Source organism: Marmota flaviventris, chromosome 2 (assembly GCF_047511675.1).
Source record: "Marmota flaviventris isolate mMarFla1 chromosome 2, mMarFla1.hap1, whole genome shotgun sequence".
In the NCBI taxonomy this organism is placed as follows: Eukaryota; Metazoa; Chordata; class Mammalia; order Rodentia; family Sciuridae; genus Marmota; species Marmota flaviventris.
This window is the reverse complement of record NC_092499.1, coordinates 123,166,186-123,309,851: the sequence shown is the minus strand read 5'-3', so window position 1 is coordinate 123,309,851 and position 143,666 is coordinate 123,166,186. Positions and strand designations below refer to the sequence as shown.

The 143,666-nt window shown below is 48.3% G+C and overlaps 1 protein-coding gene across 5 annotated transcripts; it reads left to right on the top strand.

Annotated features, from left to right (window-relative positions):
* Positions 1–37,809: 37,809 nt before the first annotated feature.
* Rasgrf1 (Ras protein specific guanine nucleotide releasing factor 1) lies at positions 37,810–143,397 on the top strand. 5 transcript variants are annotated; one of them, XM_027922972.2, is made up of 28 exons: positions 37,810–38,085; positions 39,070–39,072; positions 57,710–57,816; positions 65,153–65,300; positions 73,095–73,187; positions 75,746–75,999; positions 90,520–90,599; positions 92,628–92,821; positions 93,333–93,442; positions 96,902–97,020; positions 99,060–99,220; positions 102,815–102,878; positions 104,327–104,463; positions 106,651–106,733; positions 110,264–110,512; positions 111,945–112,315; positions 114,393–114,518; positions 116,064–116,234; positions 117,193–117,299; positions 117,771–117,883; positions 120,050–120,110; positions 122,422–122,525; positions 123,949–124,033; positions 128,459–128,656; positions 133,097–133,176; positions 139,207–139,324; positions 140,681–140,749; positions 143,305–143,397. In XM_027922972.2, the coding sequence occupies exons 1-28, from the start codon at positions 37,810–37,812 to the stop codon at positions 143,395–143,397; spliced, it is 3,774 nt and encodes a 1,257-aa protein (XP_027778773.1). The 5 variants fall into 5 exon arrangements, with proteins under 5 accessions (XP_027778773.1, XP_027778784.1, XP_027778781.1 ...); XM_027922983.2 differs by having other exon boundaries at positions 65,153–65,306; XM_027922980.2 differs by lacking the exon at positions 39,070–39,072 and having other exon boundaries at positions 104,333–104,463.
* The last annotated feature ends 269 nt before the right edge of the window (positions 143,398–143,666 follow it).

Sequence of the window (143,666 nt, the reverse complement as noted above, 5' to 3'; positions counted from 1 at the left end):
TGTTTCCAGTAAGACACATTATCATTGAGAAAACAAGCCCTCACCGGAGACAATGGATAAGTGGGAAACTTGGGAAGCCTGAAACAGGAGACTCTGTTAGATGAGGGTTTTTTTTTTCCCCAAAGATTTAAGATACTCCTGTTTAGTCTTTGTCAAAGGTAGAATGGACTGAAAGCTCAAAGTGGAAAGCCTCCATCTGAAATATCTGAGGGGCATGGAGGGCAGGCAGGAAGCTGGGCTTTGCAAAGTTAGAAACACAAAAGTCTCTTGCAAAGTTCTGAGAAGACAGTGCTAAATGTCAGCCAAAGAAAGAAGCAAACAAGTGCCCCGACCTCCCTTGCAGAGGGCCTACTATGTGCCAAGCACTGCTTCATGCTGAGAGCTCAGGAATCACCCAGCAACTGCTCTTATGATTTTTGCCTTCTAATTAGGGAGATTGTGAAAGGAGGGAGAGAAGGAAGGCAAGGAAGGAAGGAAAGAAAGAACAGGAGAAAAGGTGGGGAGAAAGAAAAAGAAAAATACTAACTGCTGATAAACTAGGCAAAGCATTAAAATAAGATGATTGAACAGCTAGTCAGTACAGGCTAATTCATCTTGCATGTTCAGGGAAATTTCTCTGAGGAAATGAAATTTGAGTGACAAAAAGGAAGCAGCATCGTACGAAGTCTATCTCTTCCAGATACACATCAGAGATCTCCAACAAGCAATGTCCGCGGATCCTTCAACGTGTGTGCTGTCAGCAGTTTGCAGATTTAGAGATGAAAGCACAGAAAGTTTAAAAGAACAAGGTCACCCAGTGCTTTAAGAGGTGAGGGCTGAAGGGAGGTCTTAGGTCATTGAGAGCATGCCCCTGAAGTGGATAGTGGGAATTTAGCCCCTTTCCCCCACCATCTCATGCTGATAGGGAGGTGAGCAGCTTTACTCTATCACATACTCTATCACATAGATGAGCTGCCACAAGCCCAAAAGCAACAGGGCCAATCAATTGTGTCCGGGAACCCCCCAAACTGTAAGACAAAAGTAAACCTTTCCTTTTTATAAGTTGATTATCTCCGATATTTTGTTATAGCAAAAGAAAACCAGCATATCCTGCTGGTTAATAAAGATCAACCAGTTTTCCTTCCATCTTCCATGAAGAAGCAGAAACAATTCTCAGGCTACTAGAGAGTTTTCTGACGGAACTAGATTCCGTATATTTCTCAGGCAGGAGCAGTAGATGGTTACAGGTAAATTGAACAAGGTTTTCTGAAATAAGCTCTTTAAGGGACACAGACCCAGAGCCATGGTGTGCACAGGCACATGCTGGCACTGTAGAGAGGCTACAGTATAAATGGTGCCCCCGCCCCAGATTGGGACAGACCACGTACGTGCCCCTAACCTGTGTGATGTGCTGTAGCATTAGATCTAGGCTAAGGGTGAAAACATCAAGGGATTTTTTTTTTTTCTGAAAAAGACCCTAAAACATTATCTGGTTAAAAAAAAAAAAAAAAAAAGCCCAGCACCTCCCAAGACTGATGGAGGGAAGATCACTTCCTGGGCTGATTCTAAAAGGAAGCCCTACCTTCTTTGGTGCATAGTAAAGGGAGGGATGGGGGCTGTTGGATATGGCTCCTTCTCGCTCAGGAATTCCCCAGTGCACCTCCCTCCAGCAGTTGCCACAAAACCTCCTTCTGTAGGGCTCTTTTGGTTTTCGTGGGTGTTGGGGAAATATAATTAAAACAAAATCTCCTTCCAGCCCAGAAAACCTCTCCACAAAGGTAGAGGAAAAGAAAGAAAACAATTTTATTATTGAATAAGCATCAAACAGAACATGATGCGCATCTCGGGCAATTCTCTTAAGAGATTAAAATGGTAGGAAGAAATGTCACCTTGTCACCGAGGCGAGCAAGTGCGCTCCTTACATACATGTTCTCAACAGTAAGTCCCCACGGGGCACAGTGGCACCTGCCTGTAATCCCAGCAGCTTGGGAGGCTGAGGTAGGAAGATGGCAAGTTCAAAGTCAGCCTCAGCAACTTCGTGGGACCCTAAGCAACTTAGCAAGAGCCAGTCTCAAATAAAAATAAATAAATAAATAAAAAGGGCTGGGCATGTGGCCCAGTGGTTAAGTGTCTCACGGGGTACAAAAAATAAATAAATAAAAATTTAAAAAATACAGGGCACAAAAATAAAAATAAAAATAAATAAAAAGTCCCCAAGGAAGAGGTCATCTTGAATTCACCGGATAGTTGGAGTGATCACCTGTTTTAGCTAATGACTCTATCCAAAGAGAAAATCAACTTTTCATGTCTTTATGACAGAATAGCTTTCCTATTTATTCTGGAGGCTCCTAACTCCATGGAAACTGGGAGACAGGGCCACCATCTTCTTCAATGCTTACATTCTAAAATGATGGTTCTCAGGTCCTTAAGAAAGACCCTCCTGGTCCTTGGGTAACAAAGCTGACAAGAGGCTATTTTCTTTTTTTTTTTTTTTTTAAAGACTTACATACATTTCAAAGAGACAGGAAAGAACCTAAAGTTACATGTTTTCTAAAGTAAATGATCTAAGAAAAGGGAGCCTGTTCTTTTCAATAGGGAGAATTAACCCTTATTTTTAATTTATATTTGCTCTTCCACAGGCAAAAGGAAGTTGTGGGCAAAACTTTATTTTTAAATGGTGCTTTAAAAAAAAATCATAAAATGTTTCTAAAGCAGGGGGTGGAGGTGGAGGGGGACGGTAAATTTTCTAGAGGTCAAATCTTGAGGGTAAATGGAAGTCCGCTTTACCATGTAAAGCTACTTTATGCAAAATGATTTGCACATTTTTAAGTAGCTTCAAAAGTCAGCAATTGCGCAACCAACAGCAGTTGCCATGGCAGCAAAAGTTAGTGTTATTCTAATCTACTTGGTGATGAATTGACTGGAGCTGCTGCAGGGGGCAGGAAGCCATGTTCTCTGTGTGGGGTTTTGGGGGTTTGCACCACATTTACAGGCAGGAACAGGCTGAGCCCACTGTGTGGAATCAGGGTGCAGAAGTGGGACACAGACCCAATGTGAGGTCTGAGTAGCCGAGAGTCAGAAATTGGAAAAATGGAAGCCCTCGGGCTCTTCCTGGGGTACGGCTGGGAGTGAGCAGACAACCTGAGAGGTCATTGTGCCGCACAAAAACCTAGTGATTTTACACTCATCACCTCTAATCCCTCCAACATCTCGAATGGTCTCCGTGGTGCAGACGGATCATGGAAGCCACCTCGTGTCTGAGGTGATGGAGTTGGTGGTGGAGTCAACACAAGCATCCAGGGTCTCAGTCTCCAAGTCTGAAGATGAGGCAGTGTTCATCTCAGGGAAAAATCAGGAGGAATCGATTTCTCCGAGGAGGGGATGGGAGAGTAGGAGTCATCAGAGAACCTAGATTCAGGTTATCCAGAGAGACACAAACACAGAACACTGATGGCACAAGTGAGGTCTTCACCAGGACCTAACTAGGATGTTTGTTTCCTTGACACAAGAATAGTGCCGGGAACATGAAAAGTCCTCAATATAAAAAAATTGTTGCATCATCGTTTGAATTGGTGAGCAGCTGTTCTGAAGACCAAACTCAAAGGCAGAGCCCAGCCCAATGGTGGAAGCCCTCACTGTGGTTCACACTTGGCATCTCCTCCTGGGGCAGCTGCTGCCCCCCTGCCAGGGCTCCCCCCAGACCTTGAGACATACACAGCTCCCACTTAGGGCAGGACAGGCTACCATGGAGTTGAAGCCCCTGGGAACAGCCAAAGTTCTTATAAAAATACCCCAACTTCCCTGCCCTTCCTAGTAGGTTCACATGCCCTCCAGAGGTCCCCAGCAAGAGTGCGCACCAGTTTCCCACAGCAGCAACATGCTCATTAATACCCAGTGTTGGTCTCCTTCTTCAGTGTCTCTTTTCTGGAATTATCTTCCAAATAAGCCACTTGCACTCAAATCCTGGTTCCAAGACCTAAGAATGCACTCTAAGACACCAGGATAATGACTTTCTTTGCCTTCTGGACCACAGATGGGCATGAGGAGCCAAAGTGAGCAGGCACATATAACTTCAAGTTCAAAGAAACTCTTCCTGCATCCCCTGATCAAAGCCTTCCTCTCTTGGGAAATGGAACCCCCTGATTCTAAAGAATCTGTCTATGACAAGGAAGCACAGCTTTCTTAAGTGTATCACAGAGAGCCACAGCGAGAGGGACCAAACCCATCTCCCCTTTCCTCTGCTTTGCTACTGGTGACACTTGTCACCCATCAGTGCAGTAGGCGTGTTGCTGTCTGGAGCTCAGCACCCCAACCCTGCAGAGTGTTGTTCCAGCGCAGGCACTTCAGCCAAGCCTTCAGCAGGTCCTGTCACCTTTGTATTAGGCTGGCTCCTTCCAGCAGACGAGGGATATGGGAAGATCAATGAAACCCACTGTGGTGCGCCATTGTTAGCCTCTGTTTTCCATAAAATAGGTCCTTCCTGCTGTGGCCGTGTTATTCAGAACACCATGCCAGTTCTGTGTGTCCACAGATGGGAGTATTGGCAGAGATGCCAAAACTAGAGAAAGCAAAACCCTTATCCAGAGTAGTTAGATATCTGAAAAAAAAAAAATCTGCTGTCCCTTTAGAAGAGCAAGGGGTCTGACATGGTTGACTTGCATCGAGTAGCTGGCAGCAATGGAGCCTTGCCTAGCTCTCATGAGCAGCCTCCCCTTCATCTTATCCATCTGTGACAAGTCGTAATACACTAGTGATGTTAATAACTTGACATCTAGGCTACAAATTTTTCCCCAGTTCTATTTTACCTCTAAGTTATTTTATGATGGGTTTATAGATACAGAAAAGTCTGATTTTTACATTCATTTATTTTTTTTTTTATTTTTTTTTAGTTGTCAATGGACTTTATTTTGTTTATTTATATGTGGTAATGAGAATTGAACCCAGTGCCTCACATATGCTGGGAAAGTGCTGTACCACTGAGCCACAACCCCAGCCTCTACATTAATTTATTTTTAATTTTAACAGTAATTTTGTATATTTGTGGAATACCATATAATGTTTTTATCAATATACTATAGAAAGATCCAACAACTCAATTAACATATCCATCACCTTACAACTTATCATTTTTTGTGGTGAAGATGTTAAAAAATACATTCTTTTAGCAATTTTGAAATTGCTCATTTTTTCCTAAAATTGCTAATTGTTTCCTTGACACAAGAATAGAGCTGGGAACATGAAAAGTCCTCAATATAAAAAAAATTGTTTTTATATTGCTCACTGTGGAGGAATAAGTTTCCTTGAACTGATTCCTCTAGTCTAACTGAAATTTTGAACCCTTTGATCACTAACCCTCCTTTTCCCATCCCTCCTCCCCCATAGTTTCTGGAACTTTCTGCTTTCTCTTTCCATGAGATCAACATTTTTAGATTCCATATGTAAGCAAGACCATACAATATTTGTCTTTCTGTGCCTGGCTTATGTCACTTAGTATAAAGTCCTCCAGTTTCACCCATGTTGTCACGAATGACAGAATTTCCCTCTTTACAAGACGGTGTAATCCTCCATGGTGTATATACACCACATTTTCTTTATCCATTCATCCACTGTTGGATGCCTGAGTTAATTCCTTTTCCTGACTATTGCGGATAATGCTGAGAGGAACACAAGAGTGCAGATATCTCTCTTCAACATGCTAACTTTAATTCCTTTAGAGAAGCCACAGAAGTAGGATTGCTGGATCCCATGGTAATTCTGTCTTTATTTTAATTTTTTTTTTTTTTAGGAAAACCCATACTGGTTTACAAAAGGGCTATTCTAATTTATTTTCCCACCAACATTATGCAAAGGTTCTTCTTTCTCGACATCCTTGACAACACTTGGTACCATCTGTCTTTTTGGTAATGGCTATTCTAACTGGTGGGACACATTATCTCATTCTGGTTTTAATTTGCCTTCCCTGATGATTGGAGATGTTGAATACATTTTCATATACCTGCTCGTCATTTGTATATCTTCTCTCTGAGAAATTCAGATCTTCTGCTCATTTTTTACTTCAGCTATTAGTTTTGTTACTATTGAGTTGTTTCAGTTCCTTAAATATTTTGAATACTTGCCCCTTATTACTTTCTCCCAATCTGTAGACTGTCTCCTCACTCTGTCATTTCCTTTGCTGGAAGTGAGATGCCTTCAGTTGTGTTCTTTTTGCTCAGAATTGCTTTGACTATTCAGGGCCTTTGCTGGCTCCTGGTGACATTTTTTATGGTTTTTCTATTTCTATGAAAAAAAGACATTGGAATTTTGAGAGGAAATTCATGGACACAGTAGATGGCTTTGGATAGTGTGGATAACATCAACAACATTAATTCTTCTAATCCATGAATACTGGTCGTCTTCGCATTTTTCCCATCTTCTTCAATGTCTTTCATCAGTATTTTATAGATTTCAGGGTACAGGTCTTTCACCTGTCATTAAATTTACTCCTCAGTATTCTATTGGATGATGCTATAAATGGGATTGGTTTCCTCAATTTCTTTTTCAAATAGTTCATTGTTTATGTTTAAAAATGCTACTGGTTTTTTTTTGTTGTTGTTGGTGGTGGTGGTGGTGGTTTTGTAACCTGCAATTTTACTGAGCTTATCTATTTGTTCTAACATTTTTGGGTGGAGTCTGTTTAAAGTTTTCCATGTGTAAAATCAGGTCATCAGCAAAGAGAGACAATGGTCCTCTTCCTTTCCAACATGGATAGCTTTTATTTCCTTTTTCTTCCCTAATTGATCTGGCTAGGACTTCTAGTACCATGTTGACACAAGTTGTGAAACTGGGCGTCCTTGTCGAGGTACATCTTAATATGATGTGAGTTAGAATTTGCCCTTTGTTCCCTTCTCTATCGATCTTGTTCAGAGTTTGTGAACAGATGTTGAATTTTGCCAAAGCTCTTTTTTAATCTATTGAGATGACCAAATAATTTCATCCTTCATTTTGTTGACATGGTGTATTACAGTGATTAATTTATGTATATCCTCACAACCCTGGGATAAATCTCATTTGATCATGATAAAAGATATTTTTAAAATGCTGTCAAATTTGGTTTGCTAGTTTTGATGTGTATTTTTGCATCTATGCCCACCAGCAATATTGGACGATAGTTTTCTCTTCTGGTGGAATCCTTGTCTGGCTTTGATGTTAAGGTAATGCTGGCCTCAAAAAATGAGTTTGGAAGGATGCCCTCCTCTTCCTTTGTTGTTTGTTTGTTTGGGTGGGTGGGTGGGTGTTTGGGGGTGGGGGTTTGGTACCAGGCATTGAACTTGGGAGCACTCAACACATCCCTAGCCCTATTTTGTATTTTATTTAGAGACAGGGTCTCACTGAGTTGCTAAGCGCCTCACTTTTGCTGAGACTGGCTTTGAACTCTCAATCCTCCTGACTCAGCCTCCCAAGCCGCTGGGATTACAGGTGAATGCCACTGAGACTGGCTCCTTTTGTTTGTTTGTTTGTTTTAGGGGGTGGATAGTTCTTGAAAGAGTTTGAGAGGGATCACTGCTAGTTCTTTAAATGTTTGATACAAATCAGCAATGAAGCCATCAGATCCTGAGCTTTGTTTCTGATGGAAGACGTTTTATTACAGATTCAACCTCCTTGCCTGTTATTGGTTTGTTCAGATTTTCTATTTCTCCTGTCTCAGTCTTGGTAGGTCACGTGCTTCTAGGAATTCATCTATTTCTTCTAGATTATCCAATCTGGGTGTATTGATAGTAGTCTTGTAGCCATTTGTATCTCTGTGGTATCCGTTGTAATGTCTGCTCTTTCTGAGTTTGTTTGAGTCTTCTCTTTCTCTCCTCAAGCTAAAGATTTATCCATTTTGATTATCTTTCAGAAAAAGTCATCTTTAGTTTTGTTGATCTTTTCTATTGTCTTTCTAGTCTCTATTTGGTTTATTTCTGCTTGATTCTGTTACTTCCTTCTGCTGAGTTTGAGCTTATTTTGTTCTTTTCCTAGTTCCTGGAGGGGTGTGTGTGTGTGTGTGTGTGTGTGTGTGTGTGTGTTTGTTTGAGAGCTTTCTTCTTTTTCGATGGAGTTGTTTATTGCTATAAACCTCCTTGTCAGGACTGTTTTCACTGCAGCCCCTAAGGTTTTGTTTTGTTTTTAATTTCCATTTTTGTCTGTCTCAAAATATTTTTTAATTTCACTTTCCGTCTCTCCTTTGACCCCTCAGTTGTTCAGGAGCATGCTGTTTAACTTCCACATATTTGTTATTTTTCCCAAGATTCCTCCTGTTGCCAATTTCTACTTTCATGCCATGTGGTCCGAAAGGATGCTCGATATAATTTTTAATCTTCTTAAATTTGTTAAAACTCATTTTGTGGCCTAACATACCATCTATCCAGGATGGTGTTCTGTGTGCACTTGAGATGGATGTGTGGTCTGTTGCTGTTGGATAGAATGATCTATAAATAGCTGTTAGGTCCATTTCAGTGTCATTCTAGTCCACCGTCTCTTTATTAATCTTCTGTCTGGATGGTCTCTTCAATGTTGAAAGTGCACAAACCTTGGGAAATTTCACTGTATGTGTTTGTTTTGAATGAGTTCAACAGAGTTGATTTTTTTTAGCATGTTTTCCCCCCTCACAGGGTAAGTACTGATTAATTAAACAACAACCTGTTTCTAAAATGATTCTCTGTATTTTCAAAGTCACAAAATTAACAGTTGGAACATTTTGGACATTTTCATTGTGAAAATGAGAAAATATAAGAAATCTAAATTCAGTTTCATAAATCGGTTTGCATTCCCAATTTTTTCCACCCCACAAAGGCATGTGAACATGCACTTGATCTGTGAATAAAACACATGGAGCTTTGTTTTACTGGGTCTGGAAGGGAACAGGAGCAGCTGGTCCAGTGCAGAGTTGTTTGATGTAGCCAGGGTCAGAGGCCATCTGTTGTCCCTGAAGAATCGATGCTCTGCAGTAGTTAGACCAAGAGTCTATGTGTTCATTTGGCAACGTAGAGAGATCTCAGAAACACCCTGCCGAGGAAAGAAAGGTAAGAAACAATGGGCTTCAACAGGATACTAATAATGACAATTCAAATCACGTGCCCCAAAGAACATTAGGGCACACTCGCAAGAAGACATACAAACAAAACAAAACACATTAGCTATATTGGAATGGTCTCCTGGGGGGTGGGAGAGAGTAAAGAGAAGAGAGTGTGGGGATTGAAAAGGAAATTTTATAAGACTGTTTCAAAATACTTTTTCAATTTCTTTCTCTGTTATGTGTACTTCGTATTTAAATTGTAATTTCTTTCCCCTTCTAAATCAGGAAGAAAGCCTGCCACCCACAATATTCTAGGGAGAGAGATGAATATTCACCATCTAACTTTTGAAATTGACATTTATTTTGTGATTCAAGGAGAAAAGGTGGTGGCAATAAATAACATAACTGGGGAATTTAATCCACAAAATTGGGAAAACAAATTAGGTTTTATTAATAAAATCTGAATCGGGTACGTTCACCAGCTTGGGGAAATTTACTTGGTGATCTTCATTTGAATGGGGAGAAATTTCAATTAGTGACTTTGCTTATTTTAATGGGAATTAAATTCTTGTTCTCTGTAGTTTGGGCATGCCTGCACCACTGGATGCAAACCTGTCTCTCAGACATGACATTTTCATTTGGTAATGATTTTTGCACAGGGAGCAATGAAGCTCACTGAGAAATCCTGCAGGACGATTAGTTTCTAATATCATTCTCTGCTTCTGTTGTTATGTGACGCTGGATTTCAGCTGCATCCGGGTCTTTCTGAGCTGATCTTAGACAAGATCGTTGGCAGCTTCCGAGTCCAGCTGAGTACCCTGACAGGGCAGGTCTTCTTCAGCTCAGAGAGTTGGAGGAGGGAATCTATTATTACTCAGGGCTCCTTGTGACCTTCCTGGGTTACAGAGTTGAGCGTCCATTCTTGCTTTCAAGTGAGAAATCAGAAGTTCCACAGCAAGAAGCTCTCCACATTTCTCCATGAGGCTCAGAGGCCTTGGTAGCAGCTCTGCTGGGCAGCACCACCAACCTGTGGGGCCTTCCAACAGTGAGATGACCTTCCAAAAGGGTGTATACCTCTCGACCACCCCCATCCAGTACCAGAGAAGCAGACTCCTCACCCCACTCCTCGCTTCCTCACACAGGCTGATGGACATTCTGAGTAAGCACTCCTCCATTCGAAAGAGGGGTGGTGACAGCAAACTTAGAGGACAGCAGCAGCAAGATGCTTGTGGCACGTGCCATTTCAGGTATCTAGAGCTATAAAACTTAGTGGTTTAAATAAGAACCTTTTGGTTTGCTGGAGATTCTGAGGGTCGGGAATGAAGGTGGGGCCCAGCCGGGCGGTTCTTCTGTTCACTAGTATCCCTCCACTGCACCCCAGCTGAGGACTGGGCCAAAGAAGTCTTCATTCATCCATGAGGCTGATGATCAGTGCTCTCCGTGCAGCCTCCCCACACACACATTTTCTTCACATGTTCTCCCCCTTTAGCTGGATGGCCTGGGCTTCCTTGCAACATGACAGCTGGAGTGCAAGAGGAAAAGGCTCTGGGTGTCAGCATGGCTCAAACCTCTGCCTGGATCCTGCAGGTTCCTGTCCCTGGGACTAAAACAATTCCCATGGCCGAGCTCGATTCAGAGCGGGAGGAGGCTACACCAGAGAGTGAAAACCAGGATGCACGGTCCTCTGGCGACACCAGAGGAACTTTCTACCACAGTTTTAATTACAGCTTTTACAGCCAGAAATACTGCAGGGTTGGGAGAAGGAGGGCCCAAGGAAGCAAGCAGAGAGAACATTTACTCTGGGAGAGACTGAACACTGCTGAGGAGCCTAACTAGGCTAGCAATTTCATGGTAAGCAGGAGGACCTTTCCAGCCCAGAACCATGGCAGTAGGAAGACTCCAGCCCTGGGAGCCAGTGAGTGAAGGTGTCCTAGACAAGTCTGAACAGGAACGTTGGCTCTGGCCAGAGTTCCAGGAGTCTAGGATGGCCCAGAGTCAGAAGTGGGGGATGTACACCAAGCCTCCTAGACCCGCAGGCGTGTCCACACCATTGTGCCAGCAAGATGGAGTTTCTACTACCCACCATGTGGCCTGCTCATCACCTTTCTTTTTGCATCCCTTCCCTTCATACCTCACTCCCCTGTTGCTGCTTCCAGGGATCACCTCCCAAGCAAGCCACTTTTACTCAAACTGGGCCTCACACCTGCTTCAGAGCAGAACCAGAGTAAAATATGGAAGGGTTTGGGCCACCCATCATCTCAAGCGTGTGTCCCAGCTTTGAAAGTCCGTATTCTGATCGGGAATGTAGAGGTTGAACTTGGCATTGGACAGGCATGGCTTTGATCCCCAGCTCTGCAGCTCACCAACTCTGCGGAGCTTGTGTTTCCAGAGGGGGCCACCCACACTCTGCCCAACCCTATGTGTATGTGTCACCCTCTCTTCAAGAGAGGGAGTCTATTCCCCTCTCCTTCATCCTGGCTGGCCTTGGACTTCCTAGTCAGACGTCTGGCACTGACCTGCAGAATACAAGTACCACTCTAGAATTTCTGAGCCTGGGACATTAAGAAGCTCAGAGCTTCCACTCTTGGAAGCAGAGCACCATGTCAGAAGCCTACCCCCTGCTGGAGAAACCATGTACAAAGAGAGAGAGAGGCCCAGCTGGTGGGTCCCTGGCTGTCCCAGCCACCCTGGCCGTCAGAGAGCTCCAGGTTGAGATGTCAAGAGGGCAGTGAGTTACAGACAACTCCCTGTATTTCTCGGAATAAGAGCAGGGGCTTTCCTCTGCTGCTTGGGTGCAGAGCTGCGCTGTACCATCTGAGGAGTACGTTGTAAATGGCAAGGCTGCGTGTGTACGAGGGTGAGTGGCAGCGTGTGGGCTGAGTGTTTGAAACAGGCTGTGCAGTCTCCCGCACCCTTGCAGCCTCCCTCCCACACACCAGACCTCAGCCACACCCGCCCCTCCAGTCCAGCCCCGTCTGCTAAGTCACCAAGCTACAGAGAAGCAGAGCCCGTGGCCAGGCTCTAGTGGGCCATCCCAGTGGGCAGCCTGTCTGCTAGCGCTGGCCTCCCAGCCACCACCTCCCCATTCACCCTCTGCAGCTCCCTCCCCAGCCTTGCCGCCATCAGTGCCCTTGACCCCCAAACTTCTGAGCCCTAGCTCTCCTGAGGATGCTCTGTCTTGCACAACCTGAGGAGGTCGCTGCTCCTCCTCACCCACACCCCATGAAGTGGGATCATGATCTGCTGTAACTCAGTATCCTCCCCTCTGCCATAGGACCCAGCCTGAACCAAAAAGGACCAGGTGATACAATTATAGGCCCGACATTTGTCCTAATGACTGGTGCACACTAGATATCTGATAAATGTTGTTCTCCCCACCAAATACCTCATTTCTTCCCAGCCAGGATTTTCAAAGAGTTCGGCAGACTCTGACATGGTTGAGGAAAGCAATGATAAACTTCTGGTAGCCAGGCCCTGAGAGGAATCCAATCTTCAAGAAAATAGGATGGTTCAGTCTTAGAGACCTTTCCATTCAGGACCAACAAGTACAGTATTTCAGGTTATTTACTGCACAAAGCCCTCCTGCCGGGGATGGGGATGTGGCTCAAGCGGTGGCACGCTCGCCTGGCATGCGTGTGACCCAGGTTCGATCCTCAGCACCACATACAAACAAAGATGTTGTGTCCGCCCAAAACTAAAAATAAATATTAAAATTCTCACTCTCTCTTTAAAAAAAGAAAAGAAAAAAAAGCCCTCCTGCCAAGAGGGAAAGAGTAGACTGAAATTCATTCGACTCTCCATTGGCCAAATCTTTTCCCTTTGCACAGTGCTATATCTATTCATAGGGCCTCTTTTTCTAATTCACACAAAAGTCCCATGCAGGCTAGCCATAGCCCCTGTCCACTTGTGACAGAATGCTCACCTATCACAGAACTCACCCAGCAAGTCCAAGCTAGGGGTACCAGGGCCAAACCAAAGAGTTCTTGACAAAGGCACCATCCTGATGCAGAGAAAACGTTGCACTTGTATACATTGTTCTGTCTCCTGCAAAGTACGCAAAGATAACGTGTCCAGCCTGCACTGAGATCATATTTGTGTTAAGTCACAGGGAAAGTGTGATTCTTACCATAAATTGTAAGTACCAGTGACATGGGCCAATACAAAAAAAAAAAAAAAGGACCCACTGAGAAAGATGAAGTCAGATAAAGTCAGCACATGAAACACCCAACTTAAGGACAGTTATTAAAGCTGCCTTCCAAATTCCATAGTGAACTTCCAGGCAGCCCAAGTTCAAAGTGAGTCTTGATCCATTGCACAATTCTTCATTCAATCAAACATCCTACCAATTGTTTTGTCTGCTGATGGTGACAAGACAGGCATAATCAATCTTCATGGAGCTTACTATACTACATTGTAGAGTAAAAATTTGAAAATATAAGCAAACACTCAAACAATAAAACAACTTCTAATAAGTGTAATGAAAGCCACAAGCAAGGGACTGAGAAAGAGAGTCAGGGAGATCTGTTAACAATAGAGAAGGCCCCTCTAAGAAACAGACAACAGGCTTAGGTCCACAGGACAAGGAGGAGCTAGTCATGAACAGGAGGGGCAAGAAGGCCAGGGGTGGGAATAGCAGTGGTCTTGTGCAAAGATCCTGTGGCAGGCAAGGAATAGGGTAAAGCATGCCCTTTGCTGTAAGGCTACATGTTTCATAATATGTCTCCACTTGGATGTTCTCCTCACTGTTGGTACAGTCTGCTTCCCCTAATACCCATACCTTAAGGCAGCCTGCCTCCATAAGATGTGTACAAGAAGTCTGCTGTCAGTCTCTTCACCCAGTACCCTACTGCAGGTTCAGCCAAGTCATGCATGGCTCAATGGCTGGACCAATCCAGGTTTGAAACAGGAGAGTTTCAATCTGCCCAGATCCCTAGAAGGTGAGGTTAGACACCCAGTCATCATTCACATCTGTCTAAGCCAGTGTCCAATCCTTGGTCCCTGGGATCTCATTGTCACAGGGTCAGAGCCCTGGGATCTCCTAGGACAGTGAAACACTTGTAAATGGCGTGTGGTGCCTGTGGGGGCCCTGTAGCTTTCCTGCACTCTTACCCTCAACCCCTGAATGATTGAACCAATAATACCCCAATCAGCCTTGCACAGAAACAGCCGGACCAGAGAGCTCTGGGAAGCATTTGTTTGACTCCCAATCACTCAGTAGGTTCTTCTTGGCACCTCTTCTGTGTCAGGCCCTGGGCTTTCCATGCTGAGAGTAGTGCAAAGAGTGGAAGCTCATCTGGGCCTTTCTTCCACTGGGACCAGGCCCTCCTTCAGGAGTGGCCACCACCCACCTCCTCTGGGCCAAATTCCATTCTTCCTCCCACTGGGGGCCAGCACTGCTCTAAGCCATGGGGTCAATCAGAAGGAAGTGGTCTTCAGGGTGCTTCCAGTCTGGTGAGGGCAATGCTAAATAAAGACCTTGGTGATTCCACCCATGCCGCAGGCTCCCTGGAGAAGGGGAGAAATCCAGGAGGAGCTGCGACCCTTCTGGGTGGAGCAGGAAAGCTGTGCGGTTCGCACTCGCTCTAACATCCCATATGGAATCAATAAGTGGAAAGTATATCAAACAGGAACGAAGGAAGGAAGGGGACCCCGAGCTGCATGGTTAGCTTGGCTCCCCCGCTGATGCTCAGCAAGGCCAGAGCTCACAGGGTCTGTGCAGAAGCGTCACTGGGACCAGGTCCCTGGCTCCCGTCCTGGCACTGCCCCTCATTCCCCTCCCCACCCAGCCTTATCCCTGAGCCTCTCTGAGCCTCGGTTTCTCTGTCTGTGGAATGGGGGAAGCTTCTCCCTCCCTGGGGGCTGTTAAGGAATCGAGTGAGAGATGCCTGTTCCACAGGGCGGTGTGTGTGGTTAGTTGCTCCCACCAGCTCCTGGCGGCTGTGACAGCCACATGTTCCTCTCTTGTCATCATCAGCACTCTCTTCCTGAAATCCCGGGAGTTTGTAAGCCCGATTATCCCACGGACAGGCTCCTAGGCCTTGGTTTTATTTTATGCGCCCCTCACAAAGGTATGAGATTCCTGCCTGGGCTCGGCTCTCCTGCCCTTTAGTCCAATTATCTGCCAGTGTGTTGCAAGTATCTGTTTGACACTGGCGACAACCAAAATAGAAATCCCGTCTCCAGCTACCCTGGATACGGCTTGTCACTGTCTTTACAAGAGGAACTTGGTGACGGGCTCACTTTGAATTCTTTCTAGTAAAGGAAGGCATGCCTAGGCTAGAAGCACGTCCCTTCTTCCAGATGTGCGGCAGAAGGTGGCATTTTAATCAGCCGAGGGACAGGTGGCACGTCCTCTTCACCATGCCGGAGAGCCATCCCCTCTGCGAGCCAGTATCAGGCTCTGGCTTATTTTGCTCAGAGTCCTAGAAACCACTGCTGGGAAGTCCACAGAGCCGGGCCCAACCTGGGGCTCCACATTCAACACCTTTACACTGCTGCCACTCTGCAAAGCAGAGACTTTTGTGCCCAATTTAGATATGGGAAAACTGATACTTTAGAGAGGGTTAGTCATTTGTCCCAAGTCACCCAGCTACAGAGCAGCACTGGGGCCAGGATGGAGCTCAGGGGTCCTGCTGCTCACTCCAAGCTCCGCCCACTGCACCAAGCTGGCTGGGCCTTGCTCAGAGACATTTTCCATCCCTGCCTCCTGTTCTTGCCCTTTGCCATTCTTGGACTCTGTGTGTAGTTGCCACCTGGGGACTCCAATCAGCCATGCACAGAAACAGCCGGGGGTCCTCATAGACACAACAGGCCCCAACCTCTTTACCCATTGTTGTTCAACAAACAGCACATGTCCCATCCCATGACTATGCTTGATGCCCACGTCTCAGTCTGACCTGGGCCCTGCTGAACAATACTGAAGAACCTGAAATCCACAAGCTGGAGTCTGCCCCCAGGCCCCGTGCTGATCTCTGCACACCTATTGCCGTCCTTGGGCCTTCCAGTTCCTCTACACTTTCAATTGCCCCCCACACAGAATGGTCTCCAAATTGGACCTACTCTACCGTTTGGACCTTGGGGCGCAGGCCACCAGCCTGTCCTGACTAAAATCCCAGACTTCTCTCTGCCCATACCCGGCTCCCAGGTGTAAAGCAGGACTCATCACCTCTCAAGTGCACTGAAGAAGAAAAGGCACCTCGGCTGTTGGCACACAAAGGGCATTTCTACCCACCTTGCCCGCCCCACAACACCAAGAGAAGACTGCAGCCCAGGGAAGGAAAGACGCTCGGGTTCCCTCTGACAGAGCCTGGTCTGGAGCCCACATCGGGTGACTGCTGATGACGACAGGATACCCATTTGTGATTAGTATCTGAAAGGGTTTACAAAAGACGATGCTATAAAAATGTTGGGCTGGGGTCCTATGGCCAGTCAAATCATCTATACAGGTTTTTCGCCCCTTCCTCATGAACACCCAGCTCCATAGCAGGGCAAAGACTCGGGAAGCTGAATGTAGAATAGAGTTGAGACCCCGTGTGCCCTTCGGTCTAGCCCCGTGTGCAGTAAAACTCCTGAACAGCTGTAAATGATGGCCTTACATGTACAACACTGAAATTATGGGCTGAAGGGCCTGCTTCTTCCAGGAGACTTGTGGCTCCTAAGTCATTATTCTTGACATCTGTCCCCCTCCCAGCAAAGAGCCTGGCAAATAAGGGCTCACGGGAACTTGTTGAATAAATGCATAAATGAGCATCTCCCTGCAATTTGACTTCTTCCCTTGTGCATATTCACTTAAGGAACTCTCACCGACACAGTCTTTCATTTTCTTTAGGTTTTCATATTTGCCTGCCCTCGATGGACCATCTGCAACATGAGAACACTAGCCCGCATCTCATCCTCCTCCCAGGGGTGCTGGAAGTGGGTGGGAAGCAACAGTGGTTATCTTTTTCTCCTTGGAACAAGACACAAGCTCTCACTGGGGGTTTGTAGATGAGATTCCCCACTGCTCTCCGTAGTCATGCATCTGAGCTTCTGTCTCCCTGGTTCTGCATTGCTGGCTGGCTGGAGTTATTCTGGGCATTTCTTCAAGTGTCATTGGTAACATAGAACTCACCAGTGACAAGCTGGCAGATTCACTTACAGAATGCGGCTCCTGAAAACTACTAATGATGCCATGAGGAGACAGGAGACAAGAACCAGCAGTATTTGGTCTTCAGTTTAAAGCATAAATATCTGAAAATGAGAAATTCCTTGGAGCCAGTCTCCCTGATGGAACATTTACTGCTTGGTTACATAAAGAGCTACAGAAGCTAAGAGGTCAGGGCAGAATTATAGTGAGGCCCTGCAGTGGGGCCAAGGGCCCCAGACTTGGGGGTAGCTCCCAAAAGGGGCACCCCCAAAGGGAATGCAATGGAGAGATGCTGACAGTACCACCTGGTTCACCATGAATGCCACGCATCCCTCCACCCATCGACCCTCACTCTACTGAGTAAGAGCACAGTGCCCAGCTGCAGGCACCGATGTGAACATGCAGCCTTGGGCCCCACAGGCTCATCTGAAAGAGAAAGTTGCAGGAAGGCAAAATGAGAAGAACCTTGCCTTTCTCCACTGAAGAGAACTAGAAGGACTCTCCATCCCAAAGTCTGTCCCAGAGGAGAGAGGACAGGCTTGTACTTGCTAAAGTCAAGGCTCTGGGCATGAACACGTCCTGCCTGGTCTTGGATGTACAGGGGCTCTGTCAGGGGCAGGAGGAGGCTCGTCCCATTAGGAGACACCAACCTCCCAGAGACAGGGAGATGTGGCCGTGGGATGGGACGGCCGAGCGTTTTTCCTTCCCTAGGCTGCAGTCTCTTGGTGTTGTGGGGTGGGCAAGGTGGGTAGAAATGCCCTTTTTGCGCAAAACTTAATAACCAGTTCTCAGGGTGGTGGAGGCAGGGCCCCATCTATGTGTTTACTGATTTCCGTGGTGTGAGTGTTTCCACCATGGCCATTTTCAAAGTACCAACTGTATGTCCCTGGGCAAGAAGAGGGGCACACGATGGGCCCTCACAAGCCAGAACAAGTCAGCTCCCGAGTGCCTCCATGGAAACGGGCACCCACCTCCGTACAGCAGCTCAGGAGGCGCAGGACCTCAGATGGGGAAGCCCTCCAATGCCAGGGACTGAACTCCCAGCTCTAATGCCTGCCCTGTGAGCTGTTGCAAAAGATCTCGGAGGCTGGCTTGGCATGGAGAGAGAAGAGCGAGGCTTCCTTGGAGTGAACCATTTGGAATTAAACAGGAGATTCCAGCAGCGACCATATGGGATTGAAGAACACAGGCTTTGCTGAAGTTTCTAGACTATGTAAGCCACCCATGCCCACCCTAAGGAGGGGGTGCTCCAGGCAGTGACTCAGCCATGGAGACTGGAAGCTCACAGCCAGATTCAATTTGATTTACAAAAATAAAATACTGGCATGGTTCTTGCACATTACTGTTAGGATGCAGATTCATACCTGCTATGAAGAAATGGCTGGGTTCTTCAGAACCCCCGGGCATCTGCCTTCAGGTTTCTCTCTCTACGAGGGAAAAGGAAACAGGCATTCCAGTAGCTTGTGGCATAAACCAAAAGAAGGAATACTAGTGCAGAAAAGACTGCCATGCATTTGTATAGAATCACATTTACAAAAAGCTTTCATGGACACTCCTTGTCATCCTCCTCGAGACCCTGCCAAGCTGAAATGGTCCCATTTCACAGATACAGACACTGAGGGTCAGAGAGGCTCAAAAGAAGACCATGTGGTCCCTCAGGGCAAGAATCAGCACCCTCCTGTCTGTCTTCTGTCTGCCATGCTCAGTGTCTCATCCCCTAAGAGGTGACCAACACAACCAGTTTTAGAACTGAAAGTCCTGTGTCCTAGGAAATTCCTCATTTCTGGGCAAACTAGGACTGGGTTTAACACAGAATGTCTGTGTCCCGTAAGCCCCTTGGTCTTGGACAGACAGAACAGCTGTTTGTCCTATCCCCTGTCCACTGCAGCTGCACAGAGTGCTGTGGAGCTCCGGGAAGGCAGAGGAGGCACTTGGGCCAGGGCAGGGGAAGTCAAGGAAGGACATCTGGAGGTCCCAGGGCAGGGAGAGGGACTTTTTGGACAAAAGTGAAAACAATATAAACAGAGAGTGGGGTCTTTGAGGCATCATGGAGTCAGCTCTGGTTCTGCCTGGGTCACCAGGGAAATGGAGGTACACTCACCTGGGCTTCTAGAGAGCAACAGGGCTCAGTACCAGATCGTAGTGTAAGAGGCAGGGACATGGTCAGAGGCAGAGCGTCCCCTCCTAGTATCCATTCTCCGCTCCTTCCTCTGCCATGGAAGCCCACTTTGGACAGCTATCTCCAGCTAAGGGATTAGTTCCAGCATCCCTTTCCTAATGGCCAGTGGAGTTAAGCGGGATTCCTGGATAGACGTCCAAGAAGGCTCCTTTAAAAAAAAAAAAAATCAGACAGGCAGGGAATGTCTTTCGCTTCTTTCTGCTTTTCTTCTTGCCTAGAACTTGAATGTGCTAATAGCTATCTTGTGACCTTGAAGAGGAGAGCAACATGATAATAAAGTTGGAGCACAAAGGTGAAGAGAGGCTGGGTCCCTCAGGACTCCCATAACCACCCTGGACCACCTACTTCTAGACTTTCTTTTATGAAAAAAAAAATAACCCTCTTTCCCTATGTATTTAGATGACCAGAGCTGGCAGCCAAATATAAGCCCAACCAAGGAACAGCTTCAGCCAAGGCACTGAGGTAGAAAGCACACAGCTCCGGGATTGCTTGGTCATTCCTCCAGGGCTTAGCCAGGTTCCTTGGGATTTTAGTTTTCTTCAAGCTCCATTCCCCTGCTGTCACTCATGAGCCTCTTCCTGGTCACACAGTGCTGGGAGATGGAATCCTGAGGCCAGAGATCCTTCTTTCTCCCCTGAGTACTTCTGTCTCTCAGCCTGTCACCCAGTCAATGGCATTAATGACTCCAGAAATGAGTGTGCAGAAAACAGGGGAAGAGCCAAATCTTGGCTTTTATGTTACAAAATAGACTTTTGGAACTCAAGGCAAAGACATAACTTTAAGAAAAGTAATTTTTTTAAATTTCCCAAGCCTGAGTACTGTATATCACCATGAAATTCTAAATTAGCCACACACAAAAAAAAAAATTTAAAAAGACCCTACAAGTTTCCAAAGAGCAAAAACAGATAACCAGCAAAAGAGGGAGAAAAGTCCAAATGACTTCTGGGTACTCAACAGCAAGTTGCTAGAAAACAATGCAGCAAAGCCTCCAGAATTTAGTGATAAAATCAACTACAGCCTAAATGCCTATTCTTGGTCAAATTACTAGTCAAGAGGTATAGCAGAGGGATGGGGTTGCGGCTCAGTGGTAAAGCGCTTGCCTAGCATGTGTAAGACACTGGGTTCAATCCTCAGCACCACATAAAATAAATAAAGGTCCAACAAAAACTAACAAAATATTTTTAAAATGGGGGGGGGGGTGTATTTCAGATTAAAGATTCCATCAGACTTCCAAAGATTCAAATATACCAACTCCCACACACCTTTGCTCAGGTCACAGTGTAAAACAAAAAGGAGAAAAACACAGGATCCAGAAAGCAGGAGCTCCAATACTGGAGAGCCACAGAGAATAATCAGGAGATGGCGCATATAAGAAAATCTGTAACTATGGATACGGAGAAAATCAGGCAAATGACAAGCAGGGCCACTATCAACTCCAGGACAAAAGCACAACAGGCACCAGGTGAGGTGGCACATACCTGTAATCCCTGCCGAGGCTGGCTTTGAACTTGTGATCCTCAGGCCTCAGCCTCCCTAGCCGCTGGGATTACAGGCACCCAGCTCTGTATTTGTTATTGATAATAAAAAGTTATACTTAAATTTATAAAATAAAATCATAATTGTTAAAAGCCAAGTCCCTGAAGGCACAAACAATAGACTTAATAAACATTTATGATAGATCAGAGTTGATTTTTTCTAACACATATATTTTTACCTTTTTATTTTGAAACAATTATAGATGCACAAGAAGTTGCAAAAAGAGTATGGAGAGGTCCAAACATCCTTTACCCGCTTGCCCCAGTGTTACATCTTGTGTAACTGTAGCATGATATCAAAATAGGAGACTGACACAGGTGCAGCCTGCATCTGGTTCTGTGTCATTTTATCAAGCATGTAGATTCATGTCATCCCCAGAGTCAGGAAGATACTGAACTATTCCATACTACAAAGGCCTCTCTCTTCTGCTACCATGCAGTTCCTAAACCATTCATCTGTTCTCCTCTCGATTATTTTGACATTTCTACATGTATAAATGGAATTATAAAGTACCTGGCCTTTTGAGACTGGCAGTTTTCACACAGCATTGCACCCTGGGAGTTTCTTCAAGCTCTCCCTTGTCCGTAGTTGATTGCTTTTTATTGCTAAGCACCATTCCATGGTGTGGATGTATCACAGTTGGTTTGGCCATTCACCTACTGAAGAACATTCTGGTTGTTTCCAATTTGTGGCAATTGAAATCAAGTTGCTATTGTTATTTCTGTACAAGTTTTTATGGGGACGTAAGTTTTCATTTCCCTTGGGAGTATAATTCCTGGGTATTATAGTAAACACAGTTTAGTTTTGCAAGAAACTGACAAACTCTGGTTTCCACAGGGGTTGTATACCCTTTTACATTCTCACCAGCCATGTATGAGAGATCCAGCTTCTTTACATCCTTTTTTTTTTTTAATTTGTTCTTTATAATTATACATGACAGTAGAATGCATTTTGACATGTTATGCATACATGTAATATAACTCCCCATTATTGTGGTTTTACATGATGTGGAGTTTCATTGGCCCTGCATTCATATTTGAACATAAGAGAGTTATGTCTGGTTCATTCTACTGTCTTTCCCAATCCCATCGTTCACCCTTCCCTTCATTCCCATTTGTCTAATCCAGTGAACTTCTATTCCCCCACCCCAGTTTCTTTATATTCTAGCCAGACTTTAGCACTGTCATTTTTTCTTTTTTTTAATATTTATTTTTTAGGTGTAGTTGAACACAATATCTTTATTTTATTTATTTTTATGTGGTGCTGAGGATCAAACTTAGGGTCTCACACGTGCTAGGCAAGTGCTCTACCACTGAGCCACAACCCCAGCCCTCCTTTTTTTTTTTTTTTAAGCTCTCCTATTAGGGTAAAGTGACAGTCATCATGGTCTTTATTTGCATTTCCCTAATAGCTAGTAGCTCTGAACATATCTGCCATCCATGGCCCTTTCAGTAAACTGTCCCTTCCCAGGTTTTGCCCATTTTCTTTCTTTCTTTTTTTTTTAAAGAGAGAGAGAGAGAGAGAATTTTAATATTTATTTTTTGGTTTTCGGCGGACACAACATCTTTGTTTGTATGTGGTGCTGAGGATCGAACCCGGGCAGCACGCATGCCAGGCGAGCACGCTACCACTCGAGCCACATCCCCAGCCCTTGCCCATTTTCTAATTGAATTGTTTGTTGTTTTACTGTTCAGTTTTGAGTAAGATATGAAGATATGATCTTCTTTGTCAAATATGTGGTTTGCAAATTTTTTTTTCCTCGTCTAGAGCTTGCCTTTTTATCCTCTTAACAAGGTCATTTTTAATCTTAAGTTCGATTTATTGATATTTTTTCCTTAATACATTATTCTTTTGTTATTATATCTCTATGCTTCTATGCTTTCTTCTTAAAGTTTTTTTTTTTTTAGTGTGTGTGTGTGTGTGTGTGTGTGTTTAAAGTGGTTCTGGGATTGAACCCAGGCATAGTCTCAATAAGTTGCCCAGGCTGGCATCAAACCTGCAATTCTTCCACCTCAGCCTTCTGAGTCCCTGAGATTACAAGTGCACCACCATGCCCAGAACTTTCTGCTAAAAGCTTTATAGTTTACATGTCACATTTATATCTGTGATCCATGGTGAGTTGATTCTTGCATACAGTGTGAGGTTTAAATCAAAGTTGACATATTTGCCTATGGATATCTGATTGTTCCAGCACGTTTTTTGAAAAGTCTACCATTCCATGGAAATGCTTCTGCACCTTTGTCAAAAATTAGTGGGTTGTAGTTGTTTAGATAAATTTCTTGCATCTATCTCCAGTTCCATTGGTCTATGTAACAGCCCCTCTTCTGTCGATACCATGCAAGTACATAATGTCATAAAATCAGGTAGACTGATTCCTCCCACTTTCTTCTTCTTTTTTTTTTCTTTTTTTAAAGTTGTTTTAGCTATACAGTCCTTTGTCTTTCTATGTAAATTTTGAAAATATTATGTCTACATTACAAAAAACATTGCTGGAAATTAGACATGAATTGCATTAAAACTGCATATCAACTTGGGAAGAATTAACATCTTAACCAGTTGAAATTTCCAACCCATGAACACAATTGTGTCTACACTTCTTTATTTTTTATTTCTTTCATCAGCTTCTTTAAGTTTTAGGCGTACAAATGTTGTATATATTTTGTTAGACTTGTACCTAAGAATTTCATTTTTGAGCATTTATAAATAGTATATTGTTTTTAATTTTGGTTTTGTTGTGATTATGTAGAAATACAATTGGTTTTTATGTGTTGATTTTGTGTCCTACAACCTTGCTGAACTCAGTTTTAGGATGCTTTCTGTCATTTCTGGATTCCTTGAGATTGTTCTACAATAAATTATCATGCCACAGAAAAATAAGTACCATTTTAATTCTGCCTTTTTGATCTGTAAGCCATTTTGTTCCTTTTCATGCCTCATGAGCTATTAGGACTTCCAGTACTGGGCTGCGTTTTTTTAAAAAATTAGCACTAGTTTTACACATCTCGCTCAGAAAATAGATTTTAAAAAACACTTTTTTCAACTCATTTTATGGGATCAATATTGCCCTGATAGCCAAATCAGACAAACAGTTCAAAAATAAAACCCTACAGACCACCATATCATTCATGAATAGAAGCCAAAAAATTCTAAATCAAATATTAACAAATCAAATTCAGCAATAAGTAAAAAGGACTAGAACTTTTTTACACGGAGACCCAATGGGTTTCTTCTAATAATGCAAAATCTATTCAATATTTAAATGTTAATCAGCCATACAACAATGAAACAGATTAATAACCCACCATATTAACAGGCTAAGAAAAATAACTTTTTCATATAAATTGATACTGAAAAAGCATCTAACAAAATTCAACATTCTATTATTTCATTACAAAATCTCTCAGAAAACTAAGAATTCAGAGGAACTTCTTTGAACTGATAAAGAACATCTATTTTTAAGTCCTATAGTTAACTTCATCCTTTAAGGTGAAGCCTGAATATTTTCCCCCTTAAGACTGAAAATAAGGCAAGAACAAGTACTCTCACCATTATCATCCAAGATACCATATATTTTTTGCATCTTTTTTCTATTATACAATTCCTGCACTGGAAGATGGGGGAAAGTCAGATGTCAATCAAAAGAGTTAGAAGGTAGAGTAGGTCCCTTAGAAGTTTATCCCTATGGAAATGGAAATGGCAGGAACGTCCTAGCTGTTAGGGGATCCTATAGCAGAAGAAGCCAAGGTCTCATTTCATATGTGGATCTCAGGAAGATGGACATCTCAGGAGATGTCCACCCACCCAGTCTGGTGCTAGGGCAGTAGAGTAGAGCTAACTTCTTAGGATGTCTAGCCAATGGTCTAAGGAAGCTTCAGAATTCTCCATTCCCCAATAAGTGGGATGGTACAGCAGAAAAGGAGCTGAAAGTTCCTTATGCCAATGTGGTGCTGAAGCAGATGAAAGAAAGTCAGGACCTGAAAAGCCAAGTCAAGGATGAGAGGGGCAAAGCAATGGTGATCAAGGTCCAACCAAGCCAAGATCATCTCAGAAGAGGCTCAAGGTGCCAATGTCAATGACTATACAATAAAAGCCCTCACTCTTGGGTGCTTGGTCTTCTACAGTTTACCACCACAACAAAAAAGAAAAGGGAAATGACACCTTGAATAAATTGAAAACCTGAACCAATTGAATTTACCAACTGCCTCCTGTCAGAATTGGGCTCAAAATAGAAATGAAGCTCAATGATAGGAAAATACATTGCTTTCATATATAAGCTTATGGCCTGAGTGTTGGACTGCTGTGCTCATTTGAATGTAAATTTGCCATTGTCACTTGGCAACCTGAGACAGAATGACCAATAAAGAATTCTAGACAGCTCAATTGTGAAACATCAGAGTCCTCACACCCACTTAGATGACCCTAGGGTGAGTGGAAGGAGAAGAGAAGAGCAGACCCAAGCTGAAAAAAAAAAAAAAAGATCACAACGGTGGGAAGACCCTCACATTCCTGATGTACCAAGGCATTTAGGAATCAAGTTCCAGAAGTTGATAAACCTTGGGGGAAAGTGTTGATCCCTGGAGGGAACACAAGGCTCCCATCTGCCCACCTTTCCCTTACCCACACCCAGAAACACTCAGATTCAGACCCCTAAAAGAGAAAAGATAAGCTTTTCTTAAGAGGGCATGTGCCAGAATTCTTTCCAGGAAACCTCAAAAAAGTTTAAAGGATTTGAAGCAAAAGCCTTCTCATCTGCCACACAGACCTGTGACTGATGAAGAAACTCATTACAGATCAGAAATTTCTGAAGCTCAGGCAAATATCAGCTCTCCCAACTTACAAAAATTCCCTGGTACATTCACCCTTTGCTGGCAGACAGCAGATGGCAACCAGTGGCCCAGAAAAAAATAAGGATGTACCCAGAGCTCAGACTTGGACCCAACTCTGAGTTCTGCACTCAGATTCCTAAACACTGTGGCCCTTCAAATGCCTCTTTCATATCTGTCATCAATCAAAGGGCAGGACAAAGCATCCCACTGTAAGACTCTGAAAGTCCCTCCCCAGGGGCCATCCCCAAAGATGCCTCATCATCTTTGGGGATGTGGAGAAAGGAATTAGCTGGGCAGCCATGAGCACCTGGCACAGACGCTTTGGACACTCTCAAGTTGCTATGTCTGTACCAGACCTGCTGCAGAATGACATGTGGCTGCACCCATGAGTCACTTCCTCTTCCTGAGCATTGTTTTCTTTATTTGTCAAGTGGGGTTGGCAGTGAGAGGAGCCTCCAAAGGAGCCTGTAACTCTGATGCTTGGCAGCCCCGGTTTGACAAAAACACAGCAACCCCAAAAGGCAAAGCCACTCAGTTCACTTCCCCTCCAGCTGCAGTAACCAGGGTTCTTTCAGGTACTAGAAACTCGAAGTGGCTTTGGCAGAAAGGGGAATTTACTGGTTAATTTAATTGAAAAGTGGACTTAGGCACAGTTGGATCCAGGTAGTTGAACAACACCATCAAAACCTAGCCTCTCTCCTTTCATTCACTGTCTCTGCTTTTCTCATGTTGGTTTCAGTCTTGCCAACACTGGGCTGATTGGCTATTAGCGTCTCTAGGCTTACACCAGACAGTTTCAGCATCGCCAACAGAAAAGAACGCAAACTCCCTGATTGCTTCAGAGTGCCCCTAAAATTGAGTTTGGGGGCATTCTGATTGCCCTCACTCGGGTCACGTGATCAGTTCTAACCCACTCACTGGAGCGAGCGGAGATGTAGTGCTCTGATTGGTCAGGCCTGGAGCTCGGGGTGGAGTCACTTTGCGTCTGAGCTGTTTGGCCAAGTTGAAAAGAAGAGCCCCAGAGCAAGCAGGAGTATTCTCACTGGAACAGGGAGTGAATTCTGGGTGGCCCTTACTTTTCCGGATGATGTTGCCACCTACTTAGAATTCTGGACTCTTAGCGCATTCACCTGGTGTGAGGTTCCCGTCAGAATAGTTGAGAGGTGAGCCCTGCTGTCCCTACCTGCAAAGAGGGTGAAAGCGCCAGTGATGGGAATTGAGAGCGGACCCCCAGCTGTCTCCCTGCCCCTCGCATCAGCCCAAGAGCAAGGCCAGAAAAAGCGATGACAGCAGACACAAAGCCGCATCAAAAGGAACAGAATCCTCATCATCATTTTGATCCCCTCTGCAAATCAAATGTCTATGCCTGGCAGCTTTACCCCCCAAGGCCTGCCGCCTTCAGCCTGTGCACCTCCAAATGCTTTCCACTGTGCATTTGCCCTCCCCCACACCCCCAAACTAAACCACTCACCGCCTGAGCTCCCTGTGCAGTAGAGTTCTCCCCCAGCAGGACCTGCGACCTATGGGTCTGGCTTACGAATGATGCCAGATTCCACCAGATCCACTATCCATCCTGCTCCATGTCCCAAGAGGTGAATCTTTGTGACCCTCTGCCTTCTGGTTAGGCTTGTCCTGAGGGAGATTCAGAGAGGAGAATTCGGGATATTGAATCCTTCTGTTTTCACCTGCCAGGACAATGGGATTTTTGTGTCCTTGTAGTGAAGTTCATAGCTCCTATCAGATGACCCTCTCCACATGCTCTATCACTGGAATAAGTAACTGCCCTTTCAAGCCTGTGTGGTGAGAGCTCCCACTGTTGCCAGCCCTAGGGTGCTACATTATCCTTCATGGTTTCCCTGGCCCTGACACGCCCTTTAAAATAGTCCTTTTATTAAACTTTTTCCTATTACTCAGAGTGTGCTGATTCCCACCTAATACATGGCCCATTCAGGTGACCCCTTGGCTCCTCAAGGCAGAACCCAGCACTGTTTCTGAACTCCAGAACTGAAAAGAACCCACTCTTTTGTCTTTAAAACTTGATGCAGCAGAGGAGCATCCAGCTTAGATGTAGGCTCTTACAATGAGAATTTGTTATCAGAATGCAAAGGTTGTAATTATACAGATGAGGAAATTGAGTCAAAGAGAAATAAAGCAAATCTCTGTGAAAAAGAGAAGGGTGTTGCAGGCAGAGGGAACAGCATGTGCAAACATGAGAGGCATGAACAGCCCAGGAGAGACAGGGAATCTCATGGGACTCAGCAAGAACATAGCAGAGGGTGCAGAGTATGAAAGGGATGTGCCTTCAGCATCATGCTGGTGAGTTTAAATTTTATTCTAAGAGTAACTCTCAGTTATCAGGGTACTCAAGAAGCAGAGTGATATAGTGAAAACCACATGGATATAGAATCACATCAATTCGACCCTACCACACATAAGTGGTTTGAGCCTGGCAGTTTCTTTCATCTCTCTGAGATTCAGTTTTCATTCAAACTTGTTATCTCTTTCTTCCCAGGAACTTGACTGGTCTATATTTCCCATTGTCCCTTATAGTTATGAATGACCAAATGCCCAATTCTCGCCAATGGAATACGAGCAGAAAGGACTATACCACTTCTGAAATGGGAGATTTGAGAAAAAAAAAAAAAAGGTGTGCTTTTTCTCTTTTCTTCTGCCAAAATTAGAATCTACCTGTATAACGTGCAAACTTAGAGACTAGCAGAATCACAGGATGAATCCTGGATCCCTGAGTCATTGTGTGGAAAGACACCACCCAATTATCATGAACTGTTAATAAACAAAATTCTTTTGGGCTTAAGAGAAATAAACTTCCGCCAAACTTAAGTCATAAAAGTTTGCGTTTACTTGTGCCAGAGTTCAGTCTATGCCAGCTGAGACACTGGAACTGACTTGGGGCCTTGCTTCCTGCGCATCTTGCCTATGGGAAAGGGCTCTCTTCCTTCCCCTGTGCTCAAGGAGTTGTCAAGTGTAAGGTCAAAGGGTGGAACATCCTCAAAAGTTATTTATTAGTTGACTGTCCACATTGGGCCACTCAATTCCAGTAAGAAATTGATTTTCCCTTTTTTACATAAAATACTGAAATCAACCTAACAATAATAGATGAGTTTTTAAAACTCCCTGAATTCCATTTCCTAGAAGTTTCTTTTATTTTGGATTCTGCAACAAACCTCCCTAAAAGAATCCACACAGGACCTGGAACCAGTTATCTGGTTAAAAAGCAAAATTTCTTCTCTAGGACACTTTAGAACTCTCTAGAACTGGACCATTATGGATAGATGAACACTCAAAGAAAGATCTGTCCACTCTTTTAAACACTAGAAGTTTTTCGCAGAAAGCATTTCTCAAATGTCTTTGCATGTCCTTGTCTTGTTTCCTTCCTATAGAAACTTTTTATTACAAAAAGTGGAAACCACAGAAAAGGAAAAAAGCGAAAAATATTGAAACTAAAAGAGAAGCAGAGTGCATATGATGCCTACCCTCCTCCGACTCCCCTAAAGTGATACGAAAGATCAGATTTCCTGGGCCTGATCCCAATGAACAAGGTAGTAACTCTTTGACTTCTTTCTCATATTATCCTATAAGTCAACCTTAGTCCTCTATATGTAACAAAATGTGATCCAAAATGAGAATACTGGAGAAGAAAGAAGGGCAGACTAAGACCCCAAGATCCTGGATTCTAGTCCTAGCCAGCCATGAATTCCCTACGACCTTGAGTATCATTTTCAAAATCAAAAGATGAGAAAGTTGGGCTGAATTATTCCTGAATTTTCTACCAGCTCTACATCGGTTAGGGTTCAACAGGAAACAGATTGGGCACTCAAGTTGGGTAATTTGGGAGGAGAATATAATAAAGGAACTATTTACAGAGTTTTGGACTGGCAGAGGAGAAGACACAGGAGCCAGCCCACTTCCATGGAGTATGTACCACCCCCACTTGCTATTGAGCAGCAAGGCAGTGACTGTCACCTAGGGAGAGGGGCCCTGGAAGGAGGGATATGACACCAACCTCACTCTCCTCTCTCCCTCCAGGAAAAAATGCTGTTCTTGGACCAACCCCAACCAGAAACCCTTAATTCTTTTAAGACAAGGGTCTGATACCATCTTCCCAGGCCCAGTTCAGGGTGGACAGAGGGCAGAACCTCTGCCTGGAGGAGCCAATGGGAGCTGCCCAACACACATTGCCACTGGTGATGTACTGCTGCCCAACACTCCTCAGCCATGCCCACGGAGGGTGCACATTTGTTTTTCTTCACTTGTCATCAGCCATATGCTTGGTTCACTCATCTGTGAATTTTTTGTTCCCAACCCTTGATAGGCTAGAAAACCTAATCACCAAGTTCACCAGAGTCACTGTAGACTGTAAATGTAGATGTGACAATGTAGGGATGTCCTTATCTGCTTTCTGATGCTATGACACAATACCACACACTGGGTAATTTAGAAACAACAGAAGTTTGTTTGACTCATGGTTCTGGAGACTGGAAGTCCAACATCATGAGGCCAGCATCTGGATGGGGCCTTCATGCTGGTCATAATAATGGCAGGAGGACAAGTAAGCATGCAAGAGACAGGCAAAAGAGTGTGTCCAATTCATCCTTTTACCAGTGGATAACTAACCCACTAACCCATGATAACTACATAAGTCCCTTCATGAGGACAGGGCCCTCACCACCCATCACCTCTTAATACCGTTCTGAAGGCAATTAAATTTCGATGTGAATTTTGCAATGAGCAAACATTCAGACCATGGCAGGTAATGAACTAGAGCCCCGGGCAGGGGGGCGTTGAGTTTAGTGACATAAAGCCTGGGAGCCTATGGGCATTCTGATTTCCTTTTGGCTACTTGGAGGCCCTTTATATTGGCTTCTTGGTCTACCTATGAGCTCCAAATTTGAGCAAGTCCCTGAGCCACAGGACACTGGACTATATTAGAAGAGTAATGAGCGTCCCCCAGCCCTGGCACTCACACCAAATATCTGCAACTTCTGCACACAGCTGCCAGCTACCCTGAGCAGAGGTCATTATCAGAGATTTGCTCCTGAATACCAAAATTTATTGAACTGAGCTACTTGATATGTGTCGAACTCTATACTCTTTGAACAGAGCAGGTGTCTTCTTTCTAGGTGGGCCTGGATCATTCACAAAATTAACCAGATATAGAATACAACAAAAACAGCAATACATTTCAAAATGTAGAAAACAATACAGATCCCATTCTCTGAGCACAATGAAATGTAACTAGAAATGAGAAAAACAAGCAAAAGATCTACTTGGAACTCCAAGAAGCATTCAATTAAGCTTTGATAATTACCCACCTAAAAATAAGGTAATTTCACACATTTTCCCATAATGATCATCAGAAATTTATACAGCAATCCTATTGGAGCTAGAAAAAAAAATCTGTACTTAAAAGTCATAGTGTGAAAGTCTCTCATTACTTAAAGAAGAAATAATGGAAATAAATTAATTATGCATCCATTTTATTGTGTTGGGGAAAACAATACAATAAAACTAAAGAAAGCAAGATAAAAAATTTACTAAAGATACAGGTATATATTACTGCTCTAAAGAAAGGTTAGAATTGATAAATTGAGAGTCTTAGTAACAATAATATAATTAAGATACACATAAGACATACAAAATCAATACCTTTTAAAAAGGGGAAGTTAAAATAAATAAATAAGGGAAGTAACAGAGATAAATTGAAAAAACTGTGAAAGAATATTTGGTAGTCTATGTGATAAATTGGGAAACATGAAAAATTCACTTTAGAAAAGACACAAACTAAATAAATCAATAATAATTTTAAATTCCTCCTTGGCTAGGAGGAGTTTGTCTGAGAAATATAGGAATGCCTAAATATTGGAAAATGTATTAATGTATTCCATTTGTCTAACTAGCAAACCTGTATGAATTAAAACTTTAGGAATGAGAAGAATTCAAAACTATAGTAGCTTAAAATAAATATATAAATAGCAGTAGTTTTCTTTTAAGTCAACAATGTCCAGATTTTATTTTTTTTTTAATTTTTTTTATTTTTATTTTTTTCCCATTTTTTTATTGGTTGTTCAAAACATTACAAAGCTCTTGACATATCATATTTCATACATTAGATTCAAGTGGGCTATGAACTCCCATTTTTACCCCAAATACAGATTGCAGAATCACATCGGTTACACATCCACATTCTTACATAATGCCATATTAGTAACTGTTGTATTCTGCTACCTTTCCTATCCCCTACTATCCCCCCTCCCCTCCCCTCCCATCTTCTCTCTCTACCCCATCTACTGTAATTCATTTCTCTCCTTGTTTTTTTTCCCATTCCCCTCACAACCTCTTATATGTAATTTTGTGTAACAATGAGGGTCTCCAAGGGAAAAGATCATATTTCTAGTAGAAATCGTTAAATAAAATAACCAGAAAAAAATAGATAAGAAATGTACAAGACATGTATAAAGGAAAGTATAACCAAGAGATTAAGGATAAAGAATTGGGTTGCGTATAATAGCTTAGTAGTGGGGACATAGCTCAATGGCAGCAGTTACAGCTAAATCAGTAGAGCGTTGCCTCTTTTTTTTTAAAGAGAGAGAGAATTTTTTTTTTAATATTTATCTTTTAGTTTTTTGGCCGACACAACATCTTTGTTTGTATGTGGTGCTGAGGATGGAACCTCTATCGAACCCGGGGCCTGAGGCTTGAAACCGGGCCGCACGCATGCCAGGCGAGCGCGCTACCGCTTGAGCCACATCCCCAGCTGGAGTGCTTACCTCTTGTGCACAAGATCTTGGGTTCAATCCTCAGCACCACAAAAAAAAAAAGAGAGAGAGAGAAAGAACTTTTATCTTGAATAAGAAGACAAAACATTATTAACCCTACCAAAATAGTATTAACTCTTCCAGTAAATATGTTCAATTTAATTTCACTCAAAATCTCAATGAGACTTTTTTGGAACTTGACGAAATGAGTATATTTAGGAACACTGTAAAAAAATAAAAGAAATGGAGGCATTTCTGCAATCCATTGAATCTGCAGATTTCAAATGCGTGATAAAGCCATAGAAACAAAATCACATTTTACTGGTATAAGAACAATTGGACAGGACAATGGAACAAAAAGTAGAATCTGAGGGTAGTCCCAAGCAGAGACAAAAAGTTTGAATCTGATAAAGATGCTACTTCATATCAGTGGTAGAGTTTGAATTATTCAGACACAAGTGGCTTTAGGACAACTTGCTAGTCATTTCAGAACAATTAATAATAAAGCGAGACTCTAACCTCACTTCTTTCTCAAAAATAAATTCTAAACAAATTTTAAGATGGAGAATGGAAAAGTGAAACTATTTTAAAAAGAAAGAAAGAAAGAAAAGAAAAGTGGGCTGGGGATGTGGCTCAAGCGGTAGCGCGCTCGCCTGGAATGTGTGCAGCCCGGGTTCGATCCTCAGCACCACATACAAACAAAGATGTGTCCGCTGAAAACTAAAACTCAGCCTGAGGGGGCATGCATATAAAAGATATTAACTGCAGCATTGTTTTTTTTAAAGAAATTGAAAACAACTTAAGTGCCCAACATCAATTAATTAACCAGTTAATTAAATTGTAGTAATATGAAAAAATATCCTCACATATTATTAAGCAAAGAGAATGAGATTATAAAATAGCATGTATTATAGAAATCCATTTTGGTAAATAGGTTTACATCGAAAAAAGCTAAATAGATCACATAGCAGAAACAAAACAAAAAGAAATTGGAGCCATTCTTTCTGGATTTTCTACATTCTCTTAATTGTTTACAAAGAACCTACATCTACATTTATAATCAATTGGAATAATATGACTATTCTCTTTGACTAGAAAGCAAAGGTGTAAACCCCTACTGTCCACATTTGGATGCCAGGGCAAAGCAGATCAGTTGAGCCCAAAGTTAGAGTAGGAAAACCCCATGGGCAAGGCTTCCATTTCCAAAAATGTTTCTGTCTCCATATACTCAAGACTTCATTTATTAAGTTATGTGGAAACTACATTTCTCTTTTGAAATATATTGCAATAAAAGCAAAGTTTCTCTAAGTGTTACACATACACACACACACACACATACACACACACACACCATACACATCACATACTCACAGAACACCCATCTTAATAAATGCTTAATGAGTTCCAATCCAAAGCGTAATAGAAATCCCCCATGAAGACTTGGCAAGATTCTGAATAGGCAGCATCCTTGTCATTAGCTAGCCATTTCTAAATGCAGAGATCAAACCCACCAAAATATTCCTTAATTCTCTTTCTTGTTTTTTATCTGCAGAGACTTCAGCCCAGAAGATGGAAAACCAGTGAGCCAGTTCCTCTAGAATGAGCTCAAGATGAGTAATAAGAACCCTCCTCTCATTTCAGTTTCTCTCTCTAAGACTCTGGCCACTATGTGGGTCTCACCTTTTCCGTCTGTGAAATGGGGCTATAAACCCTTGTTCTAATCCCTCATTGAAAGGATTAAACAAAACAAGGTAAAACCCATATTCACTTATATTACTCCTGTGAACATCCTCTCTACCCTTCCCCAAAGGGGAAGAGTGGGTCTCAGGTCTTCTGGACAGTGCATGCTTTAGCTAGATATATCCTGCCCACTTCTGCTCTGCCCACTTCAGCCAGCTAGGGCAAGGTATGCCTGCTTACCCCCTCATTGCACCCTGCCCAGCCCAAGCACGGCCAGTCTGGAAACCATTTTCTTCTCTCTCTCTCTCTCTCTCTCTCTCTCTCTCTCTCTCTCTCTCTCTCTTTTTAAATACCAGGGATTGAACCCAGCCACTTAACCACTAAACCACATCCCCAGCCCTTTTTATGTTTAGAGACAGGATCTCACCAAGTTACTTAGGGCCTCTCCAATTTGCTGAGACTGACTTTGATCTCAAGATCCCCCTGCCTCAGCCTCCTGAGTTCCTGGGATGACAGTTGTGTGCCAACCATTATCTTCTTGGCCAGCTCCCATAGGGCCTTCCAAGGGCCCTGAGCTTTGAGTAGAATTGAGGCAAATGACTGCAGAGAGTCCAACCACAAGCTACACTCAGGTTTCCGCTTGTGGATACTGGAGAGGAATCAATATGTACTCAGCCCAGACTGAAGTAATTAAAGTCCCGGGCCACTGCCACCCTTCTCTCTCTAGCACACAGACTTTGAGCCAAGCTCAGCCTTCCAACATGGCCTGGCCCACCAGGAATTCCCACAACTCCAAGACTAGCAAAAGTGGGTCCTTCAGCCTCCTCAATGCTTGTTAGGGAGGGAAGATACTGTAGGGGGGAATTTCTTGGCTCAAAATCTTTAATGGTTCTCAGCACTGGTTGCATGTTGGAATCCCTTGGGTAGCTTTTAAAAATAGGATGCCAGGTCCCCGTTCTGGTTTCATTAACCTGGGTAGAGCCTGAATACAGAGTTTTTTAAATCTCTACAAGTAGTTCTAAAGTGTACAAGGGTTGAGACCCTTTGGAGTGGGCTCCATCCTTCTCCTGATTTACACCTCTCATCAGAATCTCTTTCCCAGATACAGTGGTTTTCCAGAGAAAAAACTCCAGACAGAGAAAAAACTCTTGAGCTGACCTAAGTTCCACAAGGCACTGGCTGTGCTTTGTTTATTATTATGAACCCAGTGGCCCAACCAGTAAAATAAGATGTGTGTGAATAAATGAATGAGTGAGTGAATCCCATCCTCTCCCACCTCCTGAGTGCTGAAATCTTCCCAAGTGTGATCTGCAGACCGGCAGGTTTGCATCACCAGTGGGCTTGTTAAAAATGCAGATTTTCAGATCCTGCCCCTAATCCACTGAATGAGAATCTACATTTTTATATCCCCAGGCATCATTGGTTCTGCCATACACCAGTGCTTCTCCAACTTCACTGCACATTCAGATTGCTCATGGGAGTGTATTACCCACCCATGAATCTGCAGTCCAGATTCAGATCCATGTACTGTAGGTTTGTCTAATACACCTGCCTCTGTGCAGGCCCAATCTTGGATCTGGTTTCCCTGGGAGACCTTTTCCCTGACCATCCTGCCCCTTCTTAAGATAAAAACTTACCTCCCTGCTACCTATGGATCACTTACTCAGCCTTACATAGAACAGCCTGGTTCAATTCCCACCTCTGCAGCTTCTTAACTCAGTGACCCTGAACAGGTCACTGGACCCCTCCATGTTGTAATTTCTCCATCTTAATAAAGGGGCTGATTAGGGAAAGACCATCTAAAGCACTTAGATTGATGTTCCTTCCCTGAAGTTTTTGTTTGTTTGTTTGTTTGTTTTTGTGTTTTTGTTTTTTTGTTGTTGTTTTTGTTTTTGTTTTTGGCCTTTAACAGGCTTTCTAATAACAGTTTAGATGAAAGTGGCCTGGATTAAGACCCTCAATCCTGGAAATTCTGCTTCCACCAAGGGCAAAAAAAAAAAAAAAAAAGGAAGTAAAAGTGATCACGGTGTAGAATCCCTCTTGGGAAAATTAAAACTGTTTGAAGAGGTTTAGTCGTCTGCCTTCTTTCTTTTCATTACTTGTGAAGAAAAATCAGCATCACCCAGGAACACAGGCCTGGGCCATTGTGCCCAGAACGGGACAACTCCATTCCTTCACAGCCAAATATCTCCGTGGACTCTCTTTGAACTACCCAGGACTACCTGATTGACTAGCCCCTTCTCTAGCTCTCCAGAGCAAGATGTGTGCGTGCGTGTGTGTGTGTGTGTGTGTGTGTGTGTGTGTCTGTCTGTCTGTCTGTCTGTCTCATGGGAAAGGCGGTCGCAGGTTCCGTGCGGAAAATGGAGTCCTTCCTTCCTTCCTTCCTTCCAAGAGTTGCGCGGGAGCCCATCCTAACTGCAAACTGGCCCGGTCTGGCGCCACTGTCCAAGCGAGGCCGCTGCCCTCTGCGGCAGTCTGTGATGCGCGCTCCCTGATCTAGCACCCCGCTTGCCCGGCAGCCCGCGCGCTCTCCCGGTGCAGCATGCGGGCGCTGTGACGTTCTCGGATAAATGCCGTGTAACTGTGTAGGCGAATGGGAGCTAAAAATAAGGACGGAAAATCTATCATTAAGGTATCATTGCGCCAGCGCAGCTATTTGAAGGCTCCCATGGTCCCCGGCGCCTGCGTTTGAAGCCCGCCTTCAGGCTTTGGGGGGTATTTGCAGAAAACTCCCAGCAGCTACTCGCCAGCCAGATCTCAGGGCGCAGGGGGTGGCGCCGGTAATTATGGCAACGCTCAAATAAAATACATGCTCACCTTCCCCCTCCTCATCTCACCCCCTGTGTTGCCCTCAGGTCGCTGGAGAAGCCTCCCGGAATGGGGCTGGATGCTGAAATTTATGTGACCCCGCTGATTATGCAAAGACCAGGACCGAAGGCTCTATCAGATCTATTTCGCCACCACCTTCCTCCATCCACCTTGGATTAGAAAAATAAGTACCGGGGGCGGGGGGGTGGGGAGCCTATGGAGGACAAAATGACAACTGAGACTTAACCCTAGGTCTACAGTGCGCCGCGGCGAGACGCAAAGACACAAACTCCCGGGATGGCGAGCCTCCGGGGTTCCACTGGGTTAAACGAAAATTGATCTGATTTTCTTTTTAACACCCAAAGGGGAGAAGGGGAAACCAGGAGAGGGAGGGCAATGTTTGTGTGAGTGCGTGTGCGCGTGTGTGTCCGTGGAGGGGGAGGAGGCTCCAAGGTGCAGCCTGCGCGTTGCTCTGCGCCTCGGCGGGGCTGCGTGCGTGTGTCCCTGTCCGCGCTGCTGAAACGGGCTCTTCGAGGGATCGGCGTCACATGACTCCGCCTGCCCCTCACCAGCGCGCAGATCGCCAGTCTCTCAGTTTGCCCGGAACCGGGGGAGGGTCGGGCGGCATCTCCCGCGCCTCAGCGCTCTGCGAAGCGAAGAGGTTACACGGGGAATGATACATCTACATTGAAGAAGCCTCCGCTCAGCTCTAGATCCCAGAGTGTAGATATTTGGGGGGGGAGGGGAGAGCGAGAGGGAACGAGCGAGCGCCTGAGAGAAGCAGCGCGGCGCGCACAGACTGGGGGTTGCAGGGTGCCGCGCGGAGAAGATGTAAGCGCGTGGGGTCTCGCTGGCCTCTGAGCACCATGCAGAAGGGGATCCGGCTGAACGATGGCCACGTCGCGTCCCTGGGACTGCTGGCGCGCAAGGACGGCACGCGCAAAGGCTACCTGAGCAAGCGGAGTTCGGACAACACAAAATGGCAAACCAAGTGGTTTGCTCTGCTGCAGAACCTGCTCTTCTACTTCGAGAGCGACTCCAGCTCTCGGCCCTCAGGGCTCTACCTGCTGGAGGGCTGCGTCTGCGACCGCGCGCCCTCCCCCAAGCCGGCGCTCTCCGCCAAGGAGCCGCTGGAGAAACAGGTGAGGCGAGCGCGCCGTCCTGACCTCCCAGACCCCTGACCGCGGCCCTCTGGGTTCAGGGCCTTTGACCAGCCTTTGTGATTGAACTTTGGCCCCTCTACTTTCCGCACCCTGGCCGCTCTGGGCGTCTCAGTGGGAGGAGAGGCTGACCCTGCGGCGGGCAGAGGGGGCAGGGACTGCGGGCAGGGAGTAGGTGAGGGCTGCGGCTGCCCTTCGCCGGATGAGCGCTGTGGGAGACGGGGTCAGAGGGACCGAGACTTGGAGATGCAGAGGGAACCGGGGTACGAAGGAACAGACTGAAACATTAAATCTGGACTCAGGTTCTGCCAAAAATGATGCCCCCGCCCCCATTCCCCCAGCCGTGATAGACCAAATTGTCTGCCCTAGACCGGAGGAGGTGTAATTCCCTGTGCTTGGGCATTGGGAGGGCGAGACAGAGGCATCCAAGTGCCACGGGCCCCTGTCTCACTGCAGCTGAGGGCCAAGAGCAACCTGCGCTAGCTCCGCTGAGTTGGGGGTTTGCGGGGCCACAGGGGTAGGTTCGTGCGATCGAGCGGCTAGGGACTCCCACCCTGCCCCTGGCCAGAGCAATAAACCTGGGGGGTTCCAAAGACAGCGCTAATGCGCCGGGGCTAGAGCCAGGGCTGCGGAGGCAGCAGGACAAGTGGGCGCTTCTCTCCTCCCCCGCCCCCTGCGCCGCCGCCGCAGTCGCGGCTCTAGCGCTGCGCTCTCGTTTCCTGAGCTGCAAGGCTAAAGGGCCAGGCCTGGATCTACCCGTGTCTGGGCCGGGAGGGGTGCATCTTTGGCAGGGAGGGAGGAGGGGCACCTGCAGCCGCCTAGTAGGAACACTCCCCGAGAGTGTTTAAGCTTGATGTGCTCTCAAATGCGTCTGGTCCCCCCTGACTCCGGGAAGATAAAGTAAATGGTAGTGGGTCCTAAAATGTCACCACTGGGAGGGACCTGACATCTATGGAGCCCAACCAGCAAGTTATTGGGGGACACTGAAGTCCAAAGGGAGAGATTCACTTAGGCAGTGGCATAGCAGGAGTTGAGGCCACACCAAGATTTTGAGAAATCAGATCGCAAAAGCCATTGCTGCCTGCAGACTGGTGGAAATTGAACTGGCTGAAATAGAAGCGTTGTTTGAAGTCTCCCACCTAATTGTCAGGACAGGGATCTGAGCTCTATTTCTCTGGCACATCTCCCTTCTTTGCCTTCAGAGCATGGGTGTTAGAAGATGGTTTCAGTGTGGACAGGAATTTTTGAGGATGGGTCTCTGGGGATGTCAAGCCAGATGGCAAAGATGGAAAGAACAGCCAGTTTCAAACAGAGCCTAAGAAAGGAGTCGCTGGGAAAGAGACCCAGGCTGGGCCAGAGACTTGGCTCTCAAACCCTTCTTAACTAACCCTTCTCCAGCCAAAGTACACCTGCATCTACCAGTGACCTGCAGCCCCAGCCCCAACCAAGGCCTCCCTCCATGGCTGAACTCCTGGGCTGGCAGGGAGGGAGAGGCAGGGTAGCTGAGTTTGTGTGGGCTCACAGTATCTGTTCTGAATGCCCCTGGACATGAACACAGCCTGACCTGAGACTGAATCTCAGCTTTATGACCTCCTGACTGTGTGACTTCAGTTAACAAACTAAATTTCTCTATTTTGTAATCTGTACAATGGAGATAACACAGATCTTTCTGAGGTTTTGAGAATACTAAATTAAATAATGTATATGAAAATATGCTCACAGTACATTTTAGTGGAATCTAAATAAATTTCACTTCAATCTAAATTATATCCACGCGGGCAGGGTTATTGAAGTCATTAGATGTTAAAGCTGAAAGGAACTCAGAGATTGCACCACCTACCCTTCCCATTTTACAGACTAGGAAAATGAGGACCAAAAAGAGGGAAGGGAGTTACCCAACATCACAGATCAAATCTAGCAGGATCAGACCTAGAATTCACCCACTGTCTAAGAATTCCTGAAAATGAGACACCACATTGATTCCAGATCACCCAACTCTTTCTTGGTTTGGGTACTGAATCATGCTAGCAATGGATCATGTAGGGACTGAAGTGCAAAACAGATCGATGATATGCACATGTGTTCGGAGCCATCTCCCCAGAAATCCTCAGGTGGATTCTCAAGAGGAGCCCTCCCAACACCAGTGAAGAGAGTAGGGTTGGGAGTAGCAGGTGATAATCTAGTGCCAACAAGCTGGGCACAGAGTTTTGTTAAAGACTAATGCTTCATCTCATATGCTTATAACGATGTTTCATTTAACTCTAGAGAAAGTTTGATACATGTGGGAAAGTAGATCCTGCTCCTTTGGCCCATACCTGTGTACAAAAGTTCACAACTTTTCCCAAAAAATCTTTGAGTAAAACTGATGGCTCCAGCATCGGCTCCACGTTTCTCTGTGACTTGGGTGTCCCATGGTACAAGCTACAGAGCCAGTGTGAGAGGCTCCAGGCCACCCTGTGACAGGTTTGAGCTCACAAGAATCCTATCCTTGAGTTAAAACCCACTGGGGTTGTGGTGGAGTGCCTGCGACTAATAGGCCTCAAAGAAACCATCAATTGGACTGACTTAGCTAGTATCTGGTAAGACTTGCTTTTAGTAGGGCATCATTTCTACCCAAGTCCAAACAGACAGCTCCTTTCTTGAAGGACCAAGAATAGTTTCTGAGACAGAGAGAACAAGTCTTAGCTGGGAACCCCCAAATGGCAGTGACAGAGTCAGGGATGAAGCACATAGTAGATGCACAGAAAATGATGATTAAACAGGACTTGTTGGTGTATCCTTTATTAATTCTATATTTCATATCCTGAGGATTGACTGGGTGCTGGGCCCTGTGCTGGAACCTAGGCCTAAGAAGCTGATTGTCATAAGCCCTGGGCCCCTGGGGAAGATAAGAGCGGGCACCTCAACTTAGGAAGATACTCTAATTCTGGAATACACAGGCTGCCTTGGGACCCAGGTGCTGAGTACCTGCTCCATCCTAACCTAATGCAGTCCACCTGGCTGCACCCAGCTTGGTCTGACTGCGTCTTCCTGGGATCTGAGGGTCTCATGAAGTCAGATTGGCACAGCCATTTCCCATGACAGCTACAAGCACTTCGCTGGCCTGGGCCCAGCTTGCTCAGTCGCGACCTCTTTTCCTTTGCAGCCCTGCAGCCCACACACCAAAGGCCTAGGTGGTATGGATTTAGAGTTTGAGTTCATTTTTGGTAGAGATTGGCCCTTGGTGTTCCATACTCTGCTACAGAGTAGAGTCATGCCACACTTGCTTTTCCAAGCTCCTTGAAATAATGTTTCTAGCTCCAATTGCTTTGTAGCAAAACCCAACCAAACCAACCCCAGCACTCCCCTCACTTCCCCACCCAGATGGAGATCAAAATGTAGGGGTCAGGCTCTTCCTGACTCACCTGGGACAGAGGAAACACAGCAGTCAGAGCCTAGAACCCAATGTGAACAGAGGCTCTGGAAACTGGGGACCTCTTAGTACTTCTCGTCCACCCTTTCCTGGAGAAGAGATGAAGCCCTGTACTTGCTGTCCTCATCATTTTAAGACACTGTCCTCTTGGCCTGGAGGATCAGATCCACAACAGCTTGGAGAGTTTGACTATGCCCATTTTACAGATGAGGAAACCGTCTCCTCAGTGGCTACCCAGCACTGCAGTGGCAGAGATTCATTTTCTGGCTTTCTCTCTTGGCAGTTGTGCTGGCGTCAGCACAGAGCAGACCCTCCCAGAGCTGGAGCACACTCGAGCCCTGTGCCAATCAGCAACATGCAAACCCGAACGTAGGAGAGTAAGTTGCTCTAAAAGCAGCATCCCTCAGGACATGGAAGACGGGGACACTGGCACACTGTTGGTGCCAATAGCTCAGACTAGAGGACTTGTACCCATAGGAAGCCAGAAAGACTGCCCCACAGGTGTGGGGTCCAGGATTTACTGTATGGGGTACACATCTCCCTACATCATTCCCCAGCAGAAATGGAGTTGTGCCTTAAATGGGACAAGTAAAAATCTGTTCCCCACCTCCTTCTTGGTGACAGTGGGGTAGAGGTCAGGAAATCAGCCTAAGCTAAATTCTCACAGTCATTAATTCATGCAGTGCCCAGAGTTGCTCTCTGTGCCAGGCCTGGGCTCGGTCCCCCAGGCATAGAGAAGAAAACTTCATCCTCGTCTTCCAAGTGCCCATGGTTGAGTGGGGTGCTCTCCGTCTAGGCTCACCCCACAGTAACCTCCAAGTGCATGGAACACTCCCTCCCAAAGAGCCCAACACTGTCCCAGCGCCCCTTCTTGGTTAGGAGTTTAGGGCCACCTGCTGACCTGCTTCATCCTTATCCCACCTTGCCCAGTTCAGCTCCCGGCAGCAAGCAGCCAGAGTGTGCTTTTGTTATTATTATCATCGTATCCTTTAAAATTTTTTTGATTGACATATAATAACACATAATATTTGTACATATTTGTGAGGTACAATGTGATGTTTTGATTCATATATACATTGGGTGGCGATCAACTCAGGGTAATTAGCATATCCATCACCTTAAACTTTCATCATTTCTTTATGGTGAGTACATTCAGATTCCTCTCTTCTGCCAGCCACTAGCTGGAGGACCCCTTGAGATCCAGCCTGCTGACCCTTCTAGTCCAGCCCAGTTACCCTCTGCTTCTTCCCCTCTCTCCTCTGTCCACAACTCCCCAAGGAGGCCTCCCCTACCCTTCCTAGCAGCTCTGGAAGAAGCTCTTCTCTCTGCCTGGAGTGATCTTCACTCTGCCCCCATGTCCTTTGGATGAATAGCCCCTTCTCCTCCTGCCTCTTCTGCAGGACTCCTCTCCTCCCACAGAAGCCAGCACAGCTCCCGGATTCCCTCGTTGAATTCATAGATAGCCCTCTTGTCTTCATTCACAGCAGTGACGATGATGTCATTACAGTCCATGATGATGTCATGCACTCGGCTGGCCATTTGGGAATGGCCATTTCCCCATTAGAACTAGACTATGCATCAGGAGAGCATAAGACAGCAGGGACAGGAAGCACATCAGGGATTAATGTAACTGAGTCCAGGTGACAGGTATAGAAACCCTGAAAGGAAAAAGGAATGGAGGTCTAGGATAAAGATTGCATCAAGAGATGCTCACATGGAGAATTGGCAGGACCCGTGCTCCCACTGGATGGTATAGGGCAGACGTCGGGAACACTGATGTCCACATTTTGCGTTAGGCCACCAGACAGAGGCACACCGCCAGCAGAGAGGGAAAGGTCAGACAGAGGAGGAGCTGGCTTGGGGCAGTGGTAGATGATGAGTCCCATCATAGAAGGTCAATTTTGAGAAGCCTGAGGGCAGACGTGATGAGGATGTTTACAGAGGCAAATGAAGCCACAGGAGGAAAGTGGCGTTTGTGTTGAGGGGGATGGACCAAATGAAAGGGCATGTTCAGAGGCTTGGCAGGTGGCTGCCCTGCTGCCCAGAGCCCAGGGAACGAGGCCACGTGGCTGGCCCAGGGCAGAGCCAGCTGGGCAGAGAGGTTCACCTGGTCCCTGGGGGTCTGCCTTCATTCTTGGCTATCAGCCCCTGCTGCCTCTTCTCTACGAGCGGCTGTTGTTGGAAGGTGAACTCCTTGGCTCATCCACACTCGATTTTAGCGTCTCAACCCTGGCAGGCAGGTCCTGTGGCTCCCAATTCACAGAGGCTTTGCCAAAGCAGCATCAAGAGTAGGGTTTGAAATTCCCTCCCTCACCGTGGCTGTGGACAGGTTGTCCATCCCCCCCTCCCCCACCTATGGGTTTCCTGCCTCCATCAGAGGAGCCCTGGGGGCCACACCCCCACACCATCAGAGCAGCCCCATTTTTAACTGATTATTTATTAAATTTCCACTTAAGAACCCATCGTTATTAATGATTTTAAAAAGCATTAATATCTTCATCAGAATTATTACTAAATGCTCTTCAGTTCTGACGTGTTATGAATGCAGGTTTAAATGTGTATAATTTTATGGTAGGATGCTTCAAACACAAGGCCAAAAATGCTGAATAATAACAATAAATGCAACTTATTAAGCCTTTCTCAGGTGCCAGGCACCAGAGTGCATGATTTACACAGAGTATCTCCCTTAATTATCCCAACAGCCCTATCAGGTTAACACTGTGGCCCCATTTTCAAAATGACAAAACTGAGGCTCACCGATGTTAGGTAATTTGTTCAAAGTTGTAGAGCAAATACGTGGAGAAGCTGGCACCCAGCCCGACTCTGGAGCCTGTGCTCTTCAAACACAAAAACTGCTGGGGGCTGGGGATGTCGCTCAGTGGCAGAGTTCTTGCCTAGCATGTGTGGGGCCTGGGTGCCATCCCCAGCACTGCTAAAAAAAAAAAAAACACACAAAGACTGCTGGGGGACTAGCTCTTCCCATCCTCTGCCAGGATAGATGGAGAAAAAAAGAATTAACAGCAAGTGAAAATATGTCAGAGCCACTCCTGGGACTTGTGAAGGTGGCTTTTGTTTCTGCTTGGGTGGAAATCTTGCAACTCTGAATCCCATGATCAAGGGGAAACACTCCAAGGCAGCCATCCACACCCCACAGTCCGGTTTCCCTGGAATCCGTGGGAGCCTGGAGCTGGTGCCCGCGTACACGCAGCCAGGAACAGAACTCAGCCCCCTGATGTTTATGCAGGAGCACTGGTGACGCGTGGACTTGACAGGGGCCCAGAACACTGCCAACGCCCAAACGCTTCCGTGAGGGCGACTGTCGTGCAGGGAGCAGCTGGGAGGCTCGGACACCCCCACGCCCCGTCCCCCACTCAGAGAGGAGTGCGCAGCCTCCATTTCCAACTCCAGCCCCTTCACCGAGGAGTTCCTCTGCCTCTGACGATGAAGCAGCATAAGGGATTTCCAGCTGTGGGTTTCCGGCCCTGGCTGTGGATCCTGGCTCTGCCACCTCCTGTCTTAGGAAGGTTTTCAAGTTCTCTGAGCCTCAGTTTCCCCATCTCTATGTTAAACTGGGTTCCATGTGAGAAGCAGCACACTGCGGCAGTTACAGCTTCAGCTTTTGCCTTTATGATAGCAAGGCTTTTCCTCAAAGAGGCAATGGCACAGGTTGCCCAGGTCTCTGGCAGGTTTGAAGCAAGTCACACCAAGCCCTGACCCTGAATATAAAGAGAGGATGCAAGTCTTAGCTCAGAAACCTGTGAGTTCCTGAAAAAGTCAGAGTCAGCCATGCCCCTAAAGCCAGGAAAGAAGATTGCTGCAGGGAACTCCTTTTTCCCTTGCAGCCACACCATCACCCACCCTGCCATTTGACCTCCAAAATAGCACTCTGTTCCATCCACTCCTGTCCCTCCCTTCCTGCACCCTCAATGCTATCATCTCACATCTGCACTTACACAGTAGCCTCCTCTGTGGTGTACTGGTCAGGGCAAGCTGAGTTGTGCTGCAGTAACAACCAGCCCCAGATCTCATGAACACGACTAAGATATGTTTCCTGCTCGTGTTTTATGTCCCATGCAAGTTGGCAGGAGGAGGATGCTCATGGTGACTGCTCAGGGGCCCAGGCTTGTGGAGGCTTCATTCTGACACCAGCCCTCATGATCACCTCAGCTGCAGGGAGGGAATGTGGCAGATCTGTCTTTAGCTTTTAAGCTTCCACCAGGAGGGATTTACTGTAAGCACAGTTCACTGGACAGGCTTATATCTGAGGAGAAGGGGAAGAGCAGACCTACCATGTACCTGAAGAGCAGAGTGCCAGGGTTCCCAAGAGCACATTTAGCCATCTCCCCCATGCATTGTCTTCCCAACTCACTGTCCTCTCTGCAATCAGAACAATCTTCCTAAAGCACAAATCTGATCATTACACACACACACACACACACACACACACACACAGCAGCTGGAGATAAAGGCAAAGAGCCCTCGTGATGGTTAATGAGGAGGCAGAGAGTGTGCGGAGTTAACTCTGCTCATGCTTCAAGGGGCAGGACCGTTGCCAGATCTGCCTTCCTTTCATTAAGCTCAGGGACTCTGTCATCCTTGACCAAGTGCCACGGAAGCATTTTGGCCACTGGGCTCACCAGAATTAACAAGGAAGGGAGTTTTAAAGGCTGAGGTGTCATTGTGAGATTGTTAACGCTCCATTGGTAGTGTTCGCTCAACAAGAATTGACCAGTACCTCCTAGGTGCCCTGCCTGTGACTGCCTGGCACTGGGAGGATGGGGGCAAAGGACCTGCCCTGGAGGAGCTCACTGTCCAGTGATGGGCAGGTGGGAAACAGATAAGGATCAGGCAGTGCAGGCAGGGGAGTTTAGGGGAGTCTAATAAGGGCACTTCCCCAGGCTGGAGAGACCAGGAAGACTCCACAAAGAAAAGGACATGTCAGACAGGACGTGTCAGATAGGAGAGAGGCCAAAACCACCCCCAAAGCCTGTGTGTGGTGCTGCAGAGCCTGGGCCCTGCCCAGGCATAGTGGGGAGTCGCCAGGACTTTGAGCAGGAGGGGGCCTTTCCCATCTCTGTTAGGAAGGTCCCTGAAGGGTGGGAAGGAATGGGAGAAAAACCCATCGGGAGGCAGGAGGCCAGTCAAGCAAAGGCTACAGAACCGAGCAGTGACAGGGGCCTGAATTTGGGGAGCACTAAAGGGCCCCCTTTGCTCTCATCCCAAGTCTTTTGAATGCACCATGGAATCCATTGCTTTGGCACATTGCTGTGCCACTAAAACCATCTAGAACCCCAGGGGTATTAAAACTGTGCCCCAGCCTGGGTTGGGGCAAAGGTGGGGAATGTCAGGGTCTCATCCTGTGTTCCCACAGGATGTTGCCACCACAGCTTCCTAGCCAGCCATGCACTTGGACAAAGCACTGTTTCAGATTGCAAAGTCCACCTGGTTGACCATCCAGTCAGCCAGCAGAGTAACCCTGCGGTCACTGCAGTTTCACTCAAGAAAGACATGATCCTCACTGGGCAGAGGACACTCAGATGAGTGGAGTTCCCTCTCCACACAGGTAGCTGTTGGGGGTCTGTTTTGGGTTCTTGCTGCTAAATGTCAGAGTCAGAACTTGAACCAGACTTCCCTGCTCTGGGTTGATTGGTCCGTAGACTTTCAGGCTGATTGTTAAATTAAGCAACTTTTATTTTAAAGATGAGATCTTTTTAATCCTGCAGGGCTAATGCAGTCTCTTTCCTTTGGAAAATGAGATAATTATTTTCCAAAAGATACCTCCTGGTTGAACTTTGATTTTCTTCAAATTAGAAAACCCAATTCAGATCTTAAAATCAAAGCCTTTCAAAACTGGTTTTAGAAGACTGAAGGGATGAATTTTTAGCAACCTTAGCTGGTATTCCAAAAATCCATCTATAAATGCGGAGAGAGGCCTGGCCTAGCCTGACTTTTCCTCTGTCAGACTTCATAGTGAAATATCACCAACTTTGTTTAAATGCCTCCTGGGCTCTTACGCAGACTTAAGGTAGTGACATTGTTTGGAAGAAGCTGGTCACCTGCAGTTGCTCAGCCTGCCCGGGCCCCGTCATCGTGAACCCACTAGTGCCCTTCCATCCTCTTTCCTCCGTCAATGGGCCTTCCCTGCCCTCAGTTATACTAGTTGCCAGCTGGGCTCCCTTTACCTCTGGTCAGAGCTGCGGGTAGCGGGAACTGACAGAGGGAGGCTGGGTAGAGTTTCAGGAGGAGAGCAAGTACTGCAAGGCTTTAGGTGAGGACAGGTGAGTTATTACATCTGAGAGCTTCCTGGTGGCCAGGGCAAACAGGGAAACAGGCTAGTTAGACTCTCGCTGCCTCGTGGATGAAATGAGCAAGAGTCTTATGTTCTAGGGGTTTGGATGAGAAGGATCCACAGGGAAAAGAGGCTGACCTTGAGGGCAGAACCCTGCAAAAGCAGGGGCCTGCCCCTGTCAGCTTTTCCTGCTGGATCTCAGAGCTTGCTGAGCATACTCAGTGGAGACTAGTAAAATTCGGGAGGCTAGACTGATGGGGTCGAGTGAGGAGGGTCCTGGTGACCACACAGTGCATGGCACAGTTTGAAGCCTGGCGAATGGAAGCTGTGAGAGTGGTCAGAAGATGTTCCACATCCATCACACACTCAAACAGCAGTTCCTTCATTTATTTAAAATTTTAGAATTGGTAGCACATTCCCACGCCTCAGGATTCAGATACAAGAAAGTATACAGTGACAGTGCGCTTTCCTCTCCTGCTTCATCAGGCAGTCATCATTACCAGTTTCTCCCAGAGAGCATATGTATGCAAATATATGCCCAGATATATGCACGTGTACATAATTGTTATACAAATTGTGATATAGTATAAACTCTGTTCTACACCTTGTTTTTCTTACTATTTACTGGGATGATTCTCTGTGAGTATAATGAGATTGTCCTCATTCTTTTTTGTAGTTACATGGTATTCCATTATGTGGCTGTACTGTAGTGTTTTTAGAAAGTCTCCTCTTGAAGGATATTTGGATAATTTGAAGTCTTTTGCTGTTGCAAACAAAGCTGCAACTAATAAATACTTATTTGCATAGGTCATTTCTTTTATATATATTTTTCTAATTAGTTGTACATGACAGAATGCATTTTGACACAGCATACATAAATGGAGTATAATTTCTCATTTGTATGGTGGTACATGATATTTGACAGGTCATGTAATCATACATTGCATAGATCATTTCTAACCAGGTTTTGGGCAGAAGCTGAAGGGCACGTTCAGACTGGAGTTTAGACCTTCATTTAGCAAACATCTGGAGAGGTTGGGGGGTAGGGAGGTGAAGGGCAGGCTGCCTGGGGTACAATGATAGATTGGAAGATGTCTGTGCAGGACCAGCCAAGTGTGATGGTCACCAGGACCTGCCTCATCTGTGGCCGTGGCTCCCAGGGCACCGAGTCATATACTGCACATTAAAACAAACCATTCGGCGGGCAGTCCTGGGCTCCAACAAGGCCTGCTTTGAGGCTGACTCTGAGGGAGAGACCGTCACAGGGCTTTTAAGCTCTGGCACTGCAGTTATTTCCCAGGTCCTCTCTTCTCCTGGTGGCCTAGGCAGGGAGCACCGTGGAGCACAGGATGGCATACAGGGGGCTGCTCCCTAGCAGCAGGCCTCATCCTGGGCAGGGTTGCAGGCTGAAGGGACTCATGGCTTGGACCTCACAAGAGACCAGGATCTGGAAGGTCCTGGGGCAGGCACTCAGCTCGGGAACAAAGCAGGGGTCTTGGTGCAGCAAGCAAGGCCCTGGGAGACTTGGACTTGAGAACTTAGGGGCTGAGGTTAGGCAGAAGGAGGTCCTGAGGTGGGCTCCTGACCCCATGTCAGGCACATCAGATGAGACAGGGGTGAGTGGCAGGGCAGGCGGGTCCTTCCTGGATTGTGTGGGGGCACCAGCGACCTGGAGAACAGATATTACCATCAAGTAGGTCCTGCAGGAAATCCTACCCCCCAGTGAAATCCCCGCTGGGTTCCAAGCGCAGGGGGGTGCAGCCAGACAGGGAAGGCCAGCACTGATGAGCCTGCACTGCGTTGCAGAAGCTGTGAGAGTGGCCAGAAGATGCTCCCAGGATAGCCTGCAAGAGCCAGAGGACAGGTGGCTGTCCCTGGGAGCTGGAGTACATGACGGGGATCCTGGATGGATGTCCCCTTACTGAAGGAAGAAAGGTGAGGGTGGACTCCAGACCATGGGACACACACACCCATGAGATTCCCTGTAGCACAGCTGCTCTCTGCACTGGGACATCAAGCAGCATCTGGCTGAGCAGGCTGGCTGAGGCCAGGGCCAGCTGGGACCTCAGCCCAAAACTCAACCAGGAAGGAAAGAACCAGGACCTGGTGGGGGAGAGGCCAGCCCCACCTAACCAGGGCAACAGGGTGGGAACAGTAAGGGATGGGGTTGCCCAAGAGCCATAATGCCCATCCTCACCCAGACCCAGCCCACCCCTCCTCCTGGGTAACACAACGAGCAGAGCCGCAGACTCTGGGTCTGAATTCCCAAAGGCAGGATGAATAGGAGAAGGCAACAAAAGGGGCAGGGGAGCTGGAGGGGCTGCTTACTCATCCAGACAGAAGACGATGTGTGGCAGTGAGGATGGGGAAAAGGCACAGAGTAAAGAGATTTTATAGAACAGATGGAGCCAGGAGTGGTGGCACACACCTGTAACCCCAGTGACTTGGGAGGCTGAGACAGGAGGATCACAAGTTGGAGGCCAGCCTCAGCAACTTAACAAAACCTTGTCTCAAAAATAAATAGATAAACAGACAAACAAATAAGAAAGAAAGAAGAAAAAGGTCTGGGGATGCAGCTCAGTGGGTGAGCACCTCTAGGTTCAATCCAGGGTGCCAAAACTAAAAAAAAGAAAGAAAGAGCAGGCACTCAGTGGCCAGTGAATGAGGGAATGATAAAGAAATAGGAAGTGAAGATGAGGAGGAAGAGGAGTCCAAAAAGTGCTAACTCATAATAACCCCAGATCTTGGCACAACTGTGACCCCGTTCTGCCTACAAGCCCTCCACTCGCCATCAGGACAGGACTGAATTTCGTGCTGTGTGTATATACATATGTGTGCACATGTATGAATGTGAGCCTTTTGAACCAGGCCTCACAACAGTATCTATTTTAAAGAATCCAGTGAGATAGGTTTTGTAAAAGGGAACTTTCATGGAAGTAAACACATGTTTTGAAAATCAAGGCTAAATAATAAATTTGAACCCAGGTCTGATGACTGCAAACCCTGGCATAGGCCACAATCCAGGGCTCCAAAGTGAACTCCTAACACCCTCACACCGACAACCAGAATGTGGATAGATTTTTCTCCAAAATTGAAAACAAAAAGTTTCCATGGAGGAATAAATTCCAGAAGAAGGTCTTTGACTGCAGGACTGCTCAGTGCCTTCCAGCTCTTTCTGAAGATTCAAGATCTCTTTCATGAAAAGCCCATTCTGCTGGGCGTGGTCAAGCACACCTGTAATCCTAGCCACTCAGGAGGCTCAGGCAGGAGGATCACAAGTTCAAAGCCAGCCTCAGCAACTTAGGGGGCCCTAAGCAACTCAGTGAGACCCTGTCTCAAAATAAAAAATTAAAAGCTCAGTGATAGAGCACCCCTGGGTGCAATCCTCAGTACTGCAAAAAAAAAAAAAAGTAAATAAATAAATACAAAGAAAGGAAGAAAAGACCACCGCCAACCCGTTCCAACTCATTCCACTGCCCATGCCTGAGGGGCAAATTCATGCCACCTACTTTGTGGTTATGCTATTAGCTCTTAATTAGCTGATTAATTAATTAATAAGCTGGGCTCATGCCTTTGGTAATCCATTCATAAACAGGCCAAGGCCTGGTGCCAGGCTTCAGAGGTATTTCTTAGTCAGAAATCATTTCTTTGAGAGGAACATAAGCCCATTCAAAGCAGCCTAAGCAAAATGCTTACCGCAGAAATTACTGGAACCCAAACAGAGAAGGAACCCTCCTGCCCTGCCCTGCCCTTGTCCCCATCACTCTAGTGACGTTGGCTCCTGTCTGCTCCTTCTCTGAGACGCTCTGCTTCCTTCTTGTCTCTGCCCCACACTTGGAGCTCAGCACACACAGCTGCCCAGTCTGATCTCTCCATGTCTGCTGCAGAATCCAGGAGCCTCCGGCTGGGTGACTCTGGGGCAGGTTTCCACAGCTGCTCCTGGTGGCTGTATCCTGGTCTGTAGGTCTCTGAGAGGGTGAGGGGGCAGGAGGAGAAGTGCCTGATCTGGTGCCAAACAGCGCTCCTCCCTCAGGGGCTTTGGGCACCAGGTGACAACAGAACCAGTTGGGGGTGGGTAAGTAACACCAGTGCCCCACCCCCACACTCTGCTTTCCTGGGTCTGAGGAGGGGCTCAAGCATCAGTATTTCTTTAAGTTCCCAGATATCACTGATAAGCGGACGATGCAGACTCTCCACTGCAGAGGCAAATATGGCCTGGGTGGGAATGGGTAGGGCTGCCGGAGCCCACGGAAGCCTGCCCAAGCCATGGTGAGGGACATGGGCTAAGAGCTGATTAGGAGGAGCACCTGTGCCCTTCTGGAAGCACTTGCCCTGTGGTATATATGTTGTCAATCAAGCCAGAAGGTGAACTGGCTTCTTCCAGGAGGCTGAATAATACATCTTGGTCAGCTTAGTGAATGATCAATCACTCAGAGAGTAAAAGATGTGAAAAGTTTACTTCTCATGACTTACACCACTTGTGTACAGTTGACCGAGACAAGTGTTACAGTCCTGCTTATTGAGCAGTGAGGAACCAGAGCTCTGGGAGGTGGAAGTTTCTTGGATATTGGCACCAAGGACTGCAGAAACCCAGGCTTATCCTGAGACAAGAGGGGAAGTAGACCCAGCCCAGACTGACATTGGGATAGGGGGAGATACCTGAGGTGCAGGTGGAGAGGAAATGGGCAGGAACCAAGACACAAAAAGAGAGAGAAGATAGAGGACCGTGGAAAGAGCAGAGGGGTGGACATGATACCTCTCCAGGTTCAAAGAACCACGAGGCAGGTTCCATCTAGAATGTTGGCTCATCCAAGCCAGAGGCATCCTTGCTCCCTTAGAGGGGAGACAGCCTTTCCCTGGGACCCCAGAGTCACCACTGAAGGCAATAATGCCATCTCAAGCACCAATATCCCTCTGCCTTCCATCTTTCCTCCCAGGGCAGGACCCAATCCAAGCCCCACTGGAGGGTGCAGCTGCCCTCCTGGGGTGGGTACCAGCAGAGAAGGAGAGGGGTTCTGCACACCCCGGGGGAGGGCACGCCCTGACCTCCACCTGCTCTTGGGCAGCCATCAGGCACCCATGAAATGGGCACTTCAGACCCTCCACAACTTTGCAATTGGTTTTTTGATGTTGTACCAACCTTTGCCAAAAATGTCTAGAATGAATTAAGGCCTGGCAGAGCATCGTATTGTTACCCTAAGCCCACGAAGAATATACCAACTGAGAAGTCACCTGTGTTTTGAATTAGGCTCAGCTCTCCTGTCCAACCAAGGTTGCCAAGGAGAATATTATAAAGATATTAATAAAATAGGACTATAGTGAACATGCAGGGTGCTTGCTAGTTGTTAGGCACTAGTGTTCTCCCAGCCTCACAGCAGTCATGAAAGGAAGGAACCCTTCTAATGCCCATTTTAGATGAAGAAACTGAAAGCCATCAAGCTGTGTGCCCACCGTCACCCAGCTAGCAAGTGGCACCAACAATAGCAGTTCTCAAATAACACTGTGCCCAACGCCTTTCATTTGTTGTCATCTAAAACAGAAAGATGAACCTACCCCCCTCCCCCAGTGATTAAGGCCACCTCTTTATTTCAATAAGAAATAAAGTTCCTCCAAATGGAGACACCCTCCCTTTTTCCAGCCCCATGCAGAAATTAAGACTGAAGTAAAGCAGCCAGGGCAGCTCCTAGGGTGGGATGTGGTATCCTTGGCCCAAACTGGGTCACAAAACTGGATTGTTCCAACCCTGAGCCTTCTTTGAGCTCTCCATTCCAAAGTCCCCCCAAATCAACAGGCTACCTAAGCTGTCACCGTCCCAGCCTCACACCTATGGAAGGTCAGAAACAGTTGAACAGAGCCAAACGTGAGCTCAGAAGTAGCAGACACAGGGGGCTGGGGCATTGCTCCAGCCAAGGACCACACACAGCTTCCTGTGGGGAGGTGACTTCTATGGCCTTCAGGGTGTCTGTGCCAACCCCTGCAGGGCAGTCTTCCGCCTGAGTGATTGTGCTCCAAAAGCATGTCGTGGAGGTTACCTGAGAGTGTCAGAGTATAGTGCAAGAATCTAGGTGGTCACACATGTGGGTTTTTACTGTAAAATTCTTGTAACGGGCTGAGATTGTGGCTCAGTGGTAGAGTACTCACCTAGCATGTGTGAGGCCCTGGGATGGATCCTCAGCACCACATAAAAATAAATAAATGAAATAAAGCTATTGTGTCCAACTACACTAAAAAATAAATATTAAAAAAAAATTCTTGTAACATTGGCGAAAGCTCAAGATCTTCACCATAAATATTGGCAGGAGGAGAGGAGGGAGTGAGGACCAGGGAACTCGAGGGCCTGATAAGAGTCAATAGAAGGTTTCTGACCTTCCATAGGCATAAGGCTGGGTCGGTGACAGCTTAGATAGCCTGTTGATTTGGGGGGACTTTGGAATGGAGAGCTCCCAGAAGGCTCAGGATTGGAACAATCCAGTTTTGTGACCCAGTTTGGGCCAAGGATACCACATCCCACCTAGCCTCCACCCTGGGAGCTGCCCTGGCTGCTTTACTTTCCAGTTTTCCCCCAATTCTAGCGTTCCCTTACTTTTAAAACCCCAGGACATCCATAACCTTTGCTGTTCTCACACCATCACAAAAATGTCCCTTTTCTCTCACTGTAACAGAATTTGCTTCCCCTTGAGAAGTTTGCCCAACCTCTCCACTCTGTGCAGGAAATAGATTGGCACAGAGAAAATTCTGTCACCCACAGTGCCCACCCCCTGGGCTCTGGGTTACTTGGAGTGATTCTACATTGGTACTAAAAAAAAAATGACCCCAGATCCCCACTAATTAAAGGCAATCAATTCAAGGTCCTGCCCTCCCTACAGGGCCCTGTGTCCCTGAGAGAAGCAGCCACACCTGGCAGCATGGGGCACATGGCACATGCTCAGGAAGCTTGTTTTTGGTATCATTATTAATCTTAGTGAGGGTGACAACAGAAGGACCACAGTGTCCTGGGCACCTGAGTGAGATGTCAGAACCTTAGAGTAGGGTGAAGTTTTCAGGTCTGTTCATTCCCTCTTTCTTCAGCCATTTCTTAGCATTCACTGGGGACCAAGCACAATGTGGTGCTCTGGAGACCCTGGATGAAGCCGACCCAGGCCCTGGCCTTGAGAAGTCCATGCTCAGCTGAAGAGCGAGGCTCCAAGGCAGCAGGGAGAAGTCAGTCCTGTGAGTGAGGTAAAGGGGGTGTCCACAGACAGCCCTCACCAGACAGAACCAGGCCAAACCTCAGGTCCAGAAAAAAACCTTCCCCCAATATCTGAATCTCTGGCCTGTGTGTTCAGTGGGGCTCAGAACTTCCAGCCTGTCAGTCACTTTGGGTCTAGATACTGTCTCCAAGGAGGACAGCATCTGCAGGACACTGGCTAGGAGACTGTGGCCTACCTAGAGCAGTGGTTACCCAGATAGAGCAAGGCCACACAGAAGTCAGACAGATGGGTGGACAAGCAACTACCTGTGGGGACATTGGGGAGGCAAAGAGGAAGATGTCTGTGGGGTCCTACAATAGCCTTCTGCAGTCTCCAGGAGCCCTAGTGCTAGTGTGAGGGCCAGAGGCAAGTGCCATCCCCTGTCAGAAACCAGAGGTCCCTGGTGGTGGGTTCAGGCCTAGAGGTCTCCTTGGCTTGGTTCTCCATGGTTAGATTTCCAAGGGTCAGTGTTTCAGGGGGAGGGTTCCTCAAGGGTGGTGGGGAGCCATTTGCTTCTCCTTGAAGCAGGACTGGTTGGGAAGAAGCTTCTAGGAGGTGGGGGCCTCAGCCATGCCCAGGGTAATTCAGCGGGGAAGGAGCCATTCCTGATCTGAGCCGCAGTGGGACCATCTAGCCCTGGGATGTCCCCTGGAGGCTCTAAAGGGGCCTAGCCACCCTGCTGTGCCTGTGTGGAGCTGAGCAGGCCTGCCTCTGAGTTAGGACCCCATCTAAGGCCACACCACCCTGAACACACCCATGTGGTCTGAGGTGGAATCCTGAGCCTCACCTCCTACAGGCTCCTCTGAGGTAGGGACCCTGCTTTCTTCATCTGTGCACCCTGGAGCCAAGCCCAGGGCATGAGTCAATGTCCAGGAAGGCTTGTCATCCTTTGTGTTCCATTCCAGCTGTGTGGCCTTCAACAGGTAGTTCGACTTCTCTGAGTTTCAGATTCATCACTATCAGACAGATAGTGGATATGGGGAAAAGAATAAGATCATTAAAGATGAGCGTTGGGGTGTTCATCATCCTTCCAGAGATGGGGAAGCCACCTGCAGCTCTGTTTTTAACCTGCTCCCTTCTCACGGGGGGTGAGGGGCCCACCAGAGCCTTCAAATTCAGTTATTTGAGGCTGTAGCTGACATTTCATTCTATAGCCCCAGTTATCTGTTTCCTAGGAAACAAGGAGAGACACTGACTCTGCAACAAGTCTCTCTCCTGCTCCCCCCACACACATACTCTCTCACACACACACTCACATGCTGACTGCCACCTAGGACGACAATTAGCAGAAATACAATAAATGTCAGCAGAAGCTAAAATTAGTTGGCACACCACCCCTTGAGCTGCTGCTCCCTGCCACCTGGACACTGAGGGAGAGACACCATCTCTGGCACAGTGCCACACTGTGCCTGGCCCTTGGTGCACCCTCCAAGTGGCAGGGCCAAGGACCCCTCTTGGCACCCTCCCCTTCTCTTTCCTCCCAGCGTCACCATGGCCTGCAGGACCCAAGAGGCAGCTGCAGGGTGCTCATCTGCCCTCTATCTGACTGAGCCCTCTCCCAGTCACATCTCCACCCTGAGGCTGCTTCTTAGGGCATGACCCTCACAATCTGCATGTCTGTACCCCTTCCCCATCCCTGCCCCCTGAAACCCGTTGTCATCCTGCTAGTGGACCCCAGTTTATAGCACCCCACCCTCCAGTTGCCCAGAGCAGAGACTTGGGAGTTTTCCCTACTCTCTCTTCCCACATGCACTCCAGTGCTCAGCACCTGGGGGCCCGCCCTCAGCCATCTGAACTGGATGCATAATGTACCCCTCCTGCTCCCCTAGTCCCCAACATCCCATGGGCTATAACTGGAACCCCCAGTCCTCCAGCCAACTGAAACAGAACCAGGACCAATGTCCCATCCTCTGGGAAGCCCTCTCTGATTTCTCCAGGCTCAATCAGTGGGTGGCTTTCTCTGCACCCCATGGCTCTTTGTCTTACCTCCAGTACAGTAGTGATCACACTGCATTAATTATAGCAAACACGGAGATAGTGCTTACTAAGTGCCAGGCATTGTTCAAAGAGCTTTATGGGTGTTTAACTCACATAACAATATTGCAGATGCATATCTATTGTCTGGCTCCTCCACTTCCCTGCGACCTTAGGGGGCGGGCAGGCAGGCCCCATGTTTGACTCAGCTCTAAGTTAGTCATTTGCACCCAACCGAGGTGGCTTTCCGTGGATTTTCATAGAGACCGTGTCTGTTGATTCACCACTCTAACCCCAGGATTCAGAGAAGCGCTTAGTCAGGTTTCATGGAGTGAATTAAATGCAACTGCATTGAATTGGTACCCAATTCCCAAAAGGGATGTTCCCTTGGTGTTTTCCCTGCCTTCCCTCCAGCATGCCTGATGGTTTAAAACGCTTTTTTTGTAATTTGTTGGCAAATAGGGTTTTGTGGGTTTTGCTTCCTTGTTACATCCTAAGCATAGGTTTTGTTACATTGTACAAAAGGCTTTTTAATCAAGAGTATGAAACCACTAAATAGAACAGCATTCCAGTAGCCACAATAATGGATCTATGCCTGGCTGATATCGCAGAGAGCGCTTGGCAAAACAACTAGATTGACAGCAGGAGAAGTCACTGGTTCGTGGACATCCTGGTGACTGGGCTCTCTTTTTCTTGGCACAGCATTACTTCACAGTGAACTTCACCCATGAGAATCAGAAAGCTTTGGAGCTGAGGACAGAGGATGCAAAGGATTGCGACGAGTGGGTGGCAGCCATCGCTCATGCCAGGTATGTCTCACCCCACTCCCAGGGCAGGAAGCCCCCCACCCAACAGTCTAGGCAGAAGAGACTAAACCAAGCACCTTGTTCTTCTGCAAATCCATATCCCAGACAGAAGAGGCTGCGGAAAAGGAGGAGAGAAGGGGAGAATGACTGCATTTCTTGGCAAGGGCCACCCTCAGGGGCTGGACCTCTGGACCACAGGAAATGAGAGGCCATCAGGAATGGCACTGAAGCTTCTCACCCTGCTCCACCAGACTAATTCCTATTTAAATTTTAGGGGAACCAAGTGTGATTTAGTTTGGTAGAAGGGTTTTCTGGCTACCAAAGTCTCAGGTGTGGAGGTTCTAACCCAAATTCAGCCACTAATTTGCTGTGTGACCATGGACTGGTCCTACTTTCCCCCTGGGCCTTGGTTTCCTCATCTAGGTACTGAGATTTTCTACACCTTTCTGAACTTTGATGGGGTTGGAGGAAGAACAGGCAAATGACAATATCTGCTACAGTGAAGGTGGGCCTCCAAGCTGGATGAGTCCTTTTTGGGTCCTAGGGAATTGATGGATTTGTGGGTGGAGGTGTGGCCCCGGAACCAACAATCCCCTGCCAGAGCTGAGCATGGAGAACCCAGGTTCACCCTCCAGGCAATAGATGCTTCTAGCTCAGTTTAGATATGGATGCCTTCCTAATAAAACTAAGTTCCTGAAGACAGGGACCAGGTATAATTCTTCACATTTTCAGGGACTGATAAAAGCATAGAAATGGTACTCAGCAAACATGGGTTGGAAGAACCCAAAGATGCATGGATGAATGGAGGGTGGATGCAAGGCTAGATGTTGAGTTTATATGTGGAAGAAGATGATGCATGAATGGAGGATGGGTGGATGGAACAGTGGAGGAGTGTTGAAAGTATATGTGGTGATGGATTGATGGACAGAAGGATGGTTGGAGGATGGATGGTTGGATGGATGGATGGATGGATGGATCCCAGGGCCCCTCTTTGAGTCTTGAATCAGACTAGTTAGCCCCTGAACCAATAATTATTATGACAGAAACACTTATTATGACCATAGCAATGACTGCAGCCCTGGAATTAGGCCATCTCTATTTCTGTCCTCCAGGAGAGTCCTTTGATATGGAGACCAGGAACTAACACATGAACCAATAAAGGCAGGCCCTGTGCATGGTGATGGGTAGACCAGAGATGGATACAACTCTGGGGTACCACAGTCTAGTCGGGGAGATGTTAGTCCTATGCACAAATAACTCTGGGGTATCAAGGCTGTGTCAAGTACAACACACTACAAGAGAGACACATGAACTCCATCTGCAGGGAAATGAAGGAATCTGGGGAAGGCAGATAGAATAAATCTGACCTGAGTGGAAGACTGGAGAGTGGATTTGATGAGTTTAAGCATTTAAACCTTTAAGTAAAATGCCTTTTACTTAAGGCAGTAATACAGGAAAGATAACTCCAAGGATAATGTAGAGACAAAGTTTAGGTGTTAGAAAGTAGGTGAGGTTGGACAATCAGCTGACATCAGACCATAATTGATCTCTAATATCTTGCTGAGTTGTTTGACCTTTCCTCTGTAAACAATAGGAGCCACTGAGGGTTTTATGTCAGGGGAGTAACGTGACCAAAGCTATGATTTGAAATAGAAATTGCTTGTATTGTCAAGGACAGAACTAAGTGAAGAAGAACCCAGATTCAGGGAGAACAATTGGACATCAGTCTCCCCAACATTAATGTAGAACCAATAATAGGGTTGTCTTGAAGGTCAAACATTTCATTTAACTCAAATGGGATCTTTACATCCAGGGACTTTGTAAGTACTGAAGCATTATAGCATTCTAATTTGTTGTGCAATCTGATAACCAGGACTACATTGACAAAGAATATCCATTAATGCAAAAATTTTCTAAAGGCAATATCAATACCCATATGATAAAAGGCTAAAATGATAAAGACTGGCAATACCAGTTGCTGGAGAGGGGATGGAACTGTGATAACTCTCCACAGTGCTGAAGAGGGTGTAAAACGGCACAGCCAATTTGGAACATTGTTAAGCAGTCCCTTAAAAAGCTAAATATACATCTATGCTATTACCCAGCAATTCTACTTCTTGGTATTTATTCAAGAGAAATGAAAAATGTCCACAAAAAGTCCCATATGCAAATGTCCTTAACAGCTTTATCCACAGTAGTCCAAAAACTAGAAATAGCCACAGTGTCTATCAACAAGCAAATGTGCAAGCAAACATTGGTACATCCATGCAATGGAATATTGCTGAGCAATAAAAAGGAGTCAAATAGAGTTAAGTACAGTGAAACAGGTGAATTTAAAAGTCAATATGCTGAATGAGTATAGCATAATAGTACAAGCTATAATAGTACAATATGATTCCAGTTATATAAAATTCTGTATGAGGCAAAACTATCCATGGATGATGGAAACCAGAACAGTAGTTTCTTCAGGGATAGGGACTCACTAGGGAGGGGTTTAAGAGGACTTTCTGGGGTGGTGGAAATTTTTGTTATCTTGATGAGGGTCTATAAATTCATCAAAATTAATCAAATTGTGTAGTTAAGATCTATGCTTTTCACCTGGCACTGTGGCACATACCTGTAATCCCAACAGCTCAGGAGGCTAAGGCAGCTTAGCCACATCCTAAGCAATCTAGAAAGACCCCATCTCAAAATTTATAAAAAAATAAAAAAGGGGTGGGGATGTGGCTCAGTAGTTCAGCACCCATGGGTTCAATCCCCAGTACCAAAACAAAACAAAACTATGCTTTTCACAACATGCATATTAAACTACAAATATTTAAATAATGATATGTGATACGATATAATTTATTTAGAAGAGAATATTTCTATTTTTCTATTGCTGCATAACAAGTCACCACGAGCTTAGCAACTTCAAACAATGTCCTTTCATTATGTCACAGTTCTTTGGATCAGAAGTCAGGACTTGGCCAAGGTCTCTGCCTTGTACCTTGAGAGACTGAAATCACGGAGTTGCTGGCTGAGCTCCTGTTTGGAAGCTCAGAGAAGAATCCAATCCCAGCCTCCTCCTTGTTGTTGGCAGGATTTGGTCCCTCGTGGTGGTAGGACTGAAGTGCCTGTTTCCTTGCTGGCTGTAAGCCAGGGTGGATCTCAGCAAATAGAGGCCACCCACATTCCTCACCACATGGTCCCCTCCACCCTCAAGCCAAAGATTCTTCAGCCTGATTTCTCCCCCTAGTCAGACAAAGCTCCCCATTTTCAAGGACTTGTGTAATTAGGTGTGCCACCTGGATAATCTCCCTATCTTAAGTCACCTGTGCCATATCAACATGACCTAGTGACAGTAGGCTCATGTCAAAGTAGGCTCTAGTAAAAGCCACTTCACTCATGTAGGACAGGTATACTGGGCAGGGCCGGAAGTCTTAGGGTCCTGCCTGCCACTGATAGAGGACAGTCATTTTTAAAACAAGTCACTAAATTGAAAACTGGCTCCAAGCAGCCAGTGGAATAATAACAAACCACCTGACCTGCAAGGCCAGTCTGGGCCTCCAGCAGCCCATCTGTACAGTGTGTCCCCAGCACAGTCCTCAATAATCTGCAAAATGCTACACAAAGAGTGTCATATGTTCCTTACAACAACCCAGAGGGAGGGTCCGTCGGTCCACAGACAGTTGAGACACAGTGTCGCATGGGCCTGGGGATTTGCTTGAGTGGGGGATGCAGTGCCCCAGATCCTGACTCACAGCTGAGGGCTCTGTGACTCCCAGGTAAGGCAGATTCCACCCAAACCAGAAGCCTCTCCTCCCTGAAAAGGAGCAGCTGGGCAAAGGGACACACCTACCTCTGAACAGAAACCTCTCTGTCCTCTGCATCTTTTGGAAGCTGCAGGGGGAGGTGCCAGTGGCTGGGCAGATTGTTGGTCTTTGCTTGCCAAGTCCTAGAGCCTGGGCCAGCACACTGGCCTCAGAGGAGGGTCTCCCACTGAGACTGGGAAAGGCATAATGATGGTCACTGAAAAGAGAAACTGAGTCACCTCCCTGGACTACTTGTCGGCCAATCTGGCCGGGCTGAGGCCTCTTGGGCAGCACCTGGGGCAACATAAGCCTTCCTGCTGTATCCTGTGTGTGTGTGTGTGTGTGTGTGTGTGTGAGAGAGAGAGAGAGAGAGAGAGAGAGAGAGAGAGAGAGAGAGAGGAGGTGCTGGCTCTCTTCCACAGTATTTTTACATCTCCCAATTTAGTTTTTATTTACATAGACTTAATAGACACATTCTATGCACAAAAATAAGCACGGTAGGGTATTAATATTATGTAGAGACACAATGTTCTCTCACACTGCATGTATATCATTCGAGTATTATGGGATGCCTCTGTGGCGCGTGCACACGTGTGTGTGTGTGTGTGTGTGTGTGTGTGTGTAGATTTATAAAATGGAATGCGTTTCATACTCTGCATTTACAACAAGGAACTAGATCCCGAACCAGACCACCTAGTAGGAGAGGGCACAGAGCCAGTGCCAGCTTTGACGCCGACCCACTGTTGTTTGGGGCAGGTGCTTCCCTTCTCTGGGCCTCAGTTTCCTCATTTATCAAATGAGGCCATTCCAACGGCCCTTCATGATCCCTGAGTTCCTGTCTAGCTCTGAGAGCCCGTGAGTCTGTAAGGACAGAGCTTGCAGAGGGAGGCATCCAGTGGCTCCTCATGGATGTTGGGAGGGAGGATGAGAGAGGGAGGGAAGGATGGGGGCGGGGTGGGGCAAGAGGACCACACTGCAGAGGAGGCTTCTCCTACTGAAGCACAATGAGGTGTCATTAGTAGGACTAGGCTAATGAAGCAGGTTTTCGTGCTCAGGTCAGGGAGGCTGGCAGCATGGAAACAGACTCCTTGTTCTCTGCTGAATTTCATTTGCAAGTAGAGACAATTAAGTCTCTTGGGCAGCTGGAAAAAAATTTTAAAAGCTGGTCTTCATTTTCCTAAGAGGAGCACAAAACTCCCCATATTAACCAGATAGTACTGTAATCCAAAGAATTGTCTCTCACAGCTGTTACTTATCTCTAGGGGGAGGTGTGACAAGAATAGGGGTTTGCCTTTCAGATCAGGTTTCTCCCTCAGATTCCTGCCCAGGCCCACTTCTAGGTCTTTGCACCAGGTGTCCTTGGCCTAAGGGTCCACGTCTTCCTCCTCTCCAGGGTGCAGCTGCAGCTCTCCTCCACCCCTCCCCTCTCCCACAGAAAGCACCTGCTGACACCACCAGGGGACAGGACTCTGCAGCTGCCCTGGCCCCGTCACCACCTTGGTGCAGCACTTTTATTGTAAAATTGCTTCCTGCCAAGACCCTCCAGGTCTTCACCTCAAACCTGGGGTTTGTAGGGAAGCTATCATTGTCCTGTTTTACCTCAAGAGTCACAGAGGCTTAGTGAGCTTATGTGACAGGCTCCCCGTGTGCAGCAAAGACCAACCTCCCTCCCCTGGCCCCCACTCACTATCCCTGTCCAGGGTAGCTGGACAGTAGTGTGGGAAAGTGCCCTCAATTGGCAGATAGGAGACAGAGGGGCCCAGTTCCTGCAAGTGCTGGGGAAAATGCCAGACAGGGGAGGGGAAGAGAAAGTGGGGACACTGAGGCCCTCTTTCAACAAAGCAGGAGTCAGGGAGGCCCAGGACAGCTTGGTGATGTCCAAAGAGGGGTGGTACTTGAACCTTTTTTGTGTGCTGAGGGGAGACACATGGAGCAGGACGGTTGCTAACACAGGGAGGGCAGGAAGCATGGGAAGGCAGAGACTTGACAGAGGGGCTTGAGGGGCCCTGACGGGCATGCTCAGAGAAGAGGGGAGCTCCTCACCATTGAGAAGGGAGATACAGGGCTGTGCTGGGGCAGGGGAGAGAAGGTGGGAAGGGGTGGCTCTGAGGTAGGGGTGGGCTGGAGCACACAGGGAGTAGGAGTGTGGGGAGCTGCAATTGCAGAATCTCACCACCCCAGGCCTCCTGGATAGAAAGAGGAAGTCAGAGAGCCTCAGCCCCAGACCTGTTATGCCACAAGAGCTCAAAACCTTCCTTCCCAATCAGAAAACACACTTGCCATCATTATACAAAATTCATGTATGAAGATGTGAATTGGTGTCAACATACCTTATATACAAACAGAGATTTGATAAATTGTGGTATAAAGGTATATTAAGAATTGTAATGCAAAAAAATTATTAATGTAATGCACTCCTCTATTGTGATGCATGTTAAGAAATAAAAAAATAAAACACACCTGCCTTTCAAGGCCCCTGGCTTTGGCCCTGTGGACAGACACCTCCCCCAGGATACTGAGGTCCCCTTCTCAGAGTCTTCTCTCACCTTCTTTACTGGAATCAGAGTCCTCCCCAGCTCTGACACCCTCAAATGGCCCCATTGATGCTGTGGGCATCAGAGAGAGGGCCAGGGCTAGAATATAGTGGACCAGGCTCTCTCTTTACGGGCCTGGTGACCTTACACAAGCCATGACACCTCTGACCTTCCAAGTCCCCCACCTCCACCTCTGTTCTAATGCTCTACACATCTAAAGTCTGCTATTTATACAAATTATGAGACATTTCTTCCACCCTCTGCTTATTCTTTGGGGAGTCCTCTGATCTGGCAACACCTAACTACCTAGCCCTGTTACAAGTGACCCCTAACACAAGTCTTTCACCCAGAGTTGCCCTCTGAAGTGTGTGTGTCCAGTGCACTGGGCTTGGAGTCAAAGCCTGGGTTTCTCCTCCCTGGGGTGACCTCTTCCTCCAATGAGGTCTTACCTGATTGCAAGTCCTCATTGCTGCCCCCCTCATCGATCCAACAGCACTAGCAGTCTGTGACTCAAAATTTGGCAGTCATGTGCACTGTGTAGGTTGTTCAGAAGTCCCCAAACAGTGAAAAGTATGTGCCTGACTCTCCTGCAAAGCCTAATATCCATCCCCCAAGCATTTCTTCCACTGAGAGACTTTAAGGAAAAGACACTGTACCCCAGGGGTATAGGAGCAAGCAACACAGATATGGCCCCTGCCACCCATCATGTGGTCAGGAGCCCAGGTGCTGAAGAAACACCCTCCATTGCCTGATGGCCACCAGGGAAGGCTTCCTGGGGATAGCATTTCACCTGGGACCAGAACTAGCCTATGGAAGAGGATGGAGCTAACCCAGCAAGGAAGGAGGGAGAGAGAGGTTAAGACAGGCCTCCCAGTGCAAAGCTCCCGAAGTGGAGGCTGTGTGTGTGCTCCTTCTCCAGACACCTGGAGTGACTGGGGTTTGCAAGGGGCTGGAGCAATCACCAGGGCACAGGGAGGCAGCATCTTACCTTCTGTGTCCCTCTGTCCACAGCTACAGGACTCTGGCCACCGAGCACGAGGCACTGATGCAGAAGTACCTGCATCTGCTGCAAATCGTCGAGACAGAAAAGACGGTGGCCAAGCAGCTTCGCCAGCAGATCGAGGACGGTGAGATCGAGATAGAGCGGCTGAAAGCAGAGGTGACTGCGGGCTTGGGGATCTGAGGGGGCTGGCTGGGGCCCAGGCTCCTGCAGGAAGGGGGCGAATGATGGGAGCAGGACTGGCTGCAGCCACTGAATGTGAAAGATGGCCATGCTGCCCAGTGGGAAGGTCCTGCAGTCAGCCTGGGTTCATGTTCCACCCCTGCCACTTACCAAGTGCCATCTGGAGCAAGTCCTCCTACTTCTCAGTTTCCTCGTCTGTAAAACAGGGCCTTTCATATTTACCTGACAAGGGGATGAGGACTGAGTGAGCTCAGGTATGGGCAAGTTCCTAGACTGTGCTGGGACCACAGTGGCTAAGCATTCCGAACCATCAGCCCAGGACTATGGAGAGCATAGGGTCCTTAGTAGGTCATTAGTATGCACTAGGAGCTCAGCCCCAAGGTGGCCCCTTCTCATGCCTGCCATGAGACTCACCAGGCAGCAGTGGCCCTGCTGTGGCAGATGCACCCCTGGAGTCCAGCTACTGGCTGTGTGGTCAGCGAGGAGGCAGCTTGCCTCTCATCTGGAGCTAGCTGCAAATATAGAATCTCACCACCCCAGGCCTCCTGGATTTAACAAACATCCCAGGGGATCTTTTTTACATTAATTTTTGGGACGCACTGGCTCTTGGTCAGTGACCTCTCTAATGGTCCCCCCATCACTGAATAATCTATTGCCCTCTTACCCCCTCACCTTCCCAGAATGCTTAGAACCATCTGGACACATCACATAAGGACCCACCTCCTCGGTCCTCTGAATTATCCACCTAATGCAGGGTGTCCATTCGATCCCACCCTCACCTATACCCAGGCCCCCTCAGAGGATGAGACACGAGCCTCCCCCTGCTGGCTCCATTATCTGCTTCCGTGGGCTGAGAGTAGCAGAGGTCCTGGGACCCAGGATGGGGCTTGGCAGCCAAGAGCCCATCCAGGGAGGCAAGAGGGCAGTGAGAGGCAGGAACCTGAGCCGAGGCTCTGAGCCTCCAGGGTGTTCCATAGTCCCAACAGGCTCCTCTTACAAGACATAGTTCAAAGAGGAAATTAACAAGAATTCCAAAATATCAGAAGCAGAGATTGAAGCCCCAAGCAGACCTACCAAGTATAGAGCTTTCTGTGCATGAGACCCCATCACATGCCAGTGGAACCAGTTCTTAAATACTCAAAGACCTAAAGCCACCAATTCTTCCTTGCCTCGCAGGAACAAAGCTAGTAATAAACATAATAATAAACTAGTAATAACATCAACTTGGAACCTTATGATCAAAAAAAATTTCAGGTTCAACACACCTTCTCTGGCCTGGCAGCAGGTACTGTCAGACCTCCTTTATCTGTCCCCACAGCCATCCTGTTAGGACCAGTCAGTCACCCACGTTTCACAGGGGGAACCAGGCTCAGGCAGCACGACTCACCTGTCCAATCTCACTCAGCAAGGAAGCAACGGACCCAGACCCAGGACCCAGAATCTCCTGCCTGCCTGTTTCCCCACTCTACCCAGAACCTCTGGCCCCCCACTGCCACCACCACCACCCAACCCACCCCCTCGTACTCTCAGAACCTAGCTCAGCACCAGCCCCTCTCAACCCACCTGGTTCATTCTGGAATCAGTTCCCCTCTGTAGAGAATCTTTGGAGTCTATCCTAGCCCCACACAGATCCTGAATCCAAACTGACTCCCGTAAGGGATCAGGGAAGGAGTGAGGCCCCAGCACCCAATTACTAGCTTTGTGACTGAGGGAGTCCAGTATCATTTTTGGTTCCCTCTCTCACTGAGTCTCATCCTCTTCCCCAGCCCCTTCTCTATAGTCACTCAGGCAGTAGCCAGCACTCCATAGCTGTCTCCTTGCCTCCTGGCCTTTGCACATGCCGGTGCTTCTGTTTGGAATGCCCTTCTCATCCCCACAGTTCCCACCTGGTGAAATCCTAAGTTCAAGCACCTCCTCCTTGGGGACTCCAGACCCAGAGCATGCTCTCTGCCATCTCTCCCTGGGTTTCCCAAACTCTGCACAAAACACTAGAACTGGCCCCATGTGTATCTGTCACTCCACCCACTGGGAGGGAACTCCTTGAGGGCCGGGCAGTGTCCTTTAACACTTCTATTTTGCCTGGCACATAGTAGGTAAGGGCTTGATGAGTAAGTGGGTTCCTACTCTGTGGTAGGCACCAAGGATATGGAAGTTTCAGCCTCTCAGGTCTGTTGTGGTACGGTGTGACCAGTGCCATAACAGCCATGGTGGAAGAGGGTGAGACTCGTGGGTAGGTGATCTCTTCAGTGACAGAGGGAATGAAAAATGATACTGGACTCCCTTGGTCACAAAGCTAGTAACTGGGTGCTGGGGCCTCACTCCTTCCCTGATCCCTTCCGGGAGTCAGTTTGGACTCAGGAAGTGAGTCGTTTTGGAGCCTGGGAGGGTGTGGGTCAGGCCATGCAGGTCCTGGAAAGGTTTCAGGGGGTTGTAGGCCAGAGAAGGGCTATAGGTGTAAAGGGCCTATCTGGTGCTAGGGAACAGAAAATAGGTCAATCAGGAGAGTGAGTGAGTGAGTGTGTGTGTGTGTGTGTGTGTGTGTGTGTGTGTATCTTGCCTCAAAGTGGCAGCAGAGGCCCATTTGCTGGGAATTTGGAGCAATACTTCCAACTGAGTGCACTGCACTACCCTGCCAGGCAAAAGAGGTTTTAAAAGATGGCTTTGAAAGAAAGCCCATACTGGTAAAGCTATCCGGCTGTAGTCTCCCTCTCCCCGCACCTCTCTCTTTCTGTACCTCTCTATCTCCTTCCTCCCCTCAGAGACCAGGACACAGACCAAAGGAGCTTCAGTCATCAAGAAATTCACTGTTCAAGCCAGGCGTGGTGGTGCCTGCCTGTTATCCCAGCAGCTCACGAGGCAGAGGCAGGAGGATCACGAGTTCAAAGGCAGTTTAGCGAGGCACTAAGCAACTCAGTGAGACCTTACCTCTAATAAAATACAAAATAAGGCTGAGGATGTGGCTCAGTGGTAGAGTGCCCCTGAGTTCAATCCCCAGTACCCCCCGCCCCAGTGCATGTAAACTTGTAACAACAAATTTCAATATGAGGTATAATTATAATGCACCAATCTTTTAAAAAAAAATAAGCAAAACAAGAAAGAAATTCATTGGCCACTCAGTGGGGGAAAAGATCATGGCAAATGACACGTGACAAGTCTCACATTTCACTGGACAAAGCAAGTCACAGGACTAGACCCAATTTCAAGAGATCTCAGAGAAACAATCCTGCCATGTGCATGAAGCAAACTGGAGTATCCACCAAAGACCTAGTGGCTACTCAATGGTGGCTCTTCCTTCAGTCCCCAGCCCTGTGACACAGGCTGCTGTATGGCACAGACTGTGAAATCTTTAGGTACAATGGCATTCCTCTGCTAAAACAGAAAGCAACTTTAAAATGAGTGGAAGACATCCTGCCCTCATGCCACCCAGCCTTTTCTGCTAAGGCAATTTCCCACTGACCTTGGTCTCCATACTCGCACATGCCATTTTGTCAACATTGTTCATATTCTCTTTCTCTACTGAGACCTTCATCTATATCCAGAGATGTGCTTCAGCCAGTTCAGACCAGCTTGCAAGAGCCAATTGGTAAATCTTCAAGAATTTTGCTAGCTGGTTTCTGAGCTTTGATAGCTTGCAGTGGGCAAGGTAAGAGCATTTTCACCATGGGAATTGGCTAATGCTGCCCATCAGAGTTTTTCATCCAAGGACAAACATTTGTCTGCCTCTTTTTTCACGATCAGATATATAAATGCAGGACCCAGAACAAAATGAAAATGTGAGGCGCTGGTGAATCTCAAGACAATAATAGCAAAAGTATAAACTAGACATGGGGCAAATGCACAGGTCACTCATTCATGAAGTCAGCCTGTCTATTCTCACTCCAATCCTGTGGTGCCTTCCCCAGCTACTCCCTCTGTAGGTAGCAGGAGATGGTGCCCACACACCTGTCACTTGATCAAGTAAAATAATCCAGCTTTGTCTCAGACTCTTCTCTTCCATGTGAACCTTATAAACCTTCACTTTTTCCACCAAGCCCAGAAAGAAATCATCTAAAACAAAGGAGACAGGTACCTCTGAGAATCCCTCCTCCCCTGGAATGCCCAGTTTGGCACTGTTTCGTTTTGAATAGCTGTTTTCTCCTATTTATGATGGAAGTAAATTTGGAGCGCTAAGAAAGGCACTAAAGACAGGATAGAAGTTTACAGATAGTCATAATATTTTATCGTCATGTAAGTACTCAGACTCCTAGAAGGTCAATTCTGGAAGGAACTACAGAGCTCTTATCTTTAAGGTTGGAAATAAAAACAACCTCGGAATCAAACAAAATTTAACATGGAACATCAATATGTATAATAGGTGAAGGAGAAAACCACTCTGGGGAAATAGGGGAGAGGGGCCATGACCCCTCCCCAGCCAGCACCTTCCTCAGCAATGCCAACCCTCCAGTGTTTGGGTCCTGCTTCCCATCTCCCGTCCAGCCCACCCTGCTTTCACATCTGCTATCCTGGCACACGACCCTATCACACCCTGTGCCCCTGGATACAGCATTTCCTCTCTCCAAATTCCCTCCCTCCCATAGACTACCTTTTGGAATTAACTGTCCTTCAAAAGCTCTTCTGGAAAGCCCTGGCCACTTCCAGGGAGAGGCCCTCTCACAGCAGTTCTGGCCCTACCTTGTTGGATTATAAATTACCCCTGTGGCTGGGTGTAGTGCTGTACACCTGTAATCCCAGTGACTCAGGAGGCTGAGGCAGGAGGATCGCAGGTTCAAAGCCAGCAACTTAGCAAGGCTCTGAGCAACTTAGAGAGACCCTATCTCAAAATAAAAAATAAAAGGACTGGGGATATAGCTTGATGGCAAAGAACCACTGGGTTAAATCCCCAGTACTCCCCAGAAAAAGAGAAGAAGTTACCTCTATGGATGTCTGACCCCCTTCTTAGAGCTGGGAACACCTCCAAGGAAGAGATCTGACTTATCCACATCCAGCTCTTTGTCACCCCAGGGCGCAGCAACAGCGCCCAACACAGAGAGCATCAGGGTGTGCTGATGAGGTTGGCACAGAGTAGAGATGGGATCCTCTTGGGCTTGGAAGGGACCAGGGTCCAGCAAGAAGGAAGGAGGGAGAGCTGAGTTGTGTGGCAGCTGTTTGAAAAGCAGGAAATGCATCAGTCTTTAGTAAAACCTGGGTCACTAACAAAATGAAACAAATCTGGTCATTCCACCATCAAGTACATGCTGACTGAACTCATTGTGGTTTAAAGAATGCACCTCCAGGGAGGGGGACGGGGTGGGGCACGGGCCAATGCACAGTGCCTAATGGTGGGTGACAAGCCAGGGTTTGCCTGATGGGCAAAGAAAGACAGTCTGCAGGGGCCAGCTGGTGGGTGGGCAGGGGCTGGTGGAGACACACCAGGCACTGAGCTAAGTGAGAAGCCAGGCAGCCAGAGACCGGCAGAGAGCCAAAGGTCCAGTCCCCCATGACCATCATTGACAAGCATCATCAAGGGCTTGGAAGTCAACCCAACAAACCATGGGAGGGTCCAGAGTAAATCTATTTCCAGAAGGGCCTCCCAGAGTTAGAGAAAGGCTGCCTCCAGGAGTGGCCTGCAGCTGCCACTGCCATCCCCATACCGGCTCCTGACAGGGGTGGGTTATAGCCCAAGACTTTCGCAGGGTCCCCGGGCTTCTCACTTTCTGGAACTTCACCCATCCAGCCTGATCCTTAAATAAAGACCCGAAAGCTGCCAGTGTCACTGGAGCAGGTAACATAGTGTTCGACCTGATTGCATCTATTTTTTTGCCCTGGTCCCCACTGAGTAGATCCCGGCAATTGTCTCCCTCAAGAAAAACCAATTAAAAAAAAGAAGAAGAAGAAGAAAAGCAGCATCCGTTTTAAATACAGACTACCTGTCCATCCCCCACCATGCATGCACACACCTAAAGAGTGTGTGGCGTCCTAAAGAGAAAACAGTTGCTATGTGCAAATCCCAAAACTGGCAAAGAAAGCAGACCAGCCTGGAGGTGAGAACCTCAGGCCCAGGTGAAGGTGTTGACCAGGTGTGCCACCTCTCTGAGCTCTCCCAGAGCTCCTGTGTGTGTGTGTGTGTGTGTGTGTGTGTGTGTTCCTCAGCCCTTTAGAAGACAGATTCAAGAATCAGTTTTTATTTCAACGTACAAATGTTCTCAAAGGATCAGAAAAAGGGCGAGGTGGGGGAGAGCAGGCGAGGAGAGAGAAAGAACAGAAAGCCCACCTCCACGCTCCACATTTCTCAGTCAGATATTTTCATCCACTCTCCAAGCCTGGGCTGGGGTAATTTTAGCAACCAGGGAGTGGAGAGCGGGCAACTGTTCCATTTTGCTTTCAAAGTGTGGCATTCGCTGGATTGTGAGAGCCCATTCATTCTGTGGTTTATCGAGTGGCCTTGAGGGGACACAGCCACGTGTTCTGAAGAGGGAGCAGCGCTGCCGCCGGCTTGGCAATGGTTGTTTGTAGAATCCCCCGAGCTGCTATCTTTAGACACGTGGGGCTCAGTTCCTGCCGTGTTTTCCCTTGGTCTGGGGTTTGGTGGCTGCTGTTGCTCAGATTTTTTTTCTAAATTCGTGTTGTTATGTAGCCAGTGACTACATGATGAGTGCCTGGCCCCGTGCTAGGCACCCAGAGTGCATTAATGAATGAAGCAGATCCGGCCCCCTCCCCACACACAGAGCTCACAGCCAGAGGTGGAAAAGGACCTAGGCAATTTCAGCATCCTGATAGGAAGGGCCAATGTGCTGTGGGAGCACCTGACACAGGACCTGCAGAACTGAGGTGGCTGGAATGAGCCCCACCCAGACAGCTATCCTAAGGGGTAGTCCCAGCAGCCCCTGGCTCAAGGTGCCCAGCAGAGTACAGATTGTGCACCAAAGAGAACTTTAGTTCTGAGAAGTGCTTCGGGGCCACCCAGGGAGGGGAAAGCTGAGCCAGCCAGGCCATCCCCAAAGCCACCTGCTATGATCTGATTTATACCCAGGTGTGGTTTTTGCTTGGAAAAATAAAGGGACTGTTCAAATGTCCATGGACAGATGAGAGATAAATAAAATACCATCTGTACTGTACTTATTTATTATTCAACCTCAAAAAAGAAGAAATTCTCACACAGGCTACAGGGCGGTTGAAGCTTGAGATCATTAACCTAAGTGAAATATGCCACACAAAAAGGACAAATACTACATGATTCCATATATATGAGGTCCCTGCTAGGATCCACACAGAGAAAGGAGGACGGTGGTTGCCAGGGTCTAGGTGAGAGGAGAATAAGGAGCTGCTTTGTAAATGGTACAGAATTTCTGTCTGGAAAGACAAAAGAGTTGTGGAGATGGATGGCAGCGATGGTCACACATTACAAATGTACTGAATGCCACTAAGCTGTGCACTTCATTAAAATGATCAATTTTGTGTTGCACGTTCTTTGCCACAAATTAAATTTAGCAATAAATGAACTGATGGTTTGGGAAGTCGGGAGGAGAATCAATGGATTTAGGCCAAAGTCTGCAGCCCTGGGAGCAGATGACCCCAAACCATGGTGGTCTGGTCCCTGGTGCAGCACTCACTGTCTTCCAGATGCTTAGGGCATGTCAGGTTCCATGACCCGGATGCACAGGGCAGAGGACCCAAGCCACCGTATCACTGCTCTTGGAAAAGAAGAGGCAGGTGCTCAATTGCCACCATGTGCCCGCTGCCCACCTGTCAGTGCCCCTCACCGCTACTAGCTGACCTGTGTTTCTGTTGCAGATCGCATCCCTGCTCAAGGACAATGAGCGCATCCAGTCCACCCAGACTGTCACCCCCAATGATGAAGACAGCGACATCAAGAAAATCAAGAAGGTCTGTAGAGAGCCAGCCTGGAGTTGGCCATGTCCTACATGTCCCCAGGGCACACCACACACCTTCTCACCTCAGCTCCAAAGACAGAACCAACAGCTCCTGACCCACAAATGACAGCTTGTCAAGCCTTTTCTTCCAGTTACCCCTGGGAGGTAGGGTAGTTCAGCTCCATTTTACAGATAAGAAAACTGAGTTTCCACTAGAGGAAGGAGTAGGTGGAGCCATGACCAGAATCAAGGCCTTGAGAGTCCCAACTAAGAGCTTTCCTCCAACTGCAAGGCAGCCTTGCTGAGTCTCCCCAGGTCACCTCTCCATAGTCATTCTCTTGCATGCTCCCTACTATCACCCATACACCACCTCTCTCAACTGCCCTACAGACTCAGCAGGGAGCCTGGCTTTTTATAGGACCCACAGTGGACCCCACTGCTTTGACTCTGTTAGTGCTCACAGGGGTAGACAAATTGGGAGATACCAGGGATCGACCACCAGTGGCCAGGGTGGTGACAGACTGGCACAGGAAAGGAGCATGGCTTGTGTCTGAGCTCTACAGACTCAGGGTAGGGGAGCCTGACTCACCCTAAGAGAACAAATGAGACCAGAGATGTCTGTTTTTGAGAGTGCAAAAGGACCCAATGCCACCTAGACCAGAAATTGCAATAGACGTCCCACAAGCCAAGTTCAGCTAGTGCTTTAAAAGCTAAATACCTCACACAAAAATCTGAATTTCTGTTTTCTCAAAAATAGCAGTCCAGGTGCAATGGTACACGCCTGTAATTCCAGCAGCTTGGGAGGCTGAGGCAGAAGGATCATGAGTTCAAAGCCATCCTCAGCAACAGAAAGGCTCTAAGCAACTCAGTGAGACCCTATCTCTAAAGAAAATACACTGGGATGTGGCTCAGTGGTCGAGTGCCCCTGAGTTCAATCCCCGGTACCAAAAAAATAGAGAAATAAAAATAGCCAATGTTCATTAGCCACTTTCTATGTGTTACATACTATTTTAGGAGCTTGGTGCAGATTAAGTGGATCCTCATTAAAAACCTCCTAGATTTTATTATTATCTTCATTTCATTCTTGGAACGTCTGAGACACAGAGAGCGAAGTAACTTGCTCAACTTGACACAGCAAAGTCTTTCCAGAACAACGTTCAAACCCTGGCCACCAGCCCCAGAGCCCACACCCCCGGTCACCAGGACTAGGATATACTGCCTCCTGAAAATACAGGAGGTCTAGCAGTCCTAGACTGCCTCTCCTATATGGTGACAGGTAGGAAGAGCTGCCCCAACACATCCCTGCCAGCTGGGCACATGCATCTATCTGCAGGACCTGCCAGGCACGAAGGCACTGGGACTTGCTGCCCAGGTCTGGGAACATCCCCCCACCCCAGGCAAGGACAGCTAGCTGGCCTTCTCTGCTGTGGCCCCTGGAATGTCTCAGACCACCCCTTCCCTTTGAGCAGCCTTTCTGATCGGGGCATTTGTTAAGCACCAGCTGAGACCCACCTCCCCGTGCTGTGTTCACCCTCTGGAGCCTCCAGCCCCTAGCCCCTCCCTCTGCCCCTCAGTCCCTCCCATCTTCAGAGGTAGCTGCTGGCTGAGTCAGGCTGGTCTCCACAGCACACAGCCCTAGTCGGCAGTTCTGCACCCGCCCAACTGGCCTGTAATTCATGGCCAGTGTCCTTTCAGAAGAGAATGCCTAGTGCCCTTGCTCCAGCTGCCCTGTGTCCCTCCCTCTGTGGATCATGAACTTCCATGAATTTCCACGGAAATGGCAGGGAGCTAGGTGCCCCCTGGGTTGGAAGCCTGTATACCTTAAACAACTGTTTGCATGGGTGTGGGTGTGTGTAAATGAGTCAAGTTTTTAAAGCTCCTGCCAACACGAGGCCACTCCACACAGCTTGACTTCAAAGCCACTGAGTCCAGTGTCTGTGCTCATCTCCCTCGTGAGTTAGAAGAACCTCCAGGCAGGCGCCAGGGCTTAAAAGCCACTGCTGAGGCCCAAGCACCAGAGTAACTAATTTGCCATATTCTGTTCCATTGATAATCACCTTGTCTCCAGACATGCTCCAATTGAAACCTCCAGACTTTCAGGTGAGTCATTATACAAGATAAGGTCCAGGCACAGCCTGGCAACCTTCTGTCCTCAAGCCACCTCCCATATGGAGACTCCGGGCCACATTTTTCCTCCTTCATCAGTTTCTCTAAAGCAACCCAAGAATCTTGTTAAAATGCAAAGGTTTGAGGCAGGACCCAAGAATCTGCATTTGTAACCAAATCTCCAGAGATGCTGGCCCAGTCTATGGTCCACATTAGTCCAGCCATCATCTCTTCAGCTCCACTTTACAGATAGGAAAATTGGCTCCTGGGGACTGTTCACCATGCTCAGCGTCATGCAGGAAGCAAAGGCAGGCCTGGCCCACGTCTGAGCCCTTGTCCCCCTACCCCCAGCAAAGGGGATGACAATGACCTTGGTCATTGCCCTTGAAGTGCTCAGGACCTGGAAGGACAAGAATGATCAAGATTGTCTAGCAGGAGCCCCTCCCCACTGGTCTCCACACCCAGGTGCAGAGCTTCCTGCGGGGCTGGCTGTGCCGGCGGAAGTGGAAGACCATCATCCAGGACTACATCCGGTCGCCCCATGCCGACAGCATGCGCAAGAGGAATCAGGTGGTGTTCAGCATGCTGGAGGCCGAGGCTGAGTACGTGCAGCAGCTGCACATCCTCGTGAACAACTTCCTGCGTCCTCTGCGCATGGCCGCGAGCTCTAAGAAGCCCCCCATCACCCATGACGACGTCAGCAGCATCTTCCTGAACAGGTGAGCACCCCCAGGGTGGGCCAAAAAGAGAAAAAGGAGACCAACAAGCATTGGTCCCAGGTGCTAAGCCAAACTTGACGCAAGCCCTCACCAAAAGCCCTCCAGTTCCCACCAAAGGCAGATGAGGAAACCGAGGCCCAGAGAGGAAGGAAGTGGCCCAAGGTCTTGTGGCTGGAAGAAAATAGCCCCAACAATTTGTGGGCCTGGGACAGGAGTTCAAATGGAGAAGGACCTTGTATAGTATATGTCTAAACTAGTGGCTATCAACTGGGGCAGTTTGCTCCCCAGGAGACACTCAGAAGAGTTTTTTTTTTTAAATATCTTTATTTTATTTATTTATTTTTATGTGATGCTGAGGATCAAACCCAGCATCTTGCACATGCTAGGCAAGTGCTCTACCGATAAGCCACAACCCCAGCCCAGGAGAGGTATTTTTAATTGTCACAAATTGGGGAAGTTTTCTACTGGCATCTAATGAGTAATGGCCAAAGAGTGCTCCTAAACATCCTATTAATGCACAAGATGGGACCCCACAATTAAGAATCACTCCACCCAAAATTGTGCCATAGTTAAGAAGCCTTGGATTCAATGTTCAAGAATTATTGGCTTACTCCAGTTTGTGTTCCTATAAAAAATACCTGAGGCAGAATACTTATTTTTTTTAAAAAAGTAGTTTGGTTTCACTCATGGTTTTGGAAGACTAACAGCTCAGTAACAACACTGGTTTCTGGTGAGGACTTCGTGGTGATGATCCCACCTAGAAAGTGCATGTGTAAAAGAGCGGTGTTACATAGTGACAGGAAGCAAGAGACAGGGAGAGGCCAGGCTCACTCTCTTATGACAACCCACTCTGGTGGGAGCTAATCAACTCCTGGGAGACCACCCCACTCTATGAAATCGGCATTAATCCCTTCACCACCCAGTCATTGAGGTGGAGCAGGGACATGAATGAGGTATCATGTTGAGAGCCACAGCCGGTCAGAATGACGCCTGGCATTTGCCAGAGGTAATGTTTGAAAGGTGACGCCAGCGGACCATTGAGATGATGATTTGAGTTAAGCTATATATAATCGCTGTGATGCTGGATTGATTGTATTGTATATTTGACCTTTACTATCGGGCAATGGGGCGGCTCTTGCTGCTTCCGTCGCCGGCTACTTTGGAGTTCTCCCCGGGATTCCTGGAGAGTTCCCATTGGTTGGGGAAGTGCCGGAGGAGGGATTTCCGGTGTGGGGGGTTTCTGGAAGGGCTGCGTGGGTGGCGTTGGCGGAAAAAAGCCCGCGTGCAGTGCCGGTGAGAGTTGAAATAAAGTAGTTGCTGTTTGAACCTACAAGGCTCTGTGGCAGCTCGGTTATTCGTGCCCAGCCAGACTGCGGCAGTATCAGAATAGGGTACAGAAAGAGAGAGAAACAGGCAGGAGGGGGAACAGCTTTTGGCCTCATGAGACCTTCTAGAAACTGAGTCATGAGGGGCCTCATGAGGTTGCTTTTTAATGTACATGTTGACAGTTTTTAAACATGAAATAAATGCTTTTGTGCATTTACTAAAGAAAATGAATATTATATTGTACTGAAATCAGGTAACATACTACCTCAAGAAAATCCCATTGTGTTTTTGTTTTTGTTTTTCTGTTTATTTTGTTTTGATTTGATTTTGGTACTGGGGATGGGACCTGAGGGTGCTTTACCTCTGAGCTATAACCCCAGTCCTTATTTTATTTTTTACTTGAGATAGGATCTCACAAAGTTGCTAAGGCTGACCTCAAACTTATGATCCTCCTGCCTCAGAGCCACTAGATTATAGGTGTGTGCCACCATGCCCAGACATTGAGTCTTTGACCTGGAATTTGGCTGAATGTGTTCCTTCTGATAAATCCTGGACAGCTCAGCTGGGTTCACAGGTTCTCAAATGTGAGCTCTTCTCTAGGTCTGGGTGGAGCCCAGGAGAGTGCATTCCCAACAAGTTTGCAGGTACAGCTGATGCTGCTGGGCCCGGACCACACTGAAACCCAGGCTTGAGGTAAGCACAGGTGTCCAAGGGCCAGCCAGGACCTGTGGTGAAGAACACCTCAGGAAACACTGGTGGAGCTCCACACAGTCTGTACCTCTCTGGCACATTGAGCCATGTCTGCAAACTTGACAACTGTCGATCATCATCATCACTAAGAGCTCAGGGTATCCTTTTGCTTCTCTTTATCTTTCCACAATTGTTTCATGGCATTACTTGATATTTATAGAAGCCTTTTAACCTGAAATTTGGGGTTAAGAGTGTTCATGCCAGTTCAAAGAACTTGTTCAAAAATTGTTTGAAAAAAAATCACAACAGGATTTTGCATCTTTATCATGAAGAACTGAAAGGATCTGCTTGGATGCCTTTGAGAATGAATGGGAGGAAGAAAGGGGGTGTTTGCTTTCTCAAGAAGCTTATATTTTCAACAGTGACCTCAAAAAGAAACAAAACTAGATAGAACTCGCTAATCCTTTAGCAGAGCAGTGGGACTTACCAGGGCCTGTTGTCCCCTCTCCTGTGGTCATTTTAAACTGGTTCACAAGATGGAGGTCCAGCAGTGATTCAGGATGGAAGGAAAGGGCTGATGACCAGTGGCCCCACCAAGGGCAAGAACACTCCATCCTTTTAGCAAACAAGGCAAGTGACCCACAGCACCTGGCTGTGTGCTGGGCCCATAGATGTGGAGATGAGATGAGCCACATGGCCCCTACCATTAGGGACGGACAGCTGAGCAGATGTTTTTTGTTTTTTTGTTTTTTTTAATGAAATGGAATAAGAACCCTAAAGGAGGCTCCCTAAGGAAAATGGTGTCTGAGCTTGATCATGAAGGACATGGAAGAGGGAAGAACTTCACAAGTGGAGAGAAACAGCACATTCAAAGGACCAGAGGCAGAGAATGTCATGGTCGTGTCTGTGGCAAGGTGTTCAGCCTCTCCGCCTTGTGGAAGGTGATTATAGGGGAAGAGTGGAGGCTGATGAGGAGGTTAATGGCCATGGAGGGAGACCCAGGCCCCCTCCTGTCCTGCCAGCCAGAGGCACTGAGTGCACTGCCTTGGTGTCTTGTGGGGTGCTGGGTAGCTGAAGGCTCAGAGCACCATAGGAAAAAGTACCAGACAGAAGCGAGCTCCATCACAGGAAGAATCTAGAAAGGCAGCCTTTTCCAGAAGCAGTAAAAAGGTTATTTGATGCAATGCCCTCTAAGATCTCCAGCTCTCAATCAGTGACACTATGGATGTGACTCTCCTCAAGGCCTCTGGGGCAGTTCCTGTGCCACCTAGAACAGGAATCAGTTGTGTCTTCCACAACTGAGAAGCTCCTTACAAAACTCCGTCTTCCAGAGAGCCCCTCTGTTCAGCCGGGGTGCTGTTCTCCTGCTCAGCATACAAAGCTCTTCTCTAACAGCAACACCCCCAGGCCTGGCTTGAATTTTAGGGGCAAAAAGAACAGAGTTCTTGTCTGTGGAGAATCTCTGCACAGAGAGGCCACTCCTGCTCGTCTGCTAATGCTCTGCCAGGTCTATTTTAACCTTTTCTGAGAGGCATCCTAGGTCTGCTGTTGTCACTTTGTAATCTCATTGACTCCAGTCACAGTAGCAGCGGTCAGATCAGTTCCCACAACCTCCAAAATATGGACCCCAGAGGTCATCAGAAATGGCTGGGCCAGGAACACGACCTGCCACTTACAGATATCAGAAAGACGAATGAGAGAGTTGGTGTAAAACACTTAGCATCAAGTTCAGCATATCCCAAGTGCTCATAATAACACACCTGCAAGAAATCAAATTCAAAGCTAATGTGGAAAGAGCTTTCCCAGTTCATTTTATAAAGCCAGTATTACCCTCACATGAAAACCAGACAAAGGCATGATGAGAAAAGAAAACTGCAGCCCAATCTCTCTCATGAGTGTAGAAGCAAAATCTTATCAACGTGAATCCAGCAGTGTATAAAAAGGGAAATAAAAGCCTGACCAAATGGATTCATCTCAGGAATGCAAACCTGGTTCAACACTGAAAATTAGCTAAAGTCATTTATTTATTGTCTTTCTACAGTCCTCTCTCTCCATTTTCAGGGGCTTGGTTCTGTAGCAGGAAATGAGGGTCAGGACACTGAGCTCTAGAAGCAACACTTTATTAATGGTGCCACAGCCCAGAGGGATAATTCCCAAAGTCTGAGTCCCAAGCTCAGCTGGGCTTTTACTTTTTCACATAAGCAAGTTTGGGATCTATCAAGGCATGGGAACTGGTACAATTCTATTGGAGGGTGCATATGGGCACAAGCTTGTCAATGACCTAGGGACTCAGCTCACCCACCAAGCCTAAAGGGGGATTGTTCTGTCCCTGTTGCTTTGTTTCCTCCTTTTGCTACTGTGGTTATCTGTTAGAGGTACCTGTTAGCCACTGCAAGTCTCTAGGGTTAAATGTCAGTAAGCAGAGCTGCTGTGTGTCCATGTGCAAAACCACAGCCTGTCAGTTCTTAAACTGCTGAAGTTCCCGTTCTACCTACCACAGCTCCAGGATCCCCACAGATATGAAAACCTGAAGACTCTCAATCCCCTTATAGAAAGAGGCACAGTATTTGAATTCCACCTATACACATCCCACTGTATACTTTAAATCATCTCCAGATGGCATGATACCTAATACCCAATACCCATAAATTCTGTATAATTAATTGTTATACTGTATTGTTTAGGGAATAGAGATAAGAAAAACATCTCTATATAGCTGCAGGGTTTTTTCCAGGATTTTCGATCCACATGTGGTTGAGTCTACAGATGTGGAACTCTGGGACATGAAGGGCCTACTATGTGTTAGGCAGAAAGAGTCAGTGGTCCTCTCAATGTGTGCAAGTCTGATACAAGTGGCTTCTTCCCTCCAAATGCCCCCCACCCCATTCTCAAACAGGAATGAGCCAGAGAATTTTCCTTCCCTAGGGATCAGGGATGGGGTGAAAGAGCTAGAAGGTGCTTGCCACATGATCCCCTCAGTATATGGCCAGTCAGGGACAGCACAGTCCTCCCTGTCTTAACCTCCATGCATCTCATGAGCATAAAGAACAACTGGAATTTTCTTCATTCGCTTAGCACAGCCCCACCAGCATGGTACAGGCCTGAGTGTTGTAGGGGGCACTTTCCACCCTCGGGTGGTGCTCTGTGAGACTCACTTCATGCTGTGCTCCTTGTCCACATTCAGCCTGCCTGTGTGCCTTCAATCCTCAGAGACTCCCCAGAAGGCTGGAACCAGGGCTCAGAGAGGTAAAGGGAGGTTCTCACGGGCACACAGCACAGTGGGCAGGGAATGGGGAAGCTGAGATTTTAAGCTTGAATTGTTTTGTGTAAAGGACCATAATCCTCCTGCACCATGCGTCTTGTTAAATCATGGGCCAGAATCCTCTCCATGATCTCCATTCTTCTAAGGAGTGTGATCATCATGGGGCAGGACTCTGCATGTTCTCTCTATTCTAGATTTTTCCCCGTATGTGAGCCCAGCATTCCCTCCTACTGTAAATGCTATGGGGCAGGATCCAGGGCAGGAACCACCCTGGCCTCCCTGCCTCAGGCCACAGCACAGGCATCTGGGTATCCCATGCCAGGAGCACAGGCCACCAGCCCACTTAGTGGAAAGTATTTCTGCACATACCTCTCCCCTAGGCTTGCTTCCAGGTGGAAATGGACAGCCACATTAGAAACCTGATGATAATTTGGTGGTTTAATTTATTGGAGCTCATTAACAGTGGTCCTGAGGAAGACAGAGGCCTCTCTCTAGATTGGCAGAACGGGGGAAGGGGTCAATTGTGTTCTCCTAAAAGGGAGAGACCTTGGAAAGCCACACCTGCAGTGGGCTTTGTATAACTAAGACAATGAGCTTATTTATAGACTTGGGTTATTTCACTGTCATAGAAGACAGGCCTGGTATCCAGTGCTGGGAACCACAGGCGATGCCCTGGAATGAGAGACACCCACCCAGTTACTGGGGATGGGGTCTGTGTCTTGATGCTGCTGTGATTGATTGATAGGGGCTACCTGGAGCCTGGATTGGGAAATAATGAGGCTCCCGGGAGGACCATGCCCCAGTCAATTCCTCCTGTCTGCATGGACTGGGGAGTAGAGAGGGGAAGGCACTTAAAGCCACCATGAGTAAATGGCAGAATGCAACAGGCAGAGGAGGGGCAGGGTAAGAGACCTGCTCCTGTCCTGTTCAGTCACTGCCCCACCTTGGACTGGCCTTGAGTAGTCAGGCTTCCTTCCATTCCCTCAGGGAAGGAATGAGGTGAGAGGGTCCCAACTGTGTCATTAGGCAGGCCACCACCCCCTGCACCCCAGGATACTCTTTCAACCCTACCGTCCTTCCCAGGGCAATCTCCTTCTCATCTCTTTGTTTCCTTGGATGTCATGTCCCTGACCACCCCTCACACCCCTTGCCATCAACTGGTCCCCTGATTACACACTTCCAAGAGTCCCTCTGCAGTCCTTTTTGTAGCCTATGTCACACCTAAATAATGATTTTTGTGTGTGTGTTTGGATTGTCCACTAGACGATGAACTCACTGGGTGGGGACAGGGTCCTAGAATACAGCTGTACCAACTACACAATTCAGGGGGCATCATTCGTAAACACCAGAGGTCAACAGAGGGCCAGGTGACAAATATTGTAAACTTTGGGGGCCATAGAGCCCCTAGAGTAACTAAGAAGTCATAGATAATCCATAAACAAATGGCTCTGGCATAAACAAAAAAAAATTTATGCACACTAATATGTGAATTTCATGTCATTTTCACATATTGCCAAATATTATTTTGACTTTATTCAACCATTTAAAAATGTAAAAATTATTCTAAGTTCTCAGGTCGTACAAAAACAGGTGTGTGCCAGATTTGGCCCACATGACACAAACAAGGGCCTCTAGAATGTGTGCCCAACAACCTTGGTGGGGAAAGTTACTGGGGTTCAAATGCAGGGAGACCAGTGTCCCACCAAAGGTCTGCCAGTAGGAGATCTTGACAACTATGTGTTAAGTGAATGAATGAAACACTGGTTCTGCAAGATGTAGGAGGAGTTCCACCTTCAGAGGGTTGCATACATGTGGGAAAGTGGGAAACTGCATGCTATGTTCCCCTTAGGGTCCCACTTGCTTAGCATTTTAAAAGAATCAATCATTTCTACTTAAACTGATACGGAAAATGAAAAAAAAAACTTTTTACCAAAATTTGATTTTTTAAAAAAAGCACATTTGCATGTGCACAATCTTTCCCCTTACCTTTTTTTCTCTGCCCCCCACCCCCAAACCCATATAAAGGAGCTTTGCCAAAAAACAGTTGGGAGAACAAGTAAAGGGAATAGCCTCAGGCAGAAAAATGCTTGACAAATTCCAGGACCAGAAATAAGGTCAGAATGGTAGGAGGGAGGGGAAGAGAGAGCAGCCCATAGACCGACTGAGGCGGTTGCTGCGGAGCTTTGAAGACCAACTAAAGGCCACTCCATGTGATTGATTTAGATTTTTTAAGAGATGAATCTGCTTGTGTGGAGAATCAAATGTGGTGGACCAGGGCAAGACTGGAAGCACAGCAGTTAGGGGTCCACCAACAACAGTCCAGGTAGAGACGACAGGGGTGGCAGGGGTAATCGAGAGCAGAGAACAGCATCAGCAGTTTGATGGCCTACATGTAGGGGTGAAGGAGGAGGAGGGGCTCTGCCTGAGAGGCAGGTGGGATGGCGCTGCCATTCAGTAAAATGAGAAGCCCGTGAAGGAGGAGCAGATCTATGGGGTAGATCAGAGGTCAGAATCAACAAGAAAATTGCAATGAGTCCAGGTTGTTAAAAGAAAAAAAATCAAAATAGCTTTTCCCTTCACCTACAAGGAATACTTAGGAAATATAATATGAGAAAAGGATTGCATTCAATTCTGAAACAAGAACAGAAACTATCCAAGAATAAACCCAGGACCTGAGCAATGAGGGCACGAACCAGGACATCAGGAAGGAGAGAAATGTACCCGCACCCTAGTATGTCCATGACCAAAGATGCCATTTTCATCCAAAGTCTTTTGCAAATTTAATATCATTCCAATGAAAACACAGGCTGGCAACAGGTTTTCAAAGTTAATTCGAAGGAATAATGCACACAAGGAAATAATAATGTTTCCTACCTGTGATTAAAAGATATTAAGATTTACGATATAAAGTGATGGAAACAGCCTGAGACTAATACCAGAGTAGACAGTAGATCATTAAAGTAAAACAAAAGTACAGATTCCAGAGTGGATTAGAATTTAGGAAACAGGTGATGTATTCAAATTGGGCCATTGGCTCACCAAACTAAGGAGAAGATTGTACTTATTTTTTTTTTAATTTTTATTGTTGGTTGTTCAAAACATTACATAGTTCTTGATATATCATATTTCACACTTTGATTCAAGTGGGTTATGAACTCCCATTTTTACCCTGTATACAGATTGCAGAATCACATCAGTTACACATCCATTGATTTACATATTGCCATACTAGTGTCTGTTGTATTCTGCTGCCTTTCCTATCCTCTGCTATCCCCCCTCCCCTCCCCTCCCCTCCCCTCTTCTCTCTCTACCCCCTCTACTGTCATTCATTTCTCCCCCTTGTATTATTTTCCCTTTCCCCTCACTTCCTCTTGTATGTAATTTTGTATAACCCTGAGGGTCTCCTTCCATTTCCATGCAATTTCCCTTCACTCTCCCTTTCCCTCCCACCTCTCATCCCTGTTTAATGTTAATAGAATATTGTACTTAGATCCCTATTCTCATCACACACCAAAGTGCTAGTTGGCTAGTTACATATAAAATTTAGATAAGATCTGGGTATGGCTCAGTGGTAGAGCACTTGTCTAGTATGCATGAGGCCCTGGGCTCAATCCCCAGAACCACAAAATAAAATTCAAAAAAAGAAACAATAAAATAAGACAGGGATAGATGTGTGTACCAATGCCTGAGGCAGAGGCAGAAAGAAAACAGCACACTCCACAAGCAAGTTGAAAACCCAGCACATCACCACCAAACAAAACCAGCAGGCAAATGGCCCAGCACAAATGTCTCCAACATGTATGTCGACTAGATGCTTAACAGGGAAAGTTACTTAAAATTAATAAGAGAAAATAGAAATGAGTTTAACCAGGCAATTCCCAAAAGAAGAAATACAAATTGTCAATACATAATAAAAATGTTCAAGCAACCCACTAACAATGATTATTTAAAAGCAAGTCTAGTCAAGATGATTGTAACCATGGTAATCTCTGAAAGTAAGATTACAGGTGGGGGCTGGGGTCGTGGCTTAGTGGTAGAGCAGTTGCCCCTCATGCATGAGGCATTGGGATCGATCCTCAGATAAAAATAAAAACATAAAATAAATAAATAAAGATATTATGTCCATCTACAACTAAAAATATAATTTTTTTAAAGAGAGAGAGAGAGATTTTTTAATATTTATTTTTTAGTTTTCGGTGGACACAACATCTTTGTATGTGGTGCTGAGGATCTAACCTGGGCTGCACACATGCCAGGCGAGCGTGCTACCGCTTGAGCCACATCCCCAGCCCCCCAAAATATAAATTTTTTTAAAAAATGATTGCAGGTGACATTCTCTCCCTGTTATCAAATATGATGGACCATATTTGCACTTTGAAGATGGAGCCCTCATCTGTACAGGCACACCTCATTTCCCTGTGCTTTGGTGCACTTTCTAGATGTCCCATTTTTCACAAATGGAAAGTTTGTAGCAACCTCGTGTTGAGCAAGACTGTGGGAGCCATTGTTCCAACAGCATATGCTAACTTTGTGTCTCTGTGTCATGTTTGGTAACTCTTGCAATATTTCAGGCTTTATGATTATTTTGTCTATTATGTTGAGCTGTGATCAGCGGTCATGGATATTACTGTTTTGGTAGTTTGTGGACTTCACTGATAAATGTTGAGTGTGTTGACTATTCCATCAATGGCTCTTGCTTTGCCCCTCTCCCTCTCCCCAGGCCTCCCTAATCCTTGAGATATAACAATACCCTACAGTGGCCGCTAATGTTCAAGTAAAAGGAAGAGACACAGATGTCACAATTTTCAATCAAAAACAAGATATGCTTAAGCTCTGTGAGGAAGGCCTGTTGAAAGTTGACGTAGTCTGAAAGCCAAGCCTCTTGCACCCAGCAGTGAGCTAAGTTGTGAAAGCAAGGGGAAAGTTCTTGAAGGAAATTGAAAGTGCTACTCCAGTGAACACGTGAATGATGAGAAGGCAAACAGCCCTATTGCTGATACAGAGAGAGTTTGAGCATTCTCGATAGAAGACCAAACCAGCCAGCAGCTAATCCAGAGCAAGACCCCAATTACTGCCATTAATTCTGTGAAGATGGGTAGAAGTGAGGAAGCTGCAGAACGAATGTGTAGAGCTGGGACAGATTGGTCCGTGAGGTTTAGGGGGAAAGAAGCCCTCTCCATAATAAGGTGAAGCTAAGTGCTGATGTGGGAGCTGCAGCAAGTTATCCAGCCGACTTTAGATAGCTGTGAAAGTGGCTACACAAAACAGCTTCAATGCAGATGAAACAGCTTTCTACTGAAAAAAAGATGCCATCTAGGACTTTCATAGCTAGAGAGGAGAAGTCAATGCCTGAACTTCAGAGCTTCAAAAGACAAGGCTGACTTGGTAGGAGCTAATGCCACTGGGGACTTCAAGTTGAATCCAATGCTCATTTAATGCTTTGAAAATTATACTAAATCTATTCTATCTGTTGTCAACAAATGGATGAAGTCTGGGTGACAGCCCACCCGCTTACAACATGATTTACAGCATATTTCAAGTCTGCTGTCGATACCTACTGCTCAGAAGGAAAAAAAAAAAAAGATTCCCTTCAAAATATTATGCCGTTGGACTGGGATTGTGGCTCAGTGGTAGAGCGCTTGCCTCACACACATGAGGCCCTGAGTTCATTCTGCAGCACCACATAAAAGTTATATATATATATATATATATCACAATTGACAATGTACCCCATCACCTGAGAGCATTGATGGACATGTACAATGTGACCAATGTTGTTTTCATGCCTGCAAACCCAACATCCAGTCTGCAGCCCATGGATCATGGAGTTGTTTTGACTTGCAAATTGTTTTATTTAAGAAATGCATACTGACATTAGTAGTGATTCCTCTGGGAAAAGTGTTATGGTTTGGGTATGAGGTGTCCACTAAAGGCTCCTGTTAATGCAAGAATATTCAGAGGTGAAATGATTAGCTTGTGAAAGCTGAGACCTGATCAGTCCATCCTAGTCTGAATGGACTGGGTGGTAGAATAGGCAGGTGGGGCATGGCTGGAGGAGTTGGGTCACTGGGGGTGGGCCCTGGAAGGATCATTTTTCCTGTGCCCCTTCTCTGTCTCTGCTTCCTGACCCTGCCATGAGCTAAGCAGCTCTCCTTCTCTGGGCCCTTCCCCCATGATGTGCTACCTCACCTTGAGCCCAGAGCAATGGAGTCAGCCGTCTCCGGACTGAGACCTCTGAAACCATGAGCTCCAAATAAACTTCCTCCTCTAAGTTGTTGTTGTCAGGAATTTTGATCACAATGACACAAAAAATGATGGAAACACAAAGTAAATGGAAAAACTTCAGGAAAGCATTCACCATTCTAGATGCCAATAGGAACGCTCATGATTCATGGGAAGAGATCCAAGTATCAACATCAATAATTCAGAGGAAGTTGATTCCTACACCCATGGAAGATTTCAAGGGGTTCAAGACTTCGGTGGAGGAAGAAACTGCAGATGTGGTGGAAATAGCAAGAGCACTGGACCTGGAGGTGGACCCTGAAGATGGGACTGGGTTGCTGTGATCTGTTGATAGGACAGGGGTTTACTGCTTGTGGATGAGCAAAGAAAGTGGTTCCTTGAGATAGACTCTGCTCCTGGAGAAGATGCTGAGGACATTGTTGAGGTGACAAAGGATTTAGAATGTTTAACATAAGGTTAGTTGATAAAGCAACCAGCAGGGATTGGGAAGACTGACTCTAATCTCGAAAGAAGTTCTTTGGATAAAATGCCATCAAATAGCATCGCATGCTATAAAGAAATCTTTCATGAAAAGAGTCTATCTATGCTGCAAACTCCACCATTGTCTGGTTTTAAGAAATTGCCTTAGCCACCCCTGCCTTCAGCAACCACCACCCTAATCGGTCAGCAGCCATTCACAGCCAGGTAAGACCCTCCAGCAGCAGAGAGAATACCCCTCACTGAAGGCTGAGATCATCATGAGCATCTGTTAGCAATGAAGGACTTTAGAGTATGTACACTTTAAGACAATACTGTTGCACCCTTGATAGATGGCAGTATAGTGTCAACAGAACAATATTGTTCTGGGGAAAACAGAAGATCACGTGACTCGCCTTATTGACCTGTTTGCTTTATTATAGTCATCTGGAGCCCAACTTGCCATATCTCCAGGGCATGCCTGTGTATTTTTGTGGTTCTAGCTCATGATGATCCTGATTTGCTCTGTGCAAGCCTGAGCAGGGTTGGAATTGAAGAAAGTTCATTTCCTCCCTGATGAGTCCTCCACAGTTATTTGCCACAACTGCCTGGGAGTGGCTTCCCTGAATCTTGTTGTAGCAGTGTTCAGGGTTATCTAGAAAGATCTAGATACATGTCAGGATCCTACGTATGGCTCCGTCAGGAACTCCTGAAAGTCCCGTGACTGCCTTGCCACCCACTCAGCCTAGATGCTCTTGGTTCTGTCCCCTCCACACTCTCCTGAACCCCTGGCTGAGTGTCTTAGTCTTAAAGGATCTTCACAGGTGGTCAAAATTTTTTTCTTAAAATTGGTACAAGTTTATTCATTCCATAATCTAGTTTGAGGCCCACCCCAGAGGGAAACTGGCCTTGCTAAGTGTTGCTATCCCTGGAGGGACCCTTTTTACTTGGAGCTTTAGGGAGTTGACAGATGACAACTCACAGTAATGATAAGATCCACACTTTGAAATAAGAACTGGAAAAGTCTTCTCTACTTAGGAAAAAAAAAGGTCTTGTTTCAGTCTTTAAGTTTTCCTTTCCTTCTATACGTTCTCTGGAACACAAGGGAGTTCCTAGCTTTGCCCTTCAGCCTGGAGGTGTGTGTTCTTGCTCCTTCTATCCCTAGCCTCCCCACCCCCTCTTGCCTCTCCCCACCTGTCTCTCTACATAGCAGGATGCACTGGACATTGCAAGCCCACCGGGGTCATGAGCCTCTGACGTCTAGGGGCCCCTCTGGGCACAGCCTCCTCCACCTCCGCTGCAGCTCAGGGCCTCTCCGCTCTCTCAGCCCCTCCCTGCCAGCTCTTGTGCGGAGGCAGGGAGACCTGGGGATTCCAGTGGCTGTCAGAGCACAGACTGCTGGGAGAGGGGCAGCATCCAAGGACTGCCTCCCAAAGTGGAAAACACCAGCACTGGGGAAGCACAGAGGAGGGAGGGAACAGAGAGCACAGCCGTGGAGAATGTGGCAGAGAAAGATGAGAACATTCCCGGGGTAGGGAGACAGGCCAGGGCCAGGACCGCCCGTGACTCTCAGGGGCTTTCCTTCTCCCTCTCTGAGCCTCAGTTTTTCTATCCGTAAATGGGGTGCACTGTGAAGTTCCCAGACACATTGGGGGAACCCCCAGGTCCCCAGGTGTTGGGAGCTAGAGCTGGCAGCAGTGAGGGAGGTAAGACGGCAAGGTAGCTTCTTTCTGGTGCTCTCTCTGTGCTCACAGCTTGTCTGGGCAGAAGAGGGCTCAGGCTGTTCTCTGGGACCAGCTTCTTGGAGAGAAGTGGGCATGGAAAGAGGCAGGGAGGGGCCAAGGCCAGCTTGATGCCCACGGAGTGAGTGCTCAGGGGCCTTCCCTGCCAGGGCTTAGCTGCCAATAAGAACACCGCATTCCCAGGGCACATGTGGAGTGCCCAAGCAGGGTATTTTGGCTTTTCAGACTTACCAAAAGTCCGAAAAGGGGGCAGCGTTTGCTGGGCACCTGTGATACCCGTGGCACTTACGTCACCCATTGTTTGCAGGAGCTTCTTCATTTCACCCTCCTGTTTTACACAGAAGGACTGGACTTCAGAGGCAGGAAGCCCCTCACTGGGGTCATGTGGCTGACAGATCTGAGCCCTGAGTGGGTCCCACGCCCTGAATCTTCACATCGTCAGGGCCACTACCTACAGATCCCTGGCTCCCTCCATGTATCTCAGGGGGCACCCCCACAAGTGGGATCTGAGAAGACTCAGAGACCATGGGCCAGAACAACCCCCACCTCCACCCTCTTCACAGGCAGGTGACCCTCTGCTTGGCTGAACACTCTGCAGTCCCCATCTTGAGGTGCTTAGTCCTTTTTTCACAAGGGGCCCCGTATTTGTTTGGCGCTGGGCCTCACATTCTGTCTGGTCCATCCAGCTGATGGAGTTCTCACAGAAAGTCTCCCCTGAGGAAAGTGTCGCTGCAGAGTGCCACGTGCCTGGGAGCAGCAGGAAGTCCCTGGCCAGAGCTCACGCTGTGCTTTCTCTTTCAGTGAAACCATCATGTTTCTGCATCAGATCTTCTACCAAGGCCTGAAGGCCCGCATCTCCAGCTGGCCCACGCTGGTCCTGGGTGAGTAGCCAGCCCTCGAAGATGCCCCAGCCCATCCCTCTCCTGATGCCACCCCCCAAGACAGGGGCAGCTCTGTCCTTCCAGAGCATCAGAGTGTCACCCTACAAACCCAGACACCCTCGACGGTGGTGGAAGAAGACAGCCAAGTTGTCACAAGTCATATTTCTAAGAGGAAGTAATATATTTTTAGTTTTTTTAATCCACTTTTCCCTTTTTAAAAATAATGTGCATATGCCCATTTGAGAACATTTGAAAACCCAGAAAAGTAGAAAAAGCTTAAAAATATCACCCATAATTCTGCTTCTCAAAGATATCCACTATAAACACTCCAGTGTTTTTCTTCTGTACATAGATCCTAAGGGTTTTTTTTTTCCCCATTTTACATAATTGCAAACATGCTGAATTATAGAGTGTGATTCTTGCAGAGTTGTTTTGATCTTTTTTTTTTGCTCAACATTTTAACAGAAGTGCTTTCTCATGCTGAAAGATTTTTATTGACCATATTAATGCTTCAGGAAAGTGTCGCTGGACAAGGACTGACAGTATTCTCAGTGTTCCCTGCATGTGACCATTATCCTGTGCAACTGGCTCTCATTGTTGGCTTTTAGAGTTGTTCCAAATTGTTATTTTCAGACATAATTGTCTCTGCCTATGAAGTTTTCTCCATGTTAGAGGCCATTTTCTTGGGATAGGTTTCCAAAAGTAGAATCACTGAAATGAAAAGGTATAAATGTGTTAAAGGTTCTGGCTTCAACCCTGTTGTCTACTTGTGGTCCGAGAAGGACTGCACTGCCCGGGTACCCAGAGTGAGGGATGGCAGGACCTGGTCCTGCTCCCGTGACCCACCAGGCATGATCTTTTTTTTTTTTCTTTTGGCATTTTCCCAGTTGGGTAGGTAAAGATGAGTGTTGGAGGCATCTCCACTCTGGAGACAAGAAACCGGTTCCAGGAGGGGACGGTTCCAGGAGGGGACGGTTCCAGGAGGGGACGGTTCCAGGAGGGGACGGTTCATATGAGTGCAGGCCACTGACACGGATCAGACACAGCTCTCCAAGCCCCAGCTAGAAGGCCTCTGGACGGGCACTCTTTTTGTGTATCTCAAAAGCAAACAGCCCTGCCTTTCTCTGGGTTCCAAATAAGAAGTGTCTCCAGAAAGACAGGGTCTGCCTCTCCTGCAGTCACATTGCAGCAGACACTCTACCAGGCAGTGGGACGCCTGCTCTAGGAGCTGTCACATAGAGCCTACGGCGGGAAACCTAGTTCATAAGGGAAAATTCCACAGGGCTCCAGCCCATCCTGTCAAATGTTGGAGGGCAGGTTTAAGGAGACTGGTTGGAATTTGGGGGTCTGGGAGGACAAGGTCTATACCCACGATAGAATGGGCCATAAGGGAACCACTAGGTAAACCTGGGAGGTCCTAGGACAAGGACTGACAGACAGAGGGTCTAAGGGAGGATGGGGTGGGAAGGCTTTGGAATGGGGAAGTCAGGAGACCCAGCTCCAGGCCAGTTCTGATTGACCCTGTGACTTCAGATGGTTCACTCTGTCGAAGACTGCAGGGTTCAGACGGGGGCTCTTGGAAGCACCCTCAGCAATGACAGTGGTGGGTAAGTGAGGACATGGGATAGGTGGAGCAAAGAACCAGGCTGCCATGCAGGGGACCATATGAGATGGGTAGGACCTGGGCAAGGCAGCTTCCTTCAGTTGAAAGGAATTCCCAGAGGGAACCCAGCCACCAGCACTCCTGGCCACTGGGGAATGAGCACCTGGATTCTGAAGGGGGTACAGGCCACACCTGACAACGTGCCCTATACATGCCCTCTCACAGGTGTGACATAGACAGCCTTGTCTCCAAACATCTGTGATTCTAATGTGGTCCAGTGGCTGAGCCCACCTCTCTGGTTCTGAGTAGGGCAGAGGTATTTGTCACCCCCAAAGGCAGGGATCTTTCTATAGCCACATGAGTGGCTGCAGGATAGGTTCTCCCAGGGTGCCGTCAGTCACCCTCTGACCCCACCCTCCTTCCAGCCGACCTGTTCGACATCCTGCTGCCCATGCTCAACATCTACCAAGAGTTCGTGCGCAACCACCAGTACAGCCTGCAGATCCTGGCGCACTGCAAGCAGAACCGCGACTTTGACAAGCTGCTGAAGCACTACGAGGCCAAGCCGGACTGCGAGGAGAGGACCCTGGAGACCTTCCTCACCTACCCCATGTTCCAGGTGGCTGCCCCAGGCCTGCCAGCAAGAAGGGCACTCTGGGGGGAAGCAGGGGGCATTGGGAGCCACACTCGAAGGCCGCAGCTGAGAGGACACAGTCCTTGGCACATACCCCAGTCCTGGCTGGAAGATGGAGTAGGGTCAGCCCTCAGCCCCCAACCCTGACAGCGAGAGCAAGCTGACCACTGATAGGCCTGTCCCCTCGGGCAGTGAGGGAAGGTGAGGGGCAGCTCTTGAGACAGCCATGGGGACCCTTTACTCCTGGCTCCCAAGCCACCACCCAGGCCCTGCCTTCTGCCAGAGCAGAGCCCAGACAGGCCACGGAGGCTCCTCAGGGTCAGAGCACATCTGTGGTCGGGTGGTGGAAGCGCCCACGCTGAGAGCACTGTGTTTGCCTCTCTTGCTTTTCATCCCTGTCTGTCCACTTGGTCTCTCTCTTGCTCCCTGCCCCATCCCTCTTCTGCTCCATCCCCCGCTACCTCCCATCTCCCTGCCTCTCCCCTGATGCCCGCAGATCCCCAGGTACATCCTGACGCTGCACGAGCTCCTGGCCCACACGCCCCATGAGCACGTGGAGCGCAACAGCCTGGATTACGCCAAGTCCAAACTGGAGGAGCTGTCCAGGTGAGCCCCTGCCTGCAGGCACCAGGCAGCAGTGGGGCACGCTGAGGATGACCCTCGGGTTCCAGGATGTGAGGGTGGGGCCCCTCCAAGCTGAGTCACCTGGAGTAACCTCTGGGGTTAGCATCTTAAGCTTAGGTGGTCACTAAGTGGGGATGGCATGGGTGGGGCCCTGTCCCTGCACAGGTGGGGTCTGAGGAAGGGCTCTGGACACTCCCTTGGGTCATTTCCCAGGAGAAGGAGCTGCCCAGGGACTCTGCCCATTTCTTCTGTTCTTCACTGTCAGTGTATCAAAACCTGGAGTGGCAGGACCGCCAGAGTGGGTCCTGGGTGACAGGCATTCATGTGCCCAAGGCTCCAGTCAGCCGCAAGTGGTGACAGTGATACATAAGCCCATGGCTGTCCAATTCCTGGTCCTCCTGGTCTTTCATTCAGAGTCCCTCACCTGGCTCACTGTCACCCAAAGGGACCTCCCTCTGCAAGGGGAGGAGCAGACAGCCCAAGGGAGGCTCTGCAACACCTCAGGCAGCAGGTGATGACAACCTGCACCAGGTGGTGCCTGTGGAGGCTGAGAGGAGTTAGATTCGGGATGTAGCTTGAAGGTGGAACCAAGGATTCCTTGATGGGTTAGATTGGGGGAGGGAGGTGAAAGAAAGAATAGAGTCAAGGTGATTCCAGAACTTTGGGCTGAGCAACCAGGAGTAGAATTGCTATTAATTGAGATGGAGGAAACTGCGGGAGGGACAGACTTGCAGGGGGATGGGGAGGAGTTCAGGAGATTGCTTGGGGAGCACCTTGAACTTGAAGATGCTGATGCGATGTCCAAGTGCAGGGGGCAAGCAGGAAGGGCATTGGAGTCTGGAGTTGAGAGATATTGTCAGTCATCAGCTTGGAGATGGGATTTAAAGTCACAGCACTGGTAAGATGGCCAAGGGAGTGAGTTTAAGGATAAAAACACAGGAACCAAAAACTGGGTCCCAGGGCTTCCCAGGGCTTCCACTGTGTGGAGGTGGAAGAAAGCAAGACATGAGAATGGGCCTTGTGGTCAGAAGTGGGCTGGCATAGGCTGCAAAGGAGGTAGGTCTTCAGGGGGTGGGGTCCACTCAGTCCCCTGACAGCTTCCTGAGTACAACAGGGGACAGCCAGTCAGGCCACTGCTTATAGCTGCACAGAGGAAGGAACGGGCTGGACCGGGGTACAGCCTTCCCTGGATCCTTCCAATACCCAGCTGAGTTACAGTCTCTGGTTGGAGAATCAGGACCAGGATGTCTTCTGCATGGTGAGCCTGCAGAGGAACAAAATCATTGGCAGAAAGGAAGAAAGAACAGTGCCCAGGGACCCAAATCCTGCACACCCTTGTCCAAGGGAGAGGGCTTAGGAGGAATGCCCTGCCCTGGTGCAAATGGGTACAGGCGCACAAGGCCTAAGACCCTGATCTTCTTTCCTCCGATCCTGGGTTTGCAGCCTGCTTGCTTTCTTCCACCTATGCCTGACCAGAACCCAGCCTTGGTGACATATAGGAATGGCACAGCCCTTTCATTCTCCTCTCCCCCTCCCACAGGGCAGCTGAGGAAAGCTCTCTGTCCAGCAGGAAGCCAGCAAGATGGCCAACCCCCTCCCCAGCTGTGCTCAGAAAGACTGGTCCTCTCTAGGGACTAGGCCTGAATTTTTCCTTCTATCCTAAACCCCTATATCCTGACTAATAACCCAAGGCATCACTTCCAGGTCCCCCAGAAGCCCCCCAGAGTTTTCAAACTATGTTCACGCAGGGTCCCCATCACAAACCCCAGCCTGGGGCAGCACTTATCCTCGCCAGCTACTGTTTGTTCATGTCCTACAGGAAAAATGAGTTTTGCTATTTTACAATCTCCCCTTTATGTTTTATCGAGTACAGCCTTCCCCACCCTCCCCAAGAGATCTCATTACCACTGGCTCTTTCAAAATGGAGTCCCTCTCTAGGAAGGAACTGAGGCTCCTGAAGAAAAGATTCCATTTGATGCCCCAGACTGATAAACTGTTGAGTGAGTTCATGCCTGAAATGCTAGTCCCCATCCAGGGGGGGAAAAAACTGATATTTATTTTCCACCAGTGACAACAGAGACAATGATCACTGTCCTTGACTACAGCACCTACCAAGTGCCAGGCTTGGGGCTGGTCCCTGAAATATTCTCTCTTCCATCTTCATCCCAACATCCTACAGATGAGGGCACTAAGTAAGGATCAGAGGGCTTGAGTAATTTGCTCAAGGTCATGCTGATTCAGTGCATCACAGAGACCGCTCAAGTGCGGTCATCTTTCATCCTTGTGAGGGCTAACCTGGATGGCATCTGCAAGAGAACTCTAAGCCACACTTATCAACCTGCCCCTGGGTGGTCTTAAAATTGTAGGATTTCAAAAGACTTTGTGCTCTTCTTAGAGTAAGTAAGTGGAATACTTTTCCAGAGTCCCCCTACACACACACACACACACACACACACACACACACACACACACATTACTCACTACTTTCCTAAGAATCCTAGAAACAAGGCAAGGCAATATTGGCCTCCAACACCCATCTTTTACCACCAATGCTGTTTAAAAAGCAGTTAAATGGCGCTACCTCCTGGAAATTATGGATATTGCAAGAAATCAGAACAGGGACAAATGAAAGTGGCTTACATTCCTTCCCAGAAGGGCCAGAGCCCAGGGAAGCAAGCTGGAACCGGTCTTCCCCTGAGCCAGCTGGGTTACCAGGCACTACAGAAAAATAACCATTCCTGGATCTGAGCAACATTGAAGAGACAACCATATAAAAATCAGGAGCCAGGTGTGGTGGTGCATAATCCCAGCAAGTCCAAAGGCTGAATCAGAAGGATTCCAAGTTCAAGGCCAGCCTCAGCAACTTAGCAAGACCCTGTTTCAAAAAGGGCTGGGAATGTAGCTCAAAGGTAGAGCACTCCTGAGTTAATGGGAGGGGGATATTAAAAAGAAAAAAGGATATGCAAAGAGTATTCAGGAGGAGAAAACTGTAAATGCAAAGGCCCTGAGGTAGGAATGAGCTTTGTTCTGTGACTGAGAGTAAGAACAGAAGGGGATGAAGGGCAAGGTAATGAAAAAATGATGTCCCCATTCTCCCGCATCCTTCCTGGGGTTGGGGCTGGGCCTGCTGTCTCTGATCTACATGGCTCCGACTTTGAAGTATAGCAGGCCTGCTTCCTAACTGCTTTCATTGCCTTTTTTCTGAAATAAACCCCCTGGCTCCTCAGGGTGTCAGAAGGATGAAGTGGCACCTGTGAGATGCCTGGCACACAGTGGGTGCTCACAGAGGCACACCGCTTCCCCCCCCCCCCATGCCTAGAGGCCCGCCTGAGAGTCCCTGCTCCTGGCCCTTCTTCTTAGATCTGGCCATAGACCCAGCCTTCTGTCCTCCCTGGGAGGTGGGGTGGCCTTCCTCTGACCCTGTCACCCCTGTTGCCACAGAATAATGCATGACGAAGTGAGTGAGACAGAGAACATCCGGAAAAACCTGGCCATCGAGCGCATGATCATCGAAGGCTGTGAGATCCTCCTGGACACCAGCCAGACCTTCGTGAGACAAGGTGCAGTGACTGCACTCCCCTTCCCCCCGCCACCCCCAGTTGGCCCCACAGTGGGAGGGAGGTGACACTCAGGGACACCGCCACTTGGTTTGGCTGCTCTGCCTTGTGCCCAAACCTGCTGCGGTGATTGCAGATGATGGAATCTCTACCTCCAGGCGCGGGTATGGTTGGTCCTCACAGTTTCCTTCTCTCCCGAGGTAAACACGAGTCTGCCCAGATGGCCTTGGGTTTTCTGTTGTAAACACTGACATGTCCTTTGGGGGGAGAAAGTATGAGACAGGGGATGAGGACGGAAGCCGATTCATCCCGTGGGTCACAAGCGTTCTCGGTGACCCAGAGGAGGTGGGTGCTGGGCCGGCCCCCGTCCTTTACCATCCTCTGCATCTAGGGAAGGCGGTGTCCACAGTGGGTCTCCTGGTAGAAGGGCTTCCCTCCCTGTGGCCCCAGCCTACCTTCCAGCAGGATCAGGTGTGCAGCTTGCCCTGGCCCAGGGTTCTGACTTCCAGCTTGGGGACCTCAGAGCTGCAATACAGTTGAAGGTCATCTCATTCAACTTCCATGTTCTGTGGGAGACTCAGCTCCGGCTCGTATGCCCCAGAGGGGACTGCTGCCTCCAGATGGGCCTCCAGAGCCCCGTCTACCCAGCCCAGAGACTCTGACTGTGAAAAACTTACCAGAGCCTCCCGATGGCCCATGCAGCTGCTTCTGGCCCTGCTGTCCTTGGGATGGATCTGGTGTCCTTGGAATTTTGCTCCCAGGACCCACTGTGGCCCCTGTGGCCCTCCCCAGGCTCACTCTGTGACATGCTGAGCCTAGAGTCAAACTTGCCGGTCTCCTGGCCTCCCTGTCCTGTGCTGGGTGCTTTCTATGCAAGAAACACCCCACATGGTATCTATAGGCCTCTCAGAAGGAACCTCAGACTGGGTTTGTCTTGGAAGTGACCCAAAATGTGGCCCCTCCTGGAGTGGGCAGTGCCCTCACACACTGAGAATTTGCTCCATTACCTGAGCCAAAGCTCCCCCCACACACACAGTGGGGAGGACTGCAGACAGGACAGGCGGTCCAGCCAGCCCTTTCCCATGTGTGAGTCATGTAGCCAGCAGTGAGTGACCCCTGCACTGTCCGGGTCAGGCCTCCATGGGGCTCTGGGGTTGCTCAGAGAAGGAGCCAGCCCCTGCCTCCAGAAGCCCCCTGTGTAGACTCAGAAAGAGACGGAAGCGGGGAAGCAGCCCAGGTGGACATACTGAGGCGGGAGGCTGAGTGTGGCCAAGCACATCCATGATGGCTGTCCCCAGGCGACAGCACAGGTGGAGCTTGAAGGAGAAGACAGAGGTCATGGTGTCACTGGAGTGAAGGCTTTCCAGGCCCAGGGCGGCATTTAGGGCAATGTGACCTAGAATAAAGTTTGTCACAGAGGTTGGAGACAATGACAAGAGGAACTGGGAGGCACGCCCTAGTCAGATCCCACCGGGGACCTTGTGTGCCTGAATCCCAAGACCAGTGGGGAAGGAGGCCCGTGGAGCATGTGTGGCAGGGTGGGACCAGAAGAGGGACAGCAAATGGGTCTCTTCACAGCCACCTGTTCTGCCCAGTAATGGCTTCCTGGTGCACCTTGTGAGGACTCGGCTTAGTCTGGGCTCTGCAGCTAAGTGCTGTGATTGGCGGGAGAGTGGCAGTGTGATGGAACCTGCCCATCCCTGGGGCCGCAGCCAGCTCCCCACTAGTCCGGCCCCTGCCACCCTCAGACCTGACGCAGCCTCAGTCTTGCCTCATGGGTCGAGCCCTTCAGGGTTCCTTTGCAGCCAAGGCCCTGGCCCCCCGACTGGAAGTTCAAGGGACCCTGCATAGTTTCTCTGGTGGCTCCCCCACCCCACCACACACCGAGGAGGGGCTGGAAGGAGAGTCCCCAGGCATTTGCTGACAGGAACTAGGATGGCCCTGTGCCACTGCTGCTGCTGCTGACACCCCAACCTTCAAACCAGGGCCAGGGGCTCACGGTCGCCCTGGGAGGGGGCTCAGGTTTTCTCCTCCATCCGCAGGTTCCCTCATCCAGGTGCCCATGTCGGAAAAGGGCAAGATCACGAGGGGACGCCTGGGGTCTCTGTCCCTAAAGAAAGAGGGTGAGCGACAGTGCTTCCTGTTCTCAAAGCATCTCATTATCTGCACCAGAGGCTCCGGAGGGAAACTTCACCTGACCAAGGTAAGGGAGATGCCACCTCCCCCAGGGCTGGAGGTCCACCGGTCACGCAGGCTCCACCCTGACCACAGGGTTGGGACTGACCCCGCTGGGAAACTAGATGGTGTCTGGGACCTGTGAGTACAAGAGCAGGCACACAGGGCCTGGCTCAACTGAGGGATGGAATGAACAGACAGCGGGTTTTCCACCAAAGGAGTCCTGGGAAATAGAAAGTCGAGTATGAAAGACTCTCCTACAGAGGAGCCAGATGTGTGTATATAGTTGTGTGTGTGAGTGTGTGCGCACGTGTGTGTGTGTGTGTGTGTGTGTGTGTGTGTGTGTGTGTGGAGGACCACCCCTGGCTGAGGGCCAGAGCAGCACCCAGGGCCTTTCATCTCTAACCAAAAGTTGCTCAGACAGACACCCTTAAATGCCCTTCTGAGCCACCCTCACCTCCATCACAGGAACACTGTCCTGGTGGCCCTTGAAGGCTGCTGACTGTGCTCCTACAGGACCTGCCCTCAGGACACACAGGACCTCATAGCACATGCTCAACTCCCTGATCTATCCCTAAACATGTAGGGAAAGAAGCATCTCAGACCCCTCCTGCTTCCTCATAGACCCCAGGGCCTTTGCTCCTGCTGTTGACCCAGCTGCAAGGCCTTCTTTCTCCCCTGGCTGAACTCCTCATGTCACTCAAGGCCTGTTCAAACACCACCTCTGCTGGAAGGCCTATGGCTTGAGCAGAATCTACTGCTCCCCAATGTGGCACATTGCTTGTCCTATTGTTCCAAATGCAAATTCAGGACCTGGCTCCCAGGTCCAGAAAAGTCATTGCCCCAGTCTGCACTTGTCTGTCAAACAGAAACAATTGTCCTCACAGAGGCATTGTGCAGAGGACTTAGCAGTAAGCCAATGGTGTCCACAAATTTGCCCTCTTGATCATGAAGCACAAGTTCTAGAAAGCTACCTCTCTCCCAACACCATGTCCATCCTCATGGAAGCAGATTGGATTTCGGATCTGAACATGCTGCAGCCTGGAAAGGGCCAGAAGGTGCCTTTAATTAAGTCAGAGCATTGGGGAAACTGTTCTTCCGGACCCTGGATGCCTGGCCCATAACCTCCTGTCGAGCTATTAGATCAGGCCTGGGAAATACACTGCTTCTGTTAACATGTCAACAAATTAGTTGGTTGGCTGCACAAGGGGAAATTAATTTACAAATATTGAATACTCCAGTTCCAACCAAATTGTGTACCAAGGAAAGCATTCCTTATGTATTAGCTCTGGAGCTTCTAATCCAGAGCTCTCTGTCCAGGCCAGGGGTCTGCTCCCCAGCAGCCAGAGTCCGAATGGGCAGGTTACCCTGGAGACCTGGAAGCAGCTTCCTGCTCAGAGAGTCTGAAAGCACATGTTTTTACATTGGTTAATTTTGTTTTATTTGAGGGTTTTTGTTTTGGTTTGTTTGTAGTTTTGAAAGTTAGTTAGCATACTAGTAAGAACACAGAATTGAAGCACTGCCCAGTCCCAGCATTGCTCTATCCTAGTGGGACCTCAGACAAATCAGGTGACTTCACTGAGCCTCAGTTTCCGTATCTGCATAATGGGTGTGAAAATACCTACTTTCCAGGAATGCCCTGAGGATTAAGTGAGGGAGTCCCAATGCCTGGTACACAATAAGTGCTCAATAGGTATCCACCATTGTCACTCTTAATCGTATAATAATGAACTTGTAATGATGATAATAATAGCAAACCCTGCATAATGATTACTGCAGGCCAGGTACTATCCCAGATTCTTTATGTGTATTTAACTCCTAGAAGAGACGCTGAAGCAGACACTGTCACTTTCCCCAATCTGTAGATAAAGGAAGTGGACAGAATCCTTGTGGCAGAGCTGGGATTTGAACCCAAGCAGTCTGCCGGCAAATTCTATGTGTTTAGTCACTTATGCCAGATGGCCTCCAACAGCCAAGAGCTGAAATTGAAATCACTGCTCTTTAAATCATGCAGGTAGAAACAGGACACCTTAAGTCCATTCTGAAGGGAGCGGGTCACAAATCTGCAAACTACTGTAAGAATTGTTTGGGCCTCAAGTAGGAGAATGTTAGAGCTTGTGGGGCCTCCAAGATGACCAAGCTAATGACCTCCCAGCAAGTCTGGGAGCCTCCCAAGGCCACCAAAGAGCTGAACAAGAAGCAGATCCACAGCCTGGACGTCCCCTGGACCCTCTGCAGTGCCCCTCTGCCTCCCAGGGGGCTCCCTGCCTACAAGCATCTGAGATATCAATTAGCCACATGGCCAACTCTCTGTTATGGTCCGTTATTGTGTTATTTATCTGCTGCTGTGTTACAAGTTATTCCCAGTGGAATAGCTGGAGGTCAGGAAAGTCTGTGAGTCAGGAAGTCAGGTGTGACTTACCCTGGTGGTCTCGGCTCAGGGTCCCTCATGGGTTTGCAGTCAAGACATCTGCTGGGCCACAGGGCTCTGACGGCTTCACTGGGCCAGAGACCATCTCATCATTCCGAGATGATGCATCCTTGGGGCTCAAGGGACCTCGTGCACCTCCCCCCATGACATGACAGTTGCCTGTAGAACAGGTGACAACGAGACAGCGAGCAGCAGGCTGCAGACTCCAAATAGCACACCATTGCTTCTGCTTTATTTTTTTAATTAGATGCAAATCACTAAGTTCAGCCCACACGCAAGAGGAAGGCCATCTGCCTTTGCTTTCAGAAGGCAGGAGTGTCAATCTGTGGACATGCTTGCGACCACCTCAGGCTCTATCACACTCCCCACAATATCAAGGGCTCTCACATCCAGGAGTGCTCACACACTCAAAGATGGGAGGCATTTTAGGAGTCTTCCTAATAATTAGAAATGAGTAACTGACGTTGGGTTGGGATCAATTCCCCAAGGCTCTCTCTGGACCCCACCACTAATGGACCAGGTGATTTGCACAAGACCAGTCTGAATTCACTTCCTCATCTGGAAAATGAGAACAAGACTTATGATGGCCTCTTTCCCCGCTGGTAACATGAGGGTTTGACTTCGAACAGGGGGTCTTAAACTTCTCTAGATGTAGGACTCTAAGGTGATGCTCAGAGATGCTGCAGGGGCAAAAGGAGGCCAAGCAGGACAGACATTGGCCCCTCTGCCCACAGCCCGACCTCAGCCTTCATCTGGAGAGGGCTCTCTGAGTCAATCTCCTGTCATCCACTTTATTAGGCTTTATATATAAAGTCCTTTGACTTCCAAGGCCGGGCATGGTGGAGAATACCTATAATCCCAGCAGCTCCAGAGGCTGAAGCAGGAGGATCTCAAGTTCAAAGCCAACCTCAGCAACTTAGTGAGACCCTGTATCTAAAAAAAAAAAAAAAAAAAGGGAATGTGGGGAATGTGGCTAAGTGGTTAAGCAACCTCTGGGTTCAATCTCTAAAACCAAAAATAAAATCCTTTGATTTCCAGAGCAAAATTTCCTCTTGGCATATAATACATACCCATGTGTATGTGTAACCCTGGACGCTCTCTGTAAAGCCCCTTCCAACACTAACATGCTAGGAGGACTCTTGAGCTAGCATATCCACCCCGGTCCAAGTGGAAACTGCTGCTTTTTTTCAGAATGGAGTCATATCCCTCATCGACTGCACCTTAATGGAGGACCCAGAAAGCACAGAGGAGGAAGGTGAGTGTGCAAATTGCTTGTGCCTGTGCATGCTCACACAGACACACACGCTCACCCAGGAGGGTCACAGCCCAGCACTGGCTTTGGTGGGGAGGAAGAGCAGATGCTCAAGTGTGGAAGCCCCTTTCCTGGATACAGAGGGGCCCGGGTCTGGGTCTTCCTGAGCCCACTCCCAAATTTGGTCCTCATTTTCCTTCTTTACTGGCCCCAGCCAACGCTCAGAGATACTAGTGGATGCCCTGCCCTGGGAGGACCCAACAGGACTTGCAATCTTTGCTCTTCCCCACACTGGGCTCCTCAGGGAGGGCCTGAGTCTGCATCCCAGTCTCACACGGCATGGGCTTGGGCTTGGACTTGGTGGTTGCTCCGTGTCCCCTTGACTTGCACTCATGCAGGGCATATCACGCCTTACTCCACTGAGGGCCAAGCCCAGTAGCTCCCCAAGGAAAATGTGTGTGACTTACCTGGAGCACTCTGGCCAGCACAAGCTTCTCTGATGTCAGCCACCTCTGGCGCACAGGAAAGCCCCGACTCAAGTGGAACTGTGAGGCCCTGAAGCTGTTTTCCTCCCTGGGCTTTGGAAAGGGCCCTGAGCATCTCCCACCTGCAACACACAGACACCCCACCTCTCAGAGAAGCCAGCATGGTCCCCCAAGTCACCACACAGGTCAAGCTCCCCAAGCTCCCCTGTGCCCACCAAGAAGTCCTAAAACTCTTGAGTGTCAGAACTAGAAGGGACAGGGCCTCAGAGACCTGGATCCCAGTCCTGTTGTACAGGAGGACTCCTGAAACCTCCCTGATGGAGGGAGCAGGCGTCACTCCAGGGTCAAAAGGCAGTACGCAGCAGAACAGCCCAGGACTGAAGCAGACATTCCACAACATTCTACCCCCTTCAGTACATACCCAATTAATGTAGCCACGTTGAAAAAAATCCATACTCTGGCCTTGGTCTTCCCAGTAAACAGCTTTCAAGAGTTCAAGGAAATTTTCAGGTTAAGAGCAGTAATAAAAATACCTAGGATTTACTATTGCACTGGGGAGCTTTAAACTGAACTAAACAACCAGCCTAGTGCATAAAAATTTAAGACATCCAAGTTCCTTGCTGGCCCAAATAATGCCTTGGGGTAGCAGGTCCCAGCTGTGAGAGCATCTTTAGCCCCAGTTTGGCGGCCCTGCTGAGGGCGTGGCTAAACCCTTGCTCAGGATCTCAGCTCCCTGTTGGTGCAGTGAGGGCCGAGGGCAAACTCCAGAAGTCTGGCTCTGAATCCAGAACATTCCTGAATGCTTGGAAGTCACTTTTGCACTCCAGGTCATCAAAAAATCTGAAAGTAGCAGCCAGTGTCTGGGTGCCCTAATCCAGAGCCCCCACTGATGGGTAAGGTAGGGACCAGCAAAACTCCCAAGGGGCCCACACCCACTCTGCCAATTTCATGTTTTGCAACGGGAAGCCAAAGGATCTGGCCAAGACGTAGACCACTTGGATTTTAAGATTGGAGTAGAGCCAAAGGATTCCCCCCCCTTCACGGTCATCCTCGTGGCCTCATCCAGACAGGAGAAGGCAGCATGGACCAGTGACATCAGCCAGGTAAGCATGTCCCCTATTCCTGAGAGCAAGTGATCTCTAAATGACCAACCTGGTTGGGGACCTGGGACAAAGAGGGATGATAGCTACATTGTAATGCTAGAAAAGACCCAAGTCCACCAGGTCCACAGCCCCAGCCAAGGCTGAGCTCAGCTAGTGCATCCTTTTGCATAGTCCTCTGGGCCACCAGCCATGTGTAGTCTGAGGACCCCTTGCATCTGAGTCACCTGGCAAGGTGATTTTAGAAACTTCAAATTCCTGGGCTCTTCTTCACCCCTCTCAAGACCTAGTGGATGGCCTGGGATCTACATCTTTATACACCCCAAGAAAAATCTGGGCACCACCAGCCAAGGATGTTAGATGCAACAGATTTTGAAGAGAGAGAGCCTTGCCCCTGAGGAGCTGGCGTCCCTGCAGGCAGCCTCCTGAGATCAAACCCAGCATCGGTTGTGCAAAGGAAAGATTTGGCTTTGTCCTTTGCCCGCTGCAAGTATCAGCGGATACTATTTGGAGCATTAACCAGGAAGCACAGGCTTCCCCAGGTACAATCAGCAGACCCACAGGCCTGTGGGCATTGGAAGTACAGGGAGCAGGGATTCTGAGTCTGGAAAGAGACTGTCAGCAGCGCTGGGATTCAGCCTCCAGAAGCACCAGGGTAGCCCATCCCTGCAGCCACCTCCCAGTGTACCTGCCTGTGGCTGTCCCCTCTACAGAGCCTGTGGCTGTCCCCTCTGCAGAGCAGGATGGGTATTTTAAGAGAGCAGCTGATAGCAGAATAGGAGGCAAGACTGGTGTTTCCTCCATAGGGAGACAAACCTAGAGGAGTGTGACCTCCTATAGGTCAGGGGCTTAGGGACTCTCAAAGGGCAGAGTCTTCACTGTACCAAGTGAGCTTCCCTCACTCTGTAGCTTCTCTTTGCTGCCCACTTAAGGCTTCCCTGACCACCCACTCCTAGCCTGCCTTCTCTCAGTTTCAGAAGAGCAAGGCATGTTAGGATAATGCATGGCATCTGTCTGTTCTTTCTAGTTTTCCTGTGGGTCTTCAAAGGTCCCAGCATGCCCTGGAGAAAACTGGGAACCCCAAGCTGAGCCCTTTCCCATCTCCAGGGAACTGTAACTGTCAGGGGCTCAGGCTGCTCTCCCAGAGGATGTTCACAGGGCCTCGGCCTCCTGGCAATGTCGCGGATGCCAATGGTTATGGGTCCCCTAGCCCTTTCCCCTGGGGAACAGCATTGGCCATTTCCCTAGGCCCTCCAGGTCCTCTGAGTCTGCCGCACTAAGGAGAGTCTCAGTGGCATGTGGACTAGTGTTGGACTAGAAATACAAATGTCAGAAACCTCCCTATGTGAGGTACCGCCTTTGGGGAACTGACCTTGACCAGGGGGCTGGATCTGGAGACACCCTACCAGCCTCTCTCGGACTGCCACATCCCAGTGACCTTGACACCCACCCCCACTCATACACTCCAGAAGATTCTGTGATGTGCCTGAGCCAAGGAGGAACCCTGTCATGGCAGAAATGTAAAGTACTGGAGCAGGGAACATTCAGGAAATGTGTCTCTTAGTTTTGTTTGTGTGAGTAGTTTTTATTCAAAGCAATACTTAGATTTTGAATTTTTTTGGAGGCTGCGTAAAATATGCAATCACGGGTTCCCCTGCTGCAAGCGCCCCCCACATATGGATGTGTGATGTGGAAAACCGTCCACAGCATCAGAGCACTGGCACTGGGTAGGCAGGCAGAGGGCAGAGCACAGAGCTCTCCTGCAGGGGATGCGAAGGCCCAGCTGCATAGGCCTCCCAGAAGAGGGAGCCCAGATCATGGTAGAGCTGATCTTGCCCTTGACACTGGACCTCAGAGGTAGGCAACAGTGTGGTCAGTGTCATGTGCCTCTATTTTGCAAACAATCCAGTGAGGTAGGAGTCATTGTCCCCATTTTGAAGTTAGGGAATCTAAGACTCAAGAAGGTCAGGTAATCCCCCAAGGTCATTCAGATAGATTTGACCTCCAACCTAAATCCAAGGAAGGCTTTTTTCATCAAGACCACCCTGTCCTTGCCTGGACAATGACCTTGAAGCTTGAGGACCCCATGTCAGGCTGGGGTGTATGAACCCCTCAGTTGGCAGAGCCCTCCGTGGGCCTGGATCCTGGAAGGGACTAAGGCTCTTACCCTGGGGTCCCCTCTGTTTCCAGTGTGTGGATAACATCCGGTGCAATGGACTCATGATGAACGCCTTTGAAGAAAACTCCAAGGTCACTGTGCCACAGATGATCAAGTAAGTGCCCTTAACCTGTTTTCACCAGACTGTGTCCCGGAGATTGTGTACCATGCGGGGACAGCCAGGACCCTGGTATGGGCCAGCCCCCGGGGCTCAAAAGATGCTGGGTTTATTTTACACACTCTTATTAATAGCTATTTTTCTTCTCCTGATTACAAAATAAATACAAGGAACATTTCAAAACCATTTCACACAGAAGGCCCCAGGGCCACTGCCCCTATTTGAGCAACCTCGAGGACAAAGGGCCTAGGATTCTTCTGGACACAGCTCTCCAGACCTTGAGCCCTCCATATGCAGCCTCCCTCACCTGCACCAGGCACAGTTCTCCTCCAGCGATTTGCACACTCAATGTCCACCCTCCTTCCTGTTTCCACCCTGCAGCCCACTGGCTCCATCCCAACCTGTGAGCCCCAGCCTGCCGATGTTCATTCACCCCATGCACATCAGGACCCAGCTCCCACCTGTGTCTGAAACCACAGTCTCTATGCTGCTCCAAGTGCATGTGCCAGGGAACAGTACACAACAGTACTTAGCGTCCAAAATGCCACACTCCTTCATGCACACCACCACCAACCCAAAGGCAGATCTGACAAAGCCAGCGCTTGATGGACTGACCCACTGCCAGCCGGCAGCCACCTAGGCAGTACCATATCCTAGTAGGAAATACCCTCTAAAGGGCCAGTGAGCTCAGAGCTGACATCCACTTGTTACCTCCTATGTGCCTGTTCTAGGTCCTTCAGTCAGTTCACCTATTACATTCTTGAGAAATTTTGTATGGTAGATCTTATTATTTTCCTTTTACAGGTTAAAAAACAGAGGCCCTAAGCAAACTTAGTGAAGCCCTAAGCAACTTAGTGAGACCCTGTCAAAAATTAAAAAGGGCTGGGGATATAGCTTAGTGGTAAGCACCCCTGGCTTCAATCCCTGGTTCCAAAAAAAAAAAAAGGTAAACATGATAACAAAGATTCGCAATGTCCAGAAAATGAAAAAAAATATATATATTATTGCTCAAAAGAGTCATTGTTTGCTGGGCACAATGATACATGCCTATGGTTACAGATACAGCTACTCAGTACTCAGAGGTTGAAGCAGGAGGATCAAATGTTCAGCAACTTAGGGAGACTCTGTCTCAAAATGGGGAGGATGTGGCTTAGTGGTAGAGCACCCTGGGTTCCATCCCCAGTACCAAAAACAAATAAATAACAAAACATTCCTTGAATAGTAGATGGATCCCACCATTAAAACGTGTCTGCTGTGGTTCAGCCACCAGAGGGCGCTGCATGTTGCAGCAGCTTTTGGGATTACTGGTTCCCACCATGCCCAATAGAGGTGGCTGACCTTAGAAGTTTAGAACCTGCTCCACCCTCAGTCCCCTAGGCTGCGGTTGACTGCACTAAACACCTGTCCCGGTGTCCTGGCACCCTGAGAAGAAAGAGATTTTCTGCTAACAGATCCAATCGCAAAGCCCCAGAGAAGGGTTCAAATTGGTGTTGCCTGGGTCAGATTCCGACCTCATGCAGTGATCCCTTTGTCCAGGATGAAAGACTTTTTTGTTTTGTTTTGTTTTAATAGTTACACATGACAGTACAATGACCTTGACATATCATACATTTGGAATCAGATGGGATATAATTTCTCATTTTTCTGAGTATACAGGTTGCAGAATCACATTGGTCATGCATCCACATATATACACACAGTAATAATAATGTCTGTTTCATTCTGCTATATCCTTCCTATCTCCCCCACCCCTCCCCTCCCCTCCCATCACTTCTCTCTACCTAATCTAGGGTAACGCTATTCTTTTTTTTTCTCACATCTTCGTACACGTATTTTGTATAACAATGAGGGTCTCCTTCCACCATCCATGCAATTCCCTTTCTCCCTCCCTTTCCCTCCCACCCCTCTTCCCTATGTAGAGGTAATCTTCATCCCATGCTCTTCCTCTCTTCCCCATTTTGACTCAGGATGAAAGACTTTGATAGATCCAACCCCGCATGTCTGACCAACCTGGAAGGTTTCACTTTCGGTCAAAGACCAGAAGTCCAGCTGATCCACTGCTGGCTAAAGATTTCTTCTAGTACTAAACAGGCAGCCAAGGTAGATCAAGGACAGGATGATCTTCCCCTGTAAAGGCTAAGTAGGTAGAAGAGACATAAAAGCTGAGCATGCACCCCCCCCCTTGATACAGGAGCTGGAAGTTCATAATGATCACCCATTGAAAAGCCAGCTTCACCTTGTTGGCCTTTTGGAACCAAGAGGCAACAGGTGTCAGCAAGGATATGGCTGATTTTGCATTGAAGGCTCCCTAGACCAGCCCAGTTGAGAAGTGCCCTTCACAAAGTTTTGTGATTGCCTGTACCAGGTGCACCAAAAGCATTATTTCCTGTGACCCCATTTTTATGCCCTTTGTTTGAGGCTCTAGACCACAAAAGGAGTGCATATTTGTATTTCAAAATAACTATGAGGGCAAGTATTACATTCTCAAGGGAGCGCTGTGTTCCCCAGAGCCCAGCCAAATCAAAAAGACTTGCTATCTCCATTTTCAGGTGGGTAGGTTTTTTCCTAGACCACCCTTCTCTGAGGATGCGCCCTTCAAGGGTCTGTCTTTACATGGTGGTCTCTCCAACCCTCCCACTCCCGAAGGCCAGGCCTTGTCTCCTGCTCCTGTGAAAACCCAAGACACTGGTTCCCAAGAGCTGCAGACACCCTCAAGACAGCAAAAGTGGCACCTAGTTTCCAAATTGCTCCTTGTTTTGAGTCCCTGGGAATTTTTCTTATTATACTTTTTTCCCTTCAAATTGTTTTAATTGAGATTTAATTCACATAACATAAAATTTACCATTTTAAAGTGTATAATTTAGTGGATTACAGTCATCACCACAATCTAAACACAGAATACTTCCATCACCCCAATAGAAAATCCTGTACCTAGTAGCAGTCATCTCCAAAGCCACCCTCCCTCATTCCCTGGCAACTTCCAATCTTCTTTCTGTGTCTATAAATTTTCCCATTTTGGACATCACCTATAAAGGGAGTCATAGGACATGTGATCTTGTGTCTCGCTTCTTTGGCTTGGCCTGATGTTTTTGAGGCTCATTGTGTGTGTCAGTGCTTCATTCCCTTTTATGGCTGAGTAATATCCCACCACTGTGGATGTAACAAGTCACTGGTCCACGCCTCAGCTGGTGGCTGTCGGGATATTTCCATCTCCAGGCTATAACAGACAATGCTGCTATGAATATTCATGCACACATTTTTCAGTGAACAGACTTCCTGTGTGTCTCAAGAATTTGGTGGCACATTTTTTCCCGTGTGTTTGTCATCTTTTTCCAGTACTGCTAGGTTTATGCTGAAGGTGTTTAGGATCCTGGGGAAAGGACCCTCCTTCAGTGCCATGCTTCTAAAGCATCCCCTGCTCTCCTAGTAAGACCATCCCTGGCTGGGACCATGGGGACAGAGATGGGCTTGCCAGCTGGTGGGCCCAGACAACCTCAGACCCATGTCACCTCTTCCTCCATCCTCAGATCAGATGCCTCCTTATATTGTGATGACGTTGACATTCGCTTCAGTAAAACCATGAACTCCTGCAAAGTGCTGCAGATCCGGTACGCCAGCGTGGAGCGGCTGCTGGAGCGCCTGACGGACCTGCGCTTCCTGAGCATCGACTTCCTCAACACCTTCCTGCACTCCTACCGCGTCTTCACCACGGCCGTCGTGGTCCTGGACAAGCTCATCACCATCTACAAGAAACCCATCAGCGCCATCCCTGCCAGGTGGGCACAGGCTCCCTCCTCCTACCGGACCCTCAGAACCTCAGGCCTGGAGGGAAACTAAACTCTGCTCCAGGGGTGCCCGGGAGGTCCCTGGAGGAGAAGGCATCCCGTCAGTCTGGATGCTGGGACATACCCAGCTCATGAACCACAAGACAGTATGCATCTGTATTCCTTTTTCTTCTTCTTCTTCTTTTTTTTTTTTTTTTTTTAATGCTGGGGATTGAACCAGAAACCAGCAGGTCAAGAACCATTGATCTACATCCCCAGCACTTTTTTTATATTTTATTTGAGTCAGAGTCTCACTAAGTTGCTTACAGCCTTGCTAAATAGCTGATGCTGACCTCAAACTTGCAATACTCCTGCCTCAGCCTCCCGAGTCGCTGGAAGTACTGGTGTGGGCCACTGTGCCCAGCACATATTTGTATCTCAAAACCACTGTGAGGGTTAAGAATATGTTCTCAAGGGAGCTTTGTGTCCTCCCCTCCCAAGGCCAGGGAGGGCTGGCATACAGGACACCTCCGCTCAGTCTTGGCCTCCTCCATTCCTGCCCTGAGTGGGGGAGTCTGAGGGATACACATTATTCTCTCCTCCCTGTTCTCACTTCAGTTCCCCTCTAGGAAACCTAGGGCCCCACCCCTCTAGGAAAAGAAGAAAGAAAGGGAGGGAAGGAAGGACGAAGGAAGAAAAGAACGGAACACAGGTTACAGCTGCTCTGCTTACACCTTATCCTGAGAGGCCACCTTTCCTATCTATATCACTGTAGCTCAGCTCTTCCCCTGGGTTGGCTGCATCCTGAAAGGCCAGGACACTCCCTGGAGCCCTTAGAAGTCTGTAGCTGAGTGAGAACTTGAATCCAGGTCTCTGGTCTCAGGATTGCTGGGTGACCCCCCAGCTTCCCACCCATCCCCCAACCCAGATTCACATGTGAGACCCCTTACTTGCCATGGTGGGGACACTGGGTTTAGAGTTGGAGGCCTCAGGGAGTCATTTCCTGTCTCTGAGCCTCAGCTTTCTTATGCATGAAGCACCCATCAGGACCACTGTAAGGATAAGGTCAGAGTGTGCAGGTGAGGCCCTGGGTGGGATGGAGGGAAGTTGTTTTACAGAAACCAGCAGGTCAAGAACCATGAGCATCTCAGGTCAGATACTGCTGCTGACCCGAGGGAGGCAGAGGAGCGAGCAGCAGGTACACCCACCCCGGCCATGAACCCCCACATCCACCACGGGAACCATCACGTCCATAGACGCTCGGCACCAAGCCCTTAAATCACACAGTCCCTACTCAGAGGATCAGCTCCAGGTCTCAGAGATCCTGAGAGCAAGAGAGCCCCTGCTGTCAGCCATCTCCTGAGCCCTGCTGGAGATGGGGAGCAAGCCTGATGGCCAGGTCAAATGACCACTGACTGCCGTGTCCTTCCCTGTCCTCCTGCAGGTCCCTGGAGCTCCTGTTTGCCAGCGGCCAGAACAACAAGCTCCTGTATGGGGAACCTCCCAAGTCCCCACGTGCCACCCGCAAGTTCTCCTCCCCGCCACCCCTGTCCATCAGCACTTCGTCACCCAGCCGCCGGCGGAAGCTCTCCCTGAACATCCCCATCATCACGGGCGGCAAGGCCCTGGACCTGGCTGCACTCAGCTGCAGCTCCAATGGCTACACCAGCATGTACTCAGCCATGTCACCCTTCAGCAAGGCCACGCTAGACACCAACAAGCTCTATGTGTCCAGCAGCTTCGCCAACAAGATTCCAGATGAGGGTGATACAACCCCTGAGAAGCCTGAAGACCCCTCAGCTCTCAGCAAGCAGAGTGAGTGGTGTGTGGGTGCAGCAGCGTTGGCTTTGGGGCACACAGGAGTGGAGCGGCGTGGAGGGCCCATCCAGCTGGGTGGCGGTGCAGGGTGTGGGCAGTGCAGGTAGGTAGCACATGTGGGGGCCCAGCCTGCCAGGGAGTGGCCAGAGTTCACAGGGCCTCAGCCCACTTGAGGTGTCAGCTCCCATCACCCTGCCTGACAGCAGCATCCAGCACCCCAGGTTCATCCATGTCTGCAGTAGATGTGTCTGGGCCAGGCTTCCTTCAGGGCCCAGGAGAGAAAAGGTCATCAGAACTAGCTCCTGCCCACTGGGATTCACAGTCTGGCTGCAGAACCAGACCAGACACTGAAAGGTGGACACACATGACATGTGTTGTGTTAGAGAGCCGCTCAGGGGGCACTGGGGATGGGGTGGAGACAGCATCAGGGAAGCAGAGAAGGCTCCCTGGAGGACCTACTAGATCTAGATCTTCACCAGGAGGAAGACAGAACCTTCTAGACAAAGAGGATGGAATGTGAAAGACTGAGGCATCTGGAAAGGCATTGTGTGTTCAGGGAACAGCTTGAAGCTCGGCACACCTGGCACACCCAGAACACTGCATGTGGGGGCAGTGGCCAGAGAGGATGCGAAGGCAGGCCAGTGCCTCCCTATTCTAGAGCTTCTCCTGACCATTCTAGAAGGATCAGGTTTGATTCTGTTGTAGATCAGACGATCAGGCCACATCCTGAGGAACCATTCAACACAGACTTGATGAACATGTGAACGCCCAGCAACACACACACACACACACACACGCATGCACGCACACATATGCGCACCAAACCCTGGACTGGCCAGAAGCACTAGGCTTTGAGAAGGACCATCTCTCTCCTTCGAGTTGAGAAGAAGGAAGGCAGAGGTTACCCCCAGCAGAGGGCAAAACTGGTGAGGGGTAATACATTTCTTGTGGCACATAATACAAATGGGTGATGTGCTTGACTCTCACAGCTGAAAGTTGGTAAGTAAGGTAAGAGCCTACTACAGAGCCCCCCAAATGCCATCTCATGGTGCAGCATACAGGATCCTCAGAGGGACAGCAGCGGGAGCACTGTCCTCTTTCTGTGTTAGGGATCAAACCCAGGGTCTCATGCATGCTGTCTCGGCAAGCCCACCAGGCTTCTTCTCAACTAGTGATCCAGGGGCTCTCAAACCTAATTGTGTGCCTTTGTGCCTATGCACACCCAGGCACACACACACACGTGTGTGTGTGTGTGTGTGTGTGTATTCTTTTCTAAAGAGAATAACTGTGTGTTTTGTTGAGTTCTCAAAAAGTCCAAGTGTAACTGCACTCACTTTCTAGGAGGGGACACTGAGGCCCAGAGTAGTTAAGAATTTTTGACCAAGAACTCACCATGCCATAGTTAAGTTTTGTTTTGTTTTGTTTGTTGTTGTTGTTTTTAAATATTTATTTTTTTTTAGTTTTTTAGGTGGACACAATATCTTTATTTTATTTTTATGTGGTGCTGAGGATCGAACCCAGTGCCTCACACATGCCAGGCGAGCGCGCTACCACTTGAGCCACACCACCAGCTCCATAGTTAAGTTTTAATACAATTCACCTGCTTTTCCAAAGTATATAGACAGTGAGTCTCCCAAGATTGCCCAAACCAGAAGGACAACAAGTTCCTATAAAACAGGACTATCCTGGGCAAATCAGAGCAGATGTTCACCCTAAGATACTAAACCAGAGAGAGAAAAACCTTGCTACTCAAAGCGTGGTCCATGGACCAGCCACATGGGCATCACCTGGAGCTTTTTAGAACTACAGACTCTCAGGCCTCACAGGGGACCTGAGTCAAAATCCAATGTTCTACCACGATTCCTGGGTGTATCCATTAAAGTGTGAGAAGCACCATGGAGTAAACTCCGTCCTGGAGATTCACAGTGCCCATTGGCACATGAAAGGTTCTGGCAAAGGCTTTGGCAAATAAAGCTGTTAAACTTTCTTCGTCAGAATAGCCCACACTTACTCTACTTCGATAACAGAATTTTCAAATCGATAGATAACTGAGAGAGTATTTCTTTTCTCCCAGGCTCAGAAGTCTCTGTGAAAGAAGAGTCAGATGTTGATCAAAACCAGAGTGATGATGGTGATACTGAGACATCGCCAACTAAATCTCCAACAACACCAAAATCAGTCAAAAGCAAAAATTCTTCAGGTACAGCTGACCAGCACAAAACTACAAATAGATTCCCAGGTGGGAAGAGGGCAGCAGGTCAAGTTGAAGCAAGTGGGTGTCATCCTTGGGTTTTTTGAGTAACTCTTGAGAGCAGTGACTGTTCTTATGTTTCATAACCCCCGGGGGGCTGTGGGTGCTGGAGCATTGGCTGGGTAGATCCTGCTCTTCAACTCAGTGAAGTCACCCCTAATTCAGACGAAACTGCATTTAACCAGCCAACACAGCGTTGGGGGGGGGGGGGGCAGGAAGGCTCCACGTGTCAGGCTCACTCAGGGGAGATCAGAGGCACTTCCTAGGGCCCTGGGTGTCAAGACTTGTGACAGGCCCTCTCCTCTTCTCAACAGCCTTGTAGAAAGGCTGGGTTATTCCTGCTTTTCAAATAAGGAAAAAGTCTCTGAACGGTGGTGATGTTGCTCACCCGACATCTCAGATTCGAAATCTTGAAGGGTCACTGAGGAGCCATCCTGGTCTCTGGTTCTCGTAAATCAACTGCCCATACCAAAAAGGGCTCTGAGACACCCAGAGGTGGGGAGAGGACAGCCGCTCTTGCCTAGTACTGCCCTCTCCAAGCCCCCACTCCCACATGCAAGGGGCAGCAGGGATCCCAAACTCGATGGCTATCCAAAAACTCCCTGGGCACACTGCAGCTGGGTACAGCTTCTCACATACACAGACACATCTCATGCAAGGCCAATTCTCAGAAATAAGTCTGAATCTTTAAATCACTTGCTCCCCACAGCTTAAGGACTGCTACTTTGTCCCAAGTATGGATTATTTTATAGACTTACAAGATAAAACTAAAAGTTTCTGGAGTCACTTTCTACTACAATTACTATAAAAATTTATTATTATTATCATCATCATCATCATCATCATCATCAAGGATGTTCCATGTTATTTACATAGCTTTTCACCTATACAAAGTACTTTCATCTATGTTATCTCCTTTAATTTTAGCATCCACTTTGGAAGTAGGTGTTATCCCTATTACCCAGAGGTGATTATTGAGTCTCAAGGAAGTTAAGTAATTTAATCAAGGTCACACAGTTAGTGAATAGTTGGGAACAATTTCAACCCAGGTGGATGGACTCCAGGTGCAATATTCTCCCCATGGCACTGTGCCCATGAGCCCATCAGTATGAACTGTTGGATGTCAGACATTGGACAAGCTGTGTCACTTCCCTGGACAATGAAAGGGCAAGAAAACTCATGGTGTTGTCCTCAAGCTGGACTGGACACAGCTGGGCCTGAGAAGCAATGGGTTTGGGAGCCACAGAGTGTTGGAAGGGTTGGGTGGAAGCAGTAGGTTGGCAGGGCCTTCCCACCCTGGCACAGCCCTGGGGAGATCAAAGCATGACCCTTCCCAGAGACTTTAGCTGCCCCCGACCAGCTGACCAAGCCTGGTCCATGAAGACAGAGCTGCCTGCTCGTGGTGCTAGTCCAGCCTCAGATGCCTCGGGTTCCAGCCGCCTGAAGGGCTGACCACAAGGGACGCTGAGGAGACTGGTTCCCTCCTCTCCACAGAGTTCCCGCTCTTTTCCTACAACAACGGAGTGGTGATGACCTCCTGTCGCGAACTGGACAATAACCGCAGCGCCCTCTCAGCAGCCTCTGCCTTTGCCATAGCAACCGCAGGAGCCAACGAGGGCACCCCAAACAAGGAGAAGTATCGCAGGATGTCCTTAGCCAGCGCAGGTACGTGGGGCGGTCTGCTCACACATCCCTGCCCAGGTCAGCCCCTCTGTGGCCTAAAGCCGAGATGTTGGCCACAGTCAGTGTTTCCCATGTGGTGCTGGGGACACTGTGGGTCCTGCTAACAGCACCCCTTCCAAGAACCCTGCTTCAACTCACGGCTCTCACTGGCTGGATGCCTCGCTTCCCACATCATGATTTTGACTTTAGCCCCCCTTCCTCTTATGGGGATGCTGGAGCAATGCCCCCCCACCCTGCCCCACACCAGCTGGGCCTCTGCACACCCCACCCCTGGAGCCATGGCCACTGCACGCCCAGGGCACAGCCTGATCTTCACTCTTCCTTCCCAGCCTCTATCCAAGGGGATAATATCTTAGCCACCTGCCTGGCAAGCCCCGAGGAGGGTGGCCTTATCTCCTGCATCCCAGCACCCACCCAGACACTACCCCCTCCCACCCTGCAGACTGTTGCCACCCATCCCAGATTTTCTTCCTGCAGCATCCACCAGAGCGGGGAGCTCCTTCTTCCCCACCCAGCCCCCTTTGCAACTGGCAAATTTCCACTCAGCAAAGCCCACAGGAGCCTCTGCCCCCACCCTCCTACCACCCACTTCCTCAGCAGTGGCCCCATAGCACCAGCTGGAGTAGGGACCCCAGAGAGCCCTGGTGTCTGAGTGGACCTGTCAGGGGAGGCCACCAGAAACTTCCAGCAGCCCCTGAAAGATGAAGACTTCTGGCAGAGGCTGAGGATTCATGGACTGTGTCCACTAACAACTCTTGGCACCCGTCTTAAGGGTCAGAACCTAGTTGTTGAGTATTTGATGGTCCCTACTATCCCTCTCACCTGGCAGCTATGAGCAGCAGCCCAGATTAACCAGATCTGGGAGTTGAATCCAGACTAGAGGGAGCTCTGTTTCTCATCCTCCTGTATCCTCTCTCTTTTCTGCCACTCATGCTACCAGGGTTTCCCCCTGACCAGAGGAATGGGGACAAGGAGTTTGTGATCCGCAGGGCGGCCACCAATCGAGTCCTGAATGTGCTCCGCCACTGGGTCTCCAAGCACTCTCAGGTGAGTGGGAATCCTCCTGGGTGGCTGCAGGAGACCTGCAGGCATGGCTCCAGGAGCCAGCTGCTCCCAGGGTGACTGCTGGCTGAATGGGCTGATGGCCAGCGGGGCAGCGGAGGGAGGAAGCCCAAGTGCCACGCCAATATTACCAGAAGGACCCACACAGTCCCCTAGGAGGGAATCAGGGACTTTCAAGAATACAAGGAGCCTCTGTCTGTCCACATCCATCCTCCCAGAGGAACAAGTAGGCTTCTGCGTCCCTGGCCTGGGGTCCATAGCCTTGCCCCAGTGCCCTAACCTATAGCTAAGAATCCCACAGCCCCACTTGACCCTGCCACCAAGTCAACAGAAAGGTAATGATGTAAGGCAGCCCCTGGCAGAACAGAAGCTGTGGTTCTCCTGCTAGCCTGGGCCCAGCCCCCTGCAGGTCAGCTTGAAAACTATAGCCAAGCCACCCGTCCCCTCTTCCTGAAGGACTTTGAGACCAACGACGAGCTCAAATGCAAGGTGATCGGCTTCCTGGAGGAGGTCATGCATGACCCAGAGCTCCTGACTCAGGAGCGGAAGGCTGCAGCCAACATCATCAGGTAAGGACAGCCACCAGCTCAGGATGCCTGCTGGGACAGGGAGCCTCACCTCTGCCCTCATACAGGCTGCCCAGAGGCCAGGGAGGTGAGGAGTCCTTCTCAGGCAAAAGGATGGCCCCAGGAAGGTATGTCAGGATAGAAATGACCCCTAAGTCACCTGAGAGCCATGCAGCCCCCCTTCAGCCTCCCAGCTTGGGAGTGGGTGGTCCGTATATCCGTCCCTCCCTTCTCCCCTCCCCCACCAGACCTTGATCTCCTTGAGGCAAGAACCATGCCCACTTCTCCAAGTGTGTCCATGGCTAACACCTGTGTAGCCTGTGCCATCCAGTGTGGTAAACACCAGCTACATGTGGCTATTTAAACCTCAGTTAATTAAAGTTGAATAAAATTAAAATTCATTTCCACAGTCATATTGCTTCACCCACAGCTAATGACCCCAGTCTGGACCCAGCAGACATAGCACACGCCCCTCATTGTAGAGAGTGCCATTGAACAGTACTGGTAAGACCCAGGGAACGTCTGTGGAATTGACCGCAGTTAAATTATTGTCCCCAATCCTGTGCTTGTTCCTGCTCCTCAGGCAGCCTCCCCTGGTGCAAGCCAGGGCCCAGGCAGCCCCCTCATCAGAGCTGGCTGAGCCAGTGACTTGCAAATGACCCGGCAAGTTTCTTCTCTGAACTTCATTTTTCTCCTCTGTTAAGTGGGTGAAGGATACCTGCTTGGAGGGCTGGGGTGGAGCTGGAGTGCGATTGTGAGTGGCAGTTCACAGGTGGCTCAGGGGGTGTCAGGCACAGCCCCCCTCCCTCCCCACCTGCTGCTCTCATCACTGACTCTGCTGTCCTCTCCCAGCCCAGCCCAGGTGACAGCTCAGACCTCTCCTCCTGACATCTTGCCTGGCTCCAGCCACCCTTCTGTGCCCCCAAGTCATTGTCTCAGCCCCAGGCTTTCTGCCAAGTCCTGCACAAGCACTTGCTGCCTAAAACCAGAGTCTCTAGCCTCCTTCCCATTACCAAACCTTCCCCTTGCCTAACCTGAAGCCCCAGCTTCCGGCCAGTCATTCCTGCAGGTTCACAGTCCTTGAATGTCCTTAGGCTTCCCTCATCTTCAGTACCTACCTCCCTGCGCGTGCGAATGCGCACACACACGCACACCTGCACGTAGTCAGCTCCAGGCCTTCGGAGTCTCCCTCACAGTCCTCCCTAGGAAGTATGCTGCGCCCCCGATCACACTGACCAAAGCCATCTGGGAACTGGCTCTGAACACTTTCGTCTCAGGGTGCAGTGGCAGGCTTGGGGTGGAGCAGCCCTGGGTAAACAGCCAGCCCTCAGTGCTCCGACTGTGGGTCCTCTGACCACAGGTCCTCAGGTGAGACAGTTCTCAGAGCAGTACATGCTGGTGCCTGCTGTGAGGGCTGACACCCAGGCAGAGTGCCACTCCCTCCATCCTGGCCCTGGAGACCCCCAGCTGCTCCCACACACATGCACCCCAGGCCTGGCTCTTAGCCTGTCCCCAGCCTCTATCCCTCTGGCCCACCGTTGCTTTCACAGAACGTGGCTCCGAGTCCTGTCACAAGGTACTTTGGCCTGACTTTGAGGGCCCCCCTCACTTCCCACCACCACCTGGTGCCCACTCTGCTCAGCTCAGTCATCTGCCTCTGTCCTCACTTCCCCCCAGCACAGTCCCCCTCTGGCCCCTGGACCACCATGCTGCCCCCTCCCATCCTGTGAACCCCTCTCTGGTCAAGACCAGACTAGAGGGACACCCCATCTGGAAGGGCCCCTGTACTCCTCCTGCCTGCTCTGGTGCTTCAGGCCTAGAGCTCCTTTCCCTCGTGCCTCATCTCCTTCCATGTGCATGAAGGAACACCTGCTGTATACTGGCCAGAGCCACAGGAATGAATCAGACACAGCCTGACCTCAAGGGCCCCCTGCCCAGGTCTCTCAGTGGCCAGTATGCAGCAGTACACAGGGAGCCCCCAGGAGGAGACCTCACCCAGCCAGGAGGGTCAGGACCATCAGGAAGAGGCCAGTGAAGAAGAAAGGGAAAGGGTCCTGGAAAAGGGCATGAACAGGAGGAAAGTCTCGAGGCAGCTGCAGGGCATTCTGTCTGGCTGGGGTGGGGCTGCCTGAGAGGAGAACTGGGGCTCAGCTGCCTTCTCCTCCCCAGGACTCTGACCCAGGAGGACCCAGGTGACAACCAGATCACACTGGAGGAGATCACACAGATGGTGAGCAGGGTCAACCTCCCCTCACTCACCAAGGCAGCCCCTTTTTGGTCCTCCCTGCCCCTGACCACCCAACCAGGCATGGCCACCCATGTATCCATTTCCTGTGGCTGATGTAACAACAAGCCACAAACTGGGTGACTTAGAACCATGGTTCCTGTACCTCTGATCCTCTCCCCTCTCACAGTCCCCCTCCTGATTCCTAGAACTGGCTGTTCCCACCTGGGGTACATGTGGGGGTCACCCATGGAGCAGCAGCACCCTGCCCATACCCTGCCCATACTCTGTCCCGGGGCAGCACTGCAGGGCTGGTGCCCCACCCCCATCCACATGTGCCCTTCAGGCAAGGAAGTTGGTGCCCCCAGACCCCACTTCTTCCAGACTGACCCTCTGAGGTCAGAATGCTGGGCAAACCCTCCCCAGCGTCTACCAATGGAGCAGACACAATGGCTCCTTGAGAGGCGGGCTGGAACATTTGCCCCTCAAGAGCAGAGAGCCCTTGTTCCTTGTGAACAGCCTGAGGCTCTTCCAGAACTGAGCTTTCAAACATCCCAGAGCCTGGGTGGGGCAGATTCAGATTCAGACTTCCAGAGAGGAGAGAGGCTTCACCCCAGGAGGTTTCTCACAAGCCTGATGAAATGTGGCCCGGGCCCTTGGCTCTGACCTCTGCTTCCAGGGTCACCCTTCTTCTTAGGCCACACCTGAAGGAAGCAGAAGGCCACCTGCCCCCTTTTGACCAGTACACTTTCTCCTGACTCAAGCCTGATGCAGGCCTCTGTGCTCCTCAGTACCCTGGATATACCCCAGCTCTGACCTCCTGGACTCACCCCAATGGGGCCTCCTGGATTCACCCTTGGACTTGACTATACAACCATCCTTGGCCAGCCCCTGGCCACCAGTGTTGTTCTCTCTGGAGTGAATATGGCTGAACTTTCTGCCTGTATTAATGCATTCACCTGCTTCAGAGGCTGAAGGTCCCCTCCCTGTGAACACACAGGGGAAAGACCCCATGCAGTGTCCTTACCCTGCAACAGGGCAACACAGAGCCCCTGTTGCCTTTGTCCCCTCAGCCTTCCTGAGAACTCTCATCCCTGAAGACATGGGGTTCCCCACACCTGTGTTCCTGCAGCTGGGCTCTGTTCCGTTCCCTGGTGACTCTGGCAGGAAGCATCCATGGCACCCCCCCACACTCCCACCCCCTGCCCAACATGCACACACAGGCTGTTTTCCTGCACCATTCCTGCTCCATCCACATGGTGGGCACCCTGCACCTGAAGTCAGGGTCTGTGTGTTCAGGTCTGTGTATCTCCATTGTCTAACCCCGGCCTGGTGATGCAGACCTCAATGTTTGGAGAAGAAATGGGAGGAATGGCTTGTTCCCTGGGTGTGGGTGGACCCTGCTTCCCTTGCAATCAGTGCAGATGGTCTAGGGTGCTCAGCCCAGCCCACTGGAACTTCTAGGCAGGGAAAGCAGAAGTCATGAGTGGTTTGTGACAGGTCCTCCTGTGAGCCCACATGCCCATATGGACTTACCCCTCTATGTCTATATGGCCCATTTGGCCCTGAGGGTGTAGGGATGCAGAGGATCCTTGTTCCACACTCGTTCCTCTGTGAACACAAGCTGCTCCTGAGACCAACACGATTGTCCCTTCCCTCTCCTCCTCCACCTCCCTCCAGCCCTCTCCAGATCCAGCAGACTGTCTGTGAGTCATTCAGACAGCCCCTTGCCCGCCATTGTGTCACCCCTTCTCTCATCCCTGCCTTGGGCTCCACTATTCCTGGCTGATGTTTCCCCGAGAACTTGACCTAGTCAATGGGCCCAGATTTTGTGGGCCCCCTTAAAAGTAATGTCCCAAGTGCCAGGGCCATGGTAGTCCAAGACCTAGGCCAGATGGCTGTCTCCTGGGCACAGGACAAAAACACTGTCCCAGGTGATAATCATACCTGGGAATGCACACTGGCTAATGACTTTCAAAATGAAATTGTATTGGGGTGGTTTGGAGCCCAGACAGCACCTGCAGGGAGTCACCAACACATCCTGGAATCAGGTGACCTGAACTCAGCAAGCCTCCATTGTCCCAGTGGGATGGTGGTGGTTCCCTGGCAGAGTGACAACTGCACAGAATGATCCTGAAGCACAGGCCACACACACAAGGTGCATCAATGCTGGGGCTCTGCTCCCCATCCCCTATTCTCCCCTTGTCATACCCCATCCACCTCCCCTGCCACTAGAACTGAACACAGCCCTTCAGTGAGGTGGCCAGAAAGCCTGGAAGTGTCCCTCTTGGTCCTAACTCAAGACCTGCTCCCTTAGGCAGAAGGTGTGAAGGCTGAGCCCTTTGAAAATCACTCGGCCCTGGAGATCGCAGAACAGCTGACCCTGTTGGACCACCTCGTCTTCAAGAAGATTCCTTATGAGTAAGTGGGCACTGGCATTAGTTCCTCCCTCTCTTGCTCCTCAGGCATCTCCTCAGCACATCCCTGAGACACAGGCAGCAGGTTCCCAGAGCTGCACGGACCCTCCATGTCCCAGAATAAAGATGCATGGATTCCCTTCCTTCCCCTAAGTTCTTTGTCTACTTATCAGCTGCCCATGTGCACACGTACACAGGCTTTTCCAGAAGCAGCGCTCAGAGCCCCTATTCTAAAGGTCTAGAAAAAAGCTGTGTTCGTGTGTGTGCACATAGACATGTGAGAAAATATGCACTCAGGCATGTGTGTGGGCACACAGGTGTGCACATGCAAGCTCCAGGCACAGACTTTGGGGACAGCTCCAAACTTTGACTAAACCCCAAGGCCTACCAGCTCTGGTCTGTAGTCATCACCTGCAGTGTTCACTGTAATCATACTGCTTAGATAATTTTGCATCCCTCTTTCTTTAACAAGTGTACAGAATTCCCTAGCAGCATTATAAAGTCACAGGGTGGTTTTCACTTTTCACTTTTATATTTAAAACTGAACTTAAAACCAAACATCCTTGTAACAAAATATTTCTCTGAACTTCTGACAGTTGTTCCAGAATAATTTCCCCAAACTGGAATCTCCAGATCAGAAGCTACACGTCACGCAGGGCTTTCATTCTCTGCTTTCCAGAAAGGGGGCCCGGCACCCTCACAGCCCTCACCCCCCAGAGTTCAGCCTCACCTAAATGAGGACACTGGCATTTTGAAAACTTGCCACATCCCCGGATGTAGAAATAGTCATCATTTCTGATGTGCTTCCTCCAGGAGGAGAAGCAGGATGTGTTTTCACACCCAGCCTGTCTCCTCCCAGCCCTGCTGCCCTTGAGATTCTGCCAGGTGCATCTCCTCACCATTCCATCCAATCAGGAGCCTGAGCAGCCTGTGGCTTTCCTTGAGGTCCTCTGTGCTGCTGGGTTGGCTTGAAGGCAACCTTGTCCTTCTATCCGGTCCTTTTTTGTGGCCTCAATTGCCCCTATTCCACAGACAAATCCCTGCAGAGTCAGTAAAATGTGAGTTCTCCCTACAGCGAGCAAGACCCCTGACAAGACCTAATGTGCCCCCCTCACAGCTGAGGATGATCCTCCCAAGCCTTGTCTTGTTTCAGCCTGTGGGGAAACTGCCCTGGTTATTCCCATTTTACAGTTGGGGGAACTAGACCCTGAGGCATAAAGGGCTTTCCTGAAGCCACACAACCAATACAAGGCAGAGCTAGACTCCAGCCCAGGGTTCCTTCCTCTCCAGAGCTCTGAGGAAGGTAGAGCTCCCATAAATGGCAACCTCAAAAAGCAAAGAGGGCTGGGGGTGGAGCTCAGGGGTAGAGTGCCTAGTACTCAATCCCCAGCACCTCACCACCCTGGGTTTCCCTTTCCTTCCTGCAGGGAGTTCTTCGGACAGGGCTGGATGAAGCTGGAGAAGAACGAAAGGACGCCTTACATCATGAAAACCACCAAGCACTTCAATGATGTGCGTATGGGCAGCAGCATCTTTCTCTGCCCAGAGTTTTCTCTGCCCAGAGTTTCTTCAGCAGGACCCTCAAAGGGCTGAGTGGAGGGCAGGCTGTACACTAGCAGGAGCCAGGCCACCTGGGTCCTCTCTGGTGTCCCCACCCCCAGCCATATAACCTTGGGCTGGTGACTTCAGTCTCAGTTTCTCCACCTAATAAATGGGCTGACCACTGAAAGGTCACATGACAATTAACAGGGACAATCAGAGAAAGACACTCAGCCCAGCCTTGGTTCCCGGGGAGCCCTCCCTCAAGCCTGTGATTACTGAGAGGAGTCACCTGAGAGCAGATGTGGTGATGTGCCTGATGGAAAGGAAGGGAGGAAAGGGTTGTGCTTCTGCTGTGCTGCTTACCTTTTAACCTCAACTCAGTATCAGAAACAAGGACTGTTAGGCTGGGGAATGGCAGACAACCTCCCTCTAATGCATACACACATTACCCAGCACCCTCCGAAATTCCTGAAATGTTGGCTAGGGGCTTAAAGTACCCTGGAAGTGATGAAATGATGTTCTTACCACCCTCTTGACTTTCATGATGGTTAACTGGACCCCACAGGATCACATTAAAGAGACCAGAGACCCAGAACCACTAATGGGCAAGGCTGGGTTGAAGCCAAGGGCTTGTGAGTGTCCCTGGGCAAGATCAAGATGGCCTGGTATCTGACTCCGCCAGTCTCTGTCTCCTACTTTATCCCCTATTCCCACCCCCTATGCTTTCTTGGGGATGAACTGTAGAGATACCAAAACAGCAAAGCAGCCCCGTGTACATAGCACAAAGGACCTGGGCTAACTCTGATTAGGACACTAAGATCAGACAGGAGCATCCCATACACCCAGCTCCTAGAAGCCCATCTCAGAAAAACATGAGAGCAGCAGAGATCAGAGGCCAAACAGGTCTCAGTCTGCTAAGGCAAAAGTCTCTTGCATGGAGTGTTGGCAAAGTTCCCTATTGTAGTTGCCCCTGGTTGAGTTCCTGCCTGGTGCCTAGCACTGCACTTTACATGCATAATAATCTCATTTAAAGTTCACACCAAGCCTAAGGGATGGGGGCTGTTCTCACATTTGAGATACTGAGAAGCTGAGGCTCTAGCAGAGTGTGTGGCTGAGCATACCTCCCGTGCCTGCACTGTGGAAGATGGCCCATGTGAGAAAATCTCTCTCCCAGCAACTTCTCCATATCTGCTCAAGGTCTGCCCCCTGGATCCTTGGGACCCATCCACACCCAACCTCGAAATAGCTCTGAGAGCAATTTGCACTCAGCATCTTCATTCCTCTGAGTTTAATCATCAACATAAGAGCCTTTGATGGGTGGAGGTGGGAGCACATGATTCCACTTATCCTGACCGCCTGCCAGGGCTCCACGCATTAACCTCAGCAGGGGATGGGCCCCCAGGCACACACAGCCCATCCTGGGTGGGTCCTTGGCAGCCAGGAGGAACAGAAAAGACCCACTATTACAGCAGAGGGGAGGAGCCATCTGGAGCCTTCCAGTCCTGGGCACCAGGTGGTTTTCTGCCCTGAACAGAGAGCAGAATGGCTACCCCTGTGTCTCCCAGGACAGAGAGCAATGGAGACCAGACAAAGCTTTAGCAAACAGGCTGCTAGAGGCCTGGGTCTGACCATGCCTTACACACACGTGCACAGTGCCAGGCAGCCCGACACTGTCCTCTCCTTGTGCTGTCCCACTGTATGCACAGGACTGTTTAGGACAAGACAAGAACACAAACTGATCATTCACTTTTTACCGTGTGGCAGGTGCTATGCTATAAGGGTTTCATAGACATCATCTCATTTAATTTGCTATTCTCATTTTATAGTGGGAGAAACTGAGACTCAAGGAAGTTAAATTGCATCGCCCACATTACACAGCAGGAAAGTCCCCTCTGAACCCAGGGACAGCCTCCAGAGGCTGCCTCATCACTCCTTGGCACTTGGCCATCTGTGTTTAAATCATTCTGTATCCTGAGACACAGAATGTGTGTCTCGATGACGGTGGCTTTCTTAATGTCCCCCAGGAACAGTTCTCTTTGCTATTTTCCAGCCCTTCTGCCTTCCATGTCTTCGTCCTTCTGACTGGTACTAGCTAAGATCTCCAGCATGAGGGCTAGACCTGGGGGAGACAAGCAAGGTGGCCAGGGTGCAAAGCTTAAGAAGCCACTCACCCTCCTGGCAGTTGCACACTGGGGCCTCAGGTGCCTCATCCTCGTCCCCATGCTTTCCAGGACAATGTGGAATGGACACAGTGACAGATGTCTTGTTCTTAGTGTTAAAGGGAATGTTTCTGCTATTTCCCCATGTAGGATGGTGTTTGCTCTTCTATCAAGGTTTTTTTTAAATCCTTTCTACTCCTGTGTGCTAGAAGTTTTTCCCATGATGAATATTGACTCTGTGTGTGTGTGTGTGTGTGTGTGTGTGTGTTACTGATGATTAAACTCAGGGCCTCACGCTTTGAGCTACATCCCCATGTTTTATTTAGTTTGAGACAAGAGTCTCATTAAGTTGCCCATGCTGGACTTCTTGAACTTTTGATCCTCCTGCCTCAGCCTCCTGAGTAGCTGGGATTGCAGGCATGCACCAGCATGCCTAGCTGGATATTGATTTTTATCAAGTATTTTTCCTCCTGCTATTGAAATGGTCATGTGGTTTTTTTCCTTTAGTCTATTGATATGGTAAATGACAGTTACACTCTTTTTTTCTAATAATCAAAGATCTTTGCATCCCAGGGACAAACCCAATGTGATTGTGGTGTATAAACAGATATGTCATTTCCTTTCTTGTGTTGTCCATCTCAACACAAGAAAGGAAATGAAACACTCATTGGTATCAAGGTAATGCTGGCATCATAGAATAAATTAGCAGGTATTCTCTTTCTCTTTCTTCTTAAAAAAAATAATATTTCTGAGCCCAGTGGCACACACATGTAATTCCCAACAACAGGAGGCTGAAGCAAGAGAATATCAAGTTCAAGACCAGCCTCAGCCACTTAGTGACACCCTGTTTCAAAATAAAAAATAAAAAAGTCTGGGGATGAAGCTCAGTGGTAAAGAGCCCCTGTGTTCAATCCCCAATACCAAAACATACAAAATAACTAGTATAACTTTTATGTAAAACTGTTTTCAAGTTCAGTGCTTTCTTGATGGAAAGATATTTTAACTACTACTTCAATTTATTTATTTATTTATGTGTGTGTGTGTAGTCTAAAAAGTAGAAGAGCACAGCAGAAACCAGCTGCTATGAGATTAAGAATCTAAGCAGTACTTCAATTTATTAGGAGATACAATACATGCACTATTTTATGTTATCATTCCCTTCTGATTCTCTTGAGTAGTTTTACATGCTTAAGTAGTTCTACAGTACCTTTTTTTAGAAATCTTTAGAAATTGTTTTAGGTGTGTGGATGTAGCTCAGTAGTAGAGAGCTTACGTAGCATGTGCAAAGCCCTACATTTAATCTCTAGCATGTCAAAAAGAAAAAAAAGATGAAGAAATTGTTTTTGATAAGATTTGGTAGTAAAACCCCATAACTATTATTCATCTGCAAATATTCTTTTATCACCTTTTTAAAAATTAGTCTTTTTTTACTTTTATTTTAAAATAATTATATTCATAGGAAGTTGCAAAGAAATTACAAAGAGGTTGGTGCTTCATGCTGCACCAACTCCTTGCAATTCTAGTTCCCTGCTGTCTGGCCCCAGTTTCCCACATTCCTAGCTACTCAAAATACAACCCAAACTTGAATTATTTGTGGAATGTGATTATTGGCTGGGTTGAGGTCTCTTCTACTGTGTATGTGAGGTGAGCAAAGCCTCAGACTGTATGTCTAACCAAGCAGGACATATGGAGGGAGATTCCCTCAAAGCTTGGCCCTTTGTAACTATTGATTGTTCCAGATAAACTTTAGAATCTAGAACTTTGTAAGCTCTAGAGGAAACTCCCACTGGGTTTTAATTGATTACATTAAAACTCATGTATTAATTTTGAGAAAAATTGTATGTTTACATTCCCATTTGGGAAAGTGATCTCTTTCTCCATTTTTCAAGACTTTTATACCCTTTGGTTTGTGTCTTTTCCCTCCCATGTAAAATCCTACATGATTCTAAATTATTTAAGTTCCTAGGTAACTACAAATCCCCATTGTTATTTTGAAGATAATCTGTTTTCATAGTATTTTCAAATTAGTTATTGCCAACTTAAATAAAACTTCTCATTTTTGTATATTGAGTTCTTAACCAGTCATCCCAATGAACTCTATTCTTGTTCTTGAAGTTTCCAATTCATTCTTTTGCCATTTTCAAAAGGCAGTCGTATCTGCAAACAATGATGTTTTGTCATCTTTATAATAATTATTCCTCTTATTTTTTTCCTGTCTCATTGCATTGGCTTAAAGATCAGTAACTTGATCGCTTCAGAAATCATCCGCAATGAGGACATCAATGCAAGGGTGAGCGCCATCGAGAAGTGGGTAGCTGTGGCTGACATATGTCGCTGCTTACACAACTACAACGCCGTGCTGGAGATCACCTCCTCCATGAACCGGAGTGCAATCTTCCGGCTCAAAAAGACATGGCTCAAAGTCTCTAAGCAGGTGCAGGCAAGAGGCTGGCACTGTTGCCACGTGGGGCTGGGCTGGGGTTGGGGCAGGAAGACCAGAGGGCTGGCCATTGGGCATCCAGAGGAGGGTAAAGGACTGGGATGTTTTACTCACAGGCAAAACAGAGTCACATCCCCTTTGTCAACCAGGACCAGATATGAGGCCCACAAATGTGGGAGTGGGCCCTGTGAGATGTAATTCTCACGTGAGTAATTAATACCCCAATGTGGGAAGTGAGAAGTGGTGATTATTGGCCTCAACACTCTTTTTCTTGGATTGGAACAAAAGTGGTGTCTTTATGGATATCTCAGCCCAGATCTTCAGTGCAGCTGAGGATAGGATAAATGATCCCTTGTCGAAACTCTGATTTCACCAGCCCTCTGGCCACCAAAATTACTTGGTCCCTGTTACTCATGGGGTAATTCATCATCTTAAATATGAGTTTGGTCTTTGTTCATTCAGAACATGATTCTGAAAAACTATAAGGTGAATTCCTTCTCAGGAATAAAAGGGTCATGACTGGGTAGCTTTCCTTAAAGGAGGTCATAATGAGGCACTTGGATCACTTACCTGGTATACATGGTGGATGTCCCAACCCCAGCCTGTGTGTCCACAAGAGGCTGGACAAGCAGCCTAACCACCATGGATAGGGGAAGCCTCTAAAGGCACTGATACCTTGGCAACAGTGTCTATGGTCCTTCAAATGGGTGGGCATGCAGGACCCAGTGTCTCCAAGGGGCCTGTCTCATCTACACACTCTGAATTTGCATACTGTGTCCCCTTCACTGTTCTTTTTATCACCTGCCCCTCACTACCCTCTTCATGCCAATGGCAGGTCATGATCCTACCTACCAATCCTGAAGCAGATCCAGAAATCCTTCCTACTTAGATAAGCTGCCAAATCAGGAAAGTCCTGGGACATCTCTGGTGCCCTGACCCAGCCTTTCAGTCACTGTAGGCCCTGATTGCAGCAGGGCTGCAGAGGTGCAGGGACAAGCCCTTGTATCCCGTGAAGGTTGGACTGCTCGCTTCTTGGCCCACAAAGATGCCAAGATCAGGATAAGAACCATGAAAGATGCCATTGTTGTTAGTGGGCTCAGGAAAGAACAGAGGCAGGGGACACAGGAGCTCAGGGCTGCAGGGACATCCAGCCACACATGGCACATGCTGTCATAAACTGGTGAAGTCAGGTTTGAGCTCTGCAGAGCCACCAAGTCATCTGGGCTGATTTGGCCTACCAGGGTTCAGGCAGCAGGGTCTGGGGGTCTCATCCAGATCAATATCTTTCTCTTCCTATCCTGTACTATCAGGATTACATCATCATTCCAGGGGTTCCCCAGACCAGGCTTCACTTTCCCTCCCCATGGGGATCTTCCTGGAACCTATACTCTACATCTCTTGGCCTCTCATTCTACAGTATCACCTTCCTCAAGGAGTTGGGAGGGATCCACCTTGGCCATCCTGAATCTACCATTCACTCCCAAGAGTGAAAATCAAGGGAAGTTAGTGTGATCAGTGTATGTAGCGTGGCCTGCATTCTAGGATGTCATTCAGGAACTGGTCCAAAAACCAAAGATGCCTCTGGCAGTATGTCCAGGCCTCCACCCTCTGCAGCAGCTTCTCCCAGCCCTCAGTTGTGCACGGTAGTTGTGTATCTGCACAATGCCTGGCTACAAGGGCTTCTGGGAGTCCCTGGCCACGGCTTGATCAGCACCAGCCAGGGGCAATTCATTGTATGACTACAGGTATCTGAGGGACACTTGTAACCCATCAAAATGGCCATATTTCTTAGAGGCCTGAAACAGTCTAAGCAGCTCATTTGTATCAGTTTCTTAAATCTGCTGGCCCAAAGCAGAAAAGCATTTTGTGAAGTCCAGTGCAGTTCTGGACAAGAAACAAGCAATCAATTGTACTTTGGAATTTCAATTTCTCCTCTCTTCTTTCAACCTCTCTCCCCTCCTCTTTGCCAATAATTATGCTTCTTCAGGAAAGGATCTGATGAGTGATAGGATGGCAGGAGAGGATGGCACTGATGAGTGACATGGTTTCGTTTGCTGCCCCAGGATGGTTGTATATATGGGGACAAAAGCTTCTTTTTGGCTAACAACACATTTTGGCCTCTTTGGGAGGAAACATTCTTGGCCTCTAGAGTCTTCCATTTGTTGAACAGAAAGGGGTGGGAATTTGGAGGCCATATAGTCATCTTTCTTCCTGACACTGCCTCCAAGGCAGAGTCTTTGCTTGATCCCTGGTTTCATTGGCATAATTCAAGCCCTGCCCCATTTCTGCCCACTGGCATCCATATTCCAGCAGAAATGCCCAGGATTGAGGGCCTGGTACCCCAGGGAACATCAAAAGATGACAACCTCCAGCCCAACCAGAAGATACTTGAGCTGCTTCAGAGTGAAACACACTTTTTTTTTTTTTAGTTGTTGATGGACCTTTATTTTATTCGTATATTTATATGTGGTACAAACCCAGTGCCTCACACATATGAGGGACGCGCTTTACTGAGCCACAACTCCAGCCCTGAAACATACTTTTTGAGTAGCACTTGGGAAAATTCTGTGGCCTCCCAGCCCATGCGGCTCTTTCCTGGATAGAAAGCAACAGCTTAAAAAGGAGCAGACACAACAGAGTTCACATGTATATGAAAGGGATCAAAATGGGCTCAGCTCATGGGCTGGGGATGTGGCTCAAGCGGTAGCGCGCTCGCCTGGCATGCGTGCGGCCCGGGTTCGATCCTCAGCACCACATACAAACAAAGATGTTGTGTCCGCCGAAAACTAAAAAGAAAATAAATATTAAAATTCTCTTTGTGTCTTTAAAAAAAAAAATGGGCTCAGCTCAGAGACATAGTTGGCCCCAGATGTTTTCAGAAAAACCATGTCTCAGAACAGCCACTGTACCTTTTCATGGCCTCAAAACTCAGTGACACTTCACCCAGAAGTATGTGGCCACCAGGACCTTCTGATCTAGCTTCTCTGTGTCTCCCAAAACTCTACAATATCTGAACTAGCTCTGCTCTTAGGGAACACTTGGATCACCCCTCTCATTTCCTAGGTGAGAGACTGAGGCCCGTCAAGATGCGTGGAGTGGTGATTTGCCCATGGGCATGTCAAGGGTGGGTGACAGAGTCCAGGGAGGCCCCAGGTCTTCTGATGTTCGGTTCCCACATCTGACCTCAAGTCATCTCAGGTCATTCCTCTGAAGGTGGGTGGACAAGAAGAGGAAGGAGGGTGCAGCTCTGGGAAGGGATCAAGGCAGGAAGGAAGCAGAGGCCCTGGGCAGAGGTTGGCCTGCGTAGATAGGCTTTGCCAGGCATCTGAGAGCAGACTCTCAAGGAATGCAGAATCACCTGACTTGGTATGGGTGGTGCCATCCTGGTGCATGTCTCTGTCACCATATCCAGAATACATTTGTGTTCTGATCACAGTCAGTCCACACCAGGCACTAATATTTCTTCTCCTTGTTGATGAGGCACTAAACCAAATGGGGTGTTCTGCCCTTTTTTTCCCTCAAAGGGTGTACATTGATTCCATCTTCCATCAGCATGGATACTTAGTTTGTCATTCATGGGCTTATTTCTCAGATTAAATCTGACCCAGCACATCTATGGCCGTGACCTCTTCCAGGCTGATGAGTGCGTCTGGTGGCCCATGGCCATTCTCCAGCATAGTTTCTCAGCCACATTCTGGATTTTTGAGGACCAGAGCTAGAAAGGACGTCACAAATCATCTCACTCTTTTATAAATGATGGAGCTGAGAACCCCAGAAGTGAAGGGACTTCCCTTAGACCACATCTGAAAAGGAGTGCAAGCCAGACCCAACACAGCACTGGTCTTTTCAGGCAAACTCCAGCCACTGGAACTCGGCTCCAGCTGATGGGTGAGCTGGGCCTGGGATGATCATGTGGCAACCCTTCAACCTGGGGCTTCCTCTTCTCCACCCAGGCCTTGTCTTCTTTGATGATCAATTCATCTGCCATCTTTTGTCTTGAGTCTTAAATTTGGAAGTGTTTCTGGCACATAAGAGTGAAGGTGTGAGAAGATGGTCACATCCTTTGGATAGAGTTCATGTGAAGTATGATAATAGAAAATCAGCCATTTCCTGCTCAGAACACAGGCTTCTTGGAGTCACCCACCAAATCCTTCTCACTACCTGGTTTAGGATCCAGCAGTGTTTCTGAGGACTATAGCACATTCAGGCTCCCACTTCTGTACTCTGAGAAATGTGTGTGAGGACCAACACACACAGTGAGGGCCCAGGCCTGACTCCTAAGGAGGTGGGGGCAAGGTTGCCAGACACAAAAAGTTCTCAAATCCAAAGCAGATGTGGCTCTGGCACCCTGGAGGACAGCATGCTGAAGTGTGGGCCAGAGCCATGGGCCTTGATGTGTGCTGTGTGTTAGTAAATGCTTCTAATTCCTTCTAGACAAAAGCTTTGATTGATAAGCTCCAAAAGCTTGTGTCATCAGAGGGCAGATTTAAGAATCTCAGAGAAGCTCTGAAAAAGTAAGTTATGTGTTATTTTGTCACTTTTCTGTTTAAAGTTGTAGAACTGCATTGCAGAGACATCCACATGCCACACCAGCCAGAGCAGGAGGTCTGTTTGTCTGTCTTTCCCTCTGTCTTCCCACAAGACCCCTAGGATTCCCGGACCCCAAAGAAGGTTCAGCTTTGTCCTCTACCAGAGAAACTCCAGGGTTTGGTAGCATTTCCTGAGAGAAGCAGAGGAGGGACACTGGAATCCCCAGAAGCATGGTGGTGGTGCTAATGACAATAGAGGTGCCGGATTCCTTGATTCTCAATGCACTTTTTTTTTTTCTTTTAAGAATTCTGACCTCAGAGTATGTCTTCAAGTCAATGTGTTTAATGTGGTTGTCTTTTCTTTTTTCTTGAAAATGAGTCATCAAAACAAGAGTGCAGATTACAGACAGTGGCGTCTCAGAATCAAAGAAATACATTTTTACCAAAAATCACACCTGTTTGCAAAGAGCCTTCTCTACCCCTCAACACTGCCTGTGAGGCAGGTTTCTCCACCCCACACTCTTGTCACTCTGACCAGGATGGTTCGGTTGTAGGGGCTATCTTATACACTATGGGATCCTTAGCAGCATTCCTGGCTTCTACCCATGAGATGCTAAGAGCCCCCTCCAGAAATGTCTCCAGACATTGCTGAAATTGCCCCTCCTGAGAACTACTACCCTAAGGCAGCTCCTCCCATCCTGTTTTTCCAGACAAAAGCTGAGGGGCTAGTGGCTTATGCCAAGGAAACGTGGCCGTAGCACTGGAGCCCAGACTCGGCCCAGGCAGGCCTCCAAGGCCAGTGCTCTGAGGTTTCCCTTGAACTGTGTCCCATGAGGTCTGGGCAGCCTCTTCCAGGGAAGCAGTGGCTCCGCCCACTGAGCACTGTGGCCACACACTCATGAAATGTGGGCTTTGCATGTGCCGCTGCCACTGGATGCTTCCTTCAGACTTCCGCACGGCTCTGCCCTCTTTTCATTGTTGACTGTTCTTTTCCCTCCTTGCCTGGCTGGCTACTCACTGGAACTTTGAGAGGCCCTGGGAGACCTGGAGTGCTGGTACCCTATAGAGTCAGGAATCCTCCTCCCTACTGTGAGGGATCTCATGACCCCTGCCGATAGAGGTCCCCACCCCTGGCACCTGGGACTGGGACAGCCAAAGCCTCCAGCCCTTGACAGTGGCTTTGATGCCTGCCCACTCCTACTCTGCTGGCCTCATCTGCCTCCCCTTCTTGTTTCCTTCCCGCCTACTTGATCCGTCCTTCGCCAGCTTCGTGTATCATTGCCTTGACCATCTCCACTTTGTTTGTGTCCTCAGACAGATGTTCCACCCATCTGTGCTGTCCGGCCGTCTCTCCTCCGCCAGGGCTCCCTGGAGCCCCTGTGGACTGTGCTTGTGGGGAAAAGCCCCACCGTGCATTCGGCAACTTGTCCGTCTGCCCCCGGGCGCCGCTCCATCCGCCTCCTTCACATGGCTTCTTCGTCTGCCGCAGCCACCGCCACCTCCACTGCCTCCGTGGCCCCCCATTCTGTCTGAGTCCCCATCCTGACTGTCTTCCCTCTTTCAGGTTACCTGTGGGCCTGTGTAAGTGCCACCCCCAGGACTCTCGGCTATAGCACAGGGCAGAGCCTTTGGGCAATCTGGGAGCTAAGACCTTTATGCAAACCAGGTTCTGACCTTGTAGGGCCAGCGGTGCACAGGAAGGAGGCAAAGAGAGCCTGGGCCAAGTCCGCCCTGCTCCTTTTCTTCTAAGGCTCTAAGGTTTCATGTAGAGCAACATTGGGTGAACCCTGTCTCAGCAGGCAGGGGACAATGGGCAGAAGAAACAAGTTAGCAGTCTGCAGGCATAGTTGGTGATCCACCCAGACAAGACCCTGGGATGGATCTCACTGGGTGGGTTCTCAGCCCCATTCCTATGTCCTGTCATTAAAATCTCCACTCTTGTGCCAGCACCAGGCTGGAGAATGGACTTACTGCCTTTACCTGCCAAGGCTTTACTCCCAAATCTTGCACTCCAGCCTCCCAGCCAAGTTCCTAAATATCCCCTGGTCCACCTACAACCCTCACCATGGGTACCCCTTCAGCTTCCTGCCTAGCCACCCTAAGAATGACATTAGCACCCCTTCTTATTCCTTGAACCTACACCCTTGCTAAGCCCACAAAACTGTCACCACATGACAATTTCTCAGTGATCAGAACAGCTCCGTGCACTAAATTTTAGCAGTAAAATTTGGTCATTTCTGGTTTTGACTTCTCCATTTGCATATCTGTACCATTTGTCTTAAATTAGAACAGGAAGTCCTTGATTTAGAGAAATACAGAGGACAGCCTTTTACTGTACGTTCTTCCCCTAAATTAAGAAAGGAAACTACCCTGGAGGAATGTGACAGCCAGCTGACCATCAGGCCATCCCCCTACACTCTTTAAATGGGGTAACAATCTGTTTATCTTTGTGAATACCATGAATCCAAAGGCTGATGTTCCAGAGTTCCAGAGTTTTGAGGCTTCAGCAAAGTCAAGTACCTATTTCTATCTTGGAACCTAGGGGGCAAAAAGCAAGATGGGGCTTCCAACCCACCACACTGAAATATTTCTTGCAAAGTCCAAGGTCCTAATTGCCTTATAGTTCATGCCAGACCTTTGGACCCTGAAACTTAGGGATTTAGCCCACAGAGCCCAGCCCCAAGTGCCCCTCAAGCCCTCCCTGAATGCCCCTCACCAGGCCTTGAGATGGGAGAAGGAAAGGAGGTGCCCAACCACACCAGCAGAGACTGATGACCCGACCCAGGGAAGGGAGAAGATGTAGGGGTGGGAGAAGGTGCAGGGGTCAGGGAAGGACAGGGATGCCATATCATGGGCCTACTTCCTGAGGCTTGGCAATGAGCAGGAGGAACAGACTCACCTCACTTTCAGTGCCTGGCACAGCTTGACCTCCATTATATTATTTCACCTGACATCATCAAGAACTTCTTGATAGAAAGAAACATCAATCAAGCCTGGGGACTCAGAATGACCACAGGCAAGGCTCAGATGCCAGGTGTCACTAGGCATTAGGGTGCCACCATAAGGCACTGCCCAGGAAGCCAGCTGCAGCTCTTAGGATGGGGTGGGGTGCTTCCTGCTCTGCCCCCTAAAACATTTGCTATAGGCACGCAAGAGCTCTGCCAACAGAGGAAGCACCCCCACAATCAGCTTTGCTGGGTAAACCCTGGCCAGGGGCAAGGCTGGATCCCACCTGAGATAGCCAAGATGCCCCCATGAAGGTTTAGAACAGGCCAGTCTTTGGATATCTTGCCACTATGGAGCCTCCAAAATACTTCCCTTGTCATTCAGAAGCTCAGAGTGGTTCAGTCCCCAGGCAGGGTGCCTTTGGAGCCCTCCGCCAGCCTTCTATCTCACTCTGCCAACCCCAGACATTTACCTGCAGGATTCTGGGAGAGTGTATGGGGCCGGGCGTGGGGAGATATTGTTTTCTAGCCCCCTCATCCAAGGCCCCTCTCTATGAGACAGTAAATAGGGACAGAATTTGATAGGGCTGCTGGCACTCTTGCAAATGATTAAACTGCAAATAAGTTTCCTTCTCACCATTGGATCATGAACCCCCATAAACACCTCAGGGAAATCTACCCCTGATCTCTTTCTCTGGTCTCAGTATTCAGAGAACCTAAAAGGCTTTTTGAAACCCTCTGACCCTTTGGATTGTTCACAGACCCGTTGTCAATCCCCTAGCTGCCCCCTTCTCCCTTCTTCCTTCAAGCACCCCTGGGTATCTGGCTGCCATCCCATGTGGAGGTGACCAGTGGAGGGGGAGAGCATCCTGTGGAACCTGCACACAGCCAAATGCCCCAGACTTCCAACCCCAGGGCATGTCCCAGGTCTTTGGGTTATTTCTCCATCAGCTTCATGAGCCCAAGCCTCAGACTTGAGCATGACAGAGAGAAATAAAGACTGAGCACCTGATAGTCACCCACTAGAAAGGCCAGATGAACCCAGGGAGGTCCTCCAAGGTCCAGGATGAGCCTTACATTTATCTTATCATAGCTCACTGTTAAAAATATAGAGAGAAATAAATGGTATAGATATATAGATATAGATATATTATGAGCTGGGACTGTGGCTCAGTGTTAAAGCATTTATCTAGCAAGCATGAGGCCCTATGTTCCAGCCCTAGCACCACCCACCCAAAAAAAAAGTGTGTGTGTGCCTGTGTATGTGTGTAATTTGAAGTTACAATCCTGGGTACAAATGCATATTTGTACCAAATATAAGAACAAATATTCAACAACATATCTATCTTTATTCCATGCAGTCAACTCAGGTATTATCTGTTCCACGTTTTTTCAATCCAGTCTACACCCTCCTAAGTTGATTTTGGCTCCCATGACAGGACCAAGACTCAGAAAGCCCTCTCTCCACTGCTCTCTTACACCAGGTTTCTGCCTCTGTCACGGCTTTGCCATGCCCATGTGCCAACTGTCCTAGCATTTACTTAGTAATCTCCTTGAACTCACTTATTCCCCAAAATAAATTTAAGATAATTATATGTGGTAACAATCAATGGGAAAATCAGCATATTTACTGTGAACACAAGATTATCAGGTAAAAAATTTAAATTCTGTCTGGATTTTGATGCTTGCCAATACTCTGATACTGATACTTGTTACTATTTGTTTAAAAAGGAGGAAAAGCAGGGAGAGAAGAATGATGAGTGTTGAAAGTGTCAAAGACATGCTACCCAAATGAGGCTGTTTTGGAGCACCAAGGGAAAATTTGAAAATCTTAAGTTTCTTACCATGTGAATCAATGTTATTTAATATGTGCATCACTTAAAATCAACTCCCAGAGCCAAGTGCAGTAGTGCATGCCGGCAACTTGGGAGGCTGAGGCAGGAGGATCACAAGCTCCAGGCCAGCCTCCCCAACTTAGCTAGGCCCTAAGCAAGTTAGCAAGACCCTGGCTCAAAATTTAAAATTTACAAAAAAAGACTAGGAATGTAATTCAGTAGTAAAGCACCCCTGGGTTTAATCCCTAGTGCCAAAAATAATAATAATCGACTCCCAGGCCACCTAAAATTGTCTTAGCTGGCATCAGTGCCAGTGTACATGGGGAACCTGAGGACCAGAGAGGAGAAGGACAGGCCCAGGTCACACAGCATGCAGGTGAGGGACAGGGCTGTTTCTGTTCTAGCTCTGCCATCCTACCTGCCTCATTCCCTCCAGCATGGCAGGATTATAAATGGCCATGAGGAAACCAGGAAGCTGGGCTGGAAATGAAGGTCACCTGCATCACTCACAGCAATTCCACCGACCTCTGTGTGCTGAGCTGAGAGCACCGTGTGAGGAATCCCCTGAAGGGCTAAAGGGAGTCCTACCAGAGCATAGTGGCTGCTGGACTCCATCACAGGGCCCATCAGTCCAAGGTGTGGCCGGCCCATCACACCTAGGCCCCATCTCCTGAAAATGCAGATCCCTAAGAGTCCCCAGTCATGGAAACATCACCTAAACCCGACCCAGAAGCCACTTCCAGGAAAGTGAACTCAGAAGGCCAAGGTCTCTTGCTATGGTAACCCAAGCCCAGTGGAGGCAGAGGATGAATGTCAGGGAACAAAGAGGGAGAGGATGCTGGACAGGGTGGCTGGCAGGAGAGCCCGCGGGGTAGGATCTGGATGGAGAGTAGTGAAAAGACAGCAAAGGTGGACCAGGAGGGAGCTGGGGCAGCAGAGTCCAAGGACTCTGACTGGGACGTAGGGCAGAGAGGTAGAGGGGGCCTTCTGACTCATTGAGACAGTTGGAACAGACCAGCCTGTGCAAGAGGCCCAAGCAGCACCCCATTACCCCCTCCCCAGAGGAGGGACCCCAGGCCCACTGGACAGTATTATTATGTACTATTATTATTGTTAAAGAAAAATTCTTTGCCTCTAGCCAAGCAAAATATGCATGGGGGCAGGGAGTGTTCTGTTCTTAGCAGAAGTTTCTTTTTTTAAGTGAAAAACATTTGTTAATGTCATTTGCTTCCAAGTTGTGACCCACCCTGTGTCCCTTATCTGGGGATGTACCTCACTGACCTGGCCTTCATCGAGGAGGGGACGCCCAATTACACGGAGGACGGCCTGGTCAACTTCTCCAAGATGAGAATGGTGTGTTTCCGGGTGTGGCTGTGGGGGAGGATGGTTGGGGGAGGGGAACCAAAACCCAGACTCAACCTGGAGCCACCCAGGCTCCACCCCCAACTCAGCCTGCTCCACATGTTTCCCCACCAGAAGCCAGAGTGGGCTGCTCCAATAAGAAGCATCACTGTCATTGGTGCATGGTAGCATTTGGTAGGTGCTAAGCAACAAGCTGAGGGGCAGGTGCTCTTATTATCTCCACTATACAGACTAAGGCTTGGTGAGGTCAGGTGATCAGCTCAAGGTTGCATCACAAGGGCAGAGCCAGGCCTGCAGCCCAGGTCAGTCTGACTCCAAATCCTGCACCTTCATTCACACCACATCCATTATTTTTCATAGAAACACTTGCCTTATGTGGCTAAAGTAAAGTCACTTATGCAGCACCTCCTAAATTTTCTCAAAAAAAAAAAAAAAAATCCAGGATGTGGGAGGGGTCCAAGAAAACTTCTCCTAGCTGGAGTGGGACTTCCAGCTTTTCCCAACCTCACTTCAACAGAGGGCCTCTGCTGTAAAATAGGACCCCAAGTTTAATCAAAAGTGTTTCTCTATCAAAACTAAGTTAGAAGCCCCATCCTGGTGAGGGGCACTTTCACATCGTGTCTTACACATGTTAGACACCTAGATCCCTCCGACTTTTGCTGTTGTTGAAAGGTTTTATATAGCAATGTTGAAAGTTTTTGCCACTGACTGAGGGAGGTTTTTTTTTTTTTCCTCCTTTCAATCATTAGCATAATCAGTGCATAGAAACTTGACAAGTATCACTCTTAGAAACAGGTTAAAAAAAACTACAAGCCAGTTGTAGTGGTGCATGCCTATAATCCCAGCGGCTCAGAAGGCTAAGACAGGAGGATCATGAGTCCAAAGCCCATCTCAGTCACTTAGAGATCGGCCACTTAGCGAGGCCCTGAGCAACTCAGCAAGACTTTGTCTCTAAATAAAATATTTTAAAAAGGGCTGGGGATGTGACTCAGTGGTTAAGTTCAATTCCTGGTACCAAAATAGTAGAAAACTACAAATGGAGTGAGGTGCAGCTCCATGGTAGAGCTTGCCTGACAGGTATGAAGCCCTGGGTTCCATCACAGCACCACAAAAAGAGAGAGAGAGAGAAATGGAGAGAGGAAGAGAGAAAAATGGGAAGGAAGGAAAGGAGGGAGGGACAGAGGGAAAACCATAGGGTACCTCAGTGGGACCCTCCTGGAGGCAACAGGAATGGAGTTAAGAGAGTCTGACTTCAGACTTAGCACTATGCTCTTCAGTCCTGCAAAGGGTGAGAAGAAGGACAATTAAGAAAGCAGACTGTCTTCTAAAACTCCTTCCCTCCCACAGATATCCCACATCATCCGAGAGATTCGCCAGTTTCAACAAACTGCCTACAAAATAGAGCACCAAGCAAAGGTAAGCGGCCAGCTTTACCGACTCCTGGCTCCTTCACAGTGGCACAGCCTTCCGCCCTTTTCCCTGCACGCCTGCGGGCTTTCCCTTCCTAAATCCTCGTGGGCCCAGCTCACTATGCCATCCCTGTAAAGAAGGCGTCCCTGCTCCCTGTCCCCCTGGTCAGAGCTGCCCCTTGTTCAAATCAGACCCGTCTTATCTTATGATTCTTTTCTGATCTAACTTCCCAAAGGATAGTTCACAGATGTGTCTGATCTCCCTTGGGCAAGAAATAAACATATCTTTTTGAAAAATGCTAAATGGGAAGGATGGTGCACATCTATACTTGGAAGATTATAGGTAAGTGAATTAGAAGGCTAAAACAGCAGGATCACAAATTTGAGGCCAGCCTGGGCAACTTAGTGAGGCCCTATCTTGAAAATAAAAATAAAAAGGACTGGGGATGTAGCTTGGTGGTAAAGTACCCCTGGGTTCAATCCCCAGCACCAAACTAAAACAAACTATCCATGTGATTCAGCAGCATTTGGGGGACTATGTTTGTGTTCATCCAGCGTTGCCATGTAGACCACACAGGGGCTGCTCCCTCTAGAAAGCATTGTGGTCACATGGTACCCTGAAAGTCTCAGAATTTGCCAGCAAAATTTCAGGGTTCAGGCTGGGCATGGTGGCTCACACCTGCAATCCCAGTGGCTCGGGAGGCTGAGACAGGAGAATCGAGAGTTCAAAGCCAGCCTCAGCAAAAGCAAGGCACTAAGTAACTCAGTGGGACCCTATCTCTAAATAAAATACAAAATAGGGCTGGGGATGTGGCTCAGTGGTTGAGTGCCCCTGAGTTCAATCCCCGGTACCCCCCACCCCACAAAAAAAAAAAAAAATTCAGCATTTTCTTCTGTCTCCAGACACTTCTTTAAGCTTTTCCTGAAGCTCTAATGTACAATACAAGTAAATATTATGGCTCTTCAAACTTCTTTCATTAATAGCCTTGCCACGGTGGTATCTGCAGCCAGTATCCCACTAAAGAAAAACATCTGAGGGAAATTTATTTTGACTATGCTTATTATGGAAAGAAACTAACTCATCAGTCTGCTCAACCCCAGAGGGTTTGGGAACATAGAGAATTGTATATTAAAGAAAGGAATGTTCCCATGGAGCACAAGCTAAGACTAAAAGACTAGCCTCTTTCACATGGTGGTAAATCACCATATCTTTATCCACGGGTATGGGTTAAACCAGACTGTGACATCTTAAGTCATCTTCCTAGAGGTGGTGGGAGTAAGCTCCTAAGAAAACTTTAGAGTCATCTCATCTGTGACTATTAATCAGCATCCTAGATGGTTGGTTTCAACCCTCACAGTGGCAGAGTCAGTTAGCCAAGACAAGTCACAAGGCTCGACTTTCCCAACTATCAGAAGATTCTCAAATGTGTAATAAGAAGTACTTTTTTTCCCCCATTTCTGCTCTAGGTTTCTGGGTGGGGGTGGAGGAATGCATATTTGCTCCAAACAGCTGACAAATGAATCTTGGAAAGACCCCTGTTGGAGCTGGGAGCTGCCCACAAGATTTAAGTTTTGCTCTCTTACTTTACAAGAGGAAGAGGGGGTAGGGAGGGAGAAGGAAGAGAAGAACCTAATTCACAGGGGTGAATCTTCCTGACTTTACACTCCAACAGTTTGCCCTAATGTTTGCATACATTCTGTCCAAACATTTTATTAGGAAACTTTTCAACAGAAACATTGAGAAAACTGTGAATGCCCATCCACCTGCCTCCAAGATTCAACAATTGCATCTCAAAAATTGTGTCCTAATAATTTAATACTATCCTTATAAGAGAAAACATCATATACACATATATTTACACTTGTAACTTAAAGAGTTGTCACTTAGTGCCGGTGAATTGTGCACTTAATAATGGTTTAAATAGTGCATTTTATCTTATACATACTATACCACAACAAAAGGGGGGAATGCTAAGGAACATCAAGGCATTAATACATTAATATGTATTTTCAATGACTTTTAATAACCTGATTGATACCTGAGGAATAGGAGTCTCACTGACTTTTTTTTTTTTTTTTTTTTGGTACTGGGGATTGAATCCAAAGGCACTTCCTACCGAGCTACATCCCCAGCCCTTATTTTTTATTTTGAGTCAGAGTCTCACTGAGTTGTTTAGAGCCTCTCTTAGTTGCTGAGGCTGGCCTCAAATTTGTGATCCTCCTGTCGCTGGAGTGGGTCACCATGCCCACCTCACCAGCATTCTTTAAGTTCTAACAATGTTCCAAAGGATTTTTGGGGGCTCTTGATGGTTTTTTGGTTTATACTACTGGGTGATTGAACACCGTGCTTGCACCCAGGGCTTCAATCACAGAAAAAGACAATGTTAAACATGAGACTAAGACAGATTATATTAAGACAAACATTACCCAACATATTTCTTGCCTTATATGTGCCTAACCCCTGCAAGAGTCTTTGGGCCTCATGAGACACCTGGTGTCCAGTCATAGTCCCATAGATTCCCATAGAGGCTTATAATCCTGCCCTCCCTCTTCTGCCCTCAGGTAACCCAATACTTACTGGACCAATCGTTTGTAATGGACGAAGAAAGCCTCTACGAGTCTTCTCTCCGAATAGAACCAAAACTTCCCACCTGAAGCCGACCCACCGGGACCTAGCCGCTCCCCTGGACATGTGCTATATGATAGTGTACATATTCGTTTGGTTTCTCTGGATTTTCCTCTTCCGTATGTGCTTCTCCAAGAATACAAATCCGTTCTCGTTCTTAGATTCCTGTAGAACCGGAATATGAATTTCTGCACTGTTTAAGACTCGGCCGCCCCCCACCCCCCTCTGCAGTGCCTGTTACCTCCAAACAGCTGTCCCTCCTCCCAGACCCTCGCTCTTCTCTTCTCAGGGGGAGACA

What these genes read in the sequence shown, in the direction of transcription:
- Rasgrf1 (XM_027922966.2), top strand. Translation starts at nt 37,810, where the DNA reads ATGCAGAAGGGGATCCGGCTGAACGATGGCCACGTCGCGTCCCTGGGA. An exon ending in AGCAGCATCTTCCTGAACAG is followed by an intron (nt 76,000 to 90,519) that starts GTGAGCACCCCC and finishes TTTCTCTTTCAG; the next exon opens with TGAAACCATCATGTTTCTGC. An exon ending in GGACCAGTGACATCAGCCAG is followed by an intron (nt 104,464 to 106,650) that starts GTAAGCATGTCC and finishes CTCTGTTTCCAG; the next exon opens with TGTGTGGATAACATCCGGTG.